A 122,214-nucleotide genomic window follows, 5' to 3' on the forward strand; every position below is an offset into this window, starting at 1 on the left:
TGAGTTGGAAAATCCTGAGCTATGATATGAATCTTCCCACTCATGTAACATTAGGGATGCTGTGGTACACAGCATAAGCCCTCTCCTCCCCACCCTTCACCCCCACCCCAAGTTGTCCATGTCTTAATCCTCAGAACATGTGACTATGTTATCTTACTTGGGGAAAAAAGGGCTTTGTACATGTGATTAAGTCAAGGTCATTATTGTGGAAAGAGTATCTTGGATTTTCTGATAATCACAAAAGTCCTTACAAGAGAGAGGCAGAACAGGGTCAAGATGATGGCATAGGTAAACAAGGCTTGCCTCTTTGCACAAATTAAAACTAAAATATAGAACAACCATCACTCAGAAACATCAGAAATCAAGTTGAATAAAGGTCTGACAACTACAGAATTAAAGAAACCACATCCATCTGGACTAGTAGGACAGGTGGAGATGTGGAACAGGCTGGTCCCACATCCATGTGTGGTGGATAAAAATTTGGGAGGATATCTCAGGAGCAAGGAGTCCCAGTCCCACACTGGGCACCCCAGCCCAGGGTTTCAGTGCAGGAAGATAAGTCCCCATAACTTCTGGCTGCAAAAACCAGCAGGGATTGTCTGTGGAAGAAACTTCTGGAGTCCCAAGTAGTTCCCCTTAAAGAATGCATACACAAACTTACTCAGATGCACTCTTTTTGAGCTCCAGCTCCAGGGTAGCAGCTTAAAAGACACTAGTGCCATACAAAGAGAAACTGAAGTGTCTGGCATCAAGGTGGGAGCTGGGGGACAGCTTTCTCCCAGACAGAAAGGTAGGCAGAGACTATTGTCCCTTTTCTGAGACCTCCTGCCACAGAGCCACAGAGCCAGCATGTGGGTGCCATATCTGAGACTCCACCAACCTGGATAACTTTGTTTGCTCCACCTTGGAGTTCCCCTGAGACTCTGTCTCACCCAACTTACAGGCCCACCCAAACTGTTAATCGTGACTTCTCTGTGTGAATGGGTGGTCTTGGCTCATGCTTCACAACTTCCTAAAACCTCTCAAACAAGCAACAGCTGACCTCAGTGATCCCCAGCCTCCTTACTTTTTGCTAAGTGTCTGCAGGCCCAGCACTAGCAGCAGCCAACCTAGATTCACAGCTTGGCTTTGCCTGGGAGTCTCCAAGCCCAGTACAAGTAGCAGCCATCTCAGATTGCTTTATAGCTCATGCAGACTGGCTCCATTGAGAACACAGGTGGGGGCTGACATTGCCAGCAACCCTCCCCCCCAGGAAAGCCCAAGGCCTGTGTACTCAGTGGACAGCTACAAACCACAGTGGAGCACTACCACCCTGCCCCTGCACAGCTGATCCTCCACAGAGAGCAGAATTTGGTAGTGGTCACAGACAGTCCTTGCAGTTGACTGGCCTGACTAAATTCCTGCCAACAGCAATCAAGCCTCAACTACAAGAGGAGGGTGTACTCAGCCTTCATAAAAGGTACACCTCCAGTACCCAGCTTGTATGATAGGGGAGGCTGTGCCACTGGACCCTACAGAACACCTACTACATTAGACCATAGTACCAAGACAGGGAGTCATTGATCACCTCTCCCTAATGCATAGAAACAAACACAGGGAGGCTGCCAAAATGAGGTGACAAAGTAACATGGCCAAAATGAAAGAATAAATAAAAATTCCAGAAAAAGCTAAATGAATTGGAAATAAGCAATCTATAAGATGCAGAGCTCAAAATACTGGTTATAAGGATGCTCAAGGAAGTTATCGAGTATCTCAATAGCATAAAACAGATCCAGTCAGAAACAAAGGACACATTAATTGAAATAAAGAACAATTTACAGGGAAATAACAACAGAGTGGATGAAGCCAAGAATCAAATCAATGATTTGGAATGTAAAGGAGCAAAAACAAACAATCAGAACAACGAGAAGAAAAAAGAATCCAAAAAAAATGAGGATAGAATAAGCAGCCTCTGGGACAACTTCAAGAGGTTCAACATTCACATAATAGGGGTACTAGAAGGAGAAGAGAAAAAGCAAAATTTGGAAATCTATTTGAAAGATTAATGAAAGAAAACTTCCCTAACTTGGTGAGGGAAATAGATGTGCAAGTCCAGGAAGCACAGAGAGTCTCAAACAAGATGGATGCAAAAAAGCCCACTCCAAGACATATCATAATTAAAATGCCAAACATTAAAGATAAAGAGAGAATCTTTTTTAAAAAATATTTTTTATTTATTTTTAGAGAAAGGGTGAGGGAGGGAGAGAAACATTAGTATGTGATTGCATCACATGTGCCCTGACTGTGAATTGAACCAGCTACCCTTTGGTTCATAGGCCGGCACTCAATCCACACAGCCACACCAGCCAAGGCAAAGAGAATCTTAAAAGCAGCAAGAGAAAAGCAATTAGTTAACTATAGGGGTGTTCTCATAAGACTGTCAGCTGATTTCTCAAAAGAAACTTTGCAGCCTAGAAGGGATTGGCAAGAAATATTCAAAGTCCTAAAAAGCAGAGACCTACAGCCAAGATTGCTCTACCTAGCAAAGATATCACTTAGAATTGAAGGTCAGACAAAGAGCTTCCCAGACAAGAAAAAAACTAAAGGGACCAAAAGATTATTATATAAAATATTAAAGGGACTTATTTACGAAAAAGCAGATTAAAAGTATGAAAAATAAAATGGCAAAAATAAATAATTATCAACAATTGAATATAAAAAAACAAACTAAGCAAATATGGAAAACAGAGACAGAATCATGGATATGGAGAGCATTTTGATGGTTGCCAGATGGGAAGGGGGTGTAGGAGAATGGGTGAAGAAGTGAGATGATTAAAAAGATCAAATAGGTAGTTACAGGATAGCCATGGGGTTGTAAAGTACAATATAGGAAATAGAGTAGCCAAAGAACTTATATGCATGGCCCATGGATATGAAAAAGGGTGTGGGGATTGTCTGAGGCAGTAGGGGTTGTTGAGTGGAGGGGGACTAAGGGAGAAAAATGGGAACAACTGTAATAGTATAATCAATAAAATATAATTTTAAAAAAGAGAAAGGCAGGAGTGTTAGTCAGAAAAAGTGTGAAATTGGAAGCAAAGGTGGGAGTGATATGAGGAAGGAACCATGAACCAAGGAATGCAGGAAGCCTGTAAATGTTGGAATAAGGCAAGAAAAAATTATTCTTCCCTACAGCCTCCAGAAGGAATGCAGCCCTGCTAAACTTGACTTTAGGACCTTTGACCTCTAGAACTATAAGCTAATAAATTTGTGTTCTTTTAAGCCTCTATGTTTCTTGTACTTTGTCCTAGCAACAATAGGATACCAATACTGTGTGCTGAGTATCTTTTCTGAACCAAATTCTGAGATCGCGCAGAAAACATAATAGGGACTAAATGTTTGTGTCTCCTAAAATTCATATGTTGCAGCTGTGTCTAATCTCCAGCGTGATATTATTAGAAGAAATTAGAGCCTTTGGGAGGTAATTAGTTCCAGATGAGAATGAGGGTAAGACCCTACCATGTGATTAGTGTCCTTATAAAAGGAAGAGTCTGCTATGTGAGGACACATCCAGTAGGTGCCCACCTGCCAGATAAGAAGGCTAGCCAAGTTCTCCTTGCCCCCATAGGAAATCAAAGTTCATAAGCACCTGTCTGAACATGGTGAGGGAGGGGTTGTAGGGAGAAAGAAGGAAATAAAAATTTTATGCCTCTGTTGCATTATGAAACAAAGTATTTAGGTGGCTTAGACAGCAGAAATTTATTGTCTCATATTATAGAAGACTAGAAGTTCAAGATCAAGGTGTCAGTTGGGTTGACTATTTCTGAGGGTTGTGAGAAGGAATCTGCCTCATCTTCTCACCTAGCCTTCTGGTTGTTTCTTGGCAATAATTCATATTTCATGACTTGTATAAGTATTACCTCAATCTTCACCTTCATCTTCACATGGCATTCTTTCTGTGTATTTCTGTGTTCAAAATTTCCTTTTTAAAAATAAGGATACCAGTCTTCTTAGATTAGAGGTCTATCTACTTTAGTATAACCTCATCTTAAATAATTATATCTGCTACAATCCTATTTCCAAATAAGGTCACATTTTGAGGTACTGAGGACTAGAATTTTAGCATAGGAGTTTTGGGGTGACACAGTTTATCCCATAGTAATGTGCTGTCTATGGTTTCCACAAAAATTTGCCTATATCAGGGAAATGTCCTGAAAAGAACCAAACTCCCTTATGGCAGCAAGGACTACTGAAAAAACTCCAAGATTGTCATCTCTAAAAAGACCCAAGGTTGGCATGAGAGACTACAGGAAAGGCTATGCCTTAAGACTGCCCAGCTCACGCAAACTTTATGATTCTGGCATGCTCATCTCCCGAGTGGACTAGCCAAAGTTCTAACAATTCACTTGGTTTCTGCTCATAGGGCATGATGATTTCCTTTCTGTGCATCGAGGGTAAATGTACATCTCTGCAACTCTTTCCTGAAGAGGGTCAGAACATTCCTCTATCCCAGGACTATTCTTTGTATGAGTTATGACAATGAGGTATACTTGAGGCTGGCAGCTTCAGTGAAGTCTTTTCACCCAAAGAAATGTTAGCAACAACCAAGTCGCTGTTCAGGCAGTGACTTGGGCCCGAGTTTTCACAGGACAATGTGAAGAGAATCAAGTGAGCCCTGAACACTCAGTGGGTTGCAGTAGAGGAGAGAAGCACCAAATGTAGAAACACAGTGGGCAGTAAACCTGCCTGTCCTTTGCTCTGCAGGGAGACAATATTTTCTAAGGCTTTTTCCTCTACAAACATCCTTTAAAATAGAGTGTAGATCAAAGGCAGTCAGTACTCCTGATTTTTTAGAAAAGTAGAAGAGATGAAAAACTGTCTCCCGAAAGACTGAGAATGAGACAAACTGACTCCAAAGCTTGTGCCACAAACAATTACACTTGCACAAGCAGAGTCCTGTTTTATTCTTTTATTTTGGAGATTTTATTTATTTATGTTTATACAGAAAGGAAGGGAGGTGAAAGAGACAGAGAGAAACATCAGTGTGTGGTTGCCTCTCGCATGCTCCCTACTGGGGACCTGGCCAGCAACCCAGGCATATGCCATGACTGGGAATCGAACCAGCAACCTTTTGCTTCACAGGTCACCGCTCATCCACTGAGCCACACCAGCCAGGGCCTGTTTTATTCTTAAATTTAGGGGGTTTTATTTCATTTTTGATTTTATATGTGATTTGAAAAATCTGAATATGAGTTTTGTTGGAAATTGAAGCTTTACATATCTAAAGGAATTCAGTTTGGTTATATTAGTACCTTATTTAATAATAGGGTTTTTTCTTTAAATTGATTTTGGGTATAGTTTGAGCTGTATACAACAAAAGCCTGAAACAATGGTTGTCGGTCCTGGGTTTCCACACTATTGTGTTGGAGGTTTCCTCTCTCTGTAGCAGCAAACTTACATTAGAACAAATGCATTTGTATGTTTTGGAAAAATATTGCTTTTATTTGGTTCAATGGTTCATTTTTCTTTTAAATAGAGCTCATTTTATATTTTAAGAAGCTTTTTATTTAAACACTTTTATTATAATATTTATGTAGCAGCAATATCTAACAAGCTTCTAAGACACAGGATAACTTTTTGATAAACTTTGCAACTCTGCCAGAAGCAGAACTCAAGATAAACATGTTATTTAAAGCAACTATGAAAGTTATAATAAAAGGAGTGTTGTTAGTTTCAAGGAGGTTTTCAATGCAAAGTCCAATAGATGCCCTCTTTCACATAGAGAAAAATAAAAAGAAGTATTTAAATTGGGGGATGGGGGTTATTGTTAGCAATATACATTTACCAAAAGCTAGAGAAAAATATGTTGAGAGATATGTTAAATATTTGCTGGAAAAAAACAACAAAAAACCCTTTAGTTATCTGTATGTGAAGGCCCATGAATCATTTCACAGAATAGGACCAAAAAACCCAACAAACAAAAAATGCACATATTTCCTTTATTTCTCAAAAATCAAAAGTGGCTCATTTAAACCAAAAGTCAGACTTTTCCCACTTACTCATTCTCTTCTCTTTTTGTAGATTATTTGCTATGTTCCCCTCTATGTTCTTTGAGAGGCTATGCTACCTCAGTGGGGTGGACTCCAGGAGGTCCCCAAACCTCTGAAGTACATGTAAATCTTGGGCTAGGAGATCATCTGCACATTTTGGGAGGGGTGATGTTCTATGTCTTTTATCCACCTTCTCAAAGTGATATAACTCGGTCAAGGTGAGACCCACCAGCCAATTGTAGCAGTTTCCAAAGTAAAGTATAAGGATGACACACTGGAGTAAGAGGAGAAAATACTAAAATTTCTAATTATACTCACACTCATTAACAAAAAAGCTTTATAACTGTATTGTAGGGTATAGGCTTGAAGATAGCATATTATATTTATTCATCCTAAGTATTAATATTTATATTATACTTATTTTTTACATTTAAAATACATTGCTAGTGTACTAAAATATTTTACACATAGTTGCATAAATCCAAAAAAGCTGGAGAACACCACTTTAGATTAGTGGATATGATTTCTGCTATAAGATTTTGCAGGGCATCTTTAATTTACATGTGGCAAGAGGTGAAGGAACAGTAAATTCCCAAATATTGGTATATTTTTATTTGCTTTAGTTTTGCAAGATACAAGTTATCTGGGGAAGAAGGCAGCTCATTGCGAGGGAACAGGGCCTGGATACCAACGTGAGCATCACTATTTCTAAAGGCACACAGTTCCGTTACCATATTCACTACAAGCTTCCAGAAGGCTCCAGTTTATTCCTCTTATTTCAGGTGTGGAATATATTGGATGGCCCAAACTCTGTAATAGCATTTTTGTTTCTCTCTATTTTGTTTTAGTTTTCTCTAAAGCCAATTCATGAGTCTTGATTGACACAGATGGGTTCAGCAACATATCAGACTAAACGAATATCTCAGTAGATACTTTAAGATTTGAGCATTATGCAAAGTCCTTTTCTGCCAAGCAGTTTCCACAAATGGTAAGGTATATTGGCAATTTAATGCTGTGACATTAAATGATTAAATTATTGAGAGGCAGCACAAACTTTCCAAAATTTTCTACCAGAAATGTCTAAGATTAAGTCCTAGAACATTTATATTCTGTCCTGATTTCTATACCAGTGTTTAAATCTAAACTATTAACAGTTTCCTAAAACTAAGTATATGATGATGGTAAAGAATCTATACTGATAATAAAAGAAGCCTGGCTTTTAGAATGTCACTATTTTCCCCTTTTGCTTTTTTAAAAAATATATAGAATCTATGCACTTATGAAAGTTGTTATTGGGGGGGCATGTACTGAATATGGAAAGAAAGGGACATGAAGAAGAAAGCAAAGGAATAATTTGGATGGAAAAATAAGGGAATAGTTTGGGTGAAAAGAGAAATAGAGATGGTAATAAGGTGAGATGTAAAATGTTTGATGTGGCTTAAAGGAAGAATACCAAAAGACTGCACATCATCAGTGTAATAAAAGAAGTATTTAAAAGGGAGTCTCACTGTTCCGAACATCTGGAAGCAAAAATGCAGAAAGAAGAAAGCTCAAGGCAATGAAGCTCACAAAGGACTAAATATCATACTTCCCAAGCTCCTGGCTTTCACAACAAGAGTGATTCTTCCACTTGTCACTGCAAGACACCAAGATTTGTCAGGATTTGAGAAGAATCCCCACAAAGAACATACAACACTGAAAACCTTGGTTTAAAGTTACAATTGGGTGTTCTCTGCTTAATAAAACAAGCTGTCCCTGCTTTTAGCCTCTGATTAGACAAGAGAATTGCATTTTTTCTATCACCTCCACTAAGTTTCTATCACCTGCACTGAGGTTTTGCTTTGTAGGAGACTAGTCCTTCTTTATAGGAATTGCAACCCCACTGGTGACTCACCTCCCACCCCCGCATCTTTCCACCCTTCAGATCCGCCTTCATTTAACTGTGCAAGTACAGCCCTGTAAGAGGGACACAGCACCGACATGCACAATCAGGCGAAACAAACTTCATCTTTCAGTGCTCAGTGAAGGATAATGATGTAGCAATCCACCCCAACAGTATGCATCAAAGAGATTCCTTTTCACTTGTTAATTTCTCCAGGTAAAATCCATTCACTGCAAACTACTACCATAATTTGTTAACTCATTCTCTTTGAGACTATTACCTGTTGCTTTAACAGGGAATTGAATGTGATTTTCAAACATTATATGGCCCTAGACTTCCTATGGGCTTTGTATGTAAAGCTCTATTTGGGCACTTTTCCAGCTGGGAAATCTCAGGGTGCCAAGTCTATGCCCAGGACTATGTGAAACAGGTAGGCTGTTTTATTTGCTTGCCCTCTGCTCTTCCTAGAGCTCCTCTTTCCATTCTAGGACAGCTTCTAACCTAACAATAGGACAGGCCTGGAAGTGTTTGCCTTGGTGTGACGGGTAATATCACAGAGAAGAATTTGAAGGAAAGGTTAGTAAAATGTTGAAGCAACTCTTCCTTCCCACCAAAGGATCGGAAGGACTAATGACCTAGAGAGTGATGTGAAATTCTGATGCCAGACATCCCAGCTTATGTTCATACTTCTAGTAAAAACATCCAGGATATAGCATGAATCATTTTCTTCTGAGACACAGAAGAAGGTCGATTTGGTCATTTGTGCAAGTCAATATGCACACCTATCCATGCTGTTTCTGACATTGCCTTTCAAAAACACACATATGATCATCCCATTTCTTCCTTTAGCATTTGCTGTTTCCCTTGCCTACTAGGACACAAGGACAAAATCAAGGGGGAGGGTAGAAGTGAGGGAGGGAGGTAGGACTGGCTGGGGTAGGGTGGAGGGATGGGGAGAAAATGCAGACAATTGTAACTGAATAAAAAATTAAAAAATAAAATAAAATAAAATGCAAAAAAATGGTTGGGGAGGGAGGCAGAAACCAATGGTCTGCTTTTTTTTTTCTGTTTTGCTCCTTTTTGTGTTTGTTACTTGGTAAGATTTGTTTTGACCAAAAGGCTCCACGAAAATTAATAATGATGATTGACCATCATTATCGTCAAAATCACACACCTTAATGTAAACAACAGCCCTCTTCATGATTTGCATCTAAATAGACTTGCTGTTCTTATTTTCCTCACCTCCAACTCATCCCAGGCAACATGCCATCCAAGATATGCTACGCATCCCCAAGACTGTATTTCTTTGTGTGCTAGTGTGCTCGTTTGGGCCAAGTCCTTCCCCTCTGCCTCATGAACTCCTCTAAGACCAAGACACTTCTCCAAGCGCTGAGTCTCCCACTTTGTGCTGCCACAGAATTTTGAAATTATCTTATGTTCACTTTTCATTTTCCTTTCTTGATAGAATGGGCCCTACTTTATCTCTGAATTCCAAAAATGGCATTATTTCTAGTATATGGGAGTCATTCAAGAAATGATGATTATATAAATGGGAATGAGTAAGTGAATCTATTCATTGAGGTTGAAACTCTACCTTTTCTTACAAAGTCTAAATGGAAATAAAACAATGAGGAAAAATCGGAAGAGACTTTTAAATTCTGTATTTGTCTTTGCTTCTTGATGCAAACATTTTTAGAAAAACATCAGTGGAACTCTATTCTTGCTTGAGAAATAGCTATGAAGAGCAAATTTATTTTGTGGACTGGACACAAAATAATGGGCAAGAATTCATGAATGAAAACAAAATCAGAACAGAAGAAACAGCTTGTGGAATTCTCAGGAAAAACAATCTGAATAAGAAAACAAATTATTATGAAATTGGGATCTGCTAAATATTTTGGAGAAGGAGACATTTGATTTTATGCTTTTAAATTTCCTTTAATTTCTATTATTTTCCCTATGGTAAGTGTTCAGTTGCAGAAAGAAAAAGGTATTTTGTCTTTATTTTCCTTTTAAGTATTTTTACGAACTTCACATATTTGTGAGACTGTAACTATATTTTCCCAATACCTATGGTATTTTTCAACAATAGGATTTGTATTTAATGAGACACATTCAGTCCTTCAAGAAACTGGAGGACTTAGTTAGCAATAATCATTGTAATGTCTATAGTGGTACACATAGGATATTAGAGGCCAATTGGTAATTACTTTTATTCCTGAGATCACCATGGGGTAGCCTGGGAACGACTAGAGAAAATTAAAGAGCTTAAAACTGAGTTGTTTCTTAAAACTCCAAATAAAATTTCAGTGTTATCTATGGCTCTGCTAATAATAATTTAAAAATTATAATGTTCATCTTTTTCTTGCTTTGAAGTAGAGCTCTTTTAAAATCAAATCGTCATTTAGGTTTAGTTTACCAGAGATATTAGACTAACATCGTTAAAAATTAAAGTTCACGCTCCAGAAAAATGTTTAAAATTTTCCACAATAAAACCACAGCATAATTTTATTCAATAACACTAACATTCTCTTTAAACAATATCATTGAGATATTTGACTAGAATTAAAAAATTCGTAACTGTGTATTCACTAAGACAACCCCCCTAATGATTTTTAGGAAATATACACACGCTGAAATATTCAATACAAATACTTGAAAAATGCACTCTGAGGGAAAAAAAGAACAATTTTTATTTCCCACTTCTGAACTTAGATTTTCTTACTGGAATTTTATATAGCTCAGCATGGCAATAGACTATGTCTGCTGAAATAGGCCCAAATTACTCTGCGTGTGTAAATAGTTTATTCTGTACTTTATTATATGTTCCCCAAATGCTTACTTTACTCCCATGTTGCTTATGATGAAAATAAATCAGAATGATATCATCGCATTTTAACATAGGCTTAATTCTCTTTTATTCTAAATACTATAACACAGAAATGAATATGAATTAAATTGCTAATAGCAATGAAAAAATCTTTACCATATGTTGAATAAAAAAATGTCAAACAAAAGGAAATATTTATTGTTAATGAACATTATGTTATGGAGAATATGTTTATAAAATAATCTTTGATATTTACAGAAGACCTATTTTATATTCATATTGCATCTAACCCATAATTGCTTATTTTCTTAAAAATAGAAAAAAAAAGAAAAGTGCAACAGAAAAAACCTCAATCTATTTATGTATGCTAAAAATTAAATGTGAAACTATAATAAAATTCAGAGTTTAAAGGTTCAAAGAGCTTATGGTGTCGAAGACTATAATTTCTATTTGAAAGCTTTTTTAAGGCAACACTATCACAGACACACTTGGCATTCCACCAGGACAAAGAATACAAGTGACTCCATCACATAATACAGGTCAATACAATTACCCGATACGTGTACAATGTGCTAAATTTTGAGTACAGATAATAAGTGATTGCTATATAACAAAAATATCCCCCCAATGTTACTTCTCAAGGTTCCATTTTTATTTTCACTGAAGAGCTGAAGTATTGAAGTGCATACATTTTCGTCATGTTAAATGGAAGAAAGAGTAGATCGTAACTCAGCTGCTGAAATTTTAATACTGCTTTTTAACCATCTGCATCCTAAAGTGCTTTCAGAGATTCCACAAATGCTCGAAGGAGTCAATCCCCAAAGGCTAACCCCAGGCATATATTTTGTTAATCTATTCCCGATGCTTTGCCTAAAAAATTGGCATTACCATCTTCAACATCTTTCTTTTGGAACCATGGTTTTGAATTTGTTCCTTGTTGATATGCTTCCAGAAAATGACAGATTCCAGGAATTTCACTGGGGAAATTTGGGGGAAGTTCCTCCCTTGATCGAGGGGTAAATACAAAACCAGGACAGTCTTTGAGTAATCTGAAAGATTAAAATAAAAATATAACCATTACAATTTAATGCTTGCATAACTGTCTACTCAAAAAAGACAACAGAACTAAATGAATATTCTTGAAAATATTAATAAACCAGCCATTCTCACTGTGGTTGACAGAAAGCTTCTTATGATGTTAACAAACAGAAGAAGTACAATGGAAAATAAATTCACAGTAATGGGGAAATAAAACCCAAAATAATCTAAAGGTCTAATAAGAGCAAAAAATAAATAAATAAACCCATAACTATAATGTTATAGAATAAGGCTTCCAAGTTGAAAGATTAGACAAGTTAAAACATTGCCCATTTATTGATTTAGTCATTTTGTAAATGTTACTGAGAAATAATCATGGGCAAAAAATCGTAAAGGGAAAGTTCTACATAAGCTACATGCATATATATATATATATATATATATATATATATATATTTAAACTTTTATCTCTCAATAGAATTTTTATCAATTCAAGGTTAGTAAGACTAAAATGAGATTTAATTGTACATATTGATACTCTACTTCCATCTGGTATTTGCAAGCTATTTCCTTCTTAAATTCATGTGTTCAACCTAATTTTTTTTAATTTTACAACTAACTACTTATCCATTATGCTAAACTCATTTTGAATTCCCAATCCTACTGATTAAGTTACTGGGTCTTCCCATGTATTTCCCTAGCTTTCTTTTCAAGGCAAACTTAATAAGTATCACTCTAATCTATTATTTAGGCCATGGATGGAAAACGTTGAATAGTTCTGGGATCTAAACCAACTTCTACAGAAAACCACTCATCACACCTGCCCAAGCAGACCAGAGCCTTACTCACCAGTCTGCAGTATCCTATCTAAAGGAAATAGAATGATGGTGCTGCATTAGAATTTGGAACTATGACATTCTTCCAAATACTGAAGAAATCAACTGGGTAGAAATCTAGGCCTAAGAATGACAGACCTGAAGCAGAATACATGTGAGTATTCTTATTAACTAATTTCTATTAGTACACCAATAAATATGTAATCTGCAAAATAATAAAACTAATGGAAATGATGATTCCGTTAGGAATTCATAAATATTTCTTGAGGCCTGTTATTTATAAAGCACAGGATTTGGTAATATATAATGAAATGTTACAGAATCCCATAGTAAAATTATAAGCCTCAAACTCTGGTAGATTTAATTTTAAAGTGCAAGAAAGATGTCAGCTTTCTAACTTTCAAAAATGGGGTAGTAGTATACATGTCTAGGATAGTTGTGAAAATTAAATTAGTCAATTACATAAGAATACACATCAGTGAGATACCACATAACACCCGTCATACTGGTAACAATAAGTCTGATAACATCAGGCTTTGGGGAAGAGAAACCTTCACACACCAACGGGGGAATGAAAATCGATAAAAGCAATTTGGACAGCTAACTGATCCTTAGTAAAGCTGAAGCCAGGTATAGCTTGTGATCTGGGAATACCACTTATAGGCATGTTATCTAGAAATATATGTATAAGAATATTTATCAAATCACTTTTACAATAATAAAAAAACTGGGTACACTTTAACTAACCATGGGTAGAAGATAGATTCTGGCTGATTCATACTCTAGAATACATATTCAGTATTATATATGCCATGCTTGTTCTGGTTTGTACTGGTTTGTGAGAGCAAATAGAAGACATTCAGGAATTTTCCAAGCTATCGATGGACTGAAACCTGCTGTGGTGGGAGTATCACACCGCAGACATTGGTAAATGCTAGAAATCAGGGATCCTCCCTTTCACTCCTCTAAACTGGTTTACCAGCACACTACTGCATTAGAAATACTTTGAACAAGTGAATTCGATTTATATTTCATCAAGAAAAAATATCTCAGAAACATAATTTTTAGTGGATCCCAGGCAAGTCATAAAAGGATATGAACAGGTTGAGCGGAAATCTATTTTTCTCTGACTTTATTTTTTTATCTGGAGGAACCTAAATGAAGAGAATTATATTCCTGGCTTCTTTCTGCCCATGTTCCTTCCTGGTAAACATATGTTATACCTCTACTCAGTGCCTTCCTGCCTCTCTCTTCAGAGCCTGCCTGTCCTCAGAAAGTACATGTTCCCAGATGTTTCTACAAATTTTAAGGGATGTAGAGTCCAGTGTGTCAGCCAGAAAACAGGGACCTGGGGACTGTGATATTGTATTTCTTGTATATAACAGGGATCTGAAACAAATATGGCAAAAGGTTGAGATTTTTTAAATATTCATATTGGTTACATGGGTATCATATTTTCTTTGATTTTTTCTGTATGTTTAGAATGTTTAAAAATTAATTGTAAACATGTATAAATCTGTAAGCATTTAATAAATAAAACTGTACAAAACTATAGGTGATTGGTATATTTAAAAATATTTTTCTGTCCACATTAGCTCAACATTTCCTATTAAATACGATAATTACAATCATAACCTTTATATCACTTGAATTTATTAAGGGTTTTGCTCCAGATCCCACAACTGGTAAGCCCTGTATTTAGAACTGGTAAGACATGTCTTCTGAATACAAATCCCAGCCTTTTAAAGGAACTTACAGATAAACACAAGTAGAGTGTCATGGGGTGAAAAATGTTCATTAAATCACCTTCAAATAAAGATCAAAACTTATAAGAAAAACAGGCTGGAAAAATGAAACCATCTAAGTGGAAGCGTGATGGCAGAAAGATCCAAGGATAGCAGCAAGAGTCTCAGTGCAGATTCCACACAGGGCAGAGGATGTCTTTCCTCCCTCTCGACTGGATACCATTTCTCCCACTACAACGGTAAACTAACAGATTTCAGGTGGCCAGTGCAATCAGTACCTGTAAGTGGTTGGGCTGACGTTGATTTTCCGTGGTACACTGCAGGACTCAAATTTGTTAGCCAAGGTGACATTGTTTCCAAACAGACAGTAACGGGGCATTTTAACTCCAACCACTCCAGCAAAAACCGACCCAGAATGCAATCCAATTCGCATCTGAAAGCAAAAAAGTACCACAGTGTTTCTGGTCGTGGGTAAAGCATTTTCCACTTGTCAGTGTTGTTTGAATGGCCTGTCTAAATTATTGGGCCAATCGCTCTCACCACACCAGTTCCTCCTTCCTTAAAACCTCAAGCCAATTTCCCTGTACTCCTCACAGCTGATTAAGAATGGCGAGTGGAGAATCACCCACACCTCTTAACTCTTCTCTATTTATTCACTTAGGTTTATCGCACAAAGCAGTCTTATTTCACCTCTCCTCAATATCTGAGACAAATTTCCACGCATATCTGTCGCAGTCACCACAGCGACAAGACAAAGCATCTCTGGGCTGTTTATGTGAACTGCTCTGTCTATGAAGTGAGGCAGACATAACTTCTGGGCTGCAGGAGTTGTTTCCCGAAACACTGTCAGGAGGGTCAAAGGAAGCTAGCTGTCACTCTAGGGAGTGTGTGGCTTCAGGACTACTGCTTTAAAAAAGCTTTATGCCAAACACTACCCATTATTCAAATGACTAACAGCTAGAGAGAAGGAATTCCAATATTTAAGCAAAAAATAACAGAGGAAGCAGGAAGTTGTTGCTGAGGCCCAGATTATAGCCTCTTTGGTCCTTGTAATGATTCTCTAAACCACTTAATACCATGTTGTAGATTTATTCCTGCTTAAATAAGTTAGAGTTGGCTCTCCGCAACTAAACCGTAATGCACCATTCTTTTGATAACTAACTAATAAGCATTTACTCTCGTTTCCTGGACAATGTATGATCCCACTTTACCTTGATAGGTTCTCCATGGGGAGACATGACTTCATCAGAGAGCTCCATCATCTTCAGGGCCATCAGCGCTATCTGAACAGCATGCGTATCACTTTCTTTGTGTAATCCTCCGGCCACACAATATGCATCGCCAATGGTCTCCACCTACACATAACACATTTCCCAAGCTCAGGAAGAATAGCAGTGTATAACATATAGCAGAAGTTAAAAATCATATGGTAAAAATCTTGGTGTTCTCTGTCTGTGATACTGGCTACAAAAAGCTACCAACTACTTTAAATCCACCAAATTGTAATAGTCGTATTCTTATTCTCCTCTAAATATTTACTGTCACTTATCAGATCATCTCATTCTCCTTATGAAAACTCCTAGGGTGGAGAAATGGGAGTGAGAAAAGCAACAGGGATACATAAACCTATAGTAATTTCCCATTTCACTCAGAATAAATGCCAAAAACCTTAGAGCACGCCCAAAGTTCTCCTTGACCTGCCTCTCTGCTCATTCCCGACTTTTCCTGGTAATTCTCCCACTTGCTCACTTTGCCTCAACGCCACTGGCCTCTCCTGTTTTCCTTCACACATGTCAAACCTGCTCTCACTTGCTAGTCCTTTGCCTGGAATAATACTCCTACAGACAACCATTTGGTTTGTTCCTTATTTCCTTCAGCCCCTGTAAAACATCACTTTACGAGAAAGGCCACCCTCTGTGAAATAGCAATTGCCCTTAACTTGCTTTATTTTTTCCTCCAGAATATTACACCACATAAAATACTATCAATTTATTCATTTGTTTATTGCCCTTCTTTCCCTCGGTGGAATGTAAGTTCTCTGAGTTTGTCTATTCTATTAATTCCTATATCACCAGAGTCTCGTATATTCACCAACAGATGAACCAGGCAGCAATGCCTCCCATCAGATTCAGTGAATGCATAAGAAGTGCTTAACAGAGAGATTAATAGATCACAGGTGCTCAATAAATGTTACTAACTAGGAGAAGCAGTATCCCCACCCCTACTTGGAGTTAGGTGTCTAATCTCTGTACTATTGTGGCACTTTGTACAGACTTGAGTGAAATGGAGCCTTCATCCTGTCATATGGGAATCTAGCATTTGTCATTGCCACTGCCAACACCCCCCCAAACATATGTCAACTCTTCTCACAGGGACTGTGCCCACCCATGCTGGAAAATGCTAGATAACCAGCAGATATATGCTAGAACAATGAATAAATACTAAAACAAACAGACAACAAAATAATTGAAAGAGAGAAAATGAAATTAAATAAAGTCCAGGTATGATCAGATCCCTGAATAAATAAACTTGACTATTGCTTGGAAACCATAACACTTCTAGGTCAGCCTATGATTATATGTTCTGTGTATCTTAAATGTATTTTATGGTAAAGACTCTTATTTATTGATGGCTATCTCCAGGTACTTTCATGAAAAATCAGGAATAGAGAAAAGGTGGACATGAGGACCAGTAAGGAAGGTGATTGACTAGTTTGAGCTGCGCTGGGTTAGTCAGGGAACTCTTGTAGTCAGGAGGCTTGATTCTAAATACTTGACAGAAATAACCACATTTTTTTTCAACTTGAAGAAGAGGGCTGCTTCTTCTGCTATCAATCAGAGCAGTTTGCAAAGAGCAGCAAGAATTCCTTCTCACAATTCTGAGAAAGGAGACATTCTCAAGATAGAAACTGTCTACAAATAAATACAGTAAATTCCACAAGAGGCCATCAAGCTTAACCTAACCGAAGCCAATTATTTTATCTGTAATTATCCATGGACCTATTTTTGTCCCAAGGGATCATAGCTCTATCTGGAATTTCCTGTTAGAAATTTTAAAAAGGAAGTTGTTTTTATTTCCAGCGTCTAGATTTTAAAAAGGGCTTTTATATTCCCATAAATAATTTCCGTTTTCTCCTCAATCATCTATTTTGTGTTGAGTTAAACTCTGAAATTCCAGATTATGCGGCAAATTAAGAGATGGTTCAAGCCACACAAATGAGAAGCATGTTCTATTCTCAATGCTCACGTCTGAAACAGTGCAAAATACTTTAAATCAGTAAAATATAGGTTTTACTTCTAAAAAAACAGGCAGAACATGAATCTTTTCATGAGTTCTCTTTTTGATAATAGTTGCAATTAAACAGTAGCTTATTACAGGTGGGGGGGCAACCCTGTGCATCCCCAGTGCCTGGAATGATGCCTGGTACACCCTAGGCACTCAGTCTTGCTGCCTGATGCATAACAGATATTATTTACCATAACATTTATGACAATCTTGTTCACAAAGATTGCAGGACATGATGTATGTTATTCGTGCCTATTAACCTTTGGGTGGATAATATTTCCTCTGTTTCAGAAATGAGAAAGGTTAACTTTCTCAGCTTATAAAGCATGTCGGGCAGAGACAGAATTTGAAGACAGACCTCTCTTATTCAGTTATCTCTACCCACGGCCTCTCCGCAATAATGCCTTAAGTAGGTAATTGGGATTTCTTCTAACTGGCCATAAAAAGTATCATGTTGACTCTGTATTGAATTAATCTGTTCAAATATAATTTGTATGACCCTCATGTTCCTTTACTTTGAGAGACTCAGAGGATAAGTTTTTCCTGTACAAACCATACTTTGAATTGTCTGATACTTAATAACTCAGTTTCCATAGTCAGGTGTAAGGTTCAGAAACTTATAAACTTTACCTGATCATGGGTCCTGCAGCCCGTTCTCCACTCAGTCTATCGTCCCACCATTCTATGCCTATGCCTTGAGAAGACAACATGGTAGTCTTTTCATGTTATCATTATCTCTGCTTCTGAGCAGATTCTGAGCTATTTCTGGCTGGCAGACACCCCCTTGATTAATGCACAACACTCATTCCCAGGATGGCCCTGCTGAGACAGCCTCTCGTTTGCATTATCACTCAGATCCTAGTTGTGCTTTTTCTCAGTGACTTCTGCCTGGAAAATGGTCATTGCCCGGCTCCAGCCCTACCTTGTAGACATCCAGCTCTCCGCACTGCCGGTCAAAGCGCGTGTAGAGAGCATTGAGCATGGTGATGACCTGCAGCGGCGAGCACTGGGAGCAGATGGCAGTGAAACCCACAATGTCTGAGAAGAGCATGGTGACGTTACTGAACTTCTTGGCTTGCACCACTTGCCCTTGCCACAGCTGCTGTGCCACCTCGGAGGGAAATATAGAGCACAGAAGATCAACTGTCTTCTTCTTTTCCTCCTCCAGGGCTTGGTGGGCTTGTTCAAGGGTGGCCTTCAGTTTTCCCAGCCTCTTCTTAAGGCCGTCTTGCGCTCTCGCCTGTTCTCCTATCAAGACCACATCCCTCAGTGCGTTGTGAATCGGGATGTCTGAGAGGTAGAGCCCTCGTCCTGTAAAATCTTCTAATCTGTCCACACAGGGTGACCCCAAGAACAAGATCGCACTGGATTCAATGATGTAGATCATTTGGCCTTTGAGGTCCATAACCTGTGAAGCAAAAGAGAACCAGTTCCTGTGGTTTACTCAAGTTCCCAATACCTTTTTGAGACAAAGAGAGGAAGTAGATACAGGGATAATCCTTTTGTATTCAACTTGACTTTTTCTACCTGCTGACCAGGAACAATATGCATTTTTATAGTTCTAACCTACTATTAGTTCTAAAATGAATGCAGGCATTTAAAGAGTATACTCTACATGTAAATCATAATTCTCAATAAACAATGCAAATAATTTTTTCTTCAAGGCTTTCTCAGTAAGTGGCTTGCTGCTGCTTTTGTTACTACATTCTTTTGTCAGTAGCAGCCAGGAGAAGTAATTGCACCAGGGGAGGCTTAAGAAAGGTGAGGCTCCAAGTGATCATTCTGGATTACACGATTTACCTGGATGAGTATGGACGAATATGTACATGTGTGTTCACTGCAGCAAAGAGTCAGAAGCAACCCAAATGTCATTCAATAGCAGACAGTTAAGTAGAGGAAAACCTTACAATGAGACACTACACAGTCTTTGAAAAGTGAAATAGGCTTATATCTAATGACATGGAAGGATGCCCAAAATATTTTGTTTAGTGATAAAATGGAAGTTATAAATAGTATTTTTTTGTTTTAAACAAAAATGCACATAAGTTATGTCTTTGATTTTTTTACTACAATTACCAATTTTTTAAACATTTGCCTATGAGTTTTATGATGAAAAGTAATAAAGCTGTTTTCAATTTTGGGAACAATTTGTCTGCTGGGGATACACATGACTAAAATTTATATGCATCCTAAGCCTCTCTATTAGCTTCGCTGTACTATCAACTATGATTTAGCCAACTTTGTATCCTAAGAGTCAATGATTACCAAAGTTCTCTGCCATGAGGTGACAGAATATTTCCCCCTGCCTATCCTCTAACAATTAAACAAGTTATTGCTTTCTTCTATGTTTATTACATATTGAATTTAAAACCCATTTAGTTGGGTCCTATGAGGAAAAAAAATAGTTTTCGGTGTTTGTTAAGAAAAATATCTCTTATTCCAAATTAATGCACTTAAAATATGATTGAAAACATATTTTATACAAATATTTTTATAATTTGGTTATAAAATACTTTATAAATATTTTAAAAGGTAGACTGCATTCATTGAATATTCGTGAAGTAAGGGTCAAGAAGAAATACATGCAGAAAGAATCTTATTTTCAATTTATTCCAGCCTTAAAAGTATTTTAGAATTGTTTTATCAAGGCATTTGAAGTGATACATATGTATTTGAGCCTTTTTTTGTTTCTGGTCCTTAAATATGAGATCATTGATTTCATATTCAAAATTCTATTATGTTTCTCTTACCCTTGAAGATTTCTTCACAGAGTTGTCCCATCTCCTCACTCGGACCACAAATTGCATATTCAACATAGTCATGATTCCACTAAATGTTTGATTGACTTTTGGAGTCAGAATTTCAAAGTACTCTTCAAAATTAGGCTTTCCTTGGAAGTCTCTCCTGTTCATCAGCCTCCTGATACCATTGCCAAATTGCAGAATTGTCATATCTTGGTCAAACATGAAATGGAATGGAAATGTCTTACAGAAGAGAGAAGCAGGGATGACCAGGGAGGACTGGGGTTTGCCTGGGGACAGGGATGGTTTGGTGCTTTTGACATGAACTGAGTATAACAAATAGGGCTGATTCACAAACTCGCTGCTGTCATCACGGACACAAGAAGGCATTAATGAGACTGCCACTTCGGTTTCGTACAGGATGTGAGCTGCTGCCTTAATGATGCCGGGAAGAATCAAGGACGTGGTCCTCTTAGGGAAGAAATAGTAAACGTTTAAGAAATCATGATCTTTATCCAGGCAGAGAATGGACGCATCCTCCAGCCTGCCCTTCTTTTCTGCTTCTTGGCAGGGGCCGCTCTGTTTCAGAAGGGTGCTGAAGCTGTTTAAAAAATCTTTGAGGGTTCCTCCAACCACACCCAGGATGTGTTCATCTTCCTCATAACATATTTTGAAAAGCTCTTCACCGAGAGATTCTTTGATGATCTCCACAGGAACTCCTGAAAGCATATATTCACATTTCTGCCACATCTGTGCTGTTACTACTATTTTAAACATTGTTTTATTTGATGATTTAGTTCCCTTTATATATCATAATAAGAGTTCCAATCCAAATTATCCATCTATATTCAAATTATGTGTACAGAGTAGTTACTAAAATTCTGGTAACTTTGAATAAAAATCCCCAATCATTTCTTTGAAAAAGAATGATCAACTGAGTATAATGTACAACTTCTATCTCCCTAAAAAACGTAGCTATAAAAGAGCAAGGGGAATTGCAGGGTCAGGTCCCTTTCAGAAAAAGCCCTCCCACCTAGGAAACAACAAAATCAGTCCATGCTGATGGAAGGGTACTGCCCCCGTTGCAGGGCCTCCAGGAGAATAAGCTTTAGACACAGGCATTGATTTGAAATCACTGGTTGTGAAACTCAACTTTGTCATTTTTTTAGAGATAACATAAAGCAATTTTCTCTGATTATAATATTCCCCCTCATTGCTTAATGTTATACTGGTGAATATGTGATTGGAATATATTACTTCCTACAACTTCTTCCTTAACCTCCTCTGTTCTTTAAACTCTGTGTACCACCATTTTTTTAATCTGTAACTGAGGAAAAAATAGTTCCCTTTTCATAGCACTTCTGTGATATGTGGGGCAGGCATTTAGAATAGTACCTGGCTTCTAATAGGGTTCAATATAATTAGCCATAATCACCATCATTATTATTACAATCTTAATGTCTTGCACTTTTAGAAAAAAATCACTTGTTGACCTATGTACTCAAACCATGAAAAGGACAGTAAAACAAATTTACTCATCTACTTGTCTCCCTAAACTAAGTATCAATATGAAAATACCATTAACCCCTTTTCCCAGGATTGCTTTGAGCCTTTTAACATTTTTTTAATTTTACTTTGCTGAGTACTATTTATCATTCACAACCAGGAACCCTTAGTCAACATCAAGACCAAAGCTTTGAATGTCTATGAGTCAGATTTCCATGCAGCCGTATCTCATTCTCAGCAAATAAACATTATAAGAAGAGGAAATATTTTAGATCAAACAAAAACACATAGTATGGAAAAGAGTTATTCTTTATGCTAACACAATACATTGAACACTTGACACTGGAACTCACTAGCAAATATAAATACATATTTTAGGAGAAAATATAAGTTCTATAAGTAAATATTTTTTACTAATAGAAAATATTAGTTTACTAGTAAAATATTAGTTCTAAAAATAAGGATTTCCTAATCACATATACTTAAACACTTTTATTACCTGCCGCAAGTGCTTGGTCTGCAATTATTTTTTCAAAGTCTTCTCTTTCCACAGATTTTCTGAAATTATTTCAATATCAAATTAGAACCTGACAAATGAATGCTAAAACTTCATATTATAACAAGTTATGACAAATACTAATTTAAATTACCTTTTCTGTAGAGGCAAAGCTTGACTCTCGAGTTTACAGGAAAGGAGCGGTGCCATGCACAACCCAGAGCGATGTTGGGAGACCCCAGATACACCTGATACAGGGTGTCCCATCATTTCTTACCTAACCCTTCAACTGCACGTTACTTGGACTAATGCTATAGACGCCTGCACTGGCAGGGAACAAGGAATAGAAATGGCCCCCAAGGGGATGGAGATAAGCTACCCAGAGCTTTACTGAAAACCCAGCCAAGAAGAAAAACCTACACATCAATGAATGTCACTTTTAAGTATCCTTATTTTTTTCTAAAGCAAATACACAGTAAATCCTGTCTACTTAACTCTCAGGCATCTTTACATTAAATTTTATCCTTGATCTTGTATAAAACTGAGTGGCTCGAGAAATCTATTCTTTCTCCAATTACTGCATTGGTTTCTATAACATAGAAGTTGATAATATAATGGCATACATTTTGATTGATAGAGGCTCTGGTAATTTCAACAAGGCAACTTGCTGATTTATGTCTGCCGAACTTTTTGTTGATGATTCCTGATAGTGATGACCAATTATGAGTAAATTTGCCAAACTCTGGAAGCATATTAAAGGATACCCAAGTTCTGTTCGTGGTTCAGTCTGCCATTAGACAAGCCAAGTTCACAAACAGGCATAAATCTATAATTCTCAACAGGTTCCAAAGAAATTGATACATGTAAAGCAGTTTCAAAAGGAAACATTTTCAAGAGGGAAAATTGCTCAGTCCACTACTTTATCACATAAAGGTATATTGCTTACAATTATTTAAAATAGCAGGTGGAAACATTTTCTTATTTCAGTGGGTTAAGGAGCACTAAGTGGCATTACCTAGTTGATTTTAGAGACCCCCAGACACCCTGATGTATAGAACGTCTTTGCAACATCGCACAACATCTGTACACTCTGTTGTGTGCTCGCCGCCCAAAGCCGACCCTTCTTTGCCACCAAACCCCTTGATGTGTACTGTTTTATATTAATCCGTCTTTAGACTTGCTTCTTTTTTAAGTAACTTCTATTTTTTGTAAAGAATGAGAGCAAATCTTCTCAGAGAATTATAATGCTGCCAATTCCCAGCACCCATGATATGAGATATGAGCAAAGTGAGTTAAACAGCACGTTCCCTATCTTTATCTTCAGAGGAGGAGTGTCAGTCTGTATATGCACCAGCAAATGAGTCATGAGTCCATACACATGATGGTGTGAACAAAAGGTCCTAGAAAAAGAAACAAAACAAAAGCTCTACATGCAAACGACCCGGGAGATACCAGAATGGTTCTACTTAAACTCATTCACTTAAAGAACACATGGTGGGAACAGGGAACTCCAGTCTTCCATTTAGGGACAGTTCATTATTTAACATGCTGGCGTTTTTCTTTTCAAGTTATCTACATAATAAGTAGTCTGCAAAAAGGAATAAGGTATGTTCAGCAGTTGGCAAAATGAGAGCAGTAGAAATGGCAGTTACCCTGCCAAAAAGATGGGGGGAGAAAACCCAGAAACAAAGAGAATACCCAATAATTTAAGAAGGCAAAGCAGCGAGTAGCCATTTGGCATACCAACATGCACTCTTACGAGAAAGAAGGGCCCTCATCTTATTTCAAGAACTGAATAATTACCACTAGGACAATTTACAAGTATGATCAGCTCTGTAAGAAGTCATAGAAATAGTTAAAGATTTTTCAAGATTTCCAAATAAATATATTTTTTCTGAGTTTTGAGATTTTCAAGAGATACGCTGCTGGGAAAACATCCTGATGGAATGTTTGTACCCATCCAGCTTTAAGAACATTTTAGGACACAAAGCCCTGAGAATAAATTTTGTGTAAACTGGCCACCAAGGATTTCAGCAGACAGACACAGTAGCACAGCTACACTGACTTGGGGCTGTCTTATCAGCCTGACTGAGCTCGAAGGTCAGAGGTGTTCTGGAATGCTTTGCATATCGCTCATGGAAACAAAGCTCCTGTCAGACACAGGGGCAAACACTCTCTCCTTCTGCACCCGTCTGTGACCCCTTCTTGGCAGCATGCTGCCTGCAGTCTGGGCCCAGTTAGTCAGCAGGGAAAACTACATGCAGATAATCCAAAAACCAGAGTATTCACTCATGCGTAGTAGGGAGATGAATGAATTTACAAAATATTTCTGACAATGGTACTGGTTTGCACGACTTCAGTGTTCAATTCTGTAAATTTAAACTCAAGTATTTGTGCTATCATTTGCAGATTAAATAATTCTTGGGATTTCAGAGAATCAAGAACAAGGGCAAATCAAGTTAGCTACCAGCAATAACTGTGCCAAGATATATCTGAAAAATTGATGATATAAATCAGATTGTTTTTAAAAATCATCATATATATTAAGTCTCTGCAGAAAGCTAGCTTAATGAAAATTTCAAAGACACAGTATAAGAAAAAAACTGTAAGCAGAACTGATAGTCAGTGCACACACCAGCACAACCAAACTGGATATGAAGATGCTGAAATACTCCCCTGAGGACTAAGAGCTGCTGCCCCAAGTCCCCCAAATCGACCCTGTCCATCCTCTCCCATTTCATCTCCTCCTGATGCAGCACCTAAAAGTCTAACCTGGGGGAAAGGGCAGAAGCGGGAGCAGAAGGAACACCGGAACTCTGATCCAACCTGTTAGCAGCATTCTTCAAGCAACGAGTGTGCCTGAATGTTTCGTATCCATGCCTTACCCGTAGAGTATTTCAGAAATTATCCCTTAGTAGGAAAGAAGAGGCCTCTGGGAGCTTGGTAAAAGCAGCAGGAATTGGCAACATGGTTAAAATCAAGGGCTCTGAACCGCCCAGGTTGGAAACTCAGGTCTGCCTTTTCCTAACCTCTATCAGATTTTCAACATCTTACATAAACTTGAGCTTAGTGATGCACAAAATGGGAAAAATAAATGCACTTACTTTCTAACTAGTGGCAGCTAAAAAAAAATACTTAGTCCAGATTGGGCATTCTAAATATGCTTATACTTTCAGTAAGTGTTGGCTATTAGTGGTGGTATCGGTGACAGTAATAAGAAGTTCATACATCTAAAGTAGTTCAATTTACCTGCTTTCTTTTATCTTGTGTTTTGCCAGTGTTCTCTGAAGTGCAAGGTTCAGCCGCTCAAACTGAAAATTGAAAAGAAAAGTTGTAAACATTCTCTTAAATAATAATACACTTGAAGATACATATTTTAAACATTCATCTTGAAAGTTTCCTGTGAAGAAGCAGATACATTATTACAATTAGAAGTGTCGTGAATTTACACTTTGGAAAGTGGGATTGATTTTCCACAGGTTTTTCAAACTTGGGAAGAACGATGAGCTACACTAATTTGAGTTTGGATGTGGGTTGTAGACCACAGGCTTTGCCCTCGGTGGGTGGTCTCACTGACAACCACAGAACAAGGTCAGGTGAGTTGGAGTCTGAATAGAAGACCCCAGTTTGGTAATGTCCGGTCTTCCATGAAGGGATCCTGGGCATCACTTCCTCTGGGTCAGGAAACCCCTTGGGTGTGCTGCCAAGACCTCAGTGTCAGCACGGCTCCAGCCAAGCCAATCCCTATTCCTTTCACAAATTCTTCACCAGCCGCGCCGGTGACTCTCTGCCCTTAACTCCAAGTGCAAATTTGTTTCATGTGTCATTTACATCTCCTGGTCTAGAAAACTCTGGTACTTTCTCTGTCTTTCCCCCTTTTTCATCCCTTAAATCCAATCTGTCACCAAGATCAGCTGATCTTGATTTGAAACAAATCTTGGCTTTTCCCTAATTTGTACTCATGTCTTTCCTTTGAAATAATAATCCTCACCAAACACTTATAGTTTTACTCTTTTATGGATTTCATGAATTTCCCTATACTGTAAAGTATTGCATATAAGCCTCCATATTTTAAATACTTGTTGACTACCTATTAATCTTTCTTAGCTTCCTGTTGTCCCTAGTTAATAAGGAGAAGAGTATTGGTAAGCAGTGCTGCTGATTCTTTTGCAGTCCATGTAAAAATTATGTGTATCTACATGGGTATACATAACTGCTGACTCTTTCTGTAGTTCACCCAGAGAAAAGTGAAGAATTTTCTGGCTATGTTCCAGGTTGGGAAATTCCTTTCTCCTTAAGAACTATTTATATCTCTCTGAGTTTCCACTGGTCAAGTGAGGCAGGCGGTGGAGTTCAGCAAATTAGGCCAAGCTTCTGTTTTAAGAAATTAAGTTCATAACTTACAAAAATGACTTTCCATTTTAATGTGCATTATAGAGCTTAGAAAGGAAATTTGAACTTTATTGAGAAAAATACAAGTGCTGAGAAAAAATAAAAGAAAACAAATTTACAACATAGAGCATCTTTGACTGTTTGGATAAGTCTGCCTCTGGATGAAAGAAAGGCTGGCAGGAGCCTTATCTGGCGGGCTGATTCGAAGCAAGGTCCTAGAGACCTATATGAGGGTGGGAGGCCTGGCAGGTGAGGGCATGTTCAGAAGGGAAAATACGGCATGTTTCTCCGGGGTCTTTTATGTTAAGAAAAGAGAGACATGAAATAGAAGACTCTAAATGAAGTGAATTAGCCAGGATTCCTGAAAAGCTTCAGTTTCTCAAGGGCCTTTTACTTTGTGGAAAGTTACTCTGGCATTCCTAACACCAGCATATCCCAGTAGATTAAAACTCATGAAAGCATGAGTTTTGTGAGTTCTTTCTTCCTGAAAAACATATACAGATGGGCAAAGGGCTCATCAATAAAATGAACATCATTGCCTCTGCTCGTGATCTCTCACTTTTGCTTCATGGACTTGCTACCTGCCCTTATTATTATTATTTGTCTTCTCCACTAGAATAGAATCTCCCAGAGAATACCCATTTTGTTCACCACTATGTCCAGCACCTAGAACAGTACATGACCATAGGAGATGCTCAATACATATTGATGGGATGAACCATACTCCCCCATCAGCATTCAAAGATGTGAAGGCCTCATCTGTAAAATTATACCAATGAAGCGAGAGACCCCAGTACAGAGGTGTTATTCTTTTAGCTTGCTTATAAATAAATTTAGCTTGTTTCCAATTTAAAATAATTTGAATTATGTATTTGCATTGTTACTCTGACCAGAAACTTTTGATAGACAATGAAAAAAGAAAACCCATCCAATTCTGAGACTGGAGACTTTTTTCCTTTTTATGCTGTATACCTCAAGCTAATACAAAATAATGTTGAATGTAAACTATAATGAAAAAAAAATAAAATAAGTAACATTTTCTTCCTCCTCCCCAATGCTACTGGAGACGTTCTCTCCCTCTTTATCTTCCTGATTAAACCATCACACTTTTCAGTCAAGATCCTTTTTGGCCTTTTATTTCCTTCCCACTCTCACCAAGAACTTTTTTCTTCGAGTCCTTTCCACGTAACACGCTGTCATTGTAAGAGGGAGGAGAAATGGTTCATCTTCCCATTGGTGGGGTTGGCGAAACACAGGTATTCCTGACTTTCCATTTTGAATCAGAACTGGATTTTCTAAAGACAAAGGTGCTCAAGTCCTAGGAAAACTCTAGTGATATTATAAGTTAACAGACTTTTGTAGTTATTTTCACGACATACCATTTCTTTTCTGGAAAACTATTATAAGTTCAAAGAAACAAAACCTAACCAAACCCACAAACTTTCCTGGCAAAACGTTTATCTGTAAAAGCTGCTGGTGCCTAGTTTCCTGCTTTGGCCCTGTAGCTCCTGTAACATATCCTGGGCCTAGATGCTGGGATGACACAAGTCCACAGGGTCATAGCAGGACTCAGCTGTAAGTGAGACCTGTCATCGCAGTCAATGCCAGGGCCTTGTGACGTACAATCAGCCACTACAAGACTCTAGGCAGGTCAGTCAGATGCTACACATCCCAACAATTCTATGTATTGATCTTTAGTTTAGTACGGAATTTTAGGACTAAAATGAATATTTTCCTTTAAAATGAATCCCCCACAATCCAACAAACACAAATATTATGCAGTAGTCTCCTGCAGATTTTTACTTGCCCAGCACTCAAACTCCCTTTTACTTGGGAAAGCCTCTATTTTGAGTTTTGGGAAAATGGGCTCTGCTTATATTAATAATCCTCAGACCCTGAAGTGTCGTGGATCACAGAATTCCTGATTCCTGGAGGGAGTGCCTGTCCCCAAAAGTAAATCAAGTGTTGCTGTCAAGTTTACTTAACAATTATTTTTTGACTTGATAAGGGATAGGTATGTATTCATTGTTAAAACAAGCGCATCCCTGACAAATACACTGTATGTTAATACTTCTGGTATAACTGTCATTTGATGTATTACTGCTGTGAACACTGAATGGGCAAAATTTCATTGGTATGGTTTAACCATTTCAGTTGATTTTCAACTTTTCCACAGTTTTTAATGATTTTCTAAACCAAAGTTATTTCAATTCATAAGGATAATTTATAATTCTGTTTCTTTTTTTTCTTGAAACCCACTGTACTGAAACTCATCTAGAAACTTTACAATTCTACTCAGATCCACTTGGTCTCGTGAGATCTTTGACTTGGGGTAATATCATCTATTTAAGTATATTTGATTCAATTGATTCAATTGAGTAAGTGGGTTCTGATGTTTTCAACTGTGGCCAATACTACATTGCAAGCTGCTAAACACACTATGCCTGAAGAGCATACAGGATTTGGGGGGAGCAACAGCCATAAAAATAAGCAAGCAATATGATAATAAAAAGATCAGTAAAGTATGAATGAGATGCACAGACCTTTCCATCTCTCCAGTTATCTCTTTTACTAAAAGCAAGCATCCTAACTCTATCGCCTCGATTTCTTCAAACAGAAGTGAAAAATTTGAGTTAGATGATCAATAAGGTTTTTTTAAGCCCTATTATTCACTACTTTAGAATGACATCTCCTACTTTGAATTTTCCATGGATAATAAATTTTAATATTTGTCCCCTATAAAAACATGAATTGGGAAGTTAAATCTGATTTTCTAAAACGAAAACTATGATGATGTCAAATGGTACTTGGAGACTCTTTCTTTGAGTTATTGATACAACTGAAACTAAACAATTAGTAAGAATTAAATGTCTACTAAAAAATTAAAAAGTGCTATTTAATTGAAGATGTGCAGATGTTTGGACAGCTGATGAAATGATCTAGATTCTTATGACACAGTCCAAGTGTATCCAACATGAGGACACTTTTTGTCATAAGGCAAATGGCCTCAGTTGTCCAAGAGGAGTTCTAGTCAACAATGCCAACTATAGAAGGCCCTTCTGCCTCTTAGAAGTCTTCCTTGACCTCAGCCAAAACACCAAGAAGCGATGCCTCTTCGCATTCTTACAGCTTTGCCTTCACCATCTGCTACATGACAGTATAGTCAAATCTCAATGATTACTTCTATGAGCTCACAAACAACACAGATTATTCTAAACAAGAACAAAGAAAAAAGTAAAATATTTATATTAGTATTTGGAATGTTTTAACGTGTGTATGACTTCTACTTTAAGAACTCAAAATCTGTCAAACAAAACAATGAAGCTGACACAATAATGACGAGACTCAGGAGAAGTGTGGAGGCTGGCCAGCTTCCCCGTCATCACCATCTGTTCCTCCCTGGGCACCTCACTCTGTCTTTGGAAATGACAGTCCCAACCACTTCCCATGCCACCCAACTCCCTGACAAGAGCTTCATCCCAGCCAATGCTGGCTGCCTAGCGACTAGCATAGTGTGAGAATAATTAGATGGTTCTATTTCAAAGGCTATTAACCAAAGTTCTATTGTGGTAATATTATATTTGAAATAAGTTCCTTCACTTTCTGCTCATTCTAGTGTATCCATGTTTCAAGTGTCAACTCAAGTCTCTTCTTTCTCAGTCACTCAAGACCATATTGTTTGAAAGCAGTAATTGCTCTACCCCTCAAACACTATGTGACTTTGGTCAAGTTACTGAACTCTCCTGGTCCTTGGGAGGGAAACAAGATTACCTCTGAAGTTCCTTTGAGTCCTAAAAGTCAGCAAGTCTGTGGTTCTTCAGGGCTTTGGTATTGAGTCAGTTACAAGTTACCAGTGGATGACAGTAGCTGGAGTCTAACTCTATCAATGTCCAAGCTCACAGGTTAAGTGAGTTTCTATAAAACTGAACACTGATGGAGGGAGAAAGACATCATGAACACATTCAGCTGCTGTTCTCTTTAGCCCTGCAGGGGGAGGGGAGCTCTCAATACGCCCCTTCTATTCCTAAGATATTTGACCAAGAAGGTGCTCCATAACTCAAAATGGCATTAAACTACGCAGCTCGAAGAGCTATTTCAAATGCCTGAGCTAACAGCACAGACATTGGTGATCACAGGCCCATGACTCTGACCCAAAAGAGCAGGTCAAGCCTGGCTTGAGCAGAGATTTCAGACTCAGAACCAGCAGGACAAGGAAGATTTTCCTAGTCCAACAAATTGTCAGGTGATGCATGAAGCTCTTTGAGTTGGAAGAAGAGAACATGCCAGAAAGTAAGTTATTTTTCAAGGAAGTTAATTTTAAAATAATTGTGAACTACTAGGCATTTGTAGTATGGTACGAGGTATAGATCACTTCACTTCATGATCATTAAAACACTAGAATGTAGAGACTGTTATTGTTTCCATTTTACAGACAAGAAAGCTGATGCTAAGGAACTAAGCAGTAACTCAAAATTATAAAGCTTGTCAGAGTGCAGGATCCTTTCTGAAAGAATTCAAGGTGTTGAACATTTTAAGATAAATACAGTTTAAGAGTACGATTACTTTAAATGAATGTTTTTGTATGTTTCCAGGAAATATGCCACATCTATCACAGTCTTCAAAGTGAGAAAGCAAGTGTTTACATCTTCCTTAGAAAAACTTTTTTTAAACAGTTTTCAAAGTATCAGTAAAATCATGAAAGGACAAGCACTGACCTCTGGGAAAATGAGTTTGCAAATGCTCTCAGCCAAAGTGTGAAGGTAGACTCGGCTCCGACTGGTCTTTCTTTTAGGAAGACTTCCTTGTGCATTCTTCTCAGGAACATCCTGACAGATGGGCAGAGTGGCTTTGCAGCTCTCTGAGCTTCCTGCTAGATCTTCTGCTGGCTCCTTAGGAACCTGCCCTGGTGCCAGTAATGAGAAAGGACACTCCCCTGTGATCTTGAGATCCTTCAGCTTTGTACAGAACATGGTGCTGGTGGCCTCGCTCTGCTGTGGATCTTGTGGGCTAGTCTTCGTATGTGGGATGACAAACAGAAGCCACGATCAGATCAAGGACACTGGTGACTGAGGTGTCTATGGACAGTAGAAAGTCAGAACAGAAAGAGAGTGACTTGGAAGTCTGATGAAAACAGAAAGAGACAGGTGTGCAAAAGCAAAGACCATATAGTCATATTGCATTTTCCAGTAAAAAAAAAATTCTGGTGGAAACATCAATTATAAAATGGATGGAACATTTGGTAAAGGTCCTTACTAGTTGTGCATTTTAGTGTACTAGTAAAATATTGCTTTTAACATTTCAGTATTTTTCAAATGGAATAGAATTTTCTCTGAAGTGTCCTTATTAGCACAAACTACTGATATCCATTTTTATAACCCATTTGGTCTAGTTTGATTGCACATGGGTGGAACATTATGGTTTTAAGATAGAAGCTAAGTGAAAATGTATATTTTATTAGTTCTAATACCACTACTTTTTCACTATACTATCATTTCTGATAAATCAGAGTAGCAAAAACCAATGTATCCCAAATATACCCCCAAATATTTATATATTTGATGCCTAAGTACATGTTTTCAGACTGAGACACAGAATATATTTTTCAGGTATGAAACTCTGTTTGATTGTGAGTTCAGCTTAATAACAATGCTAATGACCTTGATCAACTGGGTTTATCAACTATTTCCATTCTTGGAAAGTCAAAGACCCAAGAAAGAGGGAAAAGAACCTACATTTACTTATCCCTACTATGTGCTAGGGAACTCTGTTCTCACATTTAAGGCTCCCAGGAATCATTTAATCATCATGGCCACCATATGGCATAGGTATCATTATGTCTAACGAGCCAGAGCTCAAAAGCTTAAGTCATTTATTTTCCTTTGAAATGCTAGAAAATGAAGGAGCAAGAGTTCAAATGTGGGTCCATCTCACTCCACAGCCCATGCATTTTTTATGAACCCAAACTCATACTACAAAATTTACTAATTTCTAAATAATCAGGCTTAATTTATAAACTACGATGAGTTTATCTTAAAGATATGGCTTAGGAGTTTACATTAAAAAGCAAACAAGAACATAATTCTCCTGCTCATTTGATGGTGGTATTTGAATGTTCCAGGACAGAGCCTTATATTTCAGTCTTTACAACTAGCGTTCAATTAACTTTTCTCTTTCCTATGTGCCTAAATGCTCTTAACAGGTTCTTAATATGTATAGGCAATGGTTTGTAAATAGTCACAGACAAGTTACCTAATACATTTAGAGCAATGGAAAATCCACTGTATGAACTGAAACAAATAAGAAACCCAAATTCAACCTCTGACAGCCTTTGGGGTCACAGGATATTAGGTCTGGGTGCAGGTTAGGATGCTGATGTCCAGAAGAAGCTGCCAGTACTCTCTATTACTTAAAGTCATACCTCACATCTGTGACCAATATGTAATTTATGGATTACAAGGAAGGTACAAGGAAGATTCTATATATTCTTAAGCAGAAAACATATTCTAGCAGACTAGAAGAGGGATTGATCTCAGCAGGTTTGGCATGGTAACTTGGATTCTGAAAGACCTAAACATTTAAAGCTCTCAACAACATTTCTTTAAGACTCAATTCTACAAATATTTATTTCTCAGGCTTTACTGAATTTCAGCATAATTCTACTACTATTTACTAACTGCTGTCTTCATGAAAAGTTCAGATGAACAGTCAGCAGACCTTTCCGCAAAGGGTCAGAAAGTAGCTATCTTCCACTTTATAGGTCTTTATCAATGACTCAGCTTTGCTGTTGCTGCATGAAAGGAACCAACATGGATGTGTTTCCATAAAACTTTATTTGCAAAATCAGGCCATAGACTTGCCCCTCAGGCTGTAGTTTTCTAACCTCTGGTTGTAAAAGCTAAGTTAACTGAAACATTTTAGTCCAAATACCATTTTGACTAAAAGGCAAGTTACTTCCTCATCTCCGCCGACCAGCCACCCCCAAAATAGTATAGTCTATGCATATTCAGTTTTGCACAACATGTAAGAAAAAAGAGATCAAAGTAGATAGTTATTAAATAATTATTGATTTATAAAAAGTATAACACTATTATTTTACATTAATTTTCAGGAAGAAGAGCTGTATTAATTGAATGCCATTATTTCAGTTATATCAAAATATAACTACAGCAATTAGAAGAAAAAAATTAGAGAAAGAATAGTTAGGATTTTTTGAGGGTACTCAAATAAAAGGGAAGGCAATAAAAAATAGAATTCTGATTATATGTTCCAGTTAAAGGTGAGATGGACAAAATCAAGGGGGAGGGTGGAGTTGGGGGAGGGAGGGGGGTTTGGCTGGGGTGGGGTGGAGGGATGGGGAGAAAAGGCACACAACTGTAACCGAATAACAATAAAAAATTAAAATTAAATAAAATTTTAAAAAAGAATTCTGATTATAGATTGAATTTAATGCAGGTATAGAACGACTTCCTAAAATAAGTTATTCTGGTACATATTAGAACTTTAGTACCGGATTTAGGAATTTGATATAATGTAGTTTACGATAAAGTCCTCCATTAGCTTAATCTTCTCATTAATAGTGAATTTCAACTTGTCCCGAAACCCAGTATTTTTCTTCTCCTCTTCCCATTCAATCCCCCTGTGACAGGCTACAGCTGACCAGCCACCCTTGCTTGAGATTCTCCCATACTGCACAGCACTATAACTTCCAGAAAATATGCCTAACACTGTTTCTGATTAAACTAAAAACTGCAACAGGAAACAAGTTGTACTTACTTCAAGATCAGTTAAGTGTTTAGTCTCATTAAATCACAAATGTATAAACAAGCTAATTAGCATTCTTCATCTGTTCAACTAATGAAATTACACTACGAAACAGATGCACACAGTGCTGATACCTTGGAAACCTATGTTTGTCTTGTGCTTGCCGGCCGGGAATACAGAAGAGGTTCCTCAGCTCAACCAGTGATGTATTTTACGGGTAACAGCAGTAACTTCACAAATGCCTTGGTCATGTGCAATTCAATACATAGCTTGTGACAGAAATGACAGCAAACATGTTAAGGAAAAAACAAATTAATTAAAGCAATACCTTTGGTGACAAAGCCTTGGCAAGCAGTGGGGGGTGTATGTTCTCAGAAACTCGAAGTAATATTTGCCATTGCCAGAGTTGATGATTAAACAGCCTTCAAATATACTGAATGCTCTCTCCGTCTTACTAGTAAGTGATTAACTGCTAGGGTGAGAATAATAGCCCAGCTATTGGCCTCATATTAATAACCAGGATGCCTTACTGTTCAGGGAAGGGGTTTTTCCATCATTTCAACTCTAGGAGCTAATTAAGCACAAAAATCTTGTTCTCTACAAGTAAAGAGACCTGAGAAAAACACCCCACAGGTAGTCTCTGACACAAAAAGCACTTTTTGTTTTATAACAGCTGGTCTTAAAAAGCAGATTTTAAATTATAAATGGTATGTGTGTGGGAAGGGCAGGGGGAACCTAAGAACTAAATCTCCACAGTAAGAAAAAAAATATATACATACACTAATCAATGTCCTACCACCTAACTGTGCCAACATCTGTGATTAAAGAGATAGAAGTGTTTTAAGGTGAAATTCCAAAGTCCAGATTTTTAAGAATAGCTAAAAGGAAAAGACTACTTCAAAACAAACAGCCTTAATAAGGATAAAGTTTGCATAGCCCAGTACAAACTGTAACAACCATTTCCATAAACAAATGTCAGGGAACCAGCTTAATTTTCGGGTAGACTGAAAATTGTCAAAAGTTTTCATTCCTCCAAAATTTAAAAAATATTAAATAAAATCCCATAAATCAGGCTTTTAAAATGTGTTTCATTTTACTTTGCAGTAGGAAATATTTATAGAACTTTCCCCTACAATATATCAAGAAAGCAGGACAAAGTAGTAGAAAAACTGGTGAGAATGTCCAAGTCTTCCCAGTCTAAGTTAAGAAAAATGACAAGCAAATGACAGACGCGTTCAGGCTGTCACTCCTCCCGGTTTTATATAGTCACACTTCTGACAAGATCAGGTCTTATGTGCCATCTTCACCTCCTTAAACATTTATTCCTAAGCCTCCAACTCTCTGGCTTTTGCTTCCACTATGTTACTGAAACCCTCCTTGCTAAATTCGGCAATAAGCTGCTAAATGTTAAACCTCAAGAATCTTTTGGCTCTTGGTATAGTGGAATTCTCCATGTCATTTGCATGTTCTTTTTTCATAATCTCCACTCTCATAGATTCTTTGATACACTGGATTGTCTCCTATTTCATACATTCATTTGTTCCCTTTTCATTCTATTCAACAAATATTAATGGATGGCTACTGTGTGTCAGACACATGCCCGCCTGGAGTTTCCAATGCAGCAGGGAAACTATTTTGGACACATCAGTTCTGAGTGTAACATGGGCTACAAAAAAGGGAGGCACATAGCACTCTAAGAATGCAAATCCAGGATCCAAACCCAGTCTCAGGAGAAAGAGGCATCTGAACTGAACTGCGACTTTGAGCCCAGTAAAGAGAGTTGAGTGGACTTTTAAAAGTTCACTTGGAAGGCAGAATGCAAAATGGGCCTGAGTTGGATAGGTGGCTGATCTCGGTTCCACGAAGAGTGACTCTGAGGATGAAAACGTAGATCAATTGCAGAAGTATTTCAGGGAGGGAATCCACAAGCCTTGGCTACTGATTGTCTAATAGACATGGATGTTGCAGAAAAGGAAGGATACCTTCTTCTCACTTTAATTTACTTCTGAATACCACAGGCAAAGAAAGACTCTGAGGCCATGCCAAGCAATCAAACTATTCCATGATGCAGTTCCCATACTTTGGTTGTTAAACCAGGCCTAGGCTCAGATTTTAGGTTTTCAGGATTACATGACACCTTGTAAGAGTTGGAGTGCTCCAACTCTACTGATAAAATCTCCGTTTGGAAAGCAATTTCTTCTTCTTAAAAAGCTCAGAAGACATGGAAAAGCTGACTCCAATTTACAGTACAGAACAGAGCATTCCCCTTCCCAATGACTACATTTGCATGCAAGTATAAAGTAGGTGGCTATCTTCAATCCTTAAATTTTGTAACTATACTGGTTATCCTCCCAAAACAAAGAGGTCAGCTCTAAAGGTGACTGGCAGGTCACCTCTAGGGACTCAAAACACAGGAATACCCCCTTTCCTGGTGGCAATTGCCTCACTAAAGCTACAGTGTGAGACACAAATTATGTTTAATAAGCTGCATTAATTATTCATTAAAAATAGTGGACATGCCTGGCTGGTGTAGCTCAGTAGAATGAGTGTGGGATGCAAACTAAAGGGTTGCCAGTTCGATTCCCAGTCAGTGTACATGCCTGGTTTGCAGGGCCAGGCCCCCAGTGTGGGGTGCATGAGAGGCAACCACACATTGATGTTTCTCTCCCTCTCTTTCTCCTTCCCTTTCCCTCAATCTAAAAATAAATAAATAAAATATTTTTTAAAAGAAAGCTTTTTAAAAAATAGTGGACATGATTCACAATCTTTTTCTTCAGACTTAGGGGCTTGTGAGATCTTTGAAGTAATAGCAAAGTTTAGTATACTCTATAGCAGAGGAATTCATCCTCTAAAAGTTAGCATTTTGCAATTCTCTGTTTTTATATCACAATGCTTACAGAATGTCTTATAACTAACTAAAGAGCAAGAACAAAACCTGTAGAATTATAAATCCTAAATGTCTATGTTTTTAAAACTCTAGTGTGATAATCACTAAAATTTGAATACATGCAGTTGGTATGTCTTAAAATGAAATATCATTTCCACTTATAATACAGGTCATGAGAAAATCATATAAATGTTTCAATATTTTGTTCCTGAAACATATAAAACAATTTCTTGCAGCCACTTCTATAATTCCCATCATAGTTATATTGCTAAAATAGTTGCTTGCAAAGACTTATTCTTTTAAATATATATCTACTGAAAATATAATAATTACAGAAGAAATTGAGGGAGAAATGAATAAATATTATGAAAGTAGTTCAGCAAGAAATGTAATTCCTTCTTACTCAGTAGAAAGCCATTTTGTTTTTATCTATTCTTAGATAAATACTGTACATTTCTGTGATGTGAATTGGCTCATACAAGTGAAAAATAGGGGAAATGTCACTACACAGGTACAATCATGCTAGATAAACACCTACCCCATGCTCTTCCTCTAGTTCAGTTTGACCACAGGTCTTGTTTTAAAAGTACTCATTACACAGTTTTCCTTTATTTTTTCCTTGTCTCCTCAACTCAACCCCTCTTATAGTCCATTCCCATCTAGCTACTTCCACATTTTTTCCCATTAAATTAGACCTACAATTACTGGAGCAGTATTTGGTAGATTTTAATTTGTCTTTTTAATAAGCCTGTGTGTTTTTTATTGCTTTAGTTAATGCTTATAAGTGTTGTTTGGTTTCACCCTAACACATTTTCTTCCCATATGTTCTTTTATTTTTAGTGACTAGTTTTGCAGCATACAAGTGTTTTCAGGAACACACATATCATATTATGTCAGAAATACCTATGCTGTGCTCTTAACAATGTTTGATTCAAATTTGCAAGTAAGGCGAAAAGCCTACCTGGGAAAATCACCCAATCTGGTTATATTCTCTAAGAGTCTACAGAGTTCACTATGATTTAGGTAATGTAACCTGACAGAACTTTTAAAATAAAAACAAATCCATGACAATTAAACAATTGGGCTGATTGGTCCATTTCATTTATGTGGTAAGAGGGTAAAATGGTGGTGAAACAGGGACATGTAAAGGGCTAGAGAAAACATACACAGAGGCATTATACAACAGAATCATGCTAACGGAGGTCCCTGAATAAATGATTGACAAATACCTTCCATCTTCTCAGAAAGACCCTGAAATGTTTTAATCTATGGCACCCTTTCTTGTCGCTTTGCAAAGCCAGGGGAACTCTGATATACAGCAGGTGCTTGGTGCCCTAAAATATAAAAAAACATTCCTCACTTGAGGAACACATATGTATACCAAGAAAGTAATATTTATGTCAATAATTATGAAAGTAATATTTATCTGAATTTCAAAATAACAGCATTTACAGCACATCCCAGAGCAGTAAGATTCTATTTTGGTTTTATCTCATGTAATTCCATTAGCTAGTAAGTGGCATGCCAAATTTCTTTAATAAGATATGAGAATAAAAATTGAAGGACTATGCTAGATTTTAAATCTTTTTCTACTCATTAAACCAAATCTGTTACTAAATCAAGAAAGCTGACGTCATCGGCGCATATACCCTTTTCTATAAATCCGCATTAGTTCTAATGTGGAAATGTTTTCAAACAGAAAAACTCATAATAACCAAGCTGAACTGGAAAATGTATGGTATGTAATTTTCTTTTCCTAGAACACTAGATAGACAAATGATTAATATTTGCTATACAAAGAATCTTGTCTCCCATCACTGCTTGTACAAGCTAACTGTTCGGAATATAGATTTAGTGTCAACTTTTTAATCTACTTACCTTCTTAATGTTTACTCATTTTGTAGGAAGGTTTAGGTGATGTGCAGAGAGTCGAGACACTCACTGGCATGTTATTTTTAGACTGTGAAATCAGGGTATGTCACCCAGAGTCTCATTACAATAGGAGATGTATGGATGCCTAACAAGAGTGAAGTGGATCTTGGGACTGACCAAGATCCACTTGGGAATGGCCTATAGAGCATTGGAATTAACATTTGAACAAGAAGGCGATATCAAGGGGGCCTCATTCTTCATGGGAAAGAAGGGGTAACCTTAATTCACCCTATGGTACAGCAAAGTCAAATTGCCTGAGCTGTCATATTTAGAAAGAAGATTCTGAAAGAAGACACAATACTGATGCTCACGATTCTTCGACTCCAGCTTTTTCCAAGGTTCTTGAAGAAAAGGACTACAAACTAATAGAGCTGTGAAAACTTAAGACTTGTAAGCACTGCTGGAGACAGAACTTGACCCAATGTGATCAAGAACAAATTAAACAAGTGTAGGCCTGGCCTCACAGAAACCAAGAGAGAAAAACCAAGGAGGAGAGGAACAAATGTATCAGGGAGGCTCAGGAAGTGGAGGAGATGCAGGCACTGGGCCAGGACTGCGAGGGTCGGCAAAGCTGAACCACCACTGAGGAGCACCCTAGACACCCAGGACCCTTGAAAGTGGGCTTGGCGAACAATGACTTGTGGAACAAGTCCAACCTGCTGCTATTTTTTTCTCCAGCCCTTGAGCTAAGAAGAGTCTTTACATAATGAAATGGATGAATAAAAATCAAAAGAAAACATTTCACCATATGTGAACACAGTATGAGATTCAAATTTCCACAGCCATGTAGTGGCATTATAAGAAATATATATATTTGATCTTTTCCCACTTTTCCTTTCCCTGTTGCCTGCCACATGGGTCCAAAAAACCTTTGAAATCTCCAAAGTGAGGTAACAGGAGGCTGGGGACTCCTGGATACCTTCAGGATGGGGCCTTGTTGCCAGGGAAGCCATCCAGGTGATGAGAGGGTTGGAACTTTCCATCCCACCTAGATCTCTGGGTGGGGACGAGGGGCTGGAGGGAAACACAGGGAGGTGCTGGGAGGGCAGTGTGTCCAGAGAGGACATGAGAGCTCTGGGTCCTTTTCCCCATACCTTGCTTTCTGCATCTTTTCCATCTGGCTGTTCACCAGTTGTATCCTTTTATAATAAACTTATAATCTAATAAGTACACTGTTTTCCTGAATTCTGTGGGTCATCCTATTATCAAATGCAAAGAGGGGGTCCTGGGAACCTTCAGTTTATAGCTGTTGGGTCACAACTACCAGAGCCCCACACTTGGGACTGGGAGGAGAAGTGGGAGCACTCTTGTAGAGCAGGGTCCTTAATCTATGCTATCTGACCTTCATTCCAGGTAGACAGAGTCAGATTACAAATTTATATATAATTTTCTTAAATGACTATATTAAAAAGTGGAGAATAGGTAGAGACAGAGAATTAATGATGTTTATAAGGAATATCACTTTTAGTCAGTGGCAGCAAAAGGATGATCAAAGAAAGCTTCTTGTAATGTATGGAATTTGAGCTTATTTTTGAAAATGACTACAGTTTGGACATAAAGATGTTGGCAAAAGGGAATGCCAGAGAGGGAGCATGGTGTAAATGAATTTGAGGAAGGGAGGAAGTTGTGGCAAGGGGCAGGAAAGGATGGGTGCTAGAGATACTATAAAATTAAAGTTCTTAAGTGGCCATGCACTAGATCTGAGGAACAAGATGACTCTGAATTTTGTCTGGATGGAGAATGGTGCCTTCAACAGAAAAAGATAACAGAAGTAGACTTGAGAGAAGGGATGTGAATTTTGTTTTGTATACAAGGATCTTCAACTGTTAATGGGGCATCTAGGTAGAGACATATTTGAAAATTGGAGTTTTTAGGGGAATGTTTCACAGACTACTGATATGAGTTTGTGGTCCTCCACATAAAGGAAGTCATTAAAGTTGGGAGTTTATTTCAGTTTATTTCAATCTGCTCAATGTCAGAGGGCTGCATGTAGAGAGAGAGGATGGCTAAATTTAATACTCTGGGAAAAACTCATATTTAAGAACTTGAGAAGGATGTTATGACTAACATGGAGAAGCAGCTATCAGACAAATATGAGGAGAATATAAACAGAAGGGTACACGTGTTCAAAAAGAAGTGTATGTTGAGAGTCTGAAGAGGGTAAGTGGGTGTATTAGTCAGCTCAAGCTGCCATAACAAAATACCAGAGACTGGGTGACTTTAACAACAGACATTCATTTTCTCACAGCTCTAGAGGCTGTTAGTCTAAGATCAGGATGCCAGCATGGTCCAGTTCTGAAAGGTCTATTTCCCTGGTTTGCAGATGGGCCCCTTCTCGCTCTATCTGCACATGGCACACAGAGAAAAAGAGAGAAAGAGCAAGGTCTCTGGTACATTTTATAAGGTCATTAATCCCATTGTGTGGTTCGCCGCTAATGACCTTCTCCAAACTTAATTATTTGCCAAAGAACCCACCTCTAAATACCATCACATCAGGGATTAGGGCTTCAACGTACAAACTGGGGGTGGGGCACAATTCAGTCTATAGCAAGAAGACTGAGAATATATCATTTGAATTTTAGATTATAAATACATGGCTTCTTTAAGACAAATTTCAATAATAGTAGAATAAAAGTGAAAGAAAATAAGGAGCGATGGAGCAAATACTGTAGTGTAAATAAGTAAAGATTACATTAAGTGAAATAGCAAGTTTGAAAAGAGAGTCTTGAAGATTGCAAATCTCTTGACTTATGTATATTGGTAGCTTTCTCTAAACAGGAATACTTACTACACAGTGTACAAAGTTAGCTCAAAAAAGTCAAGGTACAGAGACATCCGCTTCTGATTAGGGTGAATAAAATCACAATAGACTCGCAGTCCAACCCTAATAATGATAACTAGCTTGATAAGCTATACGATCATAGCTTTAAAAATTTTTACCTGAATGCATATATTAAAAAAAACCTACTGCTAAAGTCACACTTTAAAGTAAAAGACTGAACATTTTCTGATTATGATTAGGAACAAGGCAAGAATTCCTTCTATCACATGTAATCACCATTGTAAGGAGGTTAGATCTCAGTCATTGAAATAAGTTAAGAAAAAAAAAGGAAAAAGACTGGAAAGAGAGAAGTAAAACTGTCTGTTTATGTATATGTAATTATTTATGTAAGAATTTCTAAGGAATCTACACAATAACAACTAGACCTCAGAAGTAATTTTAGCAAGGTTGCAGGCTACAAAGCTAATATTTAAAAAGTCCATTGTAATTTCTGTACTGCTAATAAACAATTGAGAAATTATATTTTTAAGAACCCATTTATAATGTCAACAAATATAAAATACTTAGAAATAAATCTAACCAATTGCTTGCAAGACCTCCACACTACAAACATTGATAAAATAAATGAAGAAAATCCAAATAAGCAGAGATAGACCATGCTCAATATTGTTAAGCTGTCAATTTTTCCTAAATGTCCTAAACATAAAGTGCAATCCCAATCAAAATCTCAGCCAGCTTTTTAGTAGGCATTGACAAAATGATGCTAAGATTTAACGGAAAACATAGAAGAGCTAAATCAATACTAAGGAAGAAAAACAGCAGTGAAAGACTCATTTAAAACTTGTAAAACCAAGGTAATCAAAAAGTTTAGTATTGGTTTGAAAAGTATAACAGAAATCAATGCAATAGAGTCCAAAAATAGTTCGACAATTTGTTTGTTCAATTTTTCAATGAATGTGTCAAGGCGATTTCATGAGAAAAGAAAGCTTTTTCAATAAATGATGTTGGAATTCTTGAATATCCATATGGAAAAAGTGAACTCTGACCCACACTTCAGATCATACACAAAAAGTAATCCCAAATGGATCACAGACCTAAACACAGAAGTTAAAACTATAAAACATGGAGAAGAAAATAGGAGAAAATCTTTGTGACCTTATAGGAGGCAAAAATGTTCAAACAGGAAAAACAGCATGAAACATAAAAGATGATGAACTGAACTTCATAAAAACTTAAAAATCTTTTGCTTTTCAAAAGATACCACTGAGTAAGCAAAAAGAAAAATCACACAGTGAGAGGAAACATTTGCCACACATATCAACAAAGAAATTAAATCCAGAATATATAAAGTCTTAGAGCTAAATAAGAAAACATGAACTAGGGTGGGGGTGGAATGCTGGCAGGAAGGGGAGCACAGAGCAGAGGGGAATTAAGTGGAGAAAAATGGGACAACTGCGATAACATAATCAGTAAAATATACTTTAAAAAACAAACAAAAAAGAAAACAAAATTAGGTTTAAAAATGGACAAAAAACAGACACTTCATTAAAGAAGGTATATGAATAGCCAATAAATAAATCTTTAGATGTTCAATATTATTAGTCATGAGGCAAAAACCATGCCTAAAATCTGAAAGTTTGACGATGCCAAGAGTTAGTGATGATGCGGAATAGCTGGAATTCTCAGACTCTGCTGGAGGGACTGGAAAAGAGTTTAGTGGTTTCTTAAAATATTAAACATATCCTATCACTTATCACTTAGCTATTCCATTTCTAGGCATTTACCCAAGAAAAAAACAAACAATATATTTCAACAAAGACTTATATGTAAATATAGAAGCTTTATTTGTAATAGCTAAAAACCAAGAAACTATTGAAATATCTTTTGTCACACAGCTGAATAAAAATGATGTTGTATAGCCATGTATGTATAGAACTATTAATTGGCAGATATATGCAACAAAGTAGATAATTATGCTGAGTGAATGAGCCCACACAAACAAGGGTACATATGGTAATTTATTTTTACATAAAATCTGGTTACTGCAAACACATTTGCAAGTCCGGAAAGCGGACAGATGATTGTCTGGGGACAGAGGAGGAGGAGGGAACTGACTGTAAAGGGACGCAGGAAAACGTTTGGGGGGAGGGGTGGGAATGTTATTTATCTTAATTGTGGCACTGGTTTCACAGATGTGTTCATCTGTCATGTCTTATCCAATTGTATATTTTATATATGTGAGGTTTATTGTACATAAGTTATACAGTAGCCAAGTAATTAAAAAACTCAATTGAGGACTCAAAGAAACCTAAAACATCTAGATTCCCAAATGAATAAAGAGCAGGGAAAGGAGGGCAGGGGAAGTAAAAGGGGGCATAGGGGTAAAAATGGTGATGGGAGGAGACGACTTGGGTTGGTGAGCACACAATACAATATACAGGTGATCTATTATAGAACCGCACACCTGAAACCTATATAATTTTATTAACCAGTGTCACCCTAATAAATTCAATAAAAAGGTAAAAAAAAAAAAAAAGAAAAGGCAAGGAAGCAATTGAAAACGCTAAAAAATTGGGGCGAAGAGGGGAGGTGGAGGTGGAAGAGAGTATAGGGGGGACAACTGGTGATAGAAAAACATAAAATAAATAAAAAATACATAAACAAGTATTAAAAAGAAAATTTTAAAAAGTAAAAAATACAATAGGAAAAAAGTATATAATAAGCCTAACATCTGAAACAAAAAAGAGCAAGGTGGCAAATTCCAGTGGAAACATATGGCTACAACATAGGATTTAAGTAAGAGAATGATCGAGACATTGGGCAGCAGAGTCAGGCGTTAAACCATAGCTGCTTGAAGTTATGAACACTGCACAATTCCTGCACCACTTCAAATGGCCTTTAACACATGCTTAAAGCAAAAGTTCCTGACACTGAACACTGACCAAAGATCATTCATCAAGGACAGCTAATGGAAAGAATCATAGCCGAGCACCATTTTGCAGCGTGTAAAACAGACTGTGACTACACGCAGCTACCACTTTCCACTGGGCACAGAAACAGATCCAACAGTAAGGTAAAGATAACTAAACCAACTGGACTTGGGTTTGATTCAAATAGAAAATGACGGCCACACAAATGAATAAAAATGATGTTGTACAGGTGAGGAAAACTGTCCTAACCACTCCTTGCCCTCTTAGGGTATTTCTTCATTAGCCTTCATGAAGAGGGAGCAAAAGTGTGGAGAAACTGCTCTTTTCAGGACCTTCTCTACTTTCTTTTGACCTTCCTCTTCCTGTTTTGCCTGCATAGTGTCACCCAATACCCCTTCTTGTATCCACCTTTCTTGTCTACACCCCACATGCCGGGTCTTTTAGTTTCCCTTTTCTCCTAACTTTAAAAATCTGTGTCCAAGAAACCATGCTCTTAATTGAAGGCAGAAGGTAACATAACAAAAATGACATTTGCTATTAGGCAAACAAGTTGTGGTGCTCTTCTCGGTAAAATAATTATCCCATGGCCTCCAAGAGATACAATTCACAAGAGATACAATCCAAAGGACTTTTAGGCCATGGGGCAAGTGGGAGAGAAACTTCTATTGGGGGCAGCCTTGCAATATCATTCATTTATGACCTTCCTGCCCTCAGCCAAGCCAGCAGGTGAGCTCCAGGTGGTAACCCAGTCTACAACTCCAATAGCTTCAAGGAGGTTGGGGAGAAAGGAAAAAGGCAGTAACTTCAGTTGGGATAATTTGCTATTCAACCAAGGTACAAACTCGATCAAGAAATATGAGAGCTTTCCTACATACCACTGCTGAATATTTTTTTTAGTGAGAGGTGACACAAGAGCTTAAGAATATTATTCTGATTAGTCACCACAGAAAAGAACCAGAAATAAATGCTGTGGCATATTAAATTGTTATTTGGGGTAGAAGTGGACAAAGAGGAATGTAAGTTACAGTTGGTGACTGCAAATATTATAAAACATTAAAAAACTAGAATTTTACCCGGGAAATTTTCACCGGGAGGATGGACTTTTGCTATTTGCATTTACAAATGTGTCTAAGACTATCTTGTTTTTAATCTTGACATATCAAATATTGATAACATTATTGTGTTATCCAAATCTCTTCCATGTTACCTTTGTAAACCCTTCTAAACACTTTTAAATGTTGCTATATTGATTAAACTTCATACCAAAAAATACACAACTCAATGGAACATTGAAATTCCTTTGTTTTATTAAAGGAATATGTTTTATTAACTTAATATATGCCACATATTTAACTACTTATAACAGAGAATATCTTAATGCAAAATGATCAGAAATTGAGAACAAAAAGCAGGTAACAATTTCAGTGCATACATATAAAATTAGACTAGTAAAATAACAAATCTTCTCTAATAAAAACACAGTATTTAAGTTATAGGATTTTTCAACCTCATGAATAGAAACACTTAATACAAGGTAAGGAGCCAAATAATTCCCTAGTCAAATCTAAAAGTGCATATCAAACTTTGGATAGTTTGAATTGATTTATGAAGGCCTAATTGAAAGTAATGCATATGGCATATCCTTTCTCCAAACTCTAAAACCACGATGGTTCCCCATGACCTAATAAAGCAGAGTCAGCCTGACACTCTGCTCTTGCTGTAATCCAACCCCTCGTTACCTTCAATCTTTTTATAAATATTCTCCAACCTAACCTCACTGCTCCAGGCAGGCCCGTGTCATCTCACACATTTTTACTGAGTGCTTACGATCCATGGAGCACTTCTATTAGGTGTCTGTGAATAGAGTGAGAACGAAACAGAAATGGTACCTCCTCCCGCAGAGCTCAAGCTGATGCGGAAATAGACAATCAGCAACAACTGTAGAAGGGCATAATAATGTGATAGGGAGTCAAAGGAAACTATAATAAGGTACTCAATTCAGACGTGGAAGGTCAGGAAAAGTTTCTGGGAAGTAGAGCCTCATTTCAGATTTAAAGGATGAGTAGGTACGAACCTCTCCAAAGATTGAGCAAGGGGAAAGGAAATCAAATCAAGAAAAATGGAGAGAGGCAGTTGTATTTTCCACAAAGGAATACTTCCAAGCTGTGGCTTGAGACACTTGGTATTGCCCTTTCTCCTTCCATACCATGGTTATATATGCACACACGCACACCCCACTCACCTGCTCTCTGCGATGCTCCTTTCGTTTCCTCTGCCTAGAACACTCTCCCACTATTCTCTATATTTAAATCCTACAGGTTCTGCAAAGTTCAACACCCTGGTCCTGTTTTAAAACCTCAACTAAGTGATCCATCTTCTCTAGAAAGCTTTCTCCAATATCTCCATCCTGCAGAACTGTCTTCCTTCTTTCACATTTTTTAGAAATTATTTAAACTGCACCACAAGTATTAAGCTGATTGCTAAGTGCTGACATGTATAATTCTGAGACTATTTCTGGGTTCTGTTATCTCCACATGCAGACTTTAAATTCCCTCAAGTCAGGGACTGTGTCATAAACTTTGCTGGTATCTCCGTCAGTGACAAGCATAATCCATTCTAAACTTTATTGCAAGAAGTACAAAAAGGTGACTGAACCTCTGAGAAGAGTGTCATAAAACACAAAACAAGCTAAGCTTTCAAAAATTACAAATTGAAAAGAATGTTCCTTTAATTCTTGTTACTGCTGAAGTGGTAATAGTGGCATTTTTATTAGATATACACAAAGTTTACCAATGAGGGATGAAGAAATTCAAATAGTATAGACAGAAATACTGTATTCTTTTGTTTCATCTCCCTTCTTCAAGAAAATAATATTCACTGGCAAAAGTAAGACAAACACAAAAATAACACATTTAAAGGCCCAAGGTAGAGTGTGACATTAAGTAGTTTAAATGAATTTGAAATCACTAATTTGGAGAAATTGCACTGCAAAGTACTGAAAGCTTTTGTGGATAAGGTAAGTGACGAGTTAAAATCACCTTTACAGATACTGTAATGAATAGAAAGGTTGATAAAGAACAAAAAATCCAGCCACTGTCTCAGTTTTCAAAATAGAGAAGCTGGATTCTGACAACTGCAGCCTAAAGAGCTTTGACATTACTCCAGGCATGATTCCCAGGAGGTGCTTAAAACTACAGAATGTCAGCACTCAAAATGTGAAGTGTAGTTACCTACAAGCCAGTGTCATTTCCTCTTGGTTTTAATAGTGCCACTGAATACCTGTTCTGCAGAAAGCGGAAATGCATTTCAGCACGGAATTTGACCAAGTCTGTCACAGTAGGCCTCTGGGTTACACAAAGGAATGTAAACTCCAAGGAAAGAGAGTTACTTGACGATATAACTGGTTGAATAGCCTTATAAAGGGGACTAATTCGTGGACTCATGAAAAGCAAGAAGGTGCCACAAAAGTCCTTTCAGTTCAGCATTCTACACATTTACTCAGGGGAAGATGTTGTGTCCTGATCCAGTTTGCCAATGCCTCTGCATCGGGAAGAATTGCGAATCTGTATCACAGAATCGGAACCCAAAAATATCTTGACCTTCTGAAACAATAGGCTAACCAAAGGCAAAGATTAAATTTAATTGCAGTAAGTATTTTTAAAAGTCCCAAATCAAGTGTCAAATGTAAAATTGGGGAGAAGTGTATTTGCACAAGAAGCAGCAAATAAACATGCATAATTAAATAGTATAGTGTGGGTGCAAAAAATAAATGGGGAGAGAGCAGATTAAATTTTAGGATGAGTCACTATAGAGGAGAATACCTGATATATCTAATGATATTCATTTATTCCTCTAGGTTCAGCTTGGGGACGGCACTTCAAGAAAACCAGGAGTGCATCCAAAGGAGAAATGCCCTGATGATACTGAGACTCCCAAACATGTCAGTTCAGGGTGGGCTGAAGAAACTGAATATTATCATAGGGACTTGGTACAAGAGTTGTCATTTATAAGAAAATTTTATGTAGGTACTCTAAGAGTTAAGAAATTGGGATATGAATACTTTAGAGACAAATAGTATAGTTCAACATAAGAGTTCTTATGCTAAGAACAGATCAAATCAAGAAATGCTTACAACATTCAACATAAATCTTGATAAATGATTTGCCTAAATTAGTCTTCATATTCTCTATGAACTCAGAAATAAGCTTATCTGCTAAGAAGGAAAAGAATAAGGATCATTTGAGTGAACTGGAAAACCTGGAAAACAAGGAACATGTACTATGGAGATTTTGATAGGAAATTATCTAAGAAAGAATAAAATAAATTCCCAGCACTATCCACCATCCCTTAAAGTGGCAATCAGGTTAGAATGAATCATGTTCTAGTGGCAACATGTCTGAGGGTTAGAGCAGAGTTGGCATTGCTAGGATGGTTGTGATGAGAACAAAGAGAGAAATATGAGACCCGTAAGGGTGGCCAAAGAAAAATAGTGGAAGACGACAGTGTCAGGTAATGGTGAGTGGGAGGAATTATTTGAAGGATAGGAGGTTGTGGTCAGAAAGAGGATATGAGATTCTCAGCTTTTTCAGCGGGGGCAATTCTGGTGATGTGAAGGCTCCAGTGGTGAATACCAGTGGATTCCCAGAAGGAAGGGCAGCAGGTTAAGGCCCTGTAAGAGCCCAACATGCAGAGGTTGAATGAAGTTCTGAACAATGCCAGCTGACTAACGTGCAGAAAGAAAAACCTCCATTGTTTTAGATTACTAAGGAAAGTGGAGTGTTCAGGAGGTCGACAAGCATTGGTAATGGGGAGAGAACAGATAACATTAGTGGAAGATGCAGACTTAGAAAAACAAAAGATAATTGGGCAATGATCAATGAAATAACAGTTTATAAGCAGTTCTGAATAGGCTGCAAGCCATATGAGAGAAACCATACTATTCCATGGAGGGCCATTGCAAAAACAAATACCATTCTTTAAATTGTATTCCTGAACAATAAGGCATAAAAAAAACTTAACTCAATAATTACAAAGATCACACAATTAAACTTATTAGACACTTACTCTGTACCAGGCACTGAGTCCAGTGCTGAATATCCTGAGGGAGACTGGAATTTGGTATAAGATACAAACATCTAAACAGGTATTTTTAATGTAATTTAGCAGAGCAAACAGGAATATGTAGGTTAGGTCAGACCTGGAAATCATTTCAGAATTAAGAAGTTTTCCTTGGTCTGCCCAACTTCCTTTTCCCAGGGTGTCCACTCCCCAAGCCATTGTCTTCTGTTGGCTTCTTGCTAATTCCCACTGTGGTAAGAAGGAGGAGGTGGTATGTGAGTTAATTAACTTCAGCTGCCTTTAATTTTCTGAAAGGGAGGGTTCATTTTAATAAAAGATTACTAATGACCAGACAGCATTCCAGGCAGGTGAAGTTAATAACTATGAGCAGTGAGAATCACATTTTTATGGTAAAGGTGCAGGGAGACCTTCCAGTTGTATAGTTGGTCTAAAGCTCTTCACTCCTTGCAAATAATTTCATCCATACTCTCTACAAGCCTCAGGACTATAGGAAGATAATGCCTGTTGGCCTCAAAACAGAGGAGAGAAAAAATTATGAAGCAGGTCAGATACTTTCAAACAATTTGAGACAACTAGGAGCAACTGTGATTCAGGATAGCCAGGAAATTACTCCAACCCCAATTAAGTCACCTATTTTATGGGCAACTAAATTTGCTCATTTAAGACCTAACAATTGCCAAAACCTCTTATTCTATCAGGACAAGATAAAGATATCCAAAACAAAATGATTGCACAGGTTCCTAATCAACACTTACTGAATAAATCTAGGTGGTCTAGAGGCTAAGAAGAATTGAAATTGTTGGTATTTAGGACAAAAAATAACAGTTTCTACAAATCTGAAGAGAAGTAATTATAGTAATATTTAACAAAAGCTTCTTGGGTAATTATTTATAATTTAAATCATATAAAAATCATTGCCATAAATGTTATAAATCTTAGCAAATGAAAGAAAAGCTAAGAAACTTTCTGGAAAATCTGACAGAGAAAATATTCAGAATACATAATTGCCTCTACAATTCTGTCCCATCGATAACATATTTTTGGTATGTTCAAATATTGCTTTAAATTTCCATTTCTCTTTACCTGCAGAGATTCATTCTTAAGGTCAATTTGATTTTTATTTATTTCTGAAAATGGTGAATTAGAAACTTCATGGGCACACATGTTGTTTCAAACTAACTTGTAAAAAAAAATCAGTATTCTTCTCCCTATACTCACATTAATTGTGGATAAATGCAACCCACAAATGTAAACATAGAATTTAATTTCTTTTGTGTGGTTTCAGATAAAATTTAAGGTTATGCAATATCTTTATTCATTAAAAAACAATGTTAAATCAGCATACGACAGCTAGTGGGAGGGCATTAAGGGGTGGAGGGATCGAGCAAAAAGGAAAAAGGACCCATGGACGTGGACAGCAGTATGGTGAATGCTTGGGGGAAAGAGGGTATAAGGGAGCTAAATGGTAATGGAAAAAAATGCAATAGAGATTAAGTTAAAAAAACATAATAAAAGAATTTTTTGTTTGAAAAATATCTATGACAAAACTGTTGACATTTATCCATGAAATTTTACTGATGTATTCATAACAGAAATAATTTAATTTCAGTTATCACTTCTTTAGTTTTAGTACAATATAATATTGACTAAACCAGTTTTTAAAATAATACCTGAAAGCAAGATCATTTAATAAATCACAGGTATAAGAGATATTAATACTAAGCATTGTGGTTTTCCTTTGGTGTTGCCAGGTATAAGTAAAATATCTTTACATCTCCTTCCTCATTCCGTAAATGACAGCTGTATTAGACCCATTATTTTCCACCAGCACATCTAGAAACAGGGCCTTTAAGGGACTATTTATATTCATACACTATGAAATACCTCACCAAGGATAAGTACTTCATATTTTTGTTGGATTTTGAAAAGAGAAATAGATTTTCTTTGTCATAAACTAGAAAGAGATCTTCAGTACAAGAGGAAAGAGTACAAGCTTCTACCAAATAAATTTCACCTGCCTACATTTCCTATCTGATACATTTAAAAACATATGAGTGAGTCTATTTTATATGAAATGTTTCATTGTTGTAAACTATTTAATTATTCTAGAATTTATCCTCCTATCTTATCAGAAGGCTTTATATAGGAAGTCTACTGTTTCGATAAGAAAAGTGTAGTCTATGCATGCATACTTTAACTTCATGGTTATTTTTCTGTTGAGTCACAGCTCTCTTCAGCTATCTGAGAACTCTAGATTATTCGCTCAAAATGCAGCGACTCAGTTGTCTGAATACAATTTCGGGGACTTCGTGACCCTTGAAGTAGATAGATGCACAGAACAAGTTGTTTGGTAACTGAACAGAGAGCATAGGCTACATAGTCAACCGCCACTGAAAAAGTAATAAAGTTCATAAGACTTTTTCACACATTAAAGTTTGCTTTGGAATTTTAGACGTTCATATCATTTTTACATCGTTAATGGTTTTTACCATTCTTCATAATATAGTACCTGAAATACCACATTTGCAGGAAAATAATCATAATAGGAAAAGCAATGTATTAATTCTACATTATGAATCAAGACATGAAAACCTGTATCTATCATTGTGTTTCAACATTTTATATATGTAACCAGAGGGTTAACGATTTTCCTACTAAGCCCAGTTCTAGAAGTAAACAGACATTTAATGAAATCGGCATCAGAGAACTAACCCTGAAAAATCACTACTAATATGTTACAAATGAAGCTCTAATTTACTATATATCTCCCCCCCACCACCCCGGACACACACACACGCACACTGTTTCCATTGTGTTGGAAACCCAGGTGCTTTCTGCCTGTTACCATTAAGTGAGACGTACGACCTTCTGGTTTACTTCATAAGAGGTAAACGGCTTATCAAGTGCAAAATGAAAGAGCAGGCATGTGGAAAAACAAACGAGCAAGAGAAAGACGCGTAAAATCTATAGCCAGAAATCACATGACTACCTTGCATCGCAGCCCCTCACATCAATGTCACAATGAGGCAGCTCAGCCCTTGGAGCACTGGCTCCGGGCACAGATCCCACACTCAGAGACGCGGTGACCCCTTGCTCACCGTTTCCCCAGGTGAGACGGAAATTAGACTGCCAAACTGTAATTAGCACGCGGGCTTGGGCGCACACGCACACACACACACACACACACTTACTCTGCGGTGAAGCCCTTGAGCCCCACTGGAAGTTTCCTAGCTGTTTTCTCTAAGGAATCCTGCGATCCTAGCTGTTTGCTCTCGAGGAGGGCGAATCGCTCAACCACGCCGTAGCAAGCGGGTGGAAGCAGCGGTCAAGCCCAGGCTCTAAGGTCCCAGCATCCCTTTGTTGCTCCAGCTCTCTCCCGTGCACCCGAGGCCGCGGCGCCGCGCGGGGCTGGCTGGCTGCTGCTGCCAGGCGCCCGGGCCGTGGGAGAGCAGCGGCCCCGGCGCGCCCAGTGAGTTCTCACGGCCCGGCTCCGGGAGCGCAGCCGCTAGCGCGGTCGGCCTGGAGCCCACCCCCGTCGGCTCTCCTCTCTCGGGCGTCTTAGGTCTCCTGGGCCGTCAGCTGGGTCCCCGGGGCGCCGTCCCCTTTGCTCCCTCGCTCCTCCCCCGCGTGGGAACTACGCCCAGGCCCCCCGGCGCTGGGGCAGCGCAGCTGGGAGAGCCAGGAAGGCTTCCCGGGACGTGGGGGGAGGGAGAAGGGGGACCGTGGAGGACCGGCTCAGGCTGGGGCCGCGGGGAAAGCAGCCGCCGCTCTGGGGAGCCCCGACATTCGTGAATATGCTGCGACAACTTACTCAGTGACCTCCCAGATGTCTGGACAGCGTTTCGGATCTACAGCAGCTCCCGGGCGCGCCTCGCACTGTGAACGCAGAAGGAGAGTGGGCGTCAGGGGCGGGGGGAGGTGGGAGGGAGACGGGACCCTGCGGTGGCACCTGCAGGTCCCGGGTAAATGCACGCAGAGCACTTGCAGCCGAGGCGCTCCCGCTTGGGCTCACTCCAGTCTACCTGCTCAACAGGCTGGGCGGGACGAGACGTGAGTCTCAGATCCGAGTCCCGCGCTGCTCCTAAGCACTCAGTCCGTTCTGGTAGCGGTCTCTCCCGGTGTCTACGTGTCTCTCTTTCTCCGATGACCCCCATATATCCCTGGCGGTTCCTTTCCCTACAACGCTCGACTTCTTTTCAGCACCCCTTCCCTTCCCTTCCCCGCACCGAAACACTGAAAAAGAAAGCAGTGGCTACAACGCACCATGGTGAAGTCACTCAGGGTCCTTTCGCAGCCAGCAGTCGTCCCTCCCCGGCAGGTGTAGGTCGCTCGGAGCGGCTCCCCAGCGGGTGGATGCTTTTGGCCTTGGGTCTCGCTAGGCGAACGTGTAGAAGTGCCCCGAAATCTGCTTGCGGAAAACCAGCTCTGGCTGAGTCCCACCCACTACGCCCAGACTGGGGCAGGGGAGCTGAGTCTTGGCCCCTCCGCCTACCCAATCACCGTCCCAGCGGAAACAGAGAAGAGGGGATGGGGGCCGGGACGAAAGAAGAGGAAGAAAAAAAAGGAGGGAACTCAGGAAAAACTTGGCTTCTTTAAAAAAAAAAAAAAAAAACACTCTTCACTGATTTGGAAAAACTGTAGTTTACCATAGTTAAAACTTCCCACACTTCTGCTGGGAAGTTGGTATCTGCACGGGTGGTTTTCTCGTTCTGGTTTTCAGGGTTAAAGCCTGTCTACTCTTTCTCACATGCAGTTCTATGGCTGCAGGCATTTACATGGGTCCAGTAAGATCCCGGTTCTGCTTGATCCAGTACATTTAGTGTTTCTTGGGGGGGGGGGGGGCGTGTCCGTGTATGTATTCCAGCACAGAAAATTAAGTTCTGGTATTGTTATTGAGTCACCTTTCTGAATTTCAGGATAAAAATGTCATTATGCTGTTTCAATGTGAATTCACAATTATTCATGATTATCATGTGGTCCTTATTCAAACCCAGCAACTCTGGGACAAATTGCCCATAGGTATCTCCAACTCATATTTCTCCCCAAACCTCCACATAATCTGGTACCATTTTTGACTCATCACATTTACAAATTCTCTCCCATTTTTGTTGGTTGTGCCCTCCTCAGGGCAAACATCAGAATAGACCCTCCCAAAGACATTTAAATGAGAAACAAGGCATGTAAATAAACTTTGCCTTAGTAACAGGCAAAAGTTTATACTTATAAGTTTGCATATTTTCCTTCTGCCACCTCTGACACCTTCTCTTCCTCTACTCCCAACCCATCAACCCATAACAATCTCAGGTCAGTAGAGCTTCTGTCTTCAGGATACTTAGAATTTAAGAGCTAGAAGAAAAGAAAAGAAAAAAAAAGAAATACCCACTAACACATAATTGAAAGGGGATCTCACGCTAGTTTTTTAAAATAAATTCAACACAAAAGCACAGAAGAAAGGATTTTTTTGACAGGAGACTTAACTGCATAAGGGAGCAGCATTACAGTTAAGCCTTAAAGGGCTGATCCTACTTGGATAAAGATACAATAGAAGTTCCTTTTTGTTTTGCTTTGCTTTTTCCCCATGAACAAAGAAAGACATGGAGGTAGGAAGCCGTGACATGGATATTCAAGAAACAGGAAGTGGTACCATTTGATTAAAAAAATGCAAAGTACATTGAAAAAGTATAGGAAGATATGGTAGAAAGATCTGTTGGGTCTGAATGGCCTCAACTGCCTGTCCTCTAGTTATCGTGCACTACAGGCTTGGCTAAAACTTGAATTGTTTGTGTTTGTTTTGGCTTTCCTCTACTGGTATTACTCTTGTCAATATTCCTTTCATCCTGGAATGTGATTTGCTAAAGCTGCTAATTTCTGCTTTTACCATCCTCAAATTCTGTAGACCACCCACTTTTCATAAGTATCATATTTAACCTCAGTAATACCTGCCAGGGGCTACTCACTTTTACCGAGGGTAGACTGTCAGCTGGAGACAGTTCTGTATTCTTTGCCCATCCTTTGTGAGTATGGGGTATGTGCGGGAAGCAACCAATCTAGGGTTAAATGTGGCTGCAACCACCAAAAAGTGATTGTGAAAGGCATTTCTTAATCTGAATGGTTGATATGCCCTGAAAAAGTACTGAGAGCACTTTTGCACTAGGAAAGTAGTGTTTTGCACTAGAAAAGTAATCTCTGCAGCCTAAGAACTTATCAGTGAACGTAGTTCATAGTAGGGATTCAGTAACATGACTGCTGAGTGGATACATGAATACCTGAATATGCCATCATCTTCCATGTCCGTTCTGGCTTACAGGTGATGTGTAGGTTAAAACCTACTTATCTCCACTTAATTGAGAATAGGATAGTTGTCATGCAGATTTAACAAAAATGTTAACAAGGACAAGCATTTAGTTGAAAGCAGTCCTGGGTAAATTTGTCCGCTCAGGCAGGAAAGATGCTTCGTTATCCCTGGACTCACAGTGACAACAGTACGAAAACATTTTAATGCGTATTCTCTTCACACTTGCAAACGACAATGGCAGCCAGAGGTGAGATCTAACCCTCACTGCTTGGAGTGTGGTCTGTGTATCAGCTGCATCAGCATGACCTGCAATCTTGTCAGAAATACGGAACGTCGGGGCTCAGCCCAAACCTACTGAATCATTTAACAGAATCCTCCCTTGATTCCTATGCATATTAAAGTCTGAGAAGCACTGATCGGCAATCAACTCATTAAGTATGTTAGACCTGGGAACAGGTTGTATGATTATCTTTAATCCTAGGGATTTTTAGGACCCACATCTCTCTCTCTCTTTCTGCGTATTATTGTCATATCAATTCAAATAAATTAAGGACACTAATGGATTCATCTCTACTGGCTTCTTGGTCCAGTTCATAAACCAAAGCCACAAGTTCATAAACCAAAGGGAGTTGAGAGAAAGGGTGAGGGAGCAATGCAGCAGGAGGGAAGAAAGGAGGGGACAGTTGTATTATACACCCCCCTTTTTATGGCAGGGGCAGAAATTCGCTTTTTTTTTTTTTAACAAACCACTGATTTTACTAGTTGTCAAATCAGTATAACTTGTCAGACACAAGAATAAGACACATCTTATGGCCATTTTCCTCTTTAGTATTCTTTTATACTCCTTCTTAAGATAACTATTTGCTTTCAATTTGTTTAAACACACCTAGTTAGATAAATTTTATACTGGTAACTTCTAATTATCAGGACCATGTTACCACTCCAAAACATCTTTTTTGGAATATAAAGTTTTAATTATGAAAGGCAGACCACGTGAGATTGGAATCCCTAAATGTGTAGTCGTGGTGAGACCTTCATGAAAAAAGTTGGACTTGAAAAGATCCTAATGGTTATAGAATTGTCGTCCACTCTATCTTCTCCAAATGAATGGTACTCGTTAATGGTAAATAGAGTGGTGGGCTGAATAATGGTCCACAGCCCTCGACCCAAAAATGTCCATGTCTTCATTCCTAAAACCTGTGAATACACCATGTTACATGGCATATGGCAGGGGGGAATTAAAGTTGCACATAGAATCAGGATTGTTAATCAACTGAATCCTTGAGATTGGAAAATTATTCCAGATTATCCTTGTGGGCCTATTGTAGTCACAAGATGCCTATAAATAAAAGATGGAAAGAAGAAAGTCAAGGTCAGAGTCAAAGAGAGTCAGAGAGATGCAATGCAGAAAAGAATTGACCAGTGATTGCTGGCTTTGACAGGCTGTGGGTGACTGGAAGGGAGTTATTTCCAAGGGATGCGTGCAGTCTCTAGAGGCTAGATCATCCTAGAAAAATGATTCTCTCTCAGAGCCTCCAGAAAGGAACACAGCTGAACTGTAGTCTGCTATATGCAGAAATGATGAATTTGTGTATTTAAAGGAGATTTTTAAGGAAAGTGTTGAAGGCATTGCCTGGCTTCTTCTTGCTGCTTATTGTAAAATGTGAAAAAAAAGAGAAATTGAAGGAAGAACTATTAAGCAAAGAAGAACCAGGGCTTGGTGATTTAGAAAATCCTCAGCTTATTACAAAAGATGTCAAGCCATCGTTATCCAGGTAAATATAACATCTTTGCACTCTGGTGATACTGGGAGAGTTTATTGATTTTCATATTTAAAAATATATAACAGATCCCTATATTTTTATTTTATGTCCTAAAGTAAAAGTTATATTGACTCTTTTATTCCTAATACCATTACATAGCACTCCGTAAATTGTTTGTGCTTCAAAAGGAGACCAAACTGGTATCCTATAGACCTTAATATATTTACTGATGCTTTTAAAATATTTCCTCATTGAAATAACTTACAATTCAATTGGCTTTAAGAAATTGAAAAGAAAATATATGTTGGAGACAATGACATAAAAAGAAATGAATGGGTTAATGGGTACTGTAAAATAACTTTTTGTGACACTTGTTCAAAGGCATTTATTCAATGAAACTATGTTTGCTGTATCCAGTTAAAGATACTTCACATGGATAAAAATTGACACATTTAAAGAGAACTGTTTAGCCATACAAAGATATGATGTCTGCAAAAACAAACTAACTAAAAAACTATCCATAGCTATGGTTAAGGTCTTCAATATTACTTTTCCTTCTCCAGCTTAGTCCCCCACCCCCACCCATGCAGGAACTGGACAGAGCAAACTCGTGTTCCATCTCCCTGCTCCAAAAAGCCATTTAATATATTGTGCTGGGAGGGAGGGTGTGTCACATAATAACTGATGAAAACAGATACTACACTTGATCTTAACCGAAAGGTTGAGAAATATTTTATTTTGTTTTTCTATTTTAAGAGGACATTTATTAAAGCTGGGGGCAGTGAAACAAGGAAGGGCTTAGGATAGAAATGACAGCAGGAGAGAGACTAGTGGGGGTTACTTAGGCTCTTTAGAAATGTTAGAGGAAGGAATGAGTCTCTGTGAGTCTACGTGAGAAATAGTCTATGTGAGAAATAAAAGTCACAGTGACCGAAGTGAGCCAGAGTGGAGCTGGTCTTGGCTCACCGGAAAGTCAGAGAAAAGGGGGTCTTGGAGATAGGTTCAGGGGGTTAGCCCAGGATGAGCTGCCGCTGCTCACTGCTCCCCTGGTTGCCAGTCTCGTGGAAACCCTTAGTTTAGGAGATGCACTCTGGAGAGGGAAGAACAGCGTGGATGTGCTCTTGGGAGGGAGAGCATACTCTATGTCTCTGGCTTTAGTATTTTTTAAATAGAAAAACTAACACTAGCTGTCAACAAATACATTATTTAGACTACTCATAACGGCCCCAAATTAGAACTCAAATGTCCAGCAACAGATGAGTGGATGAGCACATTGTGGTACATTCATATAATGGAATACTACTCAGCAATAGAAAAGAAGGGCCCACTAATAACACAGGAACGTGAATGAATCTCAAAAACATGCTGAAGAAGAATAAAATAAAATAAAAGAGTACATCCTGCATGATTCGTGTATAATATGAAATTCTAGAAAGGGTAAAACTAATCTGAAATAACAAAGGGCAGATTAGTAGTTGCTGGGAGCTGGGATGAGAAGTTGCCAGCAAAGAGGCGCAGGGACCTTTGGGTTATGGAAATGTTCTATATTCTGGTTGGGGTGGTGGTCATGAGGGTGCATACATTTATCAAAAGTCAGGGAACTGCACGTTTAAAATTGGTATATTTTATTTTATGTACATTTATCTCAATAAAGTTGTTTTTAAAACAAGAGTTGAAGTCATAACAACATGCCAGGTTATTAGAAGGACAAATGAATTCTTTTCTGAGGTTCTACATTTTAAATGTCAAAAAAATCATAATTGTTTACATTGTTTATTTTGTGCCAGACACTGTTCTAAACACCTTGTATATTATGCATTTGTTTCCTCCAGCAAACACTATTATTGTATTTGCTTAGCATATGAGAAGGTTGAGGTATATGGAGATCAAATAACTTTCCCCAAATCACACAGCTAGCAGACTCAAACTCAAGCTGTCTGGCTCATCACCCTAGGATATGAATCACTCTGGTCATTCTGCAAAGAGCTTATTAATTATGCAAAATAAAAAGTCCCTGTTTAGACTTCTTAAATCAAAATCTTTGGGTACTGGCAGGTCCCAGGAACCTGCATTTTAACTGGCATCTGTAAATCACTCTGATGGCTGAGGATCATACTCAGAAACACTAGCTATTTCAAGGTAGTAAAATTGTCTTATTGAGGAACTCCTTGGGCAGGTACGCATTCCTGACACCATTATGTAACTGGCTTGGGTTTTCAACTTGAACTTTCAACTATTTATATATTCTCTTAATTTTTTGCTTGATATTAGTTTGAACTACCAATGGAGAACAGGAGTTTCAACAGCTTTACTTCCTAATACAATGGTTAACCAAATGGGGCAGTGTGTATCCATTTAATAAGAGAGAGAAAGAGAGGAAGGGGGGGAGGGAGAATAAAGGAAAGAAGGAAGAAGGGGTGAGAGGAAGGCAGAGAGGGGAAGAAGGAAGAAGAAAGATTACTGAATCAGGAAGGCAAAGCATTGGAAGTGTATTCAATAAAGCTACTTACAGAAAAAAACATTCAGGGAATATACTCAGGTATGTTTCACCCAATTCTTCAAATGTTATAAAGGTTGACTTATTCCTGCTTCCTTTAATGGTAAGTTGTATTAAAAAATAATTATTAATTAAGCGCATGCCTTTTACAGAGAGTTGAAAAATGTTTAACACTTTCAATGTCTAGGCACTCGACCTACAGGACAACCCCAGACCTCCTGGAGGTGAAGTTCCCACGCATCTTCTCTAACAGAATGGCAGTCTGCTATTTCGGGGGTTCGCTGTAGAGCTGGTTGAAATAGAGTTGTTGGTTTTTTTTAAAAAAAAAAAAAACAGCCCTAATAGAATATCACTCTTAGAGGAAAGCATTTAATCAAAATGAGAATTTTTATATGTGAATATAAATATGTGAACATCTATGAGTCCTTTAATTTTAAGAAAGGCTTTCCAAGGCAACATGACCTACTGGCCTGTGGAAAAGAGCCATCTGTGCAGAAAGACCTGCTTGCAACTGTTCAAAGAATAGTGAAAGAGATGAGAAATATACATTAGTAAAGTGCCACTATCCTTTTAAATATTGTAACAGGTAAAACTTTTTCTGCCTCTTGTTACACTTTCCTAATTTAAGCTGGTATGAGAAAAAATCATAAGCTTCTCCCTAAGCAGCTCAGTGGGAGTAAGCCCTGGTGGTTTTCATTATTCTTCACAGGAGAGCCACCGACTGGTGCTGTGTTGTGCTAATGAGCTAATGAGTCTGTGCCAGAAACACCTAATGCATGGTTATTCACTTCGCTTTTAGTTTTCACTCTAATTCCAACAGCAAGATGTTTTGTTTGAGCCTTGCTCAACAGACTGTTTCACGGATGCTTCTTCTTCTGGGAGAAGCGAAGCACATAGATCCCAAAACTAAAAGGCAGCCAAGGGGACTGAGATGCTCTTCCGATGGTCTCTCCAGGCGGGGCCACGTGGCATACGCATCCTGTGCATTGGTTTAAACAAAGAAACAGATTCAAGCTTCTTCAGAGTAAAGGGATTTCTGTTTTGACATAAGGAGAAGGCTAATTATGCAGCAACAGACTTATTGGAATCTCATTTTATGAAAATGACAATTATGGTTGCTGCTCTTATATTTATAAAATACTTTCTTTAAACAGCTGACAACATTACTCACCTAAGGGAAATTAGTGTCTTACCAACTCTTTCTTCTTACTTCTTAGAATATTTTATTTTGGTCTGATTATAAAAGTAATGCAAGTAAAATGGCCCCTCCCTTTCCAACACCAGGGCAGACGTTCAGAGCAACCACTCCCAGCAGAGACTACCTGACTATGCTGGGTAAGAACGTGAACACAACTTTAAAGCTTCACTAGGCTGCTGTCCAGAGAGGGTGACAAGCAGGAACCAGAAACAACCAGAAAGAAGGGCTTCACTGGTAAGCAGGCACGGCAGCTGGCAATTGCTCTGAGGTCATCGGCCTACAGCTGGTGGGCAGGGGCTTGGAATTCTGGGCAGCCTGTGCTGGGGAGATGGAAGACAAAACCTAACACAAGAAGGAAATGACAGCGCGCTTCGAAATCTTGGACAGGGTGATTTTCACACAGGGGCTTTCTTTAAGTACTGACTCAGGATGGAGCTGGAAAGGAAACAAGTCTCTCCTGAATCTTTCTGATCTCAAGCCCATGCTTCCACAGTTTTGGAATGGAAATTCATATAAATTCAGTGCTTGAAAATCCGCAGGCAGAACCTTTATTTTAAAATGGTCATGTGTTGGGAATGCCACAGGAGCCTGGCAGAAACAAATGTACATCTCACCAGGGAATCCACGTTACAGAAAGTCTTCAAGTAATTTCTACAGATAAAATGAGATTGTAATAAGAACATCACCAAATACATGAGGAAAAATGCCCCCATGAATGGTAGAAGCAAGAAAATTATGTCAGACTGGCAAGGACTACAAAAGTAGAAATTATTCAAAACAGAATGTATAATAAGTGTGTTTAATACCTTTTTACAATAAAACATGTGCTAGTATAAAAAAGGAAACAGAATATAAAACTTGACCACTTGAAACTGGAACCAAAGAGAACTTCCAGACATTAAAAATATAATTAGAAATAAAATCTCATGGATAAGTTAAATAGCAGATTAGATATAAGTGAAGAGAATATTAACAAATTGGAAAATAGATCTAAAGAAATAATTACAATTTAGACAGTTATATGAAAATGTAGATAAGTTAAGATGTATGCAGGGTATTACTGAGAGAGTAGAGATTTAGTGAAAAGACAATATTGAAAGGGATACCAACTTAATTAATTTCAGAAATTAATTCAGTCATTTCTCCTCTTGTTTGCCCAAAAATTCGTAAGAGGAATAAATAAAAAATTTTTAAAATCCATTCATAAATGCATTTAATAAAATGACCAAACCAAAGATAATGAGATCTTAAAAGTAACCCCCCCAAAAAAACTAAAATAATCTACAATGAAATGACAGCTTGATCTCTACACATACTATATATAAAACATAATATATTACATACACATTACATAATTCAACATCTCTAAGTACATATACCTTTCCTTATTTTTTTATCTATTTTCACAGAGAGGGGAAGTGAGAGAGAAAGAGAGGGACAGAAATATCAATGTGTGGTTGCCTCTGGTACGCCCCCAACTGGGAACCTGGCCTGCAACCCAGGCAAGTGCCCTGACTTGGAAGTGAACCATCAACCCCTGAGTTTTCGGGCTGGCATTCCATCCACTGAGCCACACCAGCCAGAGCTATAGCTTCCTATATAACATACAAAACTCCATTATATGTAACATACTTGTGTACTTATATATGTATGTGTGTTTGTATATCTGTTTAATTCTTACCTTCTTTTGTTCAGTGTCTCTGTGTCTCTCCCTTCTATAGCTAGGAGGGCATTTTTCCTGGAAGGGCATCTATCCCAAGCCCTTCCTTGTTTCACTGTTCCCAGTACATTAATAAATGTTACTCTCAAAATGAAAGAAGAAGAAAAGTAAATATTATTTCTCAACCTTTTGCTTAAGATCAAGGGTAGTATCTGTTCTCACCAGTTCATTATGTGATTCCTGGGGGTAAAATACACAAAAATGTGGGAACCCTTCTAAGACTGTGGTCTCCAGGAGTTTCTCACTCTCATCCCAGTATATTGGCAGCATCCAGAAATCCATCCAAATTGCCACTTAAATGTGCCTACCATTGAATAAGTCTGCAGTGGCTTCTGCTGTGGGTAAGCAGATCATACCTCTGATTCTCTGGATTCTGCTCTCTCTCCAGATTTTGGGATTGTGGTTTTCCATGCCACTCAGTTCTCTGGTGAGTCCAAAAAAAGTAGTTGATTTTCAGTTTGTCCAGCATTTGTCTTTTTGTAAAGATAGGAGTGACAGCTTCCAAGATATTTAGATGTCAGAGTTGAAACTGAAAGTTCCACTTCTGTTATACTCAATATAGTCAACATAAAAAAGTTTGAAATATTATTGGGCTTTAATTTTTATAGAAATGTTATTTTTAACTTAGGGAGAAAATGCTTTTGAAAATAAATACATATCCACTATATACTAAAATTACCTTTTTAGAAAAAAATAAACATTTCAAGAGTTATATAATTTCAATTACTTTTGTAGCCTCTTGCACTCTCAAAAAGTGTCCAGCTTGGGCTGTGAATTGTATTGGAACACTCAAGCACCTACAGTGATAAAGTCCTGCACACGTGTTTGACTTTAATGCCTTCAGTACTATCTCTATCGACTCCCTGCCTAGTTACCGTTACACAATTCAAATATTTGATGAAAATAAAATCATGACCCTGCATTAACATCAGATGGTATAGACTTGTCAATAAGTCTATGCCACTAAGTGTGTGTGTATATATATATACATATAAGTATATATGTATATATACTTATATACATATAAGTATATATATACACACACACATATATATGTACAAAATTTACAATCAGCAAATATCTGCATCAAGTTGATGAGAAGGTTGTTCACCATCTGTTTCTCTAGCTGGAACCAATCAATATTTATGTGATGCATTTTCTTGGATTTGTATTAAATTACTTTTATTCTTAAATAGGATTAGGTATTAGCAATAATAAATTTCCTAGAAGTTATGGAAAAGGAAACATCTGACATCCTCTGTTTGTAATAGAAATTTCCTCTCCCTCATGTTAGGAGGGTCTGTGGCTCCCAGTCTTCTCTTTCTCAGGAAAAAAAATATATAGCTGCCAAGTTAGATATGTTAAAAGAGCAGCAAAGATGAAAAAAGACAAACTAAGGATTTTTCCCTTAAGGCTTACTCTTAAGAGAGCAAAGATCATTTTCCTTCAGCTATTTGAGATTATAGAGTGGAGGGTGCAATAAAAAAAAGAATTAAAGCGTTCATGCCGAGACTCACAAACGGGGGATGGCACAATAAAGAGAATGTCACAGGCAACTTTTTCAAATTCATTTAACCATGCACTGTATTTTTATGTACTAAATAAAGTCTAGAGTAACACATTCACAAAATGCAGTGGTAAGCAAAGCAGTTTAATATTTTGCCCACTGCCCCATAATTAGTGAGCTGGGAAACGATAGCCAACTACTTAGTTAAAAACAGCCTAAGTACTATGAAAGGTACGTTCAGAGAAATATGAGAATTTATAAAGGGAGTCTAATCTTCACAGGTGGGAGGTGGAACCTCCCAGGGGGATGAAGTGGAAGCTAAAATGCAAAGTAGGCATGGAAATGCATGGAGCATTGGGGGAAGGAATAGTGTTTCAACAGAAGGAACAGTATTGTTCTAGGGCCAGTATTGATATAAAACAGGGAATCATATCACGGTCATACAATCCCATTTCATATCATCAAAACTATTGATCTAAACATGCATAGCAGCACACTTATCTTAGGGCCACCAACTGTTGTGTAAGTTGCACACTGCACAACTCCAGAGTACAGGTCACGTGTGCCACTCATTCCACTGTGCAGAGTAACTCGTAGTTTTACATAGCATCTTTGTAGAAATTTATGTTGATTGTCTTCTTAAATAAAGAGCCCTTTATAAATGCCCATGACATTGTTTCCTAGCAAGGACTTACAGAGTTGATAGAAGGTGAGTTTTAAGTGTAGACTCTACCAAGACACATTATGTATTGGTTCAAAACACACTTCTAAAGCTGATATTTTCCAATGTGTTTTTACAGGAACTGCATTTTTAAGTCCTCACATCATTGTGCTATAGACAATGAGATATTACTGCATTTTTCCATAGAAGTCAGAAGTCAGCTTCATGCTCTCAGTGAGAACTGTGTACTGCAACCAAATTGCCACCGATGCCCAGACATGGGGTGCAATATGACGCTCACCAAGCAGCTCATTCCAACTACCAGACCATGTCCTACCAGACATTCACTATTCCATTAATAATGACTAAAAGGGACCTATTGAAGATTTGACTTGAAAGGGGACAGACAGAAAATGTGGTCCCACTGATGGAATGTTTAAAACAGAAACAGCTGCTTCCTGTCTACTCATTTCTTTCACAAATCTCGTTTCCTACTCATTGCCACACTTTTCTCAAGGCCATGAACAAGGTCTGAAACAGCTATTTGTTAGCACACATCTGCATGATTTCAAAAGCTACATGGTGTGACTTTGCAGTTCAATTAGTGAAGTTTCATTTGGAAGAGTCCAAAAGAATGTGAAGAAGAGGAAAATGCCGTTCAATGAGAAACAGAAGGATGTATTCTAGAAGAATAATGATAATTTTCCACATTCATGCCTAATAAATGTCCATTTTGTTATTGCTTTCCAAACAGTAATGAAAAGATTAGCTGAAATATAAAAAGTAAGCTGTAGTCATGGAAATGGTAAAACAAAGTTTTCGTAAGGCTTAAAATCAGCATACTCTTCCTTTCCTAAATTTAGAGTTTATTTGAAATGAGCATGGTGATAATTGCTAAATAAGCATTCAGTGATTAAGAATTAGCAAACACTCCATTTTTGGGGAGGTAGTAAAGGGTGACAGAGAAAGTACTAATAGGACAGTAATAATTGGCAATTCCATAAGTAGTATTAATACTTGTGAAAAAGTTATCTATAGGTTTAGTGCTTACTTTGTAAATTAAGTTACAAGGAAAGTTTTTCTTTCACATTCACAGATAAAGTTCAGGTACAAGATATATTTGCTATAGATGAAGTCAGATGAAAAGCATTTGTTTATTAGTATTTATCAGGATGGCAAAGAGGTTTCATCTTTTTGTCCACTCTAAGTGATTGAAGGTGGCTGCCTGGGTCATTGTGTTGAGAAAGAGCCTGAGGACGCACTGAAAAAGTATATAACGACAGATTAGTGATGCTGCAGCTAGTGGTGCTGAGTGACGGCCAATAGCCCTCACATTTATCACCACTAGAGTTAATGTGGTTTAGAAAATACCTGCAAAGACAAAACAAATTTGATGATTTACATATCTCTGAATCTCTTTTTAACATTTTATTCTACCAAATTTAAAGACACTTAATTACACACATACAGGGAAAGTTTTATTTCTTTTCCCCTCTAAATCATAGTGCTCTCTATGGCATATGGTGACTTTCATAGTGTTTTCATGTTTGGAGCACAAATTTTTGGTTGTGAAAATGAAGAGACTACAGTGAGCCGAAAGCTTATGCCCTACTCTTGACGGAATGTTTCAAACCACATTTGACATAAAACCAAGAGTCCAAACTTTCTTACAAACTGCTCAGAGAGTGGGCACTAGAGTGGTTTTGAATGGAACAAAACACATAAACAATGACAATGAAGGTTGGCTCTAATCTAAATAAATAAAAATTGGTGAAAAGTAGATCATAATCACTGTTTGAAAATGTAAGCTATAGAACATGCATTTGCTGGAGCATTGTATTTTTTTTGTTTTTTGTTTTGGTTGTTTTGGGGTTTTTTTGGTCTAGACAAGTCTTCTAGAGTTAATTTTTCATAAGTATAAGGATGTTCAAAACTTTTGATTAATACTGAGAGCTCCACAAGAAAGTTTGAAAATTTCGTGACATAAATTGGAAATTTTAATGATTTTGCCACCATGCAAATATATCTTCCTGAAGGGAAAAATACAAAAATTAGGGTTGGGGTTGGGGTTAGAGCCATAGGTTAACTTACATACGGGTAATAGACACCTTCAAAATGAGCAATGTGATTTTTTTTAAAAAAAGTCTCATTCTAAAAAGACTCCTTAAAAGTTTTATTTTCCTAAGTTTCTATTTAAAAGGAGCTGACCCTTATCTGATAGTTGGTTTTCAAAGGAAAAATGAGTCATATCAGAAATGTTGTCAATTTTGTTTTTATGAGCTTTGGCAAAGGACTTTCCATTTTCTTCATATTTTATGAGGCCTCAAAATAGATTTAGGAATTTCCCTTCCTAGTGTGAACATTATAATACCAACTTGCATTTAAAAGACGCTTTCAGTTCCCAAAGAGCACTCACCTACACATCATGTAGCTTTGCAAGTCCGGACGACCTTGTTCAGTATGGAGTCGAGGTGTTAGCACTCCTGTTTAATGAATGAGAAAGGTAGGATGTGGTTGATTAAAGGGTTTTCCAAGGACACGTGGCCGCTGTGAGCAAAGCTAGGAACTGGTATCCAGTCTGACTCACAACTTACTGTGCTTCTGACCACTTCAGGTTCAGTGCCTTGGGAGACCCCGAGGAAGTAAAATCTATGACTCTTCTGCAAGCACCCATGCCCTTCCTCTGTGGACAGAGTCACACATGCGTTTAATTAAGGCCATAGAAAATATCAGGGCTGTGCTGCATTGCCATTTAATCCTTTCTGCTTTCTCCCCTCACACCACCACCCTGGAGATGCCAGTCACTCCCTAACTTAGTTTACCATCTACATTCTGATGAGTCCCAGATTTACATTTCCTGCTCAGATTTCCTTTCTTCCATAGCTTTAAATGTAAACGTTTACCTACCTACTGGTACCTCTGCTGGAATGCCTTCCAGGAAAGCCAGACTCAAAATGTCCCAAAAGTAATTTACCATCTTGTTCCCAAATCTGACCCCTCACTGTGTTCTCTGTATTGGAATTGATGCTACTTTTTAATGAACTAACCAGAACTTGGGCCGCTGCCTTACTTCTCCCCTGTCAATCCCTCATATCCAAGCATTCTCCAATCACTGATGATTCAATTTTCCAAATATCTCTTAAATTTTATGGGCTTTTTCCACTCCTACTGCCTGTATTCAAATATCATGATTTTTCACCTGGATAAAGGTCCACAGTTTCTAACTCCCTCATCCTCCCTGCTCCAATCTTGCCTATTTCCAATCAGGTTTCCACACTCCAATCAGTCATCAGAGGTCACCCAGAGCATTTATGACACAGCTCTCACTCCATAATGTGGCCTGCAAGCCTGCGTGGTCTGGGTCATGCTCACTGACCCAGCTTCCTTATCACTTTCTGCCTCAATATCTAAGCTCAAGCTACATTAAAATCAATTAAAATTTTAAGCTACACTAATGTTTATACCATTAATAGATGGTTTCATTCTTCTATTAAGTCCGTTTCTCAATCTGGTACACTTCCCTGCCCATTGGGAGCTTATGCTTTTTTACCCAGTGAAATTGGTTACACGATTTGTCTCACCCAATGAAATGTAAACAGAAGTGGCGTGTGTCACTTTTGGATGGTAGCTCGAAGAGCCATGGTGTGCTTCAACATACTGTCTGTCTTCTGCCACAGGACAGGCAATGTCCCAGATGAAGACGACTCAGCAATCGTGTCCTGGAGAAAAGAAGACAAGGAGCGGAACTACAGGAAACCCATGATGGACACATAGAATGAAGTCAAAATAATATAAACCACTGAGCCTTGGAGATCTTTCTGTTACTCAGCGCAACTTAGCCTACTTTTACTGATACAGCTGCCTGGAAGAGTCTTCTTCTCGCTCTTTGCTCAGCTAACTCCTTTCCATGGTCTCAGCTGAAATTTCATTCTCTTCATAAACCATTTCCAACTCTTCGACTAGGTTCGACTCATGTTTCTATAGCACTCTGTACCTTGCATAATAATAATACTCATAGCATTATATTATAATTTGGTTATATTTGGTTTTGGTTTTTGTCCCCTACTAGATGGTCAGCTCTGGAAGGGCATGGCTCATTTCTTTCTCATCATCATTTTATGCCTATCTCTTAGTGCCCAGTGTATAAATAGTAGGTAATAATTAGTTATATGGTAGGTATGAATGAATGAATGAGTGAGTGAGTGATAAATAAATAAGTAAATGAAAAGTAATCAAATCAGTTCTTACATCGCCAGATATAGTGGAAGGCTTTCAGATTCAGAGCCGTGTGACCAAAACGATACTTGAAAATTTTCTTTGCTTGATGGCAGATGGGACACTAAGAGGAAACTGTGTTATCATTGACCTGTAATGGGCATCAGTCTCATTTCTGTTATCACACATGTGTAAACTGCAGAGCTCTGTGAAAAGGTTCAGTCACACATTTTAGTCTACACTACATTTTTTGTTTCTTAAGTCCCTGGAATGTGTTCAATTTCACTGTGGTAGTCATGTCCGGTCACAAGTCCACTAGCCATGAAGGATGATTTATCCTTGGATCACCAACGTGAGATCGTAAGGAGGTCATCCAATGCCATACCTATAGAAGCTTTACAAGGAGGTTTGACGAGTCACCATCTTCTTTAACCTGACTGATGCACCTGCTCTCTTCTTTATTATGCATTTTTTAATCAAAATTGTTAGGCAGTATAATTTTGGTCTAGAATTATGATAATTGTAGTTTTACACTAAAGTCACTGCATAATTTAGGCCCATGTTTGTATAATGTGTTACTGACTTTCTAGTAATACATACAACAGATTTTCAGCAAATATTTATTTCCAATCTACAGCCTTCTGTTTCTACTACTTACATTTTTCCTTCACTGCCAAATGTTCAGAAAACAATAAAAGAATAATTTACATATTTGCACCTTCATTTTCTAACATCTTATTCCCAGTTCTTTTTAGTTTTTACCTTTAGTACTCTCAAGTTCATTTTCTCTCTGTCTCTCTCTGTCTCTCTCTCTCTGTCTCTCTCTCTCTCTCTGTCTCTCCAAAGTGCCTATTTCTCAAACAGTTTCTGAACCTCACTGGATTTAGTGTTGTTGACATTTTACAGGAAGCCCGGCAGTGAACCTGTTGCAGATCCCAGTCCAGTCATTCTTCACATGGGGTCACTAATGGGGAGCAAATTAAATAAACTGCTATCTCAGATGAACAAGTTGGAAGAGAACATAGAACTAGAGCAGTCGTTTACTGAGAATTAAAAATAACTCAAAGTTTTCAGCCTAGCAGAAAGCTGACAGCATGTATGTGCTTGGAATAATGTGGCATTAAACTTTCCTAAGAGAGGGAAGATTTATAAATTTAGGTTTAAACACACTGAGTTTGGGATGACAGTATTTCACCCAAGTGGAAATACCCAGAAGGCAGGGGAGATTAATAAAAAGAAGAAGGAAAGTTAGGGCTGACGAAAGATGTGAACTGGGAGAGGCATTCTTTAAGTATTGAGTGGGACTCTGAAGAGAAAAGTTTGCAGCTAGACAAGAGAGAGGAATCTATGCCCATAATTAGCACTTCGTGCAAAGGAAGCAGAGAAGACAGAGCAGAGCTGTGCTCCTTCTCTGAATAACTGTGAACTAGTTTCAGGAAACCCTGAGTGGACAGACTCTGCAGTCAGGACTGCAGATGGGAAGAAGGCTGGAAATAAGTAAGTTTGGCTTGTCTGATCTGATGTTCTCTTGAGGACTCTGGCCTTTCCTTGAAGAAGACTTTGACTCTCACTCAAAGCAGCTTGGAAGTTAAAATAAGTCTTGTGTCTGCAGTGTGAGAACAAGAGACTGTTCCAGCCACAAGAACTTGGCTACAAGTGGATAGTGCTGCTAGGACCCCTTTGTTCTTGCTAGTTTTCTTGGCCACATACGCAGCTTCCCACTGATGATGAGACCCCCCTTCTGTTGAAGAGTTATAATTTAATACTATCTCAAAGAAACATAGCAACTTTCATGTTTCTAAATATGTTTCATCATGATGAAATTACCACAAAACCACACCATAAAAATGGGAGATATTAATATCTCTAACTTAAAAATGAAATGTCAGAATGTTAGAAAGGATTAATTGTCTCAATACCACAGTCATACAACTAATGACAAAACAAACCGGGACTAATACTCAGGATTATATGTACCATATTTGTTTTTCTTTTATACCATGAAGCCTTCTAAAGTCTATCTGAAATGGGAGTGAGAACTCTTTTGACTTTGATATGAATAAAATTTTAAAAGCATCATCAAATGACTGCTAAATTCAGGTCATGATGCTCATTGTAGAAAGACATTATTTAAACATGGCTCTCCTGACCTCCAAACAGCAACAATAAAGACTGGATATTTTTGTAACTAGTATGACAATTGCCCATTTCCAGCTGCATGCAGATCTTTCGAGTAAAGGAACAACATTAAAAAAATAATCACAAGCAATGGCTTATAATTATGCTATTTTAAAAATCTTTTGGAACTTATAGGATTGAGAATAAAATACTTCAATTCCAAGTCAGAGGAGTTTTTCAAAAGATTCCATGGCTTACACTCTTCTGTATCATTCCATCATTAATGTTTTTTTTCCAATTCTGCCTTCCTCAGACATTCATTCCATCCTACAGTGTATAGGAAGAAGCAAGGCTTACCAACTGCATCTTTCTAGAGGCTGGTTTTCATTTTTCTGTACTATATTAAACAGGACTACCACTTACATCAATTGCATTTAAGAATATTCTTGACTGAAATTAGGGCCAAGCTTTGCTTTATGATCCTATCTAAATTGGGAAAATTAATTTTCTGTGGAAAAAATAGGAACTATCATTATAGAGAATATTTTATGCTCTAGAGGGACCTTAAAGTCAGTTAACTTAGTAAACAAATAAAGACAAGTCTTTAAGTACCTGTCTCTATGACCACTCAACCTTGAGTAAGAATGTCAGATACCTGCTTTGGATACTGGGAAAATTCCATTTCTCTGCCAGTTGGATAGAGTACTCTAAATGGTTAAATATTAAAGTTCTACACGATTCATTTTCAAGTCCCTAAAAATGGACATTAACACTTGAGCCTTTCCTTAGCCTTCATCAATAGTGTTAGGCCAATGAATGTATCCTGGAAGTCCCACAGTCCTTAGTATGTTTCTGCTTTCCACCAATGCACCCAGTCCTTGGTTCAGACAAATGGCAATGATGATCATAATTTACTGTACTGCATTTTTGCAGGACACCTATGTGGGTTGTCAAACATTTGTGGTATATGTGCATATGGGAAGGAACTGAAAGTTCTTTGCTGAACTTCATTTGGAAAGTGTTAGATTAAACGAAGTTAAAGCTTTGTTTTGGCACAGTAACATTTTAATCCATGAATAACTTAACAGCATCTCTAAATCATATGTAATCAGTAACACTCTTGCCCAGAGCCTCCTACCCCAACCACTGTGGACATTATTTAAGTAATTTATAGGACTTCAGTGTTTCACTGCCCCTGGAACTGAAAGATGCTGCTGACACAGAGGCTGACCAGCTGCTCGCCCAGTGTTGTGTCTAGCAGACCTGTAATCCCTGAATCCTCTTTGCCCCCTTAAGGAAGACTTTTGACATGTTTTCTGGTTACTGCTATTCTGTTAAATGAACTAAGCAAACCTGGAGCAAAACCGAAATAATCTATCCCTCACCCCAATATGTCATGTTCAATTTCCTTACATAGGATTAGATGGTCTTGCTTCTTTAACTCCTAGCTATTCTTTAATTTCTATCAAAAGGATCACAGATAAGTTCTCACTTTGTTCTCTCCTGATTTAGGAAATATAATCATTTCTTAAATTCTTATATTTTCTCTCTGTGGCTTCCAGAAAACCAACAAGACATTTGATGCTTTCTAATTTACCTAGGGAAGATGATAATTGCTAGGGTTTGTTTGTGGTTCATTTCCTAGCATTCTATTATTTATTGATTACTTATATCTAGAAAGATATATTTTTCTAGATCATTTGATATCTTCCACGTGGTTTTTTGTTAAGATCTCCCCATGCCTGGGAATTTTTGCTCAAGTGCAGTGGGAAAGGGAAAAAGAAAAATTACTTCTTCTTTTTGCAAGAAAGATTTGCAAGTCAATCTTAGGTTGAAATTCCTAATTACTGTCTCACCTTAGAAGAAAATGATATCTGATGTTGGCCTTTCATCAGTTTAACAGGCAAAATGACTGAATTAACCACGGTAGGGGGATTGTTAACATTACAATTTGTTTGGAATTAGGCTGTGGGAAAGAGGAGTTTCTACAGAAAGTAAAGCCAAGTTAAACAGAGAAGGGAAAAAAAATAGCTTTCTCTTTACTCCAAGTCTGGGTTAAAGGGTTGGTTATGTGGGAAGATGCCAAAGGGTCAGATACTCAAACCCCATGGAATCTGGCTTCTTGACAAATACCTAAATATAACTTATGGTTTTAAGTACTTTTTTTCTAGTTTGCTCCATTAATTTGGAAATTCTGATATAGATTGTTATCAAAACCCAAAGAAGTAGATTATTCTTTATTACAAATGGTTTAGATATTTACAAAGTAAAATAAAAAGTTTATATTTTGCATACATGTTTAAATGGTTTTATAGACATCATATTTTTCAGATGAAACATGTCCATTATGCAATCAGCACCCAATGCATTTATATGCATCCACAATATCATGATTTCATTGAACCTTCATAGAAAATTCTTAATAGATAGATGATTTCATATAACACTATGTAGCATTTTCCTTTAGTTTAAGTATGATGTCACATTAATTTGACATTCTTGTGCATTAGGAAATTGACTTAAAATGAATTACTTAGTCATGTAAATTATTGAAACCAAATTGTGGGAATGGTTGTTCTATCTTAAATCTAGTGTCTTTGATGATATGTATCTATATTGTTATTCGTGGAACCCTACACTGTAAAATAACCCCTCTGTGGCCTGCCATGTGCTGTACTGATTATTTTAGCATGACTTTGGTCCAATATATACACTGCTCTGTGTTGCAACATCGGTATAAATATAATAGAATTTTTAGTATAGTAGATCCCTCAGATGTACTGATTAATTTTTTGAAAAAAATCTAGATTCTTCTCCAAGAATCATAGTGCTGTTATTTTGGGTTAAGCTTTATGTTCTTTTGGTTGTAATTTTTAGACTTGAAAGAAATCTGCTCAACTCTTTTGAAACACACAAAAAATTCCTGCTTTTCCTTTTCTTCTTTCCAACCCAATGCTTATAGCCACCCTGATTTAAATCTGTTTTGAATTAATTTCCCTTTGACCAAGAGTTAATTTATTTTTCCCCATAGTCCATTCTCCCTGCTTTAGGAACTTCAGGATGTTTCTGGAAAGGATTAGATATGTCTTTTCTCCTTGCTAATCAAGGATTGCTGCTATTTGTCCTCTGACAATAAGCAAACAGAATTGTCAGTGAATATGAAGTTAAGATCGGACTCTAAGTCATCAATTTAATGAGAATAAATAGTACATACACATCTTCTTACTAAAAAATCTTCCTTCAATGTGTTTTATTTAGGGTTGGCATGTTGCTACTCTGGAAAAGGTGCAAAAGGATCTGGTATTTTATAATATGTGTTAGCCTCATTAAACTAATGATGCTATTTCAGAATTGACTGATTAACGCTGGTGTAAAAAATTTTTAGATGAAATTAATAACTTCAGTTAGGAGAAATGTCATCAGAAAATAATAACCTTTATCAGTAAAGGAACTTAAACATCAAAAGACAAAATGTACTTTGAATGATAGTAAAGAAAATGAAATTAGTTTATACGGTTTGAATTTTTACTTCCTTCTTGTAGAAAATGTATTGGGATAGTCTTTTAGAAGGAAGCATAGACTACTCTTCGCTGTCTGAGTCAATTTCTTGCCATGCAAGAAGAGTTAATAAACCTTAACTTTAATTAAAAAAAAAAAAACACTATAGAGCAACACAAAGTAGGTGTTATAAACATGAAGATAATAACTATAAAATAGAAAATTCCTTAAATAGAAAATTTTAGATGAGCATGAAACTATTTTCTTGCCAATCTTGAAAACACAGAAGCATATAAAGAGTCATTAGTATTGAGCCGGTAGGCTCAGGATCTCATTTGTTACACTTACACGAATCCTCTTCCCCATACTAACCCAAGATGGCGCATTGTTGTTGGCAATATGTCTACATGATTAAGCCAACGTATCAACAATAGTGTGCAATTTAGAGTTAATAATTATTTTTACCTCTTCCTTTGACTGGACAGGTCTCCAGGACTTCTCTACTCATGAAAAGCCTCAAGTCAGTCAGAAACAATCATGACCAATGTTCTTCAGGTTTGCTTCTAAGCTTAGGGTCTCATAGCATTAGGGGAAGAAAGATTCAATTACCCTATTGGATTAAGAAGAACTAAGCAAATTGCTATTAGAATGCAGCATTTACCATCCAACCTTTTATATTCTCTGATACATTTAAATTTTTGTAGCCACCACTGAAGAAGTGGAATTAGAGAAAGTAAATAGTATTTCTATAAACAGTTTGTTTGAAATGTCTGTGTATGCTGGGTGAGACCTTAAGTCTTTTGAATGACAGGTTGAAGAGAGATGGGGGGAAAAGGAAGTTGGAAGTAAAAAAGAAAGATAAGACGGAGAGTAGAAGGAGCAAAAAGGAAATGTAAAGTTAAGGAGATATATGGGGAGAAGAGAGGAGCACAACAGGAGAAAAGGGATGTTTAGTGAAAAGAAAAGAAGGAAAAAGAGGAAAAGGATAAAGAAAAGAGGGAGATCTTAGAATAGAGAGTAGTTATTTGTAGACATTTGTTGCTAAAACTACAGCAGAAGATGGAACCTGTACTTCTTTCCCATCAGGATGGTCCCATTCTTTCCGACTTTTACATTCATCTTATCAAACCTCTGTGTGTGTGATTGGTCAGGTTTCCTGCAATGCCTTCTGTCCTGGGTATTTGGGTCTGGGCACTTACCTAGTAGGTATGTTTCCAAACTAAACAGCACTATGAAGGGTTTTGTGGCTCAGTTACCAGCAATCTTGCTCAGCTAAGAAAACTCCCTGGAGCTAGCAGAAGCATGAGCTGAAATCTGAGCCCTCTAATTTGTCTTCATATACATGGTATCTCATTCTGGAACAGTGGAGAGGGAGGCAATTTGCCAATGAGCAGCCAAAGCAGCTCATTTTTACTGTGGTTTGGGGTAATACTCATAATAATCTTAAAAGGACTTAACAATAAGCAATTAAAAATACAGTTATAATATCCAGAGTTTCTACAATGATCTGCTATAGGCCTTGCAGTGTCCATAAAAGGTCTTTCCAAATTTAGGAAAACATTCAAATTAAATCCAAAGTCGTCAACGGCAAGTTGCCTTCATTCTTGTATGAAGAACTTGCTTTTGATCTGCCTTAGTCAAAAAATAAACAATATTTTCACACTCTGGCATAAGAACATGACAGTTGTCCTGTGTCTATGATCAAGAGCTTTGGCACCGGCAAATAGATAGATGACAGATAGATAGATAGACAGAGATAATATTAGAATTACCTTATAGGGCTTTTTAAAAATTAATAAATTGATTACTGGAGCAGATATTTCAAAGAGCACATTGATTCTGCTATAACCAAGCAACCCTTCGTAAATGATTCAAAAGCATGTGTCCATCAGCAACATGCTGACGCTGATTTGCTTTTGGTACAAATGGAAACACTGAGGAAACAATCTGACAAGTCCGGTAGGTAAACACGCTGCTTGACAGGAAATCAGAAATGACGCTTCAGTGGGTCTCCCTTATTATCTACAACATCCAATCCTATCCCTGAACCATGGGGGACTCCCATAGTGTTCAAGGTCAGGTAAGATGGACAAATCACGTTCTATTACTAGTTTCAATTTGTGGCTTTCAAGGTTAGGCTGTGGAGCAGGAAAGACTCGGCCAGATGGATGTGTCCCCCTAAGCAGTCACCAAAGCGCGGGGCTCCTCTGTATAAATATATTGCAGAAGGTGAGGCGGATTACTATCCGGGAGTGAGTATTAACAACCCTCTCTGTTTACTGATCTCTTCTACAAGCCTTTGCCAAATTCCTAACTATATACTCTATGAATGACATAAAAGAATTCAGCATGGCACTGTCTGAAACATCAGACATATTTAGGAAAATGTTCAGGTTTCTGTGGTTTATGTCCCAAGGACATAACGGCTTCAAAGTCAGAGTCATGAGTGCTAGAGGCGTGGCCGGCTCAGTGTTGGTGGTCGTGCTGGTCTGCTTACTCAGGAAACCTGGAAACACACACTTTTCCAAGCCCAATGGCCTTGACAGCATCATAACTCTATGCTTTTCCCTTTCAAAGGGCCTTCAGAGTAACCAAATAATACTAGTTGATGATAGAAAGTATTTTTTAAAGTATTCCAACTAATAATCGCCAAAGGAATGAGACCATTGGGAGATTACAAATTTGCAGCCTCTGGTGAAATAAATGATACAGGCAGCAACAAAACTCTGCCAGACGAAGGCCCAGAGGAGATGATCTTCATCATGAGAAGCAGATAAGCCTGGTGACCCCTGTGGCTCGTCCTTGGGTTCTGGATGGCCTCATGTTTTTTCCACTCTCTTCTGAACTCTCTTCGCTGCATATCCTTGTTCCTTCCTCCTTCCTCTTTTCTACCTTCCTCCTGTCCGTCTGTCCTTCCTTCCTCCTCTAATGTACAAGGGCCAGACCCGACTGGATTTGTATACCAGTTCCACCAGTTTCAACCTGTAGGATTTAATATATGTAACTTAAGTCTTCTAAGCTTTGATTTACTTCTCAGACTTATTTTGAGGATACATGACAGAGAATGTGTAAAGGACCCAACATAACCACTGGCATGTGGTAAGCACTTGAAAATAGCAAGTTCATGAGTTTACCAAAGATTGTTTTCACAGGCCCCCCTCTCCAGCAGGGGCCCTGTTGTTCTCAGGGCCCCGGGAACAATGTGAGTGAGGGTCTGAAGAGTTCAGAGCGATGGTGGGCCAGGGCAGACGGGGCTGAGATTGTTTTCTCCCACAGTTAAATGAGTTTTCAGACGAGGTGGGGTAGAGATTGTTTTCCATTTGTTTGTTTTTAATTTTGAAGGAAATTTCTCCAGCAACATCTCCAGAAATGGTGCCTGGAATTTTAATATCATGATACACTGCTAGGCTGGCTTTTCAAAAGACATACATCCGAAGTTCACTCTAGTGCCTTCTAGATAAGGAGAGTTCTTTTTTTTTTAATCAGAGTTATATTTAGCCAGTTTTCTTCTTCTTCTTTTTATAACCTGGATGCTTGTTATTGCATAAAACTTAAGAATAGAAATAAATTATAAACAAACTTCAAGATAAGTTACAAAGTTCAAAATGTAACTCTAACATGCCATTAAGTATGAATGTCCATTAGGTAACAGTACAGGTTTTGCACATTGAAGTGAATAAGATGATGGCATTAATTTCTTTTATTTAAAAAAATGACAATCAATATAAACTTTTGCTACTGGAGATTTCAAACCCAACTTCAATTTGTAGTTTTGTAATTGATGATATAACAGAATAAGTCATTTTCAAAACTAAGAAAATTAATTAATGTACATTGTGACAGTGTAACAGGGTGCAGCCAAGGGCAGGGGGCAAACGGGGATTTGTAATGGGGTCCAGAACTCGGTGTCCAGGAAATATTAGGGAAAAAAATATATATATAGGATGTCCTCACCCCCACAAGTCTGAGCTGGGGGATGGGACGCATGGAGCAAAATCATTAAGAGTTGTTTTGAATAGCAACAGTTATGCAGATAACCTCTAGAATGGTCATTTAACATATCTATAACTTTTGACTGGTTTCACAGATATGTTAAATAGCTGTGGCCATGCTTTGAGCCAGGGGGATGGGAGTGACTTCCACCCATGAGGTAACTGGGAGGCAACTCCCCCTGGTTGCAGCACCTGCCTGAGAGCTTGGAAATGATTGGCTCCACACCACAGGGCCACACCTGCCCAGACTTCCTATGGCAGCCCAGTGAAGCTGGAAAAATACCGGAATGCTGGCAGCTGTGGCCAATTGTGGGGGGACCTGGAAATGGTGCAGCAGAGGAAGATTGGCGCTGGGATTTAAACTCAGGCGTGGCAGCTATGCAGGGTCTTTTTGGGACCACGCTGCTTCTTCTGCCCAGAGAAGAACCACGGACTTCTACTTCTTTATCTGAGATACGGTACCCCGGACTGGGCAAAGGGGAGAAGGAAGGACTATGCGTTTGTGGGTATTCTAAAGGACTTTGGGATCTCAATGAAGACATTAAATTATTACTCTTAAATTTATATAACTCTTTAAATAAATAATCCCTTTCCTTTTCACCAATCTCTGGCATTGAGAGACGTCTTTCCCCAGCAGCGGACAAGGCGAACCTAGTACGGGGTGAGGGACCCATGAAGCACAAGGATGGGTCCATTCAGTAATAGCATATCACTCACCACCCCCGGATCTGTTCCATAACAACTGTAGATTGGAAATGACACTTTCATAATATGGACCAGCAATTTTCAACCAGTGTGCCATAAGAATTTTTAAGGCATGCAATACCTGACTACTTAGTTAGGGGCACTGACCTCTTTTCCCATTATATTGTCAAATAAAACAATGATAACAGTCCATGAAACAATAGCCATCTGGTGTGAATGAATCAAAATTATACTGATTTTTTTGTCCAATAGGCAAAAAAAATTTTTTTTGGTGTGCCCAAGTATTTTAGTAATTACTTTATGTGTGCCATGAGATGAAAAAAGGTTGAAACTTGCTGATGTAGACTAAGGGAGACAGTGTGCGATATCAATAAATTGTGACAATAAGAAAACATTTCTGAAATGTGATTGAATAAAATGAGTGAGTGCTTGGCAGACAGATTTGTGTTACAATCCCTGCTTTCTCACATAATAGTTATCTGATCTGTTATAAGTGCTTTGGCATCACTTAGCTTTAGTACCTTTATCAGTAAAATGAGAATGATAATATCTATCACTCAGGATTATTTTTCCTTGATAAACAAAATAGTGTTTGGCAGGCCTCCACTGCAGTGGACTCATAATTAGTAGTCCTTCCACGATGACCCCAGGCGAGTCTGTCACCATGCCCTCTGCCTACTAGCACTCCCGTCTCAGCTCCAAGGGACATTTAATTAAGGCATACCAGGAACTGATAGGGTTCAATAGTGTGGTCAGCTTCATTTGAGATAGGTGAGTTATTTATCGTAGTGATTTATGATGGGTACAGATATTGCAGAACAGCTTTATAGAAATAATGGGTTAGATGTCTGTCCGGTCCTTTCCTGATAAGATACCATCATGATATTATATTAAGATTTGTCTATTACTTCACGAAATAAGAATTCCTTAAAAACCTTAGCACAATTTAATACTAAATTTGCTTCTGCATCCAAATCCTAGTGGATGTGTGTGTATGGTATGTATGAAGGGTGGGGGGTGTTCCCCAGATATCCAACAATCTGTTCTGGACACCAGCTTAGTGTCCTAAAATTCACCTCAACTTGATCCTATCTACCTGGAGACAGCATCAGACTCCAGAGAGTCAGGGTTCAGTCTCACAAGATTGCACCATTTCCCACCAATGTGCCCTTCAGACTCCAGTCACAAATCCAGGTTATCACCTGTGCTTCTGATGAACCAGCTACAGATTACAGCTTCCAAAGACCCCCTCCACCTCAGGTTGCCAGTCACAAACCCTGGCTGTTACCTGTACTCCTGACCAAAGGGTTATAAAGCAGAGGTTACCACAGCCTCCTTATCGGTTTCCATTAATTTGCTAGAGTAACACTGGAACTGAGGGAACTCAGAAACATTTTACTTACCAGATTACCACTTCAGTGTAAAAGAATGTGACTCAGGAACAGCCAGATGGAAGATAGGCATGGAGCAAAGGGCATGGAGCTGCCCTCTGGGCTTTTATGGAGGCTTCATTACATGGGCAGGGTTGAGTAAGTCATTGACCATTGATGATTAACCTCCATCTTCAGGTCAGGGGGTGGACCTGAAAGTTCCAATTCTCTGATCACATGGTTGGTTCTCCTGGCAACCAGCCCTCACCCTTAAATTAAACTTAAGCAGCTTCCCAAAGTAACCTCATTAACATAACTAAGGACACCTTCCTCTCATCACTTAGGAAATTACAAGATTTGGGGGATCTCTGTGCCATAAACAGGGATGAAGATATATTTACAAATCACAGCATCACAAATACACAGCCCCAACATAATAGGAAAAAATGTACCATGTGTCTGTCTGTCTATCTATCTATCTATCTATCTATGTGTGTGTGTAAAATGCACCAATATACCACCTACCAATGTAGCATATTCGGTCTGTCCGGAAAGTATCTGGCCATTTACTGTGAAAAATAGACACTTATTGAAGAAGATACAAGATACAAGAACCATTGTACATAGTACAATGATGCCTCAGTCCCCTCCAAATTAGGCACCTCGGGACCTCACACAGTTCTCCTAGTGTCTCTTCCACTGTTCAAAACACTGCAAAATCCTTTGTTGGAATTGCCATCAGCTGCCTTGTCAAATTTTCCTGAATCTCATGGTGGTATGGAATCTCTTCCTTTTCAAAGGCGATTTTAGTTTTGGGAAAAGCCAGAAGTCTCAGGGCTCCATATCTGGGCTGCAGGGAGGCTGAGTCACCTGGGTGATTTGATGTTTTGCCAAAAACTTGCACAACACATACTGCATGAGTGGCCACAGCGTCACAATGAAGCTACCAATCACTAGTTGCTGGACTCTTTCTGGACAGGCCTCATATATAAAACAACTACTGAGGTCATCGATGCTACTGTGCTTAAAGAATGAATAAAAATAAGAAAACAGATGACGAAAGCAACTACTTAAAGATAGGGGTGAGTTAGAGTCAAAAATATAAACCTTTGACTCTTTAAGGCTTCCCAAACCAAGAGCCAGACTGATGCTTTATAGTTCATGAAAACGAGAATATTACCATAGGCAAGCCACCCTGGAAGCAACGGCACGCTGAATTTGTCTTTCTTGTTCTTTTGCAGTGTTTCAAAGCATGCACCTTGTCTCAAGGAAAATACGTGCAGCTTGCTATTAGTCAGTTCACTGATTAAGGGAAAGAAGCCACAGATACAGGTGCTCAGAACACGTGTCCCCACATTTGGTAACTCAGTTTGCATGACACAGACGTTGCCCTGACCTGCTACTCACCCACGTTATTATCTGTGCTGCTACCTTTTTGCTGGAAGAAAACCAGCTTCACGGGCTCTTCTCTTTTAGTATTAGGAAATAAAATGTACATTAAAAAATAAACAGGAGCAAGTTTTAATAGATACGTATATTACTAATTACTTACTAATTGCTATCTCACATAGTGAATTATATAACTATTAAAGGGATTGGAATGGAAGGAAAACCCATCCTACGTAAGGACTAAAATGTAGGAATGGAGAAGGTTATCAAAGCTGGGGTGCGGGAGAGCAATCAAGAAAAGTAGTGAATTGCAAACAGTGATTGCTAGATTTGCTTGGATTGTTAGTAACCAGGATAAACAGCAACAAGCTGGGCAAGATTTATAGCTGCCAGTGCACGCTATTCCCAGGCCATCACTTGGGAACTTAGAAGAAGAGAAATTTCTCATAAGAGAGAACTTCTCCCCTAAGTTTTTATTTTACATGACCACTATTACGAGAGCATCTCACTCCAGTGACTCATCACAGCAGGTATTTCTGTACTTCTTACACTGATGGGTAAATCCTATGTGGTTTTAGCTCCCCCTCTCCTCATGCCTCGGTCAATCTGATTATGATACTCTAGTAAGGAGTTTACTTATTTGATAGAGAAACCCGCTCTTCCATGAAGGAGTTTGGCTCAAGTTAGCCAGAAATTAATGAGTCAATTTGTGAGAAATGACATGAACTATTGAGATGGTGAAACAAGATACATGATTCACACATTGCTGCAAATAAATTTATACTAGATAACCTGGAGATGAAGAACAACTGTGCTTTGCTAATCAATCCAAGTAGAGTGTGAATGCTAAGAACACCATGAAATAACCTGTATATCAACAGTACATGAAAATTCTATTAAAAATCACCCGTTCCTATAACCTACAAAATTTCATTATAATGTATGGGGTTTTTTATTTTGGCAAAAACACACTCTGTGAACAATTTCACGTGTGTTTTTTACACTGCTCTTGGCATCCGGTAAGATTGTACAATGCCTTTTCTGGTTCAACAGAGACAAATGTATTCAATATAGTTTTAGAACCATGTTATTTGCTGAAATTTAATACTTTGAGAAAAAAGCATATTTATATAAAGTGTTTCCCTCAAACTTGTCACATCTCTAGAATTGCCTGGGGAGGGGAATTTGTTAAAGGGAGAATCTTTCCTGGAGATGTTGGTTCCATGGTTCTAGGGTAGAAAAGGGATCTGGGTTTTTAATGTGTCTTAGGTGATTGTTTTGTACAGGCTGAATGGAAAACACAGAAGCAAACATTTAAAAAAAAAAAAGCTTTTCTCCCCATATTAGAATATCCCAGTTCTCGTATACGCTGGATAGCATGTTGTTAATACTGGGTCCTTCTACACATTATTGAGTAATGAGGGTTTTCTTTATTCTCAGAAGCGTCAAACACTTGCGGGTTCTCACAGGCTGTTGCTGCCGCCTCCACTCCGTCTCTGCTGTTGTAACATCCATCATCGGCACCTCTGAGAGCCATCAGCCAGTTATGATAAGGTCTTGGGATGCCTGACATATCTCTACCAGTCCCTTGTGAAAAATCCAAAAGGGGAAGTGCCTGGAACAAAGCTTTGGAAAATTATCCACCCCAAAGGAAAAGATTGGCTCAATAAATAGTTGATTAACCAAGGTAAATGTTCATCTTGATTGTTTTATTTGGAATACAGACAGAAATTTTAAATATAGAGCGTGTCATTTTTTCTTGTATGAATAACACTTTTATATTCACAAACAACAGACATTTGCTTTTTAAACAGAAGAGAAACATAACTTTTTCATTTTTTATGAAATCATAAAAATGGAGAACTAAAGTAGTTAGAAAGCTGTGAGTTGATATTAAAGCAAAAAAACAAGTTTACAAAATATATGCAAGTTAATTATATTATTTGACAATAAAAATAAAGATAAATAATGACTTATATGAATAGAGAAAAATAAAGACTGAAAAGAAATACATCAAAATGTTAGTACTATTTTTTCTGATTCCAAATATATAAGTAATTTTATTTTTTCTCCTTTTTTATTTTGAGTTTAAATATTTTTAACAATTAAGATGCATTACATTTATAATGAAAATTGTTTAAAAATTATGTTGAAAAGACTCACATTGTTTTTTTCTGAAATATTACTGAAAATAATTTTTTTGTAAACTTGCTTTTAAATTCCTCCTTAAAATTGGCCTTGGAAATACTGTCTTATATTTGTACATCAATGTTAGCAGTAAATTCATGCACAAAAATTCAGGTGTAGAAAGTTCAAACTAAAAGGTGTATTTGATAAGATGACACTAATAATATACTGTCAATTCTCCATTTATATATCTTCCATTGCATTTGGAAATTTAGTTCCAGATGAAAATAATTGAATTTTTGATGGAAAAAAACCCAGTATTTTAAAAATATATATATTTAACAAAAGCATTAGGGAAAAGGTTATGCAAATAATCACCTCATATATAAATGATTTTTAAAAATCTGAAACTACTTAGCTTTCCAAGTGAAAATGTCATTTTATGACATGGTTGTTCAGAGAATACTTATGGTTGCCTACAGTATACTGGGTCCTAGGGCAAACATTTCCTCCTAAGGAGCCGGGTGATCATAGAAAAGAATGGATTTACTGAAAGTGTCCATGTGAATATAATTATGCTCCCTGTAACATCTTATAGAAGTAATGTAATGAAAAAAATTATAATAGAGACTGCTATGAAGTATTAAAAACACTCTCTCAAAACCACAAATGGTTCAGGCCAAGCTGAAGTAAGATGCCCCAATTTACTCTCCCAGCAGAAACAAACCAACATAGCTTGTTTATTGCAGATATAGCTCCTAAAGCATGTATTTAAAAAAAAAAAATAAGAGTTACAGTTAAGCCAACAAAGGAGACAAAATAAAATGGTAATAATGAAAAGTCTATTAATCTGAAAGAATGTGGACAAGGAGGAAAGGGGAACAAAGATCAGATATAACAAAGGAAAATTAAATAACAAGATGGTATATTTAAATCCTAACAGGTCAATAATCATATTAAATATAAATGACCTTAAACATGAATTAAAAGGGAAAGATTTTTAGATGACACAAAAAGAGAAAATTAACTAAATGCTACCCAATTTTAATATAAAGACACAAAAAGGTAAAAATGAAAGGATGAAAAACACATGGCTGACACAGATTTTATGAGTGGGACCCAGATCAGATTACTCTGCATCCAGTATTGAAATTTAGAGTAAAAATAGTAATAATGCTGTTTGGCCATTGATGTTTTCCTTCTCTTCTTCGTTTATACAGAAGGCTGGTGCTTTGTCTCTGAATATAAACCGTGGGTCCTGACTCAGATTCCAGCAGATGCTAGTTAGGGAAGAGGCTACACTGAAGTTGAGAGATGGTAACACTTCTGAAGCCGCTAACATTTATCTAAAAATAAATGAAAGTAAAGAAAAAAAACACTGTGGATTCAAACAAAACATTGGCCTGCAAGTTAGGTGTTTACAACTCTTGGAACAGACTTTGATCCCTTAGAACAATGGCTATCTGCACCTAGAACTTGGCCTGGCTCAGAATAACTCTGGATCCATATTCGTTGTGGAGAGTCAGCTCCTCTCTGGCAAACCATGCACTTGCCTGCCAGTGTTGGAAGCTTCTTTGACAGCTTCATATTTAGAGAGCATGAATTGAGGTTTGTTCCAAAGAGAATTAATAAAATACCTGAAAGTGACTTTAAAAGTTAACGATATTCCGAAATCTATTCTTCTGTTGAATAGGATGAGATTTTGAATAGTGCAAGCAGTTATTATGGGCAGCTTCCTTATTTCTATTGATTCCCTTCAAGCTCATAGTTTGAAACTTTGTCAATGCCTAAGTAGTTTCACTAAATTAAAGATAGCTGCCAATTGGTCACTTAATTTTTTAAAAACAAATGAGCACCAACAGCACGCTAATCATAGATATATTGGAAGGCCTGAGTACTGAAATTGATTACACATGCAGTGATTCTTATGCAAGCCTCTCAGGAGGCCCTTGGGAAAGAACATAAGTAGATTCAGCTATCACAAGGTTTTCTGTAAGAACTTCTAGCCCTCCCCATGGGCAACCTGGCTTACCCAAATGCTTCAGTCCGCTAAGTGAAAAGTGAACGTGATTTGGAAGATGTGCTGGGAATGCCCCCTTTACTCTTGAGATCCACTCCCTATCTCTCTACTTTGCTCTGTGTCCTGGGATCCTGACCTCTGAGGAATGCATCAAAAGTCTCTCTTGTTCTTTGATTTTGGGTTATATTCAACAAATGACGGATAATGGGAAGAGATCAGAAGGACAGAAGAGTATAAAGACCTGATATTTATTTACTTACTTGCTCCTCCTAGTAGGGGTTGCTGTGAGTGCTTCTCAGCCCTCAACCAAAGGACACAATTCCTGTCAAGGGACCTCCCTTCAGCACACAGCTCTCTCACTCTCTGGATCCCAGTAGTGGCCTCCTCTCCTTGCCTCAGGGGTGGGTGGGGCTGGAGGGAGTGGTGGAGGGAAAATGGAAACAACTGTACTAGAACAACAATAAAAAAAAGAGAGAGAGAAAAAAAGGGTAAGAATAGTAATGGCTCTACTGTTACCAACCTTGGAGTGGTCATCATCGCTATTGCTTTTCCTAAGTCCAACCCATATATATTAAAAGAGTCCTTATTAAATGCTTGCTTATCAATTAACCAGCTTGAAGATGCCATCTATTCTTGCTGGGGGTCAAACTGGACATGTCTAGAGGGAGGATAAGTAGTTGACTGGGTGTAGGAGAAAAAAGAGAAGAGGCCTGATGCTAGGAACAAGCCATCTGAATAATCTGATAAGTAAAGAGGGAAATCTGCTTCAGAAGGGTCCTTATCATTCTCTTTTAGTTAAATTTAAGTGGATAGCACTCAGAAATCACACCACAAAGTGCAGCTTGATTTGATTAAGATAGTCTAAGTAAAACTTATCTAAGATATTTTTCACTTAAGTTAAATCTTTAGTCAAAGATTTAACCAAAATCTGTTTAAAATTCTGTGTCATTTATATTATCCAGCATGGTAATAAACAAAGAATTACTAGAAATATACAATGAGAATGTAAATAAATATGAAAAAGAAGATAATCCTGAGGAAAAGGACTGGCATTGAATTAGCCACGAAGCTGTAAATTGCTTATAGCTTTCTTACCTAACATGATTTTGCTGAAACTTCTAACAAAAACAAAGCCCTAAAAAAATATGTTTTTGAAAATTCTATATATAGAATCAATTAAGTTCTGGTGTGGTATACTTTTACTGAGGGGTAAACAAAATGATAAAATTGTAGATGTTCTGTAATACATGGAGACATACACAAAATAAAGAGGTTCTGGTATGACTCATACCCACAAGCAGGCCTAAAGTGCGCACAGGTGGTAGGAAAGCTAACAGTGGCCATGTGATTGGGATGTGCTTGAAGTGAGGTCTATTTTGTATCTTAGAGTGGTCCAGTTCTTTCTCTCTGTTAGTCTTGAGTTTCGTCTTTCATCTGAGCAGCTCCATTGGATCTGAGGAATGTGAATAGTTAAACGGTGCTTCTGATCAGTTCTCCAGTGAGCAGCAGAGTTTTCCTGGTAAGGGCTTCTCAGCTAGAGACGAATGAGTGGATGTGTTTGTTTATCACACTTCAATTTTCATTAAGCTTGAATTCAGAAACCATTCTCTCATCTCAATGTGCAATACTTGGAAAGCTGAAATGTTCTCAAGAAGATGAAAACGTCTTACCAGTGTATCCAGCTGGACTCTTTCACTTCTCAAAATGCGGCTTTCATGATGAATGAATTGGCCTTCAAGGGAGAATTTTCACAAGAAGATGAACTCTGACTACTTAATAGTACCAGTAAGCACACCTGAAACGAAGTGATCTGTGTAAACGAAGGCTGAGGTTGCTAGAATCTGGTACTGAATAATTTCACAAAGCTATCTTTGTGTATGTTTCAATGATGTGTGCCTGGGATTACTCAGACTGGGATGTGCTAAGTCATCGGGCAAACTTTTTCTCATACTTGGGTCCTCCCTGAAAAGATAAGGAGAAATATTTTATTTTCTTGCAACCACAGTGTATATTCCCATGTGAAGATGGCAAATTTTTTTTCCCTGGAGGTTTCTGGGAAATAGACAGTCACATTTCTGGGAAAAAGCAGATATGGACTTCTTCCATCTCAAGAGTGGCGTATGAAGACATCATGGTACCTGGGGTTCTTGGAGCCCCAGTGACACTGCCTGCCACTCTCAATCTGTAGCCTCTATCCGTATGTGACTTCCAGATCTTTTTAGGGTCTAAAACCATAAAGGTGAAGCAGTCTCTCTGATACTATAAACCAGCTTATGTCAGTCCTCTGCATAAATCTTCCAGAGGCATCATTTCTTTCACCGTAAAAGTAAGGTCCCTACAATGGTTCTCAAGTCCTCACTCCTGCCTTTTTCCTCTTTGACCTAATTCCCGTTGATGTGCAAAACATCCAAACCTGTAGAGAATTTTTATAAGACTTTATCTGAGCCAAACTGACAACATAAGCCAGGGAGCAAGATCTCAAATGCTCCTGAGAATAACAGTTTTGCAGTTTCGTTTATACATTTGAAACTGAGAGAGTAAGGAAGATAACAGGAAGGTGGGAGAAAGCCAGGCAGGGATTAGATTACAGGATAGTAAACAAGAATACGGTGCTCTCTGGAGGGTGAGCACCCTTTAGAAGGAGAGATCTGAAAACAAGCATTTCAAAGAGGCATTAACCTAGATGCACAGAAACAATGGACAGGGCTCACTAAAGCAATTGTAAGCCTTTTACTAAAAAGTTGTATGCCCGGGGCATGACTTCACAACATGACCTTCCCAGTTAGGAATTTTTGATCAGATCACCCTGTGAGGTTACTTCCCATAAAAGTAACCTCATTCACATTCCTTATTTTCATCCACATTCCTTATTCCTGTTCTCCACCTACCCTCCTCTCCTTGCTCAGCGTTCTCTTTGTTCTAGCCACACTGACCACCTGTCTGCTCACAGAACAAGTAAGCACAGGCCTTTTCTCCAGCTCTTCCTGCACTGGATGCTTTCCCTAGATATCTGCTTGGCTAACTCCTGCATCTTCCAGCCTGTTACATTCACCTTGGCACCGACTTTGACCTTGACCCTCTATTTGACACAGCAAACTGCCATCCATTCTCCACTCAACCATCTTTGTTCCCTTTTCCCAGTCCACTTTAATTCTATTTCCAAAGTATGTATTACCTTTTAAAATACTATATAGCTTGCTTATATGTTATGTTTATTTTTATTATCTATCTTTCTCAGTCTGGGATATAATTAACATCAGCTTTTCATTCTTTAATTCAATGGGGTCTCATCAGAACCTAGGCCAGTGGCTGGCCTGTAGTAAGATATAAAGGAATATTTCTCTAATTTGGGGGACTGCATATGAAAACAAGAACACCCAAGTTAAGGTTAACATGATCAACTTATTTGAAATTTATGTAAAAAAACTAAAACCTAAAAATATTTCAAACACATGAATTACACTAAGAAAGAATAACACAAAGAATCGGCCCTAATTCTTTAAAGTATGACATCAACAAACTATGACTCGGGTCCAATGTGGCCACCTTTTTCTGTAATCCAAGAGTGATTGGAATACAGCAACACCCATGTACTTATGTAGTATTTTTTAAGGCTGCTTATTCTCTACAATAGCAGATTTAAGTAGTATTTCAGAAACCTTCTGGCAAGAAAAACCTAAATTATTATCTGGCCCATTAGGTAATTTGCTGACCCCTGATTTAGATCAAAGTTACTGATATTTTGTAAATGAATTTGTTTCTGAATTCTAGCAGTTTCCTGTAGTTATCCAAATAAATGTTTTCACTTATATGTTAAGAGTGTGGAATGAACATAAACAAGAGAGACTTCTTAAATATTTGCTCTGCACTATAGCTGCTTCTCTCTCCCTCTCCCTCTCTCCCTCTCCCTCTCTCCTCTCTCTCTCTCTGACATCTCCTAAGTGTTTGAATTTTCCCATGATTTATGGACTTAAACTGAAATTGAAATATGTCAGGATTATACACTAGATGACCTCTTGAAGTACCATTTTATTACTCAGAATTCTCTATGTACTCTGATATTATCTTACATTTTATTTACATATTATAAGATGCTGATTTAATCAGTTTATGTCCTCAGTGCCCTTTTTCTATTTAAAAAAGTCCTCTTGACGTTCTTTACAAGGTATTGTCAGACACTATTATACTATATTTATTCTTCAATAATTTTCTCGAAGGAAGATATAATTTTCCTTAACATTTAGTCTCAAAGTTAAAATTGGTGTACCTTATTTAGCAACATCATTGTTAACCTAATAGCTGCAGTAAAATTAATGACAGAGAAAGGCAGATTGAGGTGACAGATTTGTCATTATGCTTAGCAAAACATAGTACTTGAGGGTAATGCATTGAGGAGCTATTTTAAATAATACTTAATTGAATATATTCAAAGATCTTCTCTCATCAGAAATTAGAGTGAACCTGAAGCAAGTCCCTAGATAGTTCTAGTGAAAATTTGTCTTTTCTTAACTCTCTAGATATTGTCTGCATATATGTGTGGTGTGTGTATGCATCTACTTGGACAGATAGATAGACTAATAGGGAGGGACGGAGGGAGGGAGGGAGATGGATGATAGATAGATAGTTTTCATATTAGACTTGAATTGCTCAGCTAAGCTTTTATATGAGCCATCCAACCAGACAACTGACTGCTTTCATGTGGAACTTTGTAAATATAGACTTAAGAAAAAACATATTTGGGGGCAATTACAAGTTTGTCCTAAATACCATTCTTCATGTCATTAAAAGAGTAAAGGATATGCGTGCACATCAGATTCACACCAAATATCTATTCAGCACCTAACAAATAGCAAAAAGTCTTTGCTGAAAAATATGAGTGCGCCTAGCTCATCTGCTGTGACAACATTAGTCATATTGCTGGATATCGTGGAGTTGTGTAAATAGGAAGACACCCCCGTGCTGTAAGTCACGGTATCTAATATTGTATACCCATAGGATGTGTGAAAAGGGGAGGCTCAGATGAGCCATTTATCCCAGTTATTTTACCTGGGAAAAAGAAGTGGATCCAGGGAGCACTGGAAGGATGTTTATGAAGGATGTTCACATATATGGAACTTACATGTATCCCGTGTGTTTTTTCGATTCATTCCTGACTCCTGCTTGTTGCCTGAACAAATCATGTGTTTTCTGAGTTTATATAGCAAGCTCTTTCTTTTTTTCCTACTTGCCTAGCTAATTCTCACAATTCCTTCAAGCCTCAGCTTAAAACTCTCTTCTTCAGAGCAACCTTCCTCAATTCTTAGAATTTATTTGATCCTTCAAATTGTGCTCCCATTAAACTGTTTTTTCATTACACTCATAATTATATATATAGTATAGTGTTATATAGTATTATATAATATAGCATTATACTATATAGTATTATAATACTATAATACTATTATATAGTATATTATATAATACTATATAGTATAATACTATAGTATTTATATACTATATACTATAATGCTATATATTATAATACTATAATACTACATATTATAATACTATGATGCTATATATTATATATAATATACTATATACTATATAGCATGTTATATAATACTATATATTATAATACTGTAGTATTGTAATACTGTATAATGTTATATGTATTATATAAAAATACATAGTATATTATATACTATATATTATATACTGTTATATAGTATATTATAGTATATACTATAGTATAGTATATACTATATACTATACTATATACTATAATATGATATATACTATAATATATACTATATACTATAATATAATATATACTATATACATATAGTATGCTATATATACTATATATTAATGTATACTATACTATAATATATACTATACTATAATGTATAATATATACTATTTATTATATTATACATTATATAGGTATTACATAATACATACTGTATAATGCATAATTATATATATTATATGTGTTATGTATATTACCCTCAATAGCATGGAATCTGCATCAAACATATATGTTCACTCTTTGTGTAACATCTGTATCTCCACTGACAAGGACACCACCTGGCACAACTTCATGCTTAACAAATACTTGCCGAATGGGTGAAAGACACTGCCACTGAGAGGTCTCTGTAAGTCTCAATGGTGTGTTCACTGAGGTCTTCAGACAAGTAGACAGCAGGATGGGATTAGTCATGCAAGAGATTTATTTACAAAGCGAGCAAGAGAAAGTGGGAGAGCCTTCAGACTGCCACTTCTGTGGAAGGGGGTGGTACGGAGAAAGAATGCTAGAGTACATACAGTTCCAAAGGGCGTTTGACCTGGCCACGGTATAGTCCTGGAACCTCAGGTGCCCTTTGGAAGAGTCTCAGGTGTTACTGGGGTGGGTCTGCCTGGGTCTCCCCGCCATGCTCAGTCACGAACCCTGATGCAGAGAAGCAGCACCTAGGATTATCTCCCTGCAGAAGGAGATCGGAGCAGAATATTTTACGGCTGATACACATGATCACGTTGAGGGAGATTCCCTACCAAATGGCTTGAGTGGTGCTCATTTACATAAAACCTCTAAAAATACATGTGAGCATAGTCAAGTTAGTTTAAGAATAATTTGCTATTCTAAGGTAAATACTGTTCATTACTTCTTACTTTGCATGGACTTTTTGATCTAGTTATACTAAAGTTATCCTTCTTGTGCTTACTTCTCAAAAATCAAAATGAAATATTAAACCTTTGTAAGAAAATGTAAAAAAACCCATTATTATAATGTTTATAAATGGCAGCTTTTCCGGAACTGGACTGTGTGGACCGGTTACATATGCTACGTTGCTAGAACAGGCCTTTGTTTTCCTCATTAATCATGTTTGAAGTATGGTTCATAGCCCACCATGAAAGACTAGCCAGAGCAGAAAACCCTGCAAAAGGCCTTTAATGTTCAGTGCGTAGCCAGGCAGTGTTTCTCTGGCGTGTAGGATGCCCCTTAATCCCTGAGCTTGGTTACTGTTAATTTCAACAAACTAAGCCATTTAAAACCAGAAGCTATATTGCTTATGCTACTAGATTTACTTATCAAGCAAGTGAACAACGATTTGACTGACACAATCTTCGCCAGGGACCAAGGGCAAAATGCATAAATGCACTGTCCTTAAGATATTGCGAAGTCCTGTGGGCTCTGGGCTGACAATGCTTGATGTCAAGCTCCACATGAAAGTCGTAAATCCTGGCAGTTAGGGGTGGGCTTTGGGAAACTCTCCGTTCTGTCCAGAGTGTGTCACTTAAGATCAAACTCTTTGGGCCTCTGCAGACGCATGCTGAACCGCCAAGTCTGGGCTCAGTGAGGATGCCCCACTCCCTCTGACTTGATGTGAAATTACTAAGTCTGCCTTTTGATGTTGTACTTGGAGAACTGATTTTTAAATACTCATTAAAGAGGTCAGTTTCCTTTAGAAGCCTTTAAGGTAGCCTAGTATTTATTCAAGACCTGGTAAAACTACACCTAAAGTGACCAGTGCCAATGAAATCAAGTAAAAGCATTAACTTTGAATATTTGATTTTTTTCTTCCTTTAGAAAGATGGCATTTGAAAATATAGACGTTATGTGAATAAAATTCTCTAGGATATGATAAACAAATGCATATTTCCAACACCACTGAAGAATAGTTTCAGGTTATTGTAAATTTAAAAACCGGAGGTATAAACAAGAAAGAGGCAAAGTGGGTTTTCATGGTTGATACCAATAACTCGCTAGTGGTCTAATTTGCCATTGTATTCTGTCACCAAATTTACATGCCTATATTGGTCTTTTTTTTTTAGTGCATACAGGGTGGGGAAAAGTAGGTTTCCAGTTGTTCATATGGAAAATAATATAATAATTATTAAATAATAATACAAGAATGAACTGTATTTCAAGTACTCACAGCTGTACACCTACTTTTGCCCAATCTGCATTTATTGAGTGCCAACTATGTGCCATGCTCTGTTTAAAGAGCTGGAGATACAGACAAGAAAAAAGCTTCTTGGAGTCTACCTAGTAGGGAAATAAAATAAATACAAACAGACATACAAATGTATTGTATGCCAATAATTATTAAGGACTTGGGGAAAAACAAAGCACAATAAGGGACTAGATATTCCAAGGAAATGGGAGAGGCAATATGGATGTTCTTTCCTAGAGGTGCTGTGGCAGAGCTCAGTGTGATAAGGTGACGTTTGAGCAGAGAACTGAATTAGATGAAGGGGTAAGATATGCATTTTTCTGAGAGAAGAGAATCCTTGGAAGAAGAGACATCAAAGGCATAATATCTGAGGATGGGGCCTGGCTGACAAGTTCAAGAAACATTGAGGAGGTCAGTAAAGGGAAGTGAGCAAAGGAAATAGTAGCAGAAGATGCACTGTGATAAAGAAATCAAAGATGTTTTATTGCATATAGAATTTCTAGGAAGCTTTATCTGTTTAGGCCATTATAACAAAACACATAGACTGCATAGCTTAAACAACAAACATGTCCCCCAGTCCTGGAGGCTGCTGGTCCAAGATCAGGAGCCAGTGCTGTAGGGCTCCAGTGAATGCCCACTTCCTAGTTTACGGACGGTAACCTCCCTGTTATATCTTCACTTGGCAGAGAGCAGAGAGGGGCGGCAAGCTCCATTGTCTCATCTTATGAGGGCACTAATCCCATTCATGAGGGCTCCCCCTTATGACCTAAGCATCCCTCAAAGGCCTCATCTCCTAATACCTTCACACTTGGCATTAGGCTTTCAACATGTGAATTAGAGGGAGACACAAATACTCAGTTCATAACACTAGCCATTTACTGGTTTTATTGAACTTGTGGGTCATGGTGAGAAGCCTGTCCGTGGTATTTTAAAAGAATCTGAAGCATGACCCACATTAGAAACTGGGGAGGTGAAGATTTAGAAGTCAGAGAAGGAAGAAGATGAGCTCCACCTCCAGCCCCTGAGACAGGCCATGGAGAGGTTGCATTTGAAGTGCTTCCATTTACTCGAGGTTTGGTTGAAGAAAGAAAGACTGAGCTGGGAAGGGACCCCATACAGAAGATAAATTACTTTTCTCTTCGTGAGCCCTACATTCATAGTAGGAGGGAACCAGAAGCATTTCTCTAGCCCAAGTCCCTGAGTAAGGAAGCACATGACAAGAGAAAAGGAGCTTCCTCATAGGAGATCTCCTTTCTGATACATCTACAGAAGCAAAAGCGAAGCCAAGTTAATATTTCAATGAATAATTCTGCACAAACTATAGGCTTGATGAGTACAGGGACTTTACAATAGAATCTAATTCTCCTTCCAAATAGGTACTCCTTGTAGGTCTTCAATATCTATTTATTATGTGCACCAATGTGAGCAGATGAATTGTGATTTTCATTTTATTTCTTTAAACACAAATCTTCAAATGAGTGACTTTATAAGTGAAAGTGGAATTTTCTTTTTTTTAAAGATTTTTATCTATTTATTTTTAGAGAGAGGGGAAGGGAGGGAGAAAGAGAGGGAAAGAATCATCAATGTGTGGTTGCCTCTCGCACGTCCCCTACTGGGGGCCTGGCCCGCAACCCAGGCATGTGCCCTGACTGTGAATCGAACCAGCCACCCTTTGGTTCGCAGGCCAGCACTCAATCCACTGAGCCACACCAGCCAGGGCAAAAGTGGAATTTTCTTATCCTAGCAATCATGTCTGATCTTCATAAATGTTTCCACATTACGTTCTACACCTGCCCAACAAAATCTCCCCATTCTGATCAAAGGTAGTCTAGTGAAAATTAGTTGTGACATACTCATTTTCATTTCTAATTGTTTGGATCACATTGCTTCCCTTCATATATAATCCTAGCCATCCTTTAACATCCAATTCAAAATTCACTTTTTTCCCATAATTAATTTCTCTAATCAACCTACCCCAAACTCTCTTTTCCCCCAAACTACTTAGAACTTATGCTGACTTTGCATAACTCAGTTGTTATTTTTCAAATATTTTCTTATACGGCTATTGAAATTTTTTTGTGTATACATTTTTTCTCTTAAATGAATCGTGATGCTGGAGAATGAGAAACAAACCTACACTTTTCCAACTCGCCCTGGTGCCTAGAAGAGCACTGAGCAGATCAGAGCTGCCCCGCTCCGCTCACTGACTGTGTGCTAAGTAAACAAAAGCCTGATGTGCCCTGTCATTTCCTGCCTGGATTCTGCAGATTCATGGGCAGCTGCACATTCCTCACAGCAATTTACATTTCTGTGTAGTAATTACGCAGCCTCCGGAGTTCGAACTGGCCATTGTGGTCCCCTTTTCCAAGCAGACATGGCTATTTTTTCTAAGGCCATTCTGGGACATTATCGTTCATCAGAATTAGCACATAATTAAATTAGTAGCCTATGAATTAAAATTACACATAATTTCATCTCAGTTGACTTTTCAACATTCGGTGATGGTTTCCCCTAAGTCTGGCTTCAGAATGTGGTCAGGTCATATGCAATGCAAATGGGAGCCTAAAGTTTCACATGTTCGAGGGTGACTTAGCGATAATGTCCAACGCCTATAAATGTTTAAAATCTTGATTAATAATGTTTCTTTTCCATAGCTTAAAGAAATGGTCAGAAATATGCTCAAAATTTAGTTAAGGATGTTGTTTACCGTAGCATTATTTATAAGGGATTAAAAGTTGGAAACTTATTCTTTGTCAAGAATGGGTATTGAAAAAGTTAAATTCTGGTATATGTATTGTGTGTGTGTGTAATGTATAAATGTATGTGGTTATTGAAGTAATGTAAAATATTTGTCTACGTGGTGATAAATGTGGTAAAGTTACTGATGAACTCCTTGAATGACATGTCATATTAAAAATATGAAGTATGTGAACATACAGATAAACAAAGGGAGGAAGGTCTAAAACACCCACACAAAAGCGACGTTATGTTTATCACTTGGCGAGCGGAGGGATATGTGTTTTTCTTTAATTCAATTACTATTACTCTATATTTACCTGGGTTTGCTTGGGTTGCTTTGGAAAACATTTGACATTTAAACCATAAGTATTAAAGTATGTTATTGTCAAGAGAATTTGAAAAACATCTATACATTGAATAAATTTAAGTAGATTGCGAATTCCCAGTTTACGCTGGTGGCATGGATGTGAGATGGGGCTGACATAGTTTCCAGGTGCATGGGCTCTAGGTCATAAGAAAGTCAAATGTGACCAAGGTTTGAAAAGTACTCTCTGCCCACATCCAATGCAAAAAGTCCATCTTTTTCTAGAGGCTGATAGACTCTGTGCACAGTAATCGGCTACAGCAGCCTGCACAGTTTTATTTGCCTCCTCCAAATGATATGCATACTAATTTGTCGTGAGACTTCCCTTCTGTGCATTAGAGGTCGTGGAGTTAATGATAGAGGCGTGGTTTGCAGGCAATTCTTCTTCCTTCTTTTTTTTTTTTTTTACAAACAATGATAAACTGTCATATGCTGCTTATTATAAATAATTTGGACAATAACAATGAAAAATACATATTTTCACAAAGAGAAGTAAGGCGTTAAGAGGAAGAGACTGATCCGTGTTTATAAAAGTCTGTACAGTAGACTTTATAACAACAATAGTTATTATTTTGATGGTACCTTTGGTCCTGGCTTCATGAGAATATTTAAAACAAGAATTAATTAAGAACTGGGAGTGGATTTAATGACAAGCTCACTGTTACACAGCTCCTCAGTTCCTGAGCATTCAGTTGTCCATGCCATAGCGGTTTTTACAGGTGTTTATCGAGCATCTGCTTTATGTTCCCGGCGTTGTACTGAGATTTAGTGGTGAACAGTCACTGCTCTTAAGAAACGGAGGATTCCAATTTGAAGTCACGTGTTTTTTCCTATAAGCTAAATGCCCTTGGTTCTCAGCACACTCCTATGGTGTTTTACATGGGTTACTTTGGAACAAAATAGAATAGTGCAAGATGACTTACCTCTGGTTTGTACTACATCACCACAGGAAGGGCTCCAGACCAGGCCTTTTGCAACCTGGGATGCGTGAGCACCACCCACAGAGGGAAATCTTGGGACTCTGTCGTGGAGACCCCTCAGCCAGTTAAATCCATCACGTCTTGCTGGTTTTTTTTCCACACTCTGCCCCATATACAAATCCCTTCAGTCATATCCCAATTCAGGGCCCCTTCTTAGCAGATTCCTTGGGGTTTTATTTTAATGGTCCCTTCTTCAAGAGAACTTTTCTAATCTCACTACCTGAGTTAGGTCTCCTCTTGTTATTTTCTAACCAGCTCTATTCCTCTATGTTTGTTTTCCCTCCTAGCAACAGTCACAGCCTGTAAACCCCTTATTCTCTATTTACTCCCATACTGGCTGGCATCGCATTCACTAGACTCGACCACACTGGGGCGGTGATCATGCTCACCTTCACTGTGGAATTCCCACTGCCAGGCACAGTTTATTCAACACACAAAAGGTGTTCTGTAACGAGTTTACAAAAGAAAAATAATTCAATTAGTTGGCTAACTACCATCACCTTCCTTCGGCAAAGGATTTCCCAGAATTCTTCACTGGATTGTTGGAAAACCTTTGTTAGGTCTCTCCTGGAGCACATGCCCACCAACCTCTGTCTGAGGAGTGATTGTCCCCAAGCAAACAATGTCTTAAGAGCCACCTTCCTGAGAAGTGAACTGTGAGTGGGACAGTTCCATTTAAAAGACTTGGGCATGGGACAGAAATGTAATATTCAATGTTAAAGCAAACTCGAAGAGGTTAATTATATTTTCCAAGGTCAGTATTTGAATTTGGATTTATCTGACATTAAAGCCCAGGCTGTGGCCATGCCAAACAAGCTCTGGCTGATGTAATGAGATTCATTTTCTTATCTGCTGACTTCAATCCCAAATGACATTGCATTCTGCACCTCTGGAAGAGAAAAAAAATGGGAGGTGAATGGTTGCCTGGCAACCAAGGCACCAGGATGTCCTGGCTGCAGCCTAATCAGCTGGAATCTGGCAAACTTCCCAGGATTAGAGTAACAGGAATAATTATTTATGTGGACCCTCATATCCTATCAGGGTTGCCTTGAATTCCAGACTTGCATATTAAACTTGCAAACATCATTTCCAATGTCACATCATCTAAAATGGAATTCTATTCTTTAGGATAACTTAAAACTCTATGGGCTAATGATTTATCTGTTGATGCATTTACCCAACGTTATACTATCAGCCTTTGAAGAGTTTCTACATGAGCCATGCTTTTTAAAAAGTAAGTTTTCCTGATTTTAAGACAGTTTTTTTTCGTGTGCCTAAGGCACACATCTAGACCATTAAATTACCTAAATAGAACCAGTAATTTTGATTTGTTTAGGAGTGGACTTAAGAGTATAGCCCTTAACCAGTCTTACATTCCCAAGCAAGGGACTAGGTAGCCATGCAGAGCATGCGAATTGGATTGCAGAACCTATTGTGTGGCACTTAGGCACTCACGGAAAACAGAAAACATTTGAAATTGAAGTGGTTGGAAAGATGGAAGATTGGTGAGGCCTTGTTTGCAGAGAGTTGTGCCGTGTGCCCACACCCCACTATACCTCACAGCCGTGGTGAGGAAATGAGAGCTGTTTGTTCACCTCAACACTAGTCAAGCAGCTTCCACTGACCACAAAAGAATTTGCTATGGGCCCCTGCATTTGAAGGACAAAGTGAACGAACGGCTTATGTCTGACAAATCTCAGTTGCTAAACGTTGCCTGCATGACATTTGATAGCAGAATTGGGGTTATGCTTTGGAAAGAAACTCCCCCAGCACTGACTACAGTTCAAAGTGAAGTGTGTCCTATGGGCCTGTGGGCCCTACTTGAGAAGGATGAAGGGGGTTTTCTGACACCATGTGTTAAGGGTCACTCAGAGAGGCAGAAAAATCTCCTGAGAAAGATGCCTGGAGTATTCAAAATTGTATAGCCAAGGGTCAAGCAAGAAGTCAAAGGTGGAAAACTAGAAATTGCAGCTCTTAGTCACGGGCAGCAAAGGAGATGTCTGCCAGGGCTCCAGGAGAGAAAATGCAGACGTCAGGCTGCATCTAGACGGCAGCCCCTTCCACTGCGGGCTTCCAGCTGGAGCTGTGGGAGAGGAAACCTTGGCTGTCAATTCAACCAGAGAGTGTTCAGGGGAGACTGTTACACTGGACGTGACATTTAATTGCTGAACGGAGTCTGTTCTAGAGAACCAAGGGGCTGAAGGTCTTTTCTCCACGAGAGTGTCCAGAAAAGGTAGGGAGCCTGTCTCAGAGTGCATGAAACTAGCCCCAGAACCCCAGAGTGGCATTCCTGAATAACGAAGGGAAACCACACGAGGGTTTTCTTTGTTTCTTGTGACTTCTGCTCATTAACACCACCGGCTTTCTATAATTTCCTAAGGAAAGAGCTCCACGCTTAGTTTTACTAGCATTTTGACATAATTTCAAACACCCGATAATTGAATATCCCAGCTCGCAGAAAGTAAAAGGTGCATGGTAAGGAGTGGGGCGGGGGGAGTTGTACTGGAAAGAAAGCCAGTGACAAAAATTATCCACGGCGGACGCCATTCAGGCTCTGTACCATTCCTGAGTCCCCACCAAGTACAGTATAGTCTCATTAATTTGAGCTACCCAGGTGGAACTAACGTGGGGTCATCAGTGAGCCAGGCACTCTGGCATTCATTGACTCTGTGATCCCCCGGGCCAGAGTTTCAGCATGGGGTGCTGGCAATGGCTTAAGGGGGGGGCAATATACGGAGAGCCCTGAGGTTGAGGAAGCCTTGTCTCTCCACCCCAGTGAGCTGCCCGGAGAGGACTGTCTGCTACACTTGTCCTGACTTGTAAAATGCTGAGAAGCAGCCCTGTAGGCCATGCTGTGGGCGAGATATTAATAGTCCCATTTTATAAAGTAGGAAATGGAAGCTCATAGGGAGGCTAATTAAATTTGGACCAGAGAACTAATATTCATCCAACTTAAACACTTAAACTCTTCAATAGACATTTTCTTCCAAAGTAATGGCAAATTAGGAGGACAGGTTTTTTGGCTGTGACTTAAGCATGACTTTGCAAATAAAATTCCAAGAACACTGGAACTTCTTGAATCGATTTTCTAAGAAATTTAACATTATCTATTTGTGTATAGGTGATAAATAAGAACTAACACTATATGTGAGGCACTGTTCTAGGCACTGTATATGTTCTCATTATTTAATCATCCTACAAAAGTCAGTAGGAAATACTGATACAAGGAAAGTATAAAAACTCATATAACAGTAAGTGAGTCAGAATTCAGGCTCAGCTCATCTGCCTTCAGGGCACTTAACTGTGACTTATTTTTTTTAATGGCTACTTAGCAAATTAATATTTAAATGACAAAAGCCACAAAGAAAGGAAAATTATTAAACTGAACAGCAATGGCATATGAACTGTGTTAAGGATATTTGTTCACAAATTAGAATGCTTTTAAACTAATTTAAGTGAGAAAGAACTCCCAGAAGGTGGATGGGGAAGGGTGAGCCCAAAGCAGTGGGTGAAGCTCCTGCAGGAAGCTTATGGGGAAAAGGGGTTGTGATTGCTGTCTCTCCTGACTCAGCCTGAAACCAGCATTTTCTCTCTTCAAGCTCTGACAACATCTCTCTTGTGTTTGCCAATTTCTATTGTGTAAATATTCCCTGACCTTGACTGATTTCAAGCTAGTAATGTGATGTAATCGAACAGGAAGTTGGGAGCACAACTGACCCTTGAACCAGTGCACTCCAATCCAATACAACCCAGGATTGGGGTCACGATACTTGGAAGGAAAAATGACTGTCCCAAAAGGGACCACTAGCAAGATTTGCCTCTTAGAAAGAAATGCTAAGAACCAAAATGACACTTATCTTTCCATAGCAAAACTAAGAACTTGTGAAAACAATAATCTGAAGCTTTCTCCCTTCATAGTTTCATCCTCTTAGGAAAATTGTAGTTATATAAAATCTCCCCTCACTCCTCCAGGGAATGTCTTCCTGGGTATTTCTGTCAATAGTGAACTTAGTTTTCATTGTCTTTTCTTTTTTTTTGTCAGCAATTTCTTTTCTACTTTTTTTTTAAAAAAATAAGGATATAACTATCAATACATTTTCTTTTTTAAGATGAATGTAATTATTTTGCTGTATATAACATAATGTTTCTTTGACATTTTGAGTATAAGTAAAATCAAGAAATTTCAAGTTTTGGCTGAGGTTACTTTTTCTGAATATAAGACTTATTTTTGTACAGTACGTTTTCTCACACCCATGAGTTTGGTCACTGTGACACTGTGATGCCCATGTTTATAGGACACCTGGCCACACCAAAGAGACACGAATCTCTGAATGGTCATTGCAATCTAGGAGGGACGATCAAAAGGTTTATGTCATCCAACACCAAAGACATGGTCCATGAAAGAAATAAATGATAAGCTAGACTTCGTTAACATTAAAAACTTCTGCTCTGTGAAAGGCAGTATCAAGAGAATTAGAAGGCAATCCATGGACTGGGAGAAATTTTGCAAAAGACACAATTGACAAAAGGTTGACTATTATCTAAAATATACAAAGTACTCTTAAGAGTCAACAATAGGAGAAGAAACAACCCGATTAAAACAATGAGCCAAAGATTTTAACAGACACCTCACCAAAGACGTACGGATAAGGAAAAAGCATGCGAAGAAGATCCACATAATATGTCATCAGGAAATACACATTAAAACAACATGAGATACCACTGCAGACCTATTAGAATGGCCAAGACCCAGAGCACTGACAACCCCAAATGCTGGCGAGGATGTGGAGCAACAGGAACTCTCACACGTTGCTGGTGGGAACCTCAAATGGCACGGCCACTTTGGAAGACGGTTGGCACTTTCTTACTAAACTAACCATTTTCTTAACATATGACCCAGCAATTGCACTTTTTGATATTTACCCAAAGGAGTGAAAAACTGAAACCCATGCAAAGCCTGCACACAGCTGTTTATAGTATAAACATTTAAAAATGTTTATAGACTAAATATTTATTTATGATTGCCAAAACGTGAAAGTAAGTAGATGAATGAATAAATAAACTGATGCATCCAGACAATGGAATTATTAGTCAGCACTGAAAAGAAATCAGTTATCAAGCCATGAAAAAACACAGAAAAATTTAAACGCATATTACAAAGAAAAATAAGCTGACCTGAGGGGGCTACATAGTAGATTATTCCAACTATATGACATTCTAGAAAAAACAAAACTATGGAAACATTAAAAAAAAATCAGTGGTTGCCAGGAGTGGGAAAGGAGCAGGAAATAGGGGCAGAGCCCAGAGGATTTTAAGGGCAGCAAAAATACCCTGTATGATATCATAATGTCCTTATACATTTATCCAAACCCATAGAATGGACAACACCAAGAGCCAACCCTAATGTGACTATGGACTTTTGGTGATTGTGGTATGTCAATGTAGGCTCCTCCTTGGTCAAAAATGAGTCATTCTGCTAAATTATGTTGATAATGGGGTAGGCTATGCCTGGGTGAGGGCAGAGGATATATGAGAAGTCTCTTTGCTACTTCCTAAATTTTGTGGTAAACCTAAAACTGCTCTAAAATTTTTTTTTTGCTTTTTTTAGAAAGCAGATTGGTTCATGAAAGATCCTAGAACAATGCATTCCCCTAATAATACTATTTTTACTTAATGAGGTTGCTACTGATAAACCCAACAGAAGCTATATTAGTGTCTTTAGAGATCTCATGGACAAAAAAATGATGAATTGTTTCCCAGTTCCTGGTAGAGCTGGAGCCTCCTGGCTCATTCCGGCACTGTTGTTCTACGGCACAGCCCCCACGGTGGACACAAACATGGGTTCTATGAAGGCTGCACCAAGTAAAACACAATGAGGCCTATTCGAGAAATTGCCATCTGGTTTTAAAATACACTAAGTTGTGTTAACAGGCTAGTGGTTTATCTCTTGCCCTCAGAACAGAGTGAACGAGGAGCGTGACACCTCAGGAAGGCACAGCACCATTTGTCATGTTGGCCTGTGCCTTTCTAAGGACCGCCAGCTGCTTCATTCGGATTACCTGGTGGTGGCAGAGCTGCAGAGGTACACGGATGCAGTTGGCATGGGACACGATTGGGATTTCTTCTGAGTAACATTTTGTGTGAGGGAGAAACTGCCACACCCGGATGCAGAGACTGGAGATGGCTGTGCCGGCGGGGAAAGGAGAGTAGCTTTATTTTCCATTCTGATACCCATAAAATTTTAACACACGTCAAGTGAATTAAATAACTAACACAGGTTAAACCAAACAAATAATTCTTCATTGACGAATTTGAGATTTAATTTTATGCTTCTCAAAGGAAGCACCTGCATTGTCTTGAGGAAGAACAAAAAAAGCTTTAAATACAGACAATGCAAAAGGATAAGAGGGAGCCTATATTCACTGAAATATATGGAAGATTCATATAGTCCCCCCTTAACTACTCTTTTATAGCCCACAGAGTCTCTAAGAAAAGGTGACCTGGCTTCTCACTAAGCAGTCCATTAATCAATCAATCAACATACATTTATTTATTTTAAATAAGTATTTCAAATATTCCAGCATTTATGAGAATATCAAATAAAACCTTTAGGGATTGAAAAAGTTTTGTTGCAGAATTATCTCCTTGACAAGTAGAACCTAAGAGGGTAAAACAGCTCACACTCTACATTAAAGCAATTATGTAACAATACCCACTGTGACACATGTGCATAAAATAGGAGAGGGAGGTATGGTCTTGTTAAAAGAAAAGAAAGTGACAATAAAATCAATGCCTCACCTCACAGCCTGAGTCACAATGGGCCACACCTGCAGAAATGACAGGAGTTTGACATATGAAAGAAATGGGGGTAATTTTCTCTTGACAGGAAATGAAATTTTTCTTTAAGTCAGCCTGGCAAAGATTGTCAAGGAAGAATAAGAAGTCACAGATTTGGAAATTTCAAGGTCAAAAGCCAGCAGAATCTCAATTAATGAAACCATTAAATGCCACTTCAACTCTGGTTGATGGCAATGAAATAAACTGACAGCATCACAACATAGCTGTCCTCCCAAAGGTCAGAGCAGAGGGGCATGGAAGGCAGGTCACAGTCACCCCAGACTCCTTGTGGAGACCTCTCTTCCTTGCTAACTCATGTGCCCAGTGCTAATTTGAGTATATGTTAACAAAGTTGTCATATATTTTACATGTAGTTTCATTACATATGAGTCAATAGAAAGAATACACTTTGAGGAGATTAAAGTATGCACGATTTTGAATGAAAAAACACAATGTTTTCCTTCATGATAATTTTGTGTAAAACAGAATCATTGGCTTACCTCCTTTCACACCCCATACAAATGTGTCACAAGTTTCTCCTGATTTTTCCTTCTGAACGGGTCCAACATCCGAACACTTCCTACCACCCCTCTATCACAGGGCTTGTTGGAGCCACCCAAATCCCTCATGGGGACAATCACCTCCTAACTGGTCTCCCTGCTGCTACCCTTGGTCTTCCTAAAGTACCTTCTCAACAATCCTCTGATCCTTTTAAAATCTAAAACACATTTTTAAAAAAAATGCAAGGTGCTTAACCACTGCATTTCACTGCGAGAGAAAGCGGCAGTCCTTCTAGTGGCCTACATCTGGCTCCCCGCCCACCCACTGTCTGCCCTTACTCTCTCTGCTTCAGTCCCACAGGAGCGCCCCCTTCAGCCTTTGTCTTTGCACTGGCTGTCCCTTCTGCATGGAACACTCTTCCCCAGATAATGGCGTGGCTGAATCTTAATCTGCTTCCAGTGTCAAATGTCACTTTCTCAATGAGAATTACTCTTTCCACTCCAAATCTCCCTTACCCTGCTTCATTTTTTTTCTCATAGTACTAATCACCTACTACTCTACAATATTACTTATTTGTTTAAATCAGTTATTGTTAATTGTCTGTCTCCTCATTATGATATAAACTCCATGAGGAATGGGAGCTTTGAGTTAATGTCTACTATATTCCAGGCCCCTAGAATAACAGTTCTAGGCACACACTTATTACTAGAGAGATATTTGTCGAATGAATGAACTATAGACAGTGGCATAAAAGCTCAATTCACTTGCAGGACTGGGATAAAATTTAATTTAAAAAAAAACTGTGCTTGCTTGGAAGACATAAGCAATAAGTCTAACTCATGATGATATAGTGAATAAATAGTCTGCACATTTAAACTAATGTTACAAACAATAGCAATAACATTTTAAATTGATAACACATTAGGATGTGATTTTAAAGTTTCATGGTAGAAAATAAGAAATAATTTATAAATAAGAGATAAAATAATCAATAGGCTTCAAATGGTTTCTTACTTACCCATTTAAATAAATGGAAGATAAGAAATAACACTTGAAGAACAGTTATATTTTTCTTTATTTTATTTTAGTTGTTCGATTTCAATTGTCTCCATGTTTCCCCCACTAGTCCCTCCTGCCCTACCCATCCCCCACCTCCCACTTACATTTTTCAAAGAACTGTTTCATGCATTTCATGGTGCTCCTGTTCCTGGTACTGCCAAGCTCACTATATAGGCTTTCTCTAATCCCAACCAACCAAGAGGTTAGTGCTAGGATACCCATTCAACAGACCAGAAAACTGAGGCTCCGGGAATATTAGAAGTCTTGCCCTGTGCTCCGGAAGCTCAACATACTGGAACAACAGTTGCCTAAACACTTCTGTGACTTTGTTTGCCTTTCCTATTCCTAGAAAAATTATCTTTGATTTATACTTGTATCAGCCTTGTCCAAAGCAGTTTGGGCACAGTAATTTAGCACATTTAAAACCATTTGGCAGATAGTTTGCTAATAGCTTCTGTCATTTCAAAGTTTCATGATATAATTATTTTATTCATGTTTAGTAATTTCATCCTGGAGGAGAAAAATTGATTCAGGATTATGGCAAAACTAGTTAGATAACCCATTCCAACTCTAGAGACATTTAAATATGATTTGTTGCAATCTATTCCAATTAATTGCCAGCATGATGTAGGTACAGGCATTCTCTTCATGTTTGTAAAATATTTGGAATTATTTTCCAAAAAAACAAAGTTTGTATCTAGTAAAGGCGTCATTAATATATCCTAAAACATTTTGGTTATGCAATGATGAAATTGGAGTAAAGTTAGCATGTAAAATGAATATATTTCCCCTCATTGGTTTTAACAAAAGTTATTCTTAAAAACACAAACAAGCAAGCAAAACTCTGGGCTATAAACAGAACAAATACTTTCATAGTATCTGAAAAATATCAATGTGAATATTATTGTATGAAACTATGAAACATTTTATAAGTGTATGAATTGTTACAAATTGAAAACACCTGTGTAACTGACGTTCAGATAAAGAAACAAAACTAACAGAATTCCGGAAGCTGCCCTTGCACTCTGCCCCCTTCAGGTCACTCTAATACCAGCCCCTCCCTGCAAGGGCCATCAGTATGCTTGGGGAGGTCCTTGTTTCTTCATTTAGTTTCATTATTCCTTTCCAGTCTTGTTGAGGTATGACTGACAAAAAAAATTGCACTTACTTAGGTCAGTAATTTTCAATCTATTTCATTTCATGGCACACAGAAACTAATTACTAAAATACTGTGACGCACCAAATAATATATGTTTTGCTGATCTGACCAAAAAAATGAGTATGATTTTGATTCATTCCCATCAGACAGTTACTGTTGTGTTGGCTGTTGTCATTTTTTTTATTTGACAATCTAAGGGAAAAGAGGTCAGAGCCCTGACTGACTAGTCAGTTAATATATGTTTTAAAAAGTCTGTGGCACACCAGTTGAAAATGATGATTCAAGTTATACATTGTGGTTTTTGTGAACCACATATTGCATGATTTAATATACATACACATTGTGAGATGATTACCACAATAAGCTAATTAACACAATACCTCCCATAGTTGCCTTTTGTGTGTGCGTCTGTGTATGGTGAGAACACTCACCATCTCTTCAAGCAGCAAATCTGAAGCACACAATGCGCTGTTGTTTATGACAGTCACCATAGTATGCACTGCCCAGAACTTAGTCATCGTACAGCTGAGTAATGTTGTGCCTCCTGACCAGCGTCGCCCCATTTGCCCAAACCCCAGCCTCTGGCAACCACCATTCTGCTCTCAGGCTCTGTAAGTTTAACGTTTTAAAATTCCACATGTAAGTGAGATTCTGAAGTATTTGTCTTTCTGGGTCTGGTTTATTTCACATCACGTAATGTTCTCCAGGTTCATTTACGTTGTCCCAGATGGAGTCTTCATTTCTTCACGGCATTTCTAAACATTTGGAGACGAAATTCATCTTGGAGCAGCTATGGAAGCTGCCCGTCTCCAAGAGGATAGAAAAAAGTTGTTGAGCTGGTGTATCGTAAGTTGTCCTGAAAGAAATACAAAGACACACTTTTTTCTCCACTGCCTTCTCATCCTAACAAGTAGAACTGCAGTTCTGTAGTTTGTGTCTATAGTTCTATAGCTTGTGTTCATCTGAATTGTCTGGAGTGGTATGCCATTGAAAAAGGGGGGTGGAGAGAACCTAAAGAACTCTTCCTTTAAATTCTAATAACCAGAAAAGAATCATGATGTTAATCTAATGAAAACTTTAGAAGCGATCTCAAGTCAGCAAAGAGTACTACCTTAAATATTCAGGGAGCCCATGTTTTATGTTAAATGCCTTATCAATTACATACATTGTCATTTTATTTGCATATCTTACTGAACTTTTATGCAATGTTTTGGTAATATAAGTTTGAGAAATTTTTTAAATGTCCAAATGAGGTTAATACTTTGTTCAAGGAGAAACACAGTAGAGTAGGTGGCTGTGGTCAGAGTTTTCTTAAGGGAAAATTGCTCTGGGAAAGCGGTTATGTTGAAACCAATCTGCTTAGGATCATGAAGAGGAATTTTTAAGTAGCGACATCTGTTTGACCTATCAGGTTGGAAATGCAAACACTGCAGCCATGTAAATTATAGCAAATTCTGTTTGCTACCAAAACCCCAATGGCTCTGGCCTGGTCTAATCAGAAAAAAAGTATGTATTTTTGTATTTGGGGAAACAGAAAAAAAATTGCATTAAAGATGCAACTTTATAAAGTAGATAAATAATAAGAAAAAAGAAAAAAATCATCCATAATTCCACTGTTCACAAATAACTATTAAAACGTCACTCTATGTTTTGTTTTGTTTTTCTTGCACAAGTATGACATATATTTGTTAACAAGATAGAATAATAAATATTACATTAGTCTTGTAATGTGATTTTTGTCATTGATTAATGTGTTTTAAGTATATTGTCACATCATTATTTATTTGTAAACTACATTTTATTTTAAGATGTATTTTAATAAACACACTGGTGAGATTTTTGTTAAGCATTTCATCTGTTTTGTATGTGTGTATATGAATGTGTATGTGTGCATGTGTGTATATGAATTATTTGTATTATTTGCCTATTTTCCCATTGGTATATTTCTCTTTATTATTTTCTATGGAATCAACATAGTAGAAGTTTCATTGTCAAATATTCATGACTCAAAATTTCCAGTTTGAAATTTGTCTTTCAAGTTTATTTTTAAATTTACATTTAGGAAACTTTTCTTCATTTTTTCTTAAGTGTGATGCTTCAGTAAGATAGTGCCCAAAACATAATTATATAAACTTTCAGCCATATTTTCCTTTACTCTATACATGATTCATTTTTTTTTAATATTTAGTCTTTAATCCTTATCCGGAATAAAATAACATTAGAAAAACAGGAGAAATATTATTTTATTTCAAAATTATTATCAGTTTTAAACATATTTATTGGATAATTCATTTTCTCACCCTGATTTAGAATGAACTTTCTATCAAATACTAAATTCTTATAGGTACTTAGATCTATTTATAAGTTTTCTAACCTTGTTCCATTTATGTAATAATAATTTATCATTGCTATACTACTTTTAAAAACTTTTTGTCTTGATCATACCCTTTACTTTCTGGAAGGGCATGTCCTCCACCCTAATTCATGGAGCATCATCCACTCCGTTACTAGTAAAGGAACCCTGGGTCAGCACGCTTCCATTTATTTCCTCCGAGACTTCAGCCTCTATTGCCATGCCTTTTACTTCTGCACATGTTATACTCTAACCCCTCAAGACGTTGTTATTGTTTTTGCTTTAAACAATCGCTAAACTAATTTTGCCCCACTTCTGAGAAAAAATCATTGTGAGGTTCTACTCCATTGCCTCTGTGTTAGGGGATATTGCCACTTTGGCTAAATGGAGCCCAGGAGAGATCAGATGGACTCCAGCACTCCAGGCAAACTGTAGGACTCCACCTTGACAATCCCTTTGCTCCAGCGTGTGACTGTGTTACAAAGTAGAAAGGGAGATGGCAAGAAGGGAAGTGATGCCCAATGGGCATCTACCAATCCTCTGATGCCTGCCGAGGGATCAGTACCCAGTTAGAGATGGTCACCAGGAGTTTTAGTGTCACTGGGAGCCACTTATAGAGAAGCTTGAAGAGACAGAGAGGTGCCAAGTAGATAACTCTAGGGGGAAGGTAGAGCAACATTCTTCCTTTGCTACCAACCTCCCCACATCATTTCACCACCATTATGAAATAAGGAAAGGTGACTTTGAGTGGGCAGTTATCTGTTGCTTGGGGTCCACAGTGTCTACAAGCTCAGCCTCCTTTAACATCTGCATTCCATTGATGCATCTCTGCAGACCCCGGGGCTGCCACAGAAAATGATTTAAAAATAACTCTCCTGAGGAATAACTCCTGAATGAGGCATGTAGAAGGTTTTCGATGATTTGGTGCCTGCACACTCCAGTCCTGCTCACTGAATTCCCACTTTTCTTCTCTGCCTATGTCCAACCACACAGAACTACCTCCAGGTCCCTTAGTGCACTTCATCACTGTGTCTGTTCCGTTGTCTCTGTCTCTCTCTCCAGAACAATGCTTCCCTTGTATCCACTAGGCAAACATTTACTCATTTTGGGAATCTTCGATGAGACTATCTGAGCATATGTGTAGTGTAGATGCTTGTAAGCGGAGGTGTCCACACACCAGTTAAGCTGTGAACTAACTGAGATCAGGGAACCAATCTGGGATTGCGGTTTGTCTTTATATCCTGTTGACTAGCACACAGCAGTTGACACATAGTCATAATAGATCCGACAGGAAAGTTTCGGTTAGCTACAGCTTTATAATGTAGTGACTTGAAACAAATAACATTTATTTGTCTCATAATTGTTTAAGTTGCTGGGCAGTTCTGCTGACCTGGGCTGGATTTGGCTGATCTCAGAGGCCTTGCTCACGCGTCCATCTGTGGTCAGCTGGCTGGTTCGAGATGGCCCGAGCTGAAATGGCTCATCTCTATGGATGCGGGCTCTCCTCAGCAGTGTTCAGAGAGACCCAGCATAAACGAATGCAGGAGGCTGCTTGAGCACTGGGCTCTCAACTGGCACAATGCCATCTATGTCGTATTCTATAGAAAAATAATAATAGTAATGATAATGATAACTCACAGGGCCAGCCCTGCTTCATGGAGCAGGGAAAAGAAATAAACTATCGTTAACATTTTTGCAATTAATTATTTTGTAAGGAAAAATATTGACTGTATTTAACAACTATGTTGGAATTCTGTAGTACTACTTGAGCAAGACCTAAGATTGTCCTAAAGATGTGGGTGGGATACAGATTGGATACATGACTTTTTTTTTAATTTAATTTAAACACAAAGGAAAACAAGGAAGTTCATTAAAAATCTTACTATTTGATCTGTCTGCTCCAGGAGATAAATCGTTAAAACAATGGTACCAGTAGCCTCAGATCCCACTTAGTAGGTTTTCCTGGGTGTGCTTAGGAATCAAACTTAAACATTCCTCAGAGGACGTTGGAGTCTTTTGCTCCATAAACCCAGGAAACCTCAGACTGCCCCACCTAACAGAGTGTAAGGATGTGTAGAAGGAGTCGGCAGTGCAATTGCTGGGCCATTCCAAGGGACACTGGTTTCCAAAACAACCTTTGTTTCTCTTTTCCTGAATATTGTAAAAATCTTAACCTAAGCACCAAGGAATAGAATGCTTTGAAATTATGAGTTTTACATCTAAAGTCGTATAAATAGAACTATTCAGTCTGAAGTAGAGTCAAAAGTATTCCCCTGGCTGCTCTAACAAGCTTATGGACCTTATCTTTTAATTTACATAAAATAAATAAGTTTAATATAATATTGTTCTACAATGTAAAATAAATCTTTTCCCAATCTGAATTCTTTTACAATCTGAACATCAAACTGAAAATTGACTGTTTAGAACATTGACCTGAAAGAAATCATTTGGCAAAATAACATAGAAAAAGGTTTGCTTTTAAGGTTAAATATCCTCTTAAAAATGGAACGAGGAACAAAAGGCTTTAATAACAGACATTATAGCAAAAAGGTATAAAGAGGAAAAGTAACGAATATGTTGCAATTTTTAGATTTTTAAGTATTGGGAGAAATGTACTTCATAAGTAAGAATGTCATTAAGTATCACATTCCAATCAATTTTTGTTCATTTTGTTCCTGAAATGACTGTCAACTAGACCTATTTAGTTTCATCCTCACTTTTGAAAAATAAGATTGATGGAGTCAGTTGCTGAAACACATGGGAAGAGGGGCTTAAAGAAGAAGAGGCTGCTGTACTGTCAGAACTGTGGCAGCTATACACCAAGAATGACTGGTCAGTGCAGGTGTGAGACACTGACTGGCAGTGGTAGGGAAGTGGGCGGAGGCCTCGTGTGAAGGAAAGAGTTGTCAGACCGAGTTGCCCAACCAACCATCAAGTCAGTGGTGGGAAAGCAAACACAGGTACTCTCTGGAAAGCTGCTAACATTCAACTAATTATTCTGGGAGGTTCAGAGCATGAAATAAGTTCTCTATTTTATGTGAAGGCCAGTTCTCAAGCTTAGAGAGAGTGTAAGGGAACACCAAGAACAGGGTCCAGACGCACGGGCTTGGAGAACTGTCGGACACCAGTCAAGGCCTTTGGTCCTTCAGACGACTTACTCCCACGTGAGGTCAGACGGCCCCAGATTTCCAGACCTCGGTGAAAGGTAGAGTAGAAACTGGAAAAGGCTTAGGAAACATTTACAGGAGGAGGAGATGAGAAAACTCTCAGTGACTCAGACCTAAGGAGCAAGTCAAGGTCAACAATCTGCAAAAGCTTGTTCACGGGACCCCATTCAGGTTTTGTGGAGCCTTAAGTTTCTGCAATTGGGAGATGTGGTTCTCTCTCTTTTTAAAAATAAATACAAATACAAAACAAGATCTGAATATAAATATTAACGTAGAATGTCAAAGGAAAAGCCAACCAATGTTTGGAGTCTTAAAGATTCATATTTTTTTCTGAAATGTTTTTAGTCAATTTACTAAAAATATTTTCTTAGTTATATTCCTTGGCTTCCCCCTCCTACCTACAATCTGCTACACCTTCCGGCAACTCCTAAATCTCAGGGGGGTCCATGAAAAGAAGGAGATGTGAAGCCAAATCTTCACTATCTTCACTGGAAATCCATCTTGTGATCCAACAAAATGCTGATCTTGAATGACCTGATTCGTATTTAAAACTGACTGTCAATGAAGCTCCGTGTCCTATTAACATTGTGTAATTCTAGATCTCAAAAACGAGAAATTTAGCCATTTAGGGATCGTCTAGACTAAAACTAGTATTTTTCATACCAGTAAACTGAAAGGCAGAATGTTAGGGAATTACTGAGGATGCCCAGCCAGCCCTCTTGCCTGCTGGTCTTTGTAATGCAGCCCACTGCCCACTGTCTCTTCAACCTGAACGGGGGTGATTTATCCCGTTTGGATCAATTAAGAAGTTGAGGGAATAGGCACACACAGAAAGACTTTGCACTTCCGTCCTCCTGAGCATTATAATTCAGGATGCATGGGTGACAAATGATTGTAAATCAGTAAGTCTGGCAACACAACAACTGAGCAACACCCGTTAGTGATTTGTTATCTAAATTACATTGGATCCATCTTTGTGGAGTATTAAGTACTAAGATGTTACTCCTATTAATACTAATTCCTATGAGTAGAAACATTTGGATTCATCGCATACTATAGTCTATAAAAGTATCATTCAAAAGATCTAATATCAGTGTTCTGTGTCTCTGTCTGGATAGCCCGCCCTGCTTTCCACCATTATCACATTATCTCTCCGTTGCTGTTCAATTTGCAGTTAGCCTGGCACTACTGAGCTCCACCTTCAGGATTAATAAACTGCATTTATTTCCAAAGCCCTTCAAGCAAAGCAGTTTTACTCCAGACTTGGCTCCGGAAGATCTGGGCTTCATCACACTCTTCACATCTGCCTCCCATTCACCATAACGGAGTTATTTGCTGATGTCATTTCTCATTTGGCTCACACATGCCGGCCTCTGGAGGTAGTTCCTTACACTCGTTGTCTCAGAATGAAAGAATCGGCTTCAAGTATGTTGTTTGGGGGTAATTTGTGCCTGTCGGGTATGCAGAGGTAACTATGGATTTCTGGGCAGTGACTACGGTGGAATGTCAGCAGGTCATTTTTTTTTTTTTAACTTCACCTTCTCCACCTCCTATGAATGTGAACTGCTAATGGACACCTTCTGTAGATCTAGCCTCCATTCCGAAGTCCACATCCACTATTTAGGGTTCCATGAATGAGCATCCATGTCCCAGCACTTCCGTCCCTGACACAGGCTCTGCTACCTCTTGGATCCCCCTGGGAACCCCAGTCCCCTGTTGATACCACACTGTATCTTGTTACTTATTTGAGAATGGGGGTGGATTTCCACAGGAAGTTTGTGCTGGTCTTACACAGTGCGTGCTGTTCTTATTACATTCTTAAACTATCCACCTATGTTTATTCAACAAATAAAAGTAACTCCCAGATGTTAGGTACTGTATTAGATACAATGACAAGCAAAACATGCATTGTGTACATGAGATTAACGTCTAGGCTTTCTTCCAATTTGTCAGCTGTCAGTATGAATTATGCACTAATAAACACTGAAGGAAGCATAATATGTTTGTACTTCCTATTTCTATAAACATTATGTATTTGGGCTTCCTTTATGTTTTATTGCTATAGGATTGACAGATGACCTTTTTCATGTAGACCTTCACAGTTGAATACTCTGGGTCTCTGTAAATTAATCAAAAACGTACTGTACATCTGCTCTTGTCTCTGTGTGAAGCAGATGAATCACTGTTGCATAGCCTAAGCTGATTACTTTAGGTGATTTCAAGGAGAGATCAGAGTTTAATCAAGGGAAACATTTTTCTAGAGGCATAGTTATAAATCCTTATTTTATACTTATAAGATTGAACTTGATAAGGCAGCATAGAAAAAAATAAATAGAGAAAGGCTAGTTTATAACCGATACCAGTTACCTAGGGAACTCACAAACTGGACTAAGATGCACAGAAGCTTAGTATTAGTTGGTGGCATCCTTGGAAACAGAAAAGTATACAGAGTTGGGAGTGACAGCAGTCATTTGGGAATCTCCTGGTGAAAGAACGCAGGGGACAAGCTGCAGAGAAAAGCGGGATGAGCAGGGATGAAAGGCAGAGGGTGGGGCATGCTCTCGCGCTTCACGGATTGTCTCCATACCCTGCCATTGAGTTCTGGAAGATTCCTCCAGCCCCACCCCACAACCTATTAACCCCTTGTGTAATTCCTTCTTTACTTAAAGGGCATCAGGGAATTTCTCTTTCTTGCACATTTCCCTGTGTTCACTTTTGAGAACTGACACAGTATCGCCTCAAACCCATCATGAATACACAGGGAACTCAAAGTTAATGGTGCCTGAACTATGAAATGGGATTGGCTTCCTCTTAGTACCAGCATTTCAGGGAGTGATTATAGACTACGGGGAAATGAAGAGGTCCTTACGCACGTTTACAGTAGATGAAAGAACTGCAAAGAGTACAAATGTTCCACGGTGTATGGAGCCGCGACTGAACTGAAAGCAACGTGTGGCTCCTCACGCTCTCAGCTGCCTGTCTCCCGCACCCTCATAAACGCACTTCCCAGAGCAGCTGGGGAAACAACTGGGACACAGGCAGATTAGCGAGCACCGCTCCGTGTTCGCTGCTGCCAGGGTGAATCTTCCCAAATCCTTTATGTTCATTTCAGTGAAACATCTGCCCGTAAAACGGAGACGTGTTTAGTGTTTATGGTCCAGGCAGCACCATGGCTTCTGTTCTCTGAATCATAGTAACAGTGACGCTGGCTACATGGCTGAGTCCTGGGGCATTTTCTTTTGTTCTTTTTATTATCATTACAAAGTCGTAAACCCTGTAAAGCGAACTTCTTGTGCCACTGAGATGGCTAGCAGCTCTAGCAATGAAAGAGCTGGTTGTTGCCTTTCCTGTTGAACAATGCTGATGGGGGCAAGGGAAGCACTCAGGAAGCAACTGGGTTCACTAACGTAAACCAAGCTTGGACTCTTCTTTCCAGAGCTTAGACACCGAGCAGCGAGGAGCCAGCTGAGAACTGTGAGAACTCTGCATGTTCTCACAGATACGAGCAGCCTGAGTGTGAACTGTTCTATTTTTTTTCAATTTTCTAGGAATAGCAATAAATAAGAGGTTGTCCATTATCTGGGAATAGAACTGTGAAAAATATGTAAATAGACTTCAGCAGTATTTCCTGGGTAGGGCTGTCTCCATTACCCTACTCATAAATTTATTTGGAAAAGAAATGGACTATTATAAAAACATAAAACTTGAGGCCCTTCATGTGTCCATTCAACAAATACTTTAGGCCCCATTCTGTAGAGGGCACAAATCCCAGTTACAACATCTTGATGGATGGATGGAAGTGAGCAGATTGGGCAGCAGTAATAGGAGACATGTGTTACTACTGCTGTGTGGAGAACAATGAGCAGTCTCTAGAATACACATGGAACAGTAATATGCTGAGCACAGACTGGACTGGAAGGAGCCTATTGAATAGAGAATAATTTGGGGCATGAATATGTTGCAAGACATTCATATAATCAAAATGAATCAATCTAAAAGTTGGAGTTACTTAGGATGCTCTAGTTTCTACAGTTACAAGTCGGTAATCGACACTACCGAAGAAAACTGTCTGCAGACTATGCAAGTGCAGTTTTGTGTTTCCCGTTTTTAAAGGGAATACATATCACCTGTTTAAATACCCCAACACAAATGATACTCTTGGCAGTTTTTCAGAACAAAAAGCTAGCTTATTTTGAAAATGTAGCACATAATTAATTCCCCAGCAGACACTTTAACTAGACGGCATTTTCAGAGAAATGAGTATACACAGACACTCACAATGGCCACTCAACACAAACCCTGTCCCAGAACAGGTATTTCCAGTGGTGTCTGTCCATGAATCAACACGGTACAAAGCTAGCAGAAACGACACATTGCAAACAAATAAATATTGCACCAAAGGAGTTCAATAGCACCAAAGGAGTTCAATAGCACCAAAGGAATTCCAGGTCATGGTGACGTTATCAGCAGAGAGAGTAGTCTGGGCCAGCCACCTCTGTGTGGTGTGGTTCAGCAGCTGGTAAGTATTCCTTTGCATGTTTACTCATCTTCTGACTTTTTTAAAGATTTGATTTATTTATTTAGAGAAAGGGGGAAGGGAGGGAGAAAGAGAGGGAGAGAAACATCAGTGTGAGGGGGCCTCTTACATGGCCTCCACTAGGGACTTGGCCTGCAACCCAGGCATGTGCCCTGACTGGGAATCAAACCCGCGACCCTTTGGTTCGCAACCCGAGCTCAATCCCCTGAGCTTCACCAGCCAGGGCTCTTTTGATTCTTAATTTAAAAAATTTAAACACACGTACACTTATCCTTTACCCTATTTCATTCTTCTAAAAATGTTTAACTCTTTTTATTTCTGATCTCCCATCCTTGAACAACTATCAAGTTTTTCTTTTTTTTCCACAAAGGACAGCACTTAATAGAATTAGTTCTCTTTCATTCAGCTTATACATAAGCTGATTTTTTTCCTACTTTATTTTTGAAATATTAAGTGGCTGTACAAAATTCCAGAATCTGATGTGTTGTTTTATGCAGATACTTTCCAGATTAAATAATGTTTTTGGAACTTTCTTTAATAAAGCATATCTTCTGGAATTATTGCATTTCCTAGTAAAAGCTGCATTTTCTCAACCACTTCTGTATTCTTTCACAACAAACAAAAAATGTACTATGATCAGAAAATGATTTTTTCTAAAAATTTTCCAAATATTACAAAGTTTTTTATTTTGTTTTCAAATATTTCACCTAGAAGAAACAAATTTCAAGAACTATGAGAAAGAGAATGAAAAAAATATCTTTGAGAGTCTTAGGAAAGACTGGTCCAGGTATGAGGAAAAGCTTGGAGGTCTGCATGATTCACAAAAGCACCAATAAATCAGTCAGTCTAAGGTACAGGTAGAACACTAAGAAGAATCCAGGAAATAGACATTCATAACAGAATCTAAGAATAGTAACTGATTGATTACTATGTGCCAAGTCCTGTGCATAAATTATTTAATTTTCTTTCAACTGTGTAAAGTGGGTACTATCATTGTGCTTATTTCATAGCTATTAAATTGAGGAAGAGGGCAATTTGCCTAATTTACCACAGCTCAAGGAAGCAAAACTCTGCTGCCCTCCCACATGGCCACAGTGCCACTATGCCAGCTGGCAAAAGGAAGTCAGGGCCAGATCCAAAGTGCTGTAACACTGTGCAATTTTTTTACAGCTTTAGGTGTACGGGGAAAATCGCCTGTTCACACAGATATTAAATAGTTCCTCCCCCTTGGAGAAACACAGAGGTAGTACAATTGAACAACATTGTTATCACTTTGATTTATCTCTAAACGTGAATTGTCACTATAAGATGTGTTGAATAAGAAAGCTCATAAGCAAGATTCTTTTTCTCATATATATTTCCCCTTTCTCAGCTGCACCTGAGGTGCAGAAAACAGAGTTAATTGTACTACTTTGTATCTGGTGCCCTGGTGGCATTGATCTTTCTAAGGCTTCTCTCTTTTATTTTGCTTGTCATCACTCATCACCACTCCCATTCTATTGCAAATGCATTGAATGAATGTCTTAGGACAGACAAGTCCTGAACAGATGCGTGGAATCGCTTTCTGAATGAGTCTGTCACTGGGTAGACCTCATTCTTTTCTCTACAGAAGGCTGGATTGAGCTCCAGACTGTTTGAACCCAGTTTGTCTTCTCACCAGACATCACATTCTCTTCTGTCCTTGGCAGGTTTTACTTTCCACCTCTGTCTCAACCGATGCATCAAAAGGAATCATTTCATGTTTCGATTACTAGAGTTAGCACTCATCATGTCATACACTTGCTGGCCATTCAAACGTGCACCCACTTTTCTACTGGGTGTTCTCTTTTTGTCATGTGCTATTTTCCAACTCTAATGTCATAAATATATTCTTCTTTATTTTCTTCTGGTGTTTTTATGGTATTAGTCTTTTTCTCCTAGTACTAGTCTTTAATGAATTTCTGTGAAAACATTTTTCAGGGGGATATTGAATTTACAATTGATTTGAGGAAAATGATGAATATTATTTTACAATGTTAGATTATGCCAATCATTAACAATGTTTATCTCTCTATATTATTCAGTGGTTTCTTTTTTTTTTTTGGTCTTTTGATAGAATTTTTAACGTGGAATTTACTTATTGTTTATTATATGTTGTAACATTCAACATCAAGGTATTCTGTGAATACCTCAATGAATTATCACAAAGAGTCCACATCCTTGTAATCACCACCTAGATATAAAACAGAAATATTAATAGCACCTCCAAAAAAACTTTCTCCTCCCCAAATTAGATGTTATTTTGATTTCTAATATTCCAGCTTAGTTTTTCTGATTTTTAGATTTTATATAAATGGAATCATGTCAAATACAGTTTTGTGTCTTTTATCTTTTATCATTAGTTGGTGAGATGCATCTATGCTATTTCACGTGACAGTAGATAACTGCTTTGTGGAATAACAGTTTAATTTTGTCTAAAATTTTTTGTCCTCTTGAACAGTTGGGTTTCCAGTTTAAGGCTATTATGAAAAAAATCTACTTTGTACGTATCTTTTGGTGAAATTGCTATAATGTAAGTATTCATATGTTCAGCCAAGAATGTCATGCAATTTCAAAAGTAATGGTAACAATTTACTTTCACACCAACAGTGAAGCATCCTATTTGCTGCACATTCTCCCCAACTCATGGCATGACCAGTCTTTCTTCTCGCTCTGTGCTTCTTTATGCATCACAGCAAGAGGAACATGGTGTTCTTTTGCCCCTTTAACTGAAGGTGTTAACTTGGGTGACTTGGCTAATGTGGTGTTTGCCAAGATCCACTTCAAATTTAATAGTTTCCCTTTGCAATTAGTAAGTAATCGGGGGCTGATAATTTGACGATGTGTCAATATCCCCTTTTCCTCATCCACCTTCCGCCCACTAGTATTTATATCGACTGATCATTGTCTAACAACATTTTCTTCTATATTTATTAATATAAATGTATAGTAGGCTCTGTGTTGTAAAGTAGGCATCTGCCCTTTTAGAACGTGCTCTTAAGAGTTCATTTATTAGAAATGAACTATAACTTATTTTATGACCTGGCATATCATCTATCTTGTAAAGATTCTATGCGCACTTGAACTTTATAGAATGAAAATTTATGTTTCAATAGAGGAGTTATTTTAAAGATTTCATTTATAATACATCAGCTGTCTCAGTGCAGGTGGCGAGAGCATGTCCACAGTTACGGACTCTCTCATATTTGCCCCTCTGCCTTTTTATCCTCACGGGGTATTCCTCACTTTTTTGTATATAAGATTCCCATGGTGTGTTTGTCAAAATTACATATTCTTGCTACCTGTTTTCACATATCCTGATTCTTTGGATTTGCAGAAA

The 122,214-nt window shown here is 38.1% G+C and overlaps 1 protein-coding gene and 1 pseudogene across 6 annotated transcripts; both read right to left on the reverse strand.

The window, feature by feature from the left end:
- Positions 1 to 11,208: 11,208 nt before the first annotated feature.
- GUCY1A1 (guanylate cyclase 1 soluble subunit alpha 1) lies at positions 11,209 to 87,655 on the reverse strand. 6 transcript variants are annotated; one of them, XM_045202667.3, is made up of 13 exons: positions 87,484 to 87,655; positions 69,371 to 69,508; positions 68,206 to 68,272; positions 54,412 to 54,553; positions 53,960 to 54,024; positions 31,493 to 31,852; positions 25,635 to 25,696; positions 22,389 to 22,447; positions 20,393 to 21,102; positions 18,565 to 19,050; positions 15,569 to 15,712; positions 14,636 to 14,790; positions 11,209 to 11,787 (listed from the first exon to the last, which is right to left on the reverse strand). In XM_045202667.3, the coding sequence occupies exons 6-13, from the start codon at positions 31,745 to 31,747 to the stop codon at positions 11,586 to 11,588; spliced, it is 2,073 nt and encodes a 690-aa protein (XP_045058602.1). In that variant the 5' UTR covers positions 31,748 to 31,852; positions 53,960 to 54,024; positions 54,412 to 54,553; positions 68,206 to 68,272; positions 69,371 to 69,508; positions 87,484 to 87,655; the 3' UTR covers positions 11,209 to 11,585. The 6 variants fall into 6 exon arrangements, with proteins under 6 accessions (XP_045058602.1, XP_053767614.1, XP_045058601.1 ...); XM_053911639.2 differs by lacking the exon at positions 87,484 to 87,655 and adding an exon at positions 81,721 to 81,893; XM_045202666.3 differs by lacking the exons at positions 68,206 to 68,272; positions 69,371 to 69,508; positions 87,484 to 87,655 and adding an exon at positions 63,978 to 64,154.
- On the reverse strand, positions 58,769 to 58,939 carry LOC112312704 (U2 spliceosomal RNA; annotated as a pseudogene).
- Positions 87,656 to 122,214: the final 34,559 nt, after the last annotated feature.

Source organism: Desmodus rotundus, chromosome 9 (assembly GCF_022682495.2).
Source record: "Desmodus rotundus isolate HL8 chromosome 9, HLdesRot8A.1, whole genome shotgun sequence".
NCBI lineage: Eukaryota > Metazoa > Chordata > Mammalia > Chiroptera > Phyllostomidae > Desmodus > Desmodus rotundus.

Coding starts and splice junctions, on each gene's coding strand:
- GUCY1A1 (XM_045202667.3), bottom strand. CDS start 31,747: ATGTTCTGTACAAAGCTGAAGGATCTCAAGATCACAGGGGAGTGTCCT. Junction 19,051..20,392: donor CTGTGAAGAAATCTTCAAGG/GTAAGAGAAACA, acceptor TTTGCTTCACAG/GTTATGGACCTCAAAGGCCA. Junction 14,791..15,568: donor CCCATGGAGAACCTATCAAG/GTAAAGTGGGAT, acceptor TTTTGCTTTCAG/ATGCGAATTGGATTGCATTC.